The sequence below is a fragment of the Mirounga angustirostris genome, unplaced genomic scaffold, assembly GCF_029215605.1.
Source record: "Mirounga angustirostris isolate CCGP_5_RB_7025 unplaced genomic scaffold, mMirAng1.0.hap1 SCAF_4, whole genome shotgun sequence".
Lineage (NCBI taxonomy): Eukaryota > Metazoa > Chordata > Mammalia > Carnivora > Phocidae > Mirounga > Mirounga angustirostris.
In genome coordinates this window covers 42649842-42794020 of record NW_026991712.1, presented here as the reverse complement: position 1 = coordinate 42794020, position 144179 = coordinate 42649842, and the positions used below count along the sequence as shown (strand labels likewise).

At 35.1% G+C, this 144179-nt stretch overlaps 1 protein-coding gene across 19 annotated transcripts; it reads right to left on the bottom strand.

The window, feature by feature from the left end:
- Positions 1-37902: 37902 nt before the first annotated feature.
- TRIQK (triple QxxK/R motif containing) lies at positions 37903-131987 on the bottom strand. 19 transcript variants are annotated; one of them, XR_010410595.1, is made up of 10 exons: positions 131861-131971; positions 121326-121485; positions 119587-119765; positions 87666-87747; positions 54802-54887; positions 49345-49565; positions 41304-41357; positions 40141-40222; positions 39266-39393; positions 37903-38356 (listed from the first exon to the last, which is right to left on the bottom strand). XR_010410595.1 is itself a non-coding variant. In XM_064588135.1 (6 exons), exons 3-6 carry the CDS (start codon positions 119716-119718, stop codon positions 49452-49454), a joined length of 414 nt encoding a protein of 137 aa, XP_064444205.1. In that variant the 5' UTR covers positions 119719-119765; positions 121326-121485; positions 131861-131971; the 3' UTR covers positions 45372-49451. The 19 variants fall into 19 exon arrangements, 3 of the variants coding, with proteins under 3 accessions (XP_064444205.1, XP_064444206.1, XP_045752206.1); XR_010410596.1 differs by having other exon boundaries at positions 40141-40219; XR_010410593.1 differs by adding an exon at positions 38777-38825 and having other exon boundaries at positions 39266-41357.
- Positions 131988-144179: the final 12192 nt, after the last annotated feature.

Genomic DNA, 144179 nt, shown 5'->3' with positions numbered 1-144179 from the left:
GGTGAGACCCACTGGCCTAAGATTAGAAAGCTTGCTTGCATTGCAAAAGGACCCACCTCACCTGTCAGCTGTCACAGTCACTCTTTTTTACACTGCTCCATTCCAGGAAAGGTGATATCTTGTTCAGGAGAATAACAGTCTGGAGTTACGAAGTACAAATGAAGTGATGGCTGTGTGTTTATTAGACTGTGTGTGGTGTTTCTTAGAACTGGTTTGCTTTTGATGGGTACCATTGGAAATGGCTTCTTCCATGGCACACTAGAGTCACACCTAAAGGTTGCAAGGCTGACTGCCTGGCTGAAAAAATGGAATTTGTTGCTGAAAAGAGCCCAAATTCATCAGTGGATTCCACCTGTCAGGTGACAGGCCAGGCTCAGGGTATGGCTGCCGTGGCAACATGGTGGGTTCCACCTGTCAGCTGGGCTCCCAGCCAGTGTTTCTGAGTTTAGAGACCCGGTTCTAAACATGAAATACTGAGCTGCCTAATACCAGTGGTCTACCCTGAGCAGCCAACTGAAAGAGAGCATCTTTAAAACATAGTAAATAATGTTAAAGAACCACAACTTGCCCCATCCTTACCCTGTGAGCATAATAAGCACCATCTTAATTCTACTGAGACTACAGACTGTAAGAAACATGACAATTGCTTCTTTTCTACTACTAGGCTTACATACAACACACATATTTTCTTATTTTGGGTCAAAAAAAATGTTGACTCACAGAAAAGCTCTTTTAAATACCAACTACTTAAAATTAGAAATAAAATAACAATCACAAAATTTTGGAGTGACAAAAACAAAAACAAGAAAAAGAGAAACAATAGCATCAACTTAAAAATATACAAATTTTATTGTAACTACTTCATGGTCCTAAAATTTAAAAAATTAGAGTAGGATAAAAGGGAACACTTAAGTTTATTCTTTCCCCAATTATTTCCAAGCTCCCCATGACATAGCTTTCTAACATTCACACTTTCACTCATTGCTGTCTTTCGCTGCTGGGATTTCACCTCAGCCCGAGTTTGCTGTTTGTCTAGTTCACCATAATTTCTCACTGTTGAGTTCAGTGCCCGGCACAAGTAGGCATTCGATACATTTGTGGAATGACTGGATATTTACACTCTTTCATTGACAGTCAGCCCTCCTTTGGCACTGGAATGGGAACCTGAAATGTAGAACTCTTTTTAATCAAGAACACTAAGTACCTGTACTTAGTCTCATTAATAAACTCCATCTTGTGTTGGCTGCCATCCAGCTCCCATCAAAAAGACAGTTAAGAAAAATCATATTTGAAAAACAGTGTCTAAGGCAGTGTTTCCTAACTTGAATTATACCATTGACTGGCAAACTTAAAATTCTTTACAACAGACAAAACAATTTAGGGAATAAAGAGGGAAGAAACCAAGTTACTAAGGATGAGGTTAAGAGGAGAAATGACCATTCAGGGACAAGATTTTTCTTGCTAGAATTGGGTTTGTGGTTGGGAAATAAGTTCGTGTCATCTGTAGGTACATACAGTAGGTACCATAAATGCATTCCTTTTAATATAAATTAAAGATAACTGAAGGCCAATATTGTCACTCAAACATATTTTTAAATTCTTTCTTGTATGGCAGAGAAAGGCAAGGCATTTTAGCAATGTACCTACATATGCATTTCTGCCACACTAAAAATATGTCACACTTACTGAAGGCATCCTTCATGTGCATTGTGGCAAAAAGTGGTAAAGGATTATTAGTCTAAAAAGGTATTTAACAGTTTGTACTCTGAGCTATATACCTTTATCAGACTAAGACATCAGAGGAAAACAATATGAATGACATTAATTTCCCTTGGTGAAAATATTTGTACAGAGCATGTAAATCCTTTCCTCTCATATGGGTTAATAAAATTGCTGTTTGTCTCATAATACACATTAATTTTAGATCGAGTGTTGTTTTATGATTCCATTCCATTCCTTTGTTGGTTTATTGGCTATAACTCTTTGTTTTGTTCTTTCAGTGGTTGTTTTAGGGTTTATAGTATAGATCTTTATCTTACCACTCCACTTCCACATGATACTATAATGTTTCACCAATAGCATAAGAACTTGACAGTAGTATGCTTCCATTTCTTCCTTCCTGGCCTTTGTATTATTGTTGTCATGTATTTCAGTTCTATGTGTATTATAATCCTCATACTATACTTTTTATTTTTGCTTAGCCAATTTTCTTTGAAAGAGATTTAAATAATAAGAAAATAACATTGTACATTAACCCAATGTAGCCATCATTTCCCATGCTCTTCATTCCTTTGTGTGGATCCATATTTACTTCTGGTACCATTTTTCTTCTGCCTGAATGGCTTCCTTCAACTTTTCTCACAATATGTGTTTGCTGGTGATGAATTCTTTTGGCATATGTATGTCTGAAAGTCTTCATTTGCCTTCATTTTTTAAGATAACTTCTCTGGGTAGAGAATTTTTTTCTCTTTCTCTTTTAGTATCTTAAAGAGGATGCTACATTGTCTTCTTTTTTGTGCTGTTCCCAGTGAGAAATCTGCTGTCATCCTTACCTTTTTTTTTTTTTCTTTCCTTGATTCTCTTAAGATTTTTCTCTTTGTTGCTGGTTTTAAGCAATTTGATTATGATAAGCTACGGTATAGTTTTCTTCATTTCTAATACTTAGAGTTTATTGAACTTCTTAGATCTGTGGGTTTATAATTTTCACCAAATTTGGATATTTGGGGCCATTATTTCTTGAACTCTTTTTTTTCTGCCCCTCCCTGTAGGCATTTCATAATAAATAATGGCATGTTTATTGTTAGGCCATTTTGAAATTTTTCCAATGCTCTCTGATATTATCTTCATTTATTTTAGTCTTTTTCTCTCTGTGTATTTTATTTTGAGTACTTTCTATTTCTCTCTTCAGGTTCACTAATCTTTCCCTTAGCAACATCTAATCTGATATTATTTCTATCCAGTGTACTTTTTTAATCCCATAAATCATAATTTTAAACTGTAGAACAAGGATTTGGGTCTTTTTATATCTTCTATGTCTCACTTAACATGCTCTATCTCTAGTTGTTTGAAAATATGAAATGCCCTTGTAAGTTTTAATGTGTTTGTGAATTCTAACATCTGTGTCAGTTCTGGGTCAATTTTTTATTGATTTTTCTCCTCATTATGGGTTTTCTTTTCCTACTTCTTTGAATGCCTGTAATTTTTATTGGATGCTTTGATGGATAATTATGTATTGCTATAAATATTCTTGAGCTTTATTCTGGGACAAATGAAGTTACTCAGAAACGGTATGATGATTCCAGGTCTTGTTTGTAAGATTTGTTAGATCAGACCAAAACAGTTTTTGTTAATTATTTGGTTAATTATTCCCTAGGGTTGATACCAGACTTTCAGTCCTCTCCTCAATGATCTGTAGACTGTGAGTTTTTCTAGCCTGAGCGTTGGAAACAAGCACTATTGCCTGGCCTGTGTGAGCTCCCTGTTCTGTTCCTTCTAATACTTTTGAGTGGTTCTTTCCCCAACTATAGGTAGTTTCCTCACATGGGTGCACTTCAGCACTCAGCTGAATACTTAAGGGGGAGTCTCTAAGGGGGAGTCTCTCTCTGTGTAGTTCTCTCCTCTTTTCTGAAAACCTAGCTGCTTCAGTCTCTCTGGAATCTCAATTTGTCTCCTCAACTCAGGGAGTAAGCAAGGCTCTGGTTGGCTTTCCTTTCCCTGTGCTGTGGCCTGGAAGCTTTCTCAAGACAATAAGCTGGGATGACTTTAGGGTTCACTTGACTTGTTTCTTACTAGGGAATACGGTCCTTTGTTGCCTGATATCCAATGTCTTAAAACCATTGTTTCCTGTATTTTGTCTGGTTTTCTGGTTGTTTGAATCAGTATGATAAATTCAGTCACTGTTATCCCATCATGGTCAGAAGCATAAGTCTTTCTTATCTAAATACATTAGTTATCTAAGTAATAATTATTATTATTATTTAATTAAACTTGCTCTTCTCCAAGGAAGGAATTAAATTATCTAAAAACATTAATTTTAAGTGTCTATTGTTTGATTTGTGCCTCAAGATATTTAGTTTTTCTCCCTGGGAGGAAAATGCATTTTTCTAGCTTTCTGAAAAATTGAAGTAATGGCTGGTTCTATATTAAATGATACTAATTCCTTCTGGAAAGCTCCCAGTTACTTGAGGAAGAGCTGCTGGAATCTTTTTCTAAGTTTTTGTAGCTAAGATGTAAAGTTGTCTAAGTCACTGGGTCTCTTATATTGAAAATAACTGGTTTCTCCCTAAAATGCTTTTATGTCACGGGAAATTCCCCTAAAAAATAAGCGTACAGTGGGCCTCAATACATGTGGCAACCTGGGACTTAATAAAGTATTGTGGAAAACTCTTTCTACAATTATTGATTGTATTGACTCTTACAGCTTTGTTCCTACTTTTGATAGTTCTTTCGGAAAGCACTTACTCAATTCTTCAAGACTCCAATTAAATGAAGTTTTTCTTACAGCTCTTCCAGACACATGTCAATCCCACCTTCTATTGCTCTCATAGCATTTTGTAAATAGCATCACTAGGACACACAGGGCTCTATGGTAATTATTTATTGTGAAGTCTCTTTCCACCAATAAGATGTGCTCTTATATGACAGGGGGCCCTATTATTCATATTCGTATTGGTACATCCCACTCACCCTTACTATGGAGAGGTGATATATCTTTGGGAAACTAAATAACATGCATAAGACATTTATGAATGGGGATAAGAAAATAATGTGATAGGAGCCATGAATCGAGAGTAGTGAGAAGCAAAGTTGGATTAATAGGGTCGGATCAGATTAGGAAGGATGGAAAAGTTAGTCAGAGCAGCAGAAGATTGAATCACTGAGTTACTGAATACTATTTAATAGGGAAGACCAAACAAATTGTATAAAACAATGTCACAAGCTGTTCCTTCTAAAAAAAGTATAAGCTGAATCATCTAAAAGTTTCTCATAATTTCAGTATTTCAGAAATACTTGAAACACAGCACAAAATAAGCAAGTACCTTAGCAGACCCCCCTTCCTGACCCTCCCCCCTTCCTCCCTGTGCCCCTCTCCCTGTCTTACATCTGGAGGATGTTTCCTAAAGCTATCTTTAGAACCACCCATGTAAATTTTCAGTATTGGCACTGAATACTGCAATTCTTTCAGAAACACTTAACACTTTACCACCATGATATAGACACTTCAGCTTCAGGCCTCTGGTAAAAACTCTGAAATATTTTAAAATAGTATCAGATCACCAGCAGAGTGGAAGAATTTGACACAGAGAGTGAATGCTTTACAATACTCAAAATGTCCAAACCAGGATACTGAGATAATAAGGTCAGTACGTAAAGTATCAGGCAGCCTGAGTTCAAAGAAATTTATTTCAAAAATACCTTTCATTTATTGCAATATGGCAATGAAGTTGTGTCACCTTCAAAATGATGACCTTGCGTGAAGGACTATAATGAAATGAAGTTTAAAGCTAACACACAGAAATAAAATCCAGGGCAGCACAAAGCCAAAAGGAAGTTGCTAATTTGGGAGCACTCTGTGGAAGTGATGTAGTTTGACTCCTAAGTTGCTACTTGGAGCCTCTTGCTTCAGCTCTAGACTCTCAATTCCTGCTGCTTCATAGAATGTCTCACTGTGATCATACTGCCACTTTATATTAAATATGCTTATCACATAACACACATCACTCCTCCCTTCCTTCCTTCTTCTTCCCCTCCTTCCTTTCATTCTTCCCTCCAACTTATACTGCTGTACTACTACATGGTAAGGATATAGAGATAAAAAGACACTTCTTTCTTTGTTTAAGGAGAGGAAAGATGGCCATATAAACAAAGTAAATCTGGTGTTACAAGTTGGATAAAAATATCAGTATGAAAGTTATTCTCCATTTGTCTCCCCCTTCATACATCCATTCTCCTGATGCCACAGAAGGCAGGCAGACCCCAAATTACACCTCTCTGACTCCTTTGCCAAATTAATAAAAACTAAATATAAACCCTTATAATATAATATGTACTATAACTTGTCATATCTTCTTTGCACACCCAAGACATCATCCTGCACCGCTGTTCTAAATCATACCCGATTTATAGGTCAATTGGGGCAACTTATTCACCTCTCTGCATCTCCATCGCCTCTGTTAAAATATAGTCACTCCTGTTGTAGTTTGGGGCCCCAACAACATATTCCTCATCTTTTTCAAGGCCTAATGGTAAGGAATAGAACAGAGAACTAACTGGAAATCAAAGTCTCAGCCTATTTAGGGATGTCTTGTTACTCCCAGTGTATAATAATTCATGGAAAGATGGATGGGGGATGTGACTACTAACAGGTCTACATGGCTGTCTCCTACCCTCCCCACCTTTCCTGAGTCTAGACCTTAGCTGGCAGCCATGGGGAACAGCAGGGTCTGAAAGAGCAGATTCAGAGTGCATGTTCCATGTCTGCTGCTTGAAGAATCCATCTACTTCACAATGATGAGCAGTGATGCTCACCAACTGCTGCTCAAGGGAGAAGGCACCGAGGTGCCCAAGAAGAGAACACAGTGGGTCCTGGAATCTTCCCTGGGTCTGTTACTTTGAGGGCAGAGGGAGTCGAGGAAGAGCCCCATCTTTCTCACTCATTTAAGTAAGCAGCTCAAGAGAGCCAAGAAAGAGTCTCTTTCCCACTACTGAAGGGTGACCGTGGGGGTGGTGTATGGGCTGTGACCCACTGGTTGCCCAACAGTGTTATTACCTATTGGGAGGAGCAAGCATGCAGTGGAGAAAATAAAGCCAGAAATGTTCCCTTCAAAATTCCCCAAACTGGGAGAAAATCTGAAAAGCCCTCTCTATGGAAATATAAAGATAATGGATAAAGATTCTTCCCTAAAAAACCTATTTGGCAGGACTGGTAAAATGATTAATTGAAGTAAATATAAAAAGCAACTAAATATGACCATACAGGCTGGCCGGTTAGCTCAGTTGGTTAGAGCGTGGTGCTGATAAATATGACCATACACATAGTAGGTATTCCATTAAATTAGTTTAAAAAGTAAGAATAGTCCTTGAAACATATTGTCTGGACTCCAATGGGAAGAAGTTGCCAGTAATTACTAATAATGACTAATTTTCAACAAGCACTTTAATCGCTCCTTATATATTATTGCTATTATTAAGTACCTAACAAGGTTTGTTGGCATAGAACAATGCATTGCCTCAAATTGAAAATAGGCAGTAATTCAATAGAAAAATTTATAGGCAGTGTAGAACCCCCTTAAATTGAATTAGATTCTTAAATATAGTACTTATAGTACCGTTGATGTAAGCTTTTTTAAAGTATTAGGGGAATCAAACAAACAAGGTCTATATTTTTACATAGGGTGTTTTATGTTCAATGCTGCAATATTTATGTTTGGCACTATTCACTCCATGAGAAAATATAGGCTGTGTGTCTTTTATTTGCTTGATAGTTCAGACTCGCTGATACCCAAGGGCTTACTACACCCACAGATTTTGTCACAATACTTATAATCTGAAAAAGGATTTTCACCATTCAAAAGCAAGCCAAGTCTAATTTTGTAATTGTTATATACTGTAAAATGTTATTATTTAGTATGTGTGAAGTACCTAAAAGATCTATCATCAGTCAATATGACATAACATAATCTATTTTACACAGTAAAATTGCTTGCCAGGATCTGCTTCATTTCCAACCAATGGCCAATTTAAAGAGTCTTGTTTCTTTCTTTTTTTTTTTTTCTGTTTCCTTAGTCTATTATTAAATTTACTATCAAAGCAATCAAGAGAAAATAATCCAGTTCTCCTACACTTATTTAGAACAAATGGATTCTGACTTCATCACTTCAATGAATGTTTTGTCTATGAACTATTTAAATATTCTTTTCTTTGAGGAATTCTGATAGTGCAGGTCTTGAAATAACAATAGTAAAGATCAACTCAGCAATATTATTTCCCAGGGCTATGTCATATACCAATTTTTCTTTCAGAAATAGCAAAAGATGAGAACTTTATCTTGCTTTTGGTTGGAAGAGCTACTGATGTTTATTAGTTGGGAAGTCAGAGACAATAAAGATAGACTACTGCATGGAGGAGACTGTAGCAAAGATCTACTGACAAAACGTCAGAGCCTGAGCAAAGAAGCAAGATGGTTCAAGGCTTTCGGAAAGGAAGAACGTGCATTAGAGTTTTTCCACCAGACTATGCTAGCATTTGTTTACCTGGGGACTATGCCAAGTAAAAGTAGTAGAAAGTAAATTAAGATAAAGATAAAACCAACAACAACAATAATACCCATTATTCACTGAGTACCTATTATATGCCACATGATTTATAGAGTACCTATTATGTACCAAATGCTATTACACAGGAAGAAACTGAAGCTCAGAGAGGTTAAGAACATAGGTTAAGATCACATAGCTCATAAATCATACAACAGCGACTCAAGCCAATTCAAAAGCTACACTTTTTCCACTAAACTGTTATCATCTAAGAAAAAAGCTATGCTCATCAAACTGATCATTTGTATTTCATTTATACAGAAAATTTAAGCTACTTAGAATCTAGTCCACTGTCATTTGCCAGCACTATTTCTGTAGGGAAGAACTACACTAATTTCAGTTCATTCAGGCTGACTCAATGGCATGCATGGATTTATCATTATAAATCCCTCTTATAATTTATCATTATAAATCTAAACATTATAAATACCTCTGTGATTCAAAAAGGCAACTGGTGTTCCATTTTTCCAAGCCATCAAGTTGACTGTTTGCTTCAAAATAAAACATTGCTACATGAGCTGTTGCATGTTGATATTAGCCTTTCTAAAAAGGAATGGAATTAACAACTGCATCAGGTCTTGCGCAAGAATTTGCTTTCTTGATCCTAAGCTAACTTTATGAAAGTTTAGGTCCATTTTATAGATAAGGAATTAAAAGCTCACAGAGAACAAGTCAGTTGCCAAAGAATACAAAATGCCAGTAGTCTAGCACTCTTGAACAGAGTGGTGGTAACACAGATGCAGAAGGAATGAGATAGACCTAGGGTCTAAGTCCTAGAGGTGCTCCTCACCATAAACATTCCAGGCTCTGGATCAGGCACAGGGATACCAAGAAAGAGTAAGTTTTTTTCACTTAACTTGCTCATGATACAGTTTCTTTGATGACTCAGTTCTGTAGTGTGCCATTTGAGAGGCATTCTTGAAAGCCATTTCTTCGGCTCTCAGGATGATTTTGTAATCCATCTCATTCCGTATAGAAAATTCCTCCCTGCTTAAAGATGCTGGAGTAAATTGATTCCCTTTTATTGAATTCTTATTGATACCCATGTGAATACAATGGATTAATGAAATTTGTGAATCAGCCCATATCATTTACACCTTAGTATCCCTTAATGTTTTAGACTTTAGGTGTCACAATTCAGGAAAATGCGTGCCCCTGTTGTTTGTTCAATGGAATGTCAGAGGGTTTGACTTTTCTTTAAACTCTGGAAAGAGGGCTAAAGAAAAAATAAATGCACCAGATGCCATGGCCCAGGATAGGACGGCAGCTAATGGATTGTCTGCAGCACTCTTTCTTCTTACTTTACCTCATCTCTTTATCAAGTGTGTAGTGAAAAGAGAAGACCAAGAAAGAGAATGGGGGAAAAAAAAAGTCAGTCTTTTCTTTTAATAGAATAAAATTTAAAAAAAAAAAATAGGAAAAAAAAAGTACCAGAAGCAGATCACACAGAAAGATTAAATATTGTTTAAAAATTACCTCCTGATGTTATTTCAAGACCTACAAATGGATTATGAACTGAAGTGTGAAACACACTGGAGTTCTAATTTCTCCATCATCTTTGGTTGGCAACAAAGTTTAAACAGAATGAGGAGATGTTTCTCTCCCCCAACTCCTGCTTTTTTATCCTTCTGCTTTTTTTCCAGAGGAAGTCTTAAGTATCTCTCTCTAGCTGGAGACTTACCACTAAACTCCACCCTGTCCCCAGTCACCCAAACCATTTAAACTTGTTGACTTTGTTTTACCCCCAGATGTCGAGACCACATTATTAAATGAAATCGTGTCCAAACTCAACAAAGTAGCAATTCTTTTTACAACATCCCTAAAGAATGGCCATTTAACCTCTGCCTGAAGAGTTGTTAATGCTTTTGCTGCCTAATTAATTAAGAGAAGGAATTCAGGTCAGATGTGAAGAATAGTCAGGTATTCTTCCCTAAAAGTAATTAGCCACTTGGTTTTAACATTTATGTTCCTTGAAAACATTATGTTTATTTACACTGTGCTTCCCCCTCTCCCTCCCCAACTCAGGTGTAAACAAAATAACAAAGTGTTAGCCTTTTCTGGTGCATCTGTGAACACAATATTAGCTTCTAACAGCTGAGGACGGCTGGACCTTCACCTTTATTTCCTCAAAATAACAGTTGTCAGATGCATAAATACAAACATATCTATATAATTAAAACCTCAGAAATTAACATATGCAGAGAATCATGTGCCCATACTAAAATATCTTAACACAATTCAATCAATTGATGTTTTAGACTTTTCAAGTTCAAGTGACAGTCAAAGATTTATTCTGATGTAAGTTGATGTCAACCATATGCAACTACAACACAGCTGGGAGCCCTTGAGTGTTGGGTATGCTAGAAAGAAATGAAATCATTTTTCTATATTGGGAGCAGGAGTCACAAACTCAAAAGCCCACAGGGGCCAGGCAGATGACAGAAATGAGGGAAGTGGTGAAGAACTGAGGTCTACTGGGAGGCCTGTGCTCTACCAAAAGGAAGTTCCCACTACTCAAGGTTTTCCCGCTAGCCAGGGTTTTCTGGCAGAAGATGTAGCTCAGTTTTCTAGATTTTTCTATTTTTTTAAGAGAAGCCAGACCACCTTTTTGTATTTAAGGAAATCTTTTTTATTTTTAAGTGTTGGACACTAGCTCAATTAAAAACAAAACAAAACAAAAACAAACTACTGGTCAAACAAAATATATCTGCAGGCTCATGTGTCTCTAGTTTGGTAGACTTGTTTTAGGCAGATGGGCCACTTTCAGCTTCTTTCCTAAAATTCAGTGTTTATATTCATTTATTTATATACTTAGGCAAAAGTAAGTTATTTCTCTAATGTTTTTAATGTGCTTAGGCTAAATTAGATAGGAAATGCCTTTGAGATGAATTATCTTAAAGCAATGGCTGCTAGGTAAGGTGGAGACACTTCTGCTAGGTTGTAGCGGGGTGGGGGTGGGGCAGGAAGCCAGAATGAAAAGAAATATTTCCTTGTAGAAATTATTGTTCAAGACAGTCTTAGGGTCACCATCCAACAGAAGTTTCTATAATGATGAAATGTTCTATATCTGCTCTGTCAAATATAGCCGCCAGCCACACATGTGGATGGCTATTAAGCATTTGAAATGTGACTAGTACAAGCAAAGAAGAGAATTTTCAATGTTACTTAATTTAAATTAACCAAATTTAACCATATGTGGTTAGTGACTACCGTATTTGACAGTATAGCTCTAGATATACATGTCAGAAGAGAACATCTGGTTCAAAGAGAACACTCCTTTGTGCAACCTTTATTAGATATTGTCAAATTGATTCCCCCCCAAATTTGTTTTACTAATTTATATATGTAAAAGTTATTTGTTTGTTTGTTTTTAAGATTTTATTTATTTATTTGACAGAGAGAGACACAGCGAAAGAGGGAACACAAACGGGGAGTGGGAGAGGGAGAGGCAGGCTTCCCGCTGAGCAGAGAGCCCGAGCCCAATGTGGGCCTCAATCCCAGGACTCTGGGATCATGACCTGAGCCGACGGCAGACGCTTAATGACTGAGCCACCCAGGCACCCCAAAATTATTTGGTTTTTATAATTTATCTTCTTCAACACCTGTAGTGGCAAAATTTTAAATTTTGGGTAGTCACATAAGCAATAATGTCAGCTCTTGATTAGTTTACTCTCAATTTTCCTGATTATTAGTGAAGTTTGTCATCTTATAATATCAAACATTTGGGTTTACACTTTGGAATTGTCTATTCATGTACTTTGATCATTTTTCAAGTGAGTTATTTTCTTTCTTTGCTTTTATCTCTCTCTCCTTTCCTTCCTTCTTTACTAATTTGTAGACATAACTTATAAATTCTCAATTTTAATCTTTTGCCAGTTATATGAATCATAAATATCTTCTCCCAGTCTGTGTGTTGTATTTTCACTTTGTTTATCGTGTCTTATCTGATCAGAAGTTTTAAAATTTTAATGCAGTGTGATGTATCTATCACTTACTTTATGGCTTATGCAGTTTGTGCCTTATTAAAGAAATTCCTTCTAAACCATTTATCTGATATTAATATAGCTAGAACAACAATGTTTTCATTAAGGTTTGCCAGATTTAGTAAATAATTATAGGGCACACAGTTAAATAAATTTGACTTTCTGATAAACTATGAACTCTTTTTAGTATGTTTGCTCATGCAATATTTGGGACATACTTATAGTAAAAGGTATTCCTTGTCTATCTGAAATTAAAATTTAACTGGTCATCCTGTGTTTCATCTGGCAACACTATGTTGTTTAGAAAATACCTACTATGTATTTTTCTCTCATTTTTCTTCCAAACTTTCAAGATCCTTATGCATTAGGTGTGTCTTTCATAACTAGCATTTAAATGAGATTTACTTCCTTACCCAACATAAGGATCTGCCTTTCAAAAGGCAAAGTCCATTTACATTTATTGTGACTATTTTCTTTTAATATTTACCATAGTTTTTCCTCTGCTTATTTTTTCTCTTTCTCTGCCTTTTCCTACATTGATTGGGTTTTCTTTATTCTGAGCTTTATACTCTACTGACTTGGATGATATGACTCTATTAACTTTAATTATTGACCTTAATATCTTAAGCAACCTTTTTTTTTTTTTGAAGCTATATATATTTTAGAGACATTCATGTTCTTTTGCCATATTTGAATGAAATTTTTCTCATTACTTAAATTCCTTCTTTTTGAGTGTATTTAATGCTTTAAACGTAATCTTTTCTTATAGTCTCTGTTAGGTTGCCCTATTATCTCAACTTTTGAGGAAATCTAATACTTATCTTTCATGTACTTTTATTTCATGTTTCCATGTGCATTCTGTTTCAGACCATTTAATTACCTCTGACTTTTCAGAGCTAATATCTTTTAATATCCCTGAATATTTCTATTTTGCAATGGTATGTTTATTGATGTTACAAATGTATGTTAAAAGTCTACTCTGCTTAAGTAAGAGTTGTGGCTGTTACAAGATGAATGAGGCAGAATCCCTGAGCTCAAGATATTTATAGATGTTATTACCTCATAAAATAATAAACATAAAATACACCTTTTTATATAAGTGCATATATATGAGTATGTGTGTGAATATAGCTTGCTACCTAACATCTATATGTATCTACTGCTTATAAACACACACAAATACTTATTCTACTGACCACTGCTATGATGGTGCATTGGTGTGAAAACTGACCATATGCCTGGTACTAGTGGGGGGCCACATGGAGCCACTGACCCATAGTCTTCATAATAAAAAAGTTTGAAAGGCTTATAAACACGGAACAGTCTCACATAACATGACAACAGTGTTTTAAAAGTACTTTCATGTTCCTTCTCTCACTTAACTTTTTCAAAATTCTTACAGGAGTAGGAAAGATATTCTAAACCTCTATATGTAAAGTAGTAATTGAGACACTAAAATGTTTTAAAAAGATTAGTTCAGAAAGTGTTTTTCTGAATCCTGGAAAATGAACTTCTAGGATTCTGTAAACCTCAACTTCAGTTTCAGGCAGTATTTGATTTTTTACTACAAAGTATGGCCTTTTTATTTTACTTTATTCACATTTTAAACATAGCTTAATGAAATAAGTTTATTTTAACCAGAGTTCTGTGTTTTTTTCTTCACAAAGCCTTCCCTGAAACATTAGAATCATGAAGAAAGCCACATCAAAAATAATCTACTCTCCGAACAGAAACTCAACATGACCACATATACCATGTTTAAATTGAACATCAAAGTATATGTTTATGTTTTTAAAATTACAGTAAAATAGCTAACATTTTCTCAGATACATCTCATAGTAAATAGTTCAATGATTTATGTTGCTATTTTAATTAAAATCAATCTTATAGGAAAAAATGACTTAATCATGTGTTTCATACAAGGTTTTTCTGGTTAAATTTCATAACAGAATCCTAACCTCGTGAGCTATGCAACTAAAAGCCATCAAATTGCAGACATGAGGTAGAAGGAAAGAGCAAACTTCTGGGATTCCTTTTATACAGGACCAATGAAGAAAGAATTCTCTTTTTTCTTAATCGGGAAAATGATGCAGATGACCTTTAGAGAAAAAGAAGAAGATAGCAGGAGGGAAAGGATGAAGGGGGGGAAATCGGAGGGGGAGATGAACCATGAGAGACTATGGACTCTGAGAAACAAACTGAGGGTTCTAAAGGAGAGAGGGGTGGGAGGATGGGTTAGCCTGGTGATGGGTATTAAAGAGGGCACGTTCTGCATGGAGCACTGGGTGTTATATGCAAACAATGAATCATGGAACACTACATCAAAAGCTAATGATGTAATGTATGGTGATTAACATAATATAATAATAATAATAAAGGATATGGATAAAAAGAAGGAAACCTGTTGAAGATAGGCATAGCCACAGAAGCTACTTTGATTAGTCAAATAATGTAATTTATAAGCAAATAAAAGCCATTCTCATTTATCTAATTATAGAAGTGTCTTATCAGGGATTAGTTTGAAAACTTGTCCCTCATCCATATAATACAAACTGAAATCCAGTTGTTGGACATGCTTCTACAAAGATTTAACATATTTGACACTGTTAGAAGTCAGTCTACTGTTGAAATGAGTTACCTGTGTAGGAAAGGAAGGGTGCTATAGCAATTTCCTACTTACTCAATATTACATTGCAAGAGCAGAAATTGGAGAAACACATGGTAGAAATGTCATCTAAACATCTGTGGGTAGTAAAAGCATCTTCCCATTCATTTACTGCACTGTGCTCACTGTCCTAAACACAGCTTAACACATATAAACCACTTAATAGGTATTTACCAAAGAAATGAATGAATGAAGTTTAAGCACCAAAAACTAAATTTTCCTTTTTCACCCTTCCCCCTAAGTTCAGACCAATCCAGGTGGATATAAAATAGACTTTATAAGATTGCACCAGTTGCTACCTAAAGGGCTTGGCATCAAGTTGGCTCCTAGGCATGCTGCAGTGTAGGAATCATACCTCTGTGTGATCATCTAAGTTTCTTTCATCACCATCCATAGGGGTCCCAGTGTCCTGGTGACCGTGTCCAAGTTCCCATGCCCTGGGAATCACAACTATTCTGTCTGCCCCAGCTAAATGAATTTAGCATCAGCTGTCTTTGTTTCTTCCTTCTCTTCTTCTTAATAGAATAACATCCCTGTAATTTGGAAACTTAGCTCTCCCTCTTATAGAATCAGCACTCTCTTTTCCTGGGGAGCTGCTCCTCACCCAACTATAATCACTTGGCTTAGTGGAAGTTGCCAATCATATTATTCTTCCATACCCTCCCCAGGCAGTTGAATTTCCAATTGGATTGTGAGGTCGAAACAATCAGAATCTGTCTGTAGAACTTTTTGAAAAATATGCAAAAAGAAATATAAGCCTTTGCTGTGTAAATCCATGAAATATGGGGAATGAGTTTATTGATGATCGAATTTTTATATATGTGAATGGAAGTGGTCTGAAAAAACTAAGATGGTGGGAAAAGCAGATGAGAGAAAGACAGAGAGAAAAAGAGGGGAGAGGAGGAGAAGGAGAAGAAAGAAAAAGACAAGAGAAGAGAAAGATGGGGGGGAATGAAGTTCAAGGTTCCGATTTTCCCTTAAGATTTAACTATATATATCCCTAATCATCCCTTGGTTTTGTGAGGGAAGAAATGGTTCTTTCTGCCCATGTTAATATGATTTTTTGGGCCACTTTCAATCAAATGATGGGGAATGATGATGAGGAACAGTTGGAGGATTAACACCCCCACTTCTGCAACCCACCTGAGGGTTGAGTGCTCTATGCAGTTTTCCAAAGGTCCCTGGCAGGGCCGAGTCCCAGTTGCCCACAGTGGTAATCTGCCCATTAAGAGCCTGTGTGGGCATCATCCTCCTTCTTGTCTCTGTTCTCCACTCCTTACCAGGGCTCCCATTTGTTACCTCCCAAGTAAACTCATTGTGCTCGAATCCCTATTTCAGAGTTTACTGCTGGAAAAGCCAACTAAGGAAAAATAAGAATATTTTTATGTTGCTACTGTTTTCTGATCATAAAAACAATAGACTGAAGGCAATTTGAAAAATAAAGAGGTACAAAGAAGAAAACAAAAACTATTAGAACATAATTATAGTAGATAAAATTATCATTAAAATTTTCATGTATTTCAATCCATATAAACAAATATAAAGTATTTGAATTGTGTTCACTATCCAAGTTTGTATCCCTATACCACTACCAAGATGTATAACTTATCAACAGCTATTTTACTTCTGTATGTCTCAATTTTTTATTAGTAAAATATGTACACACAGACACACAGATACATAGACACACACACACACCAACAGGATTGTTGCAAAGATTAAATGCAATAAAAATGTGAAAGTGTGTAGTGCAAATCAGGTGCCTAATACCCACCATTATTATTCTTTGTTTCAGGGATTTTCTATGAAATAGAAGATCGATCCATGCCTCATCCAGCCTACTTGGTAATCTTTACTCAGACCCACATTTTCTAATACTTAGAAATATAGAGATCAGTGTTTCTCAAATTGTGGTTGAGAAATCATGAACAACAGAATCACATAGGGGGCTTATTAAAAAGGGAAATTCCTACACTCTACTAAATCAGTCTTTGAGAAAGGGCCCTAGAATATGCATTTCAATAAAGCACCTCATGTGACTCTTTTTCTTTCTCAAGAAAGAACTCAAGAAAGCAGTCATTTAGGTGAAGCTAGTAAGTGTGGCCTGGGAGGCCTGACACCCAGCCCGTTTTCCCCATTTTCGAGCCTCAGTTTCCTCCTCCGTGAAATACAGGTGATATCGGTAACCACCTCCGAGGGTTTGGGACGACTGAAGAGGGTCATGATGCAGGCAGAGCAGAATGTGTGGCACTGGGCACAGAGCGAGTGCCCGGTAAATGTTTGGCATCTTCATTATCACCCATCTGCTCCCAGGAAGCACTGGAAATGTACAACCAATAAAACACCCAACAGTGAGGCTGTGGCAGGGTTGGTTACTCAGTGAAACAATATAACTAGAAGATAAATCTTTGACTTAAAATTGGGGTGCCAGAAAATTTACTACACAACTAATCCATTTTTGTTCAGGACAAATGCTAAAAACCAATGGACTACCTAGACAACACCTGGAACTGGTATCTGCCCACATGAATCAAGAGACTGTGCAGTCACCCTGCTTACAATCCAACCTCCGAATTGCAAAGAGCCTGTCTTTGGGATGGAAAATCCCAATATTACACAGTTTGTCATTTTCTGCTGGTGTCTAAAACACGTGATCCCTCTGTTGCCCAAATTGTAGGATAAATCAGGGCTAATACTATGCCTTCCAATTATGCATTAAATTATTTCTATTTACCAGAAGGAGTTACTTTTTAGGTTTGTCTCCTATACATAACAAATAACGTAACAGCATTGCCAAGTAGTTTGTCAGCAGGTCATAATTTAATTTCCGTGGCTGGAGGGCAAGGGATGATGCAGTAGAGAAACATAAATAAATATTTAGGATAGTTAGATTATTTGGACGCTCATTCTGGTGCCGTCACCAACTGGCTGTGTGATCACAGGGAAATCACTAAACTCCACTGTGTCGCAGTTCCATCAGCTGCAAAATGAGAAAAATGCCCCCTGCCCTAAGTCCCTCAGAGACTGGTAATAAGATCAAATGAGATGTCAGTGTAAGTGCTTTGAAAAAGTATGACAAAAGAACACTTATTTTTAGTAAAGGATGGAGCCTCACTTCTTAAACAGAAAGCACCCATATCTCCTTTTAAGCCACCAAATAGAATTGAAAGAGGCAATGTATAATTATAATAAAGCTCAAAAGATCTGGTCTCATGGGCCTCATCTTCCTTGCCCTCCTATTGTTGTGGCAGATGATTAATCATCAGGTTCTTGACTTCCTTCTTTGCTGATTGGCCACCCTAGGGTCGTAGCCACTTTTCAGATCCATCTTTGGGCTTTGCAGCTATGCAGGGCAAAAAGCCTTCCCTAGTGTTAGGGCATGCCAAAGCTGAACCCGGAACCCCCATTAGCCTAATTGACAGCATGACTTTCCCCTGGAGAGAAGAGTGATAATCTAGCTATTTATCTTGTCTGTAGGCTTATCACCACTGCGCTCAGGCAGAGATGTTTAAATATAAAAATGAGGTAAGGCACATTCTTGCCAGGCTATGTGCCATTAAAGCCAGGTTGGGGGTCAGAAGCATGAAAGGGGAGCATCTGGGATTGTGGTCTTCTCTGCTGCCGCTTAATGTCTCAAGCGGCCTTGGAGTACGGGGCTGCCCACGAGGGCACGAAAGGACATCTCTTTGTAATTGGGAGCAGGCTGGAGCTGTGTGGCCACTGCTACCCACGGAGCTGCTGCCTGCAAGCAGCTAGACTGCTGCTTTTCGGCAAGGCAGGAGAGGCCCATTAGAAACACGAAGGGGCAGTTTAATTCTGCAACAAGATGTGTACAAATGTATGCCTCCTATCGAAACCCATGCAACAGCTTCCAAAGTTAATTAAAAGCTAATTTTCTAATGAGGTGGCAACAACATGAAATCAGTATGAGAGCTGCAGCCAGCAGCCGGTGAGGGAACAGGCCACCTCCTTCTTACAGGCTGGAGCATCCTACCTGCATCCATTAATTAGCCTCCAGCCGTATTGTTTTAATACCGGAAACCAGTATAGACTGTCACAAAGATCATAAATTGTTTTGGCGTCGCCAATATATTGTGGATACTTATTTTACAGCAGGACTCTTTCCAGCCATAACACCATAGGCAATGAGCTCCATTCCTGGAAATATTAAATCCAGGGGGCAGTGCCATGGACACTCGGTTATGTCAAGTGACATGGCGTTTTAATCCTTTGGGCAATTGTTAATTGTAAGCCAGACTTGCAATTAGCTTTAATAAATAGAGAGAAAGGGCCTTAAATTAACTGCACTTACATTGGTTTTGCCTCTTGTTTTGATTTCCAACACAGAGCCACACAGGATGACTTGTGGCCATTATCCTAATGATCTGGGTCTCCTGGCCATAGTCAGAGCGTGCCAGACACCTGTGGCCGTTCCTTGGCATCCTTCACAGGGAGTGTATAATGATGTCATGCAAATAGAGGCTGAGAATCTTGAAAAAAATAATAATAACATTTCTACAGAAACTCCAGGTTTCTGGATATTTAAAATGTAACTTGTTTGTTCAGTTCTATCCATAAGTATTTAAAAGACATATGTAAGAGCTCCAACATAATCTAAGAAATAGAATAAAAACTTATTACATAGTCATTCAGTGGTAAGCGGCAGGTAGAAAAATCCACTTTGAATTTTCTGCTTCTACGGGAAGCTTCTTGCTGCCAACTCAATAGAAGAGTCATTTTTTATTTGCTCATCCTCTTGGAAAATAGTATAGAGTTAGGGCTTTTCAGTTAGCTGGTCTCTATATACACTCTTTCTCTCTTATTCTTGGACTCATTTTCTCTCCGTCACAGTCTTGCCTGTCGTTTCTGTCTCTCATTCTTGTATTCATTTCTTATTCTCTCTGTCTCTTGTATTTGTTCATTGTGGCTCTTTCTCTCACTCTTGCTCTCTTATATTCTTACATTCTAGCACTCTCTAGAGTGCTCTAAAACTTAGAGTATGATGTTATGTCTACTTTGTTACCAGTTCAGGAAAACTTTAAGAAATGCCCCTCGCATCTCATTAGCCAACACCAAGTCACAAGTCCATACTTAAATCAATCACCAGAAAAGGGAACAAGACCATATGATTGGATTAGATTAATCAGGACCCATTCCCTGGGGCTGGGGCTGGCCTCACCTCCCCTGGAGCAATGGCTGGGCACAGAAGTGTGGCTACCTGAACAGAACTGGGGTTCTGAAGGAAGGATAAAGGGGAAAATGGCTGCTGGGTCAGCAACCAATCGTGTCTGCTATGCAGATCACAAGGGAAATTTAAAGCATGGCAAACAGAGAGAACAGGATCTGAATAATAGCTCTCAGGATTGTTTCTGGAAAAGTAAGATGAGCAAAGCTGGGCCCTCTGGAGAGCAAGTAGAGTTCCACATTCTGTGAGACTAGGCCCTACCCATGCTAGCAGGTGTGAGGAAAACCTTAACTAGTCCTAGGATGAGTAAGAGTTAGGTGTCATTCTCTTGTTCTTTCAATGGATGTTTGTTAAGTGCTTACTATATGTCTGGCACTTCAGATGACTTATGGCCATGACAACTGAACAAGATAAGGTCCTTACTCTGACAAAACTGACTCTCTGGCAGGAGAAAGAGATGATGAGCAAATTAAACACATCAAGTAATAGATTATGAAGAATCTGAGACTCATAAATAGTAGAGAATTCCTGGTTTAGCATAGGAGTTGGGAGTCTTAGCCAGGCTTGCTGGGAAGGCCTTTCTGAGGAAGCGACAACAAATATAAAGTAGCAATGGGAACTTAGAACAAGCGGAACGTCTGCTGCACGTGCAAAACAGTTAAATGGCTTGTTCCAGAGACTTCTTCACCTGTCTGGGGATTATTTCACTTCCAAAACATTATTTTCATCACTGTGGTTAAAAAGTCATTACTAAGGACACACCATCTGCTAAGAATTCTGTGTGCTTTATTGATTCATTCAATAAATATTCATGACACACCTACTATGGGCCAGGCACTGGTCTGGACAAGAACTCAGGAACAGCAATTACCAAAACGAATGACATTTCTGGGGTCGGGGAGCTGATGTTCCCATTTAATACTCACCCATTAAAAAACAAACAAACAAACAAACAAGCAATGAAGTAGATCCTAATCACACTTAGCAGATGGGACTACTGTCACTTAGAGTTATTAAATACCTTGACTTTTGCTATTATACACACTGCCTTAAATGAACCAGTAATACAAAACAGCTGTGTTAGAAAACACAGGTGGTAACCAAGTCTTATGAAGGCAGACTTCAAAATATTCAGAGTAAAGACAGGTATAAACTTGTGATGGGAGACCCTACAACAAATATTGTTAAAATTAAGTTACTTATATTAAAATTGTAATTGCCTTGGTATAATTGTGGTAATCTTAATGAAAATGAAAATGAGAAACTCTTCAATAATGGTGGTTGTAATCAGAATTTTGTCCACAAGGGTTCATGGACGAAAGTCTTAGATTTATAAATTCCCTGAAATTATAGGAAATTTGGATGGCTAGGTGTACTATTTGAGGAAGGGGTATCCAGAGCTTTCATCAGGTTCCTAAAAGTCTGTTCATTCAAAATGGTCTAGAATCATCACTTCAGAAGTCAAATATATCCCCAAAGGAGGCTTTCCAATAGATTTCACTGTACAAGAGTATATTAAAGAAGAACACATAGTACCAGATATTTCTAGAGAATACTATTCATCAGGAAGTCTTAGCCCCTAAATGAACTGAAGTGAGTGAAAATTATTGGACAAATATATAAAAAGTCTCACTTACCTATATTCCAAATAAGAGCAGGGAAGGTCCAGGTTTGCCTGTGGCTCAGGTCCAATTGTACAATGCTGACAGATGACAAGCAGAGAACAGATCTGATAAGGTCTGATGATTTTTCTGCCTTGGTTGTCAAGGAGAGTGATCTTCAGATAGGAAAAGTAGGGCAAATGCTGGTGGGAGGAAATCGAAGTCTGCAATCCATATGAAGTCTGTAAGAATTTCTATGTCTCAATTGCACTGGTCTCTTAGCTTTCAAATATTCCTTATTTAGAACTTCAAAGAAACTTAATATAAGTTCATCCATCTAACTTAGATATCCTTATGGAATCATTAAAATTCGAAATTTTGAAAGACTAGAGGTGGGCAAACTTCACTCTGATGTTCCAAAACAGGTCAGACAACTTGACTGCAGTCAAGGGTAGAGAATGGATTGTTTAAAATGTATTTTTGTGAGTACATAAAATGAAGCCAGGCTCATTTTCTTTTAAGCTAGTGCTTCTCAAATAAAAGATTTTGGAGATGCAAATGCAGTAAACACACTGCATTCCATAGGATGTTTAATAAAATTTCCTATTTGGGAACATTTTTTTCCTAGAGCCAAGTGCAACATGACCTTACCAATGTTAAATATGGGAAGTGGCCGACTGGATGGAAGTGGTGTCACCTACTCAAATACCCGTCTTACTGAAAGCAAAGAGATCTAGAAGCTGAATAAGTATGGTTAAAAGCCGGCCCTGGAATCAGACATTTTTATTTTGAAGATCTAGAACCGTTCTTTCTTTCTTTTTTTTTATTTTTTATTGTTATGTTAATCACCATACATTACATCATTAGTTTTTGATGTAGTGTTCCATGATTCATTGTTTGTGTATAAGACCCAGTGCTCCATGCAGAACGTGCCCTCTTTAATACCCATCACCAGGCTAACCCATCCCCTCACCCCACTCCCCTCTAGAACCCTGTTTGTTTTTCAGAGTCCATCATCTCTCATCTAGAACCATTATTTCTAGATTATGACCTTGAAAAAGTCACTTTACTTTTTGGTTTCAATGTAAAATGGGGATATCAATGTTATCTACCTCCCAGGGTTCTGTGAGGATCAAAGAAAATGATGCCAAAGAAGTGCTTACCAGTAGGCCTAGGCTGGCATAATGCTCAATAAATGGTTGCTTTTGTTGTTATTTTTATTCCTAGCTAATTAAATGTAGTAGTTTTTGGTAGTTATAAACCCAAGCAATGCTCAAGGAAAAGGGGCCCATATAATGGCATAATAAATTTTAGAACTCTTAAAAAAAATTATCATATGAGGGATATTAGTAATAAGTGTAATAAGCCCTAATCTCCTCACATGTTAATATAATGCTCCATTAAAATGTTATTAATAATCATTAATGTTAATTGTATTTCAGAGTGAACTCTGCCAAGGTACTCAGAGAACTGTGAAGGCATACATAATAAATGTCTTAAACATTATAAAAACTTGTGAAATAACAGTATTGATGTACACATAAATGGTTCATTGAAAGTAACTGAAGATAACCACTATAATTTGCATATTTTAAATGCATTTCTATATTTTAGTGTCCAGTTATTCAGCACTGTGAAAAAGATACCTACTTCTCAGTGAATCGTTATCATAACCACCACTCACTGAGATGCTTTGCAACCACAGTATTTTCAACAGGGCAGGAATCCAACAGGACTGAGTTTGCTCAGTCCTTAATTTGGGAGTGTGGTAGGCAATTCTGGAAGCTGTTAACCAAATGACCTTTTCCTATGACTCTACTATGTCATTCTAACATTAGGACATTCCTATTTATTTATTCTGTCTTCAGTCCATTTATTGAGTTTCGGCAATCCAAGGCCAATGTGGGAAAGAAGACATTCGACATGGGGCCAGCCTGCAGGCAAATAATGGGTTTCATAAATAATTCTAATGCTTGATGAGCTGTGGTAAGTGCCTTATGAAAGGGACAGCTGAAGTGCTCTAGGGAGGAAGAGAAAATGCCATTTCAGTTGAATCCTGAAGCACCAGTACTATATAGATCTGTGAGTGAGCAGGCAGTGACAGCAGAGAAAGAACCTGGAAAGTAGATAGAGCACTAGCAAAAAGCAGAGGAGGGAAACACAGGTGAGCATTGGGGAATGAATGAGCTTATTTAGATTTAATTAGATCGGAACAAGGGGTCCATGTAGATTAAAGCCTGAGGAATGCTTACGGACCATAGATCGAACCCCACAGGATACTGAAATTTAAGGCCAGAGAGAGAAAAGGGAAGTCACAGAGGAGGCTACAAAGAATCATGAGGAAAAGTGGAAAAGAAGGATAATGTGTTGTGACAGAGCCAGAAGAAAAGGTGTCAAGAAGAAGAGAGCTTCCAACAATGTCAAATCCCCAGACAGGCAAAGTAAGCACCGAAGAGTGTCCATTGAACTGGACAGTTAGGCCATTATCAGTAATCTCAGCTAGAACAGATATGGAGATATGAGGACCTAAGTCAAAGTGCAATAGGTGGGGAATGAAAGGGAGAGTTAGCAAATGCAGATGAGCCTTGAGAGAGATTGCTTTTATAACACTTGGTTATGAAGAGAAAACTGAAAGCACAATATTAAGGGCTTGGAAGAAGATGCCCACTGTAGACAAAGAGAGGACAGGAGATGGGGATGAGCACAGGGTGAAGTTGGTAGGATGTGAAGCCAACAGAGCTAGACCCTTTGCTGGAAAAGGGAAGAAGAATCAGGTGGGACAGCTAAGCTTCTACGGAAAAGATGTGCCATGTGGAAAATAGAGGAGCAAGAGAACTGAGAAAGCAGGAGTAAGGGAACTGAGAAAGCAGGAAAGCATCCCAAGAAGGATGATCTCAATCTGAGGTCCCTTCGAGTCTTATTTTGTAGATTAACAATCTCTAAAGTAGAGTTGGTGCATCTTAACACATTAAAGATATTTGCTATTCATTTTCTGGGCCACACTGCAGTTTACGCATGTGCTTAATTTTACAAAAATTAGGATCTCTGTAACACTTGGACATTGGAGTGACAATAAAAATTGTTTTTACTACTCAGAATTATAGAGCTTCTCTTGTAGTATAGTACTTATAAGAGCAGTAAAACTTAAGAGATTTTGCATATTTATCTTTTGCAAAAAGATAGATACTCCAAATTTGCTGGCCTTTTCTTTATTAAAATATGTTCTTTGCTCAAATCATAGAAGGCCATGCTCAATTGGTGTTCCTACTTTAGTCCCCACTTTTCTCAGCCTTTCTCCCTGGAGCTTCCTCGTCTTGCTGATTTCTTAATATTGACATGCCTAACGATTTTTCCAACAACCTCTCTTCTCCTTTTAACTCATTCCCTAGGAGATCTCTTCCAATTTTATGACTTAAAATGTCAGCCTACATGACTTCCACGTTTGTATTTCTACCCTGGACTTTGCCTTCAAAACTCGAGTTTTGGATATTCAACCACTTATTCACATCTCCACTTATCTCACATATATTTTTGAACACCTACAGTGTGCCAGGCACTAGTTTCAGCACTTGGAATACATGATTGACCAGACAAAACGAAACAAAACAAAACAAAACAAACAAACAAAAAACTCTGCCCTTATAAACCTTACAATCCAGTGGAGGAAGACTGAAAAATAGATAATACACAGAATAACCAAGTAAAATATGCATAATGTTCAAAAGTGGTAAGTGTTCAATATGAAGAAAAAGGACTATGCTAAATGTCTGGGGGATGCTGGGGGCAGGAGAGGTGGCATCAGGTTGCAATTTGAAATAGGGAAGTTAGGGTAGGCCTCAATGAGAAGGAGACGTTTGAATGAAGATGAGATAGAGGAGGAAGAATGAGTCACAAAGAAAGAACAGTGAGTACAAAGGCCCTCAGGTCAAAGCATGTCTGGTGAAATCAAGACAGGTGTGAGCTGTGGCTGTGCCAGAGGAAGTGGGAGGATGGGGACACTCATTCTCCACCCCTCTACCTTCTTTTCTCCAAAACACTTGTCGTCTCCTGGCATACTGTGTTTATATATTTTTATGTATTTTTTCATTTGTCTATTTCATATTTCTGCTTACCTACTCTTCCAGAATGTGAGCTCTGTGTGGACAGGGACTTTACTCATTTTAGCTCACTACTATATTCCCAGTTGCTAAAAGTGCCTTGCATGTAGTACAAATGCATTAAGTATCTGTTGAGTGAATGAATAAATTAGAAAGAATATGGCAATATGGTAGACCTGTATCTGCCTACATATGCATTCTTTTGATTAAAGACAGCAAAAATGTGGGTGTTGCTGTAGTCACAGGCTATTGAGGTCTGGGAACAAATAAATTACATATTTTTATAAGAATATGAATATACTATAATGCCTAGAAGGCTAAAAGGAAAAGCACAAATATATAAATATTATTAGGGAATGTTTCTGATAATATGATTTGGATTGAGGTTTTTTTTATTAGCTTTCATATTTTTTCTTTAATGCACATATATATTAAAGAAGGATAAAACATATATATCCTAAACCTGTGATATTGCTGTATTGATTTCAACTTTTAAAATAGAAAGAGGAGGTTAGTGTATATTAAAGCTTTGCTTTGGGATCTTATTATAATTTTTGGTTCAGTAGGCTATAATTGTGGTATCCCTCCACAAGCCACAATTTAATGAACCTGAAGCCTCATTTCTAGGACCAAAGAAGATTGGGAAACCTGGAGCTCGATAATGCTGTTTTGTTTCATTAAATGTTCTCACTGTCTGTGTGGAAATAAATGTGACTTGTCCCTGACAGATGATAAAAGGCAGCAGACATCATTAGTGTCCATCACATGACTCCTGACACCTACTGGAGAGAGGGCCTCTGTTTGCTCATGATCAGAGGTAAAATCTTTCTACAGATTGATTTGAAATTGCTTCTTAACTTCAATGTTCAGATCTAGCCATGAAGCCAAGAGTGGCTTCCTATTCCAACCTTAAAAACCTTCTTCTGAGGTTTTAAATCATTTCAGCTCTGTATTTCAGGTTGTTTCAAGGGGCATCAATGTTCACAAAGGAAGAGAGCTCCGTGGAATGCTTTATTAGAATTTCAAAAAAGTGCCATCTCTAGAACTGCTCATTACTAGGAACAACCTGATGCCAAGCAATTTATGATTATTAAAACATATAATTTGCATATAAATTAAATGAATTAATAAATCGCAGCGATTATAATGTGTTATATTTCCTTATTGTTTGCTACTTTAATTTTCACACATGCTAAAATAAAGAACAAACTGTATAAGTTTTCTTTTGTGTTTTTGCAGAGAAGGTATTGAGAAGTATGAATTGGAGAAATTACTCAGTCTCTATTATTTCATGAGAATGTGTCCTCAGATGGGTGTTTCTCTTAAAATCTGGCTTCTTTTTAAGAAATTGAACTATATTTTAGTTGTTTCAGAAGATATTTCTCAACATTTATTCTGAAGTAAGAAATCTTTTTTTAAAAGATCTATAAATAACCCAAATGTTTTACTTTAAATATTATATATAATAATATTTTCTTTTATCAATAAATGATAGTCTTAATAACTAATTAATATTTACTGAGAAACCATTATGTGTACATTAATATACCAAGTACTGTGGTAAAAATCAAAACTACAAGACCCCTCCCCTCAAATTATGGAGTCTGGTTAGGGATATGCAACTTACACACAAAAAATTTAAATTCAAAATATAATAAAACCTGTTGAAAACAAATCCAAGGTGACCTTATACATTTAACCTAGAAAATAGTCAATTTCAAACTCTATTTCCAAGCAAATTCTGGGACTGGATATAATGGTGTCCTTCTGAAACCAAATCTCTCCTCAAGTCTTCCCCAAAATGATTAATATCAAAAATCAGTACAAATAAAATCCCAAATGACTCAAGCCTTTAGCTTTACTAGGAAGTAGAAAATACCATGATTAAGTTATCTTACAGTGTTTATAGAGATATAAACACCACATCCAAATGATCTCTTGAGCCTGTAGATGACAAACATAGGAAAAAAGAAGCTGAAGAGATACCATTAAAAAGTGGAATACACACACAAAGCAAAGACCCCAGAGAAAGAAAGTACAATGCTAAGTGGCAAAATTTGGTGTCTGGTATTTGGTAGTTCACAGTATCAGCTATAGGAAAGAGGTTAGAAAATGAGTTGTATCGCAGAAGTTAGAAGCTTCAAAAAGCATTGCTTCCTGGAGACAATCCTAGAAGTAGAGAAAAGATTATGCCTTTGAGGATGTAGTAGAAGTGAAAAGGAAAAAAGAGGGGAATTCAGAAATAAAAGAGACACAAGGCATGCCAATTCTTGTCTCCCCTACCACTAGGGCATTCATACAAGAAACCGGCCTTACTATACTGACAGAAGGGGGCACTCCTGGACTACAGACTCTACCCCCAAAATGACTAGGAATAGGAAAAAAAAAAAAAAATCAAGCTAACTCCATACAAACTTAATGGAAGAAGGAAACAGAAAATTCAATTGAAATACTTCAGTTGTTGAAATGCTCCCTACCAAAGAAGAAAAGAATAAAGAAAAGTCCACAAAACAGAAGAGCACTCTAACACAATTTTTCACTGAATTGATAATCCTCAAATAAGCAGTTGGAGATTAGATGGAGATATGCATAGATGTAGATATAGATATAAATAAGAATCAGAAATTTTAAAACTAAGCCCATAAGTGGGAAAAAAAAGAAAGTAAATCATTAAGAGTTAATTGATTTCAGTAAAGAAACTAAAGAAAACAAGTCCATCTCAGAAATAAAGAATAAATTAAAAGGTATCTAAGGTATAATAGATTCTAGTGAAATTGAGTAAGAGACATTGAAGAAAAGCAAGAAAACCAAGAGGATAAAAATGATAAGGTAACATGTAAAATGGTCAAAGAGAAAATGGTTGAAATAGAAGATATGCAAAGAGAGTTCAACATACATATAATTGAAGTCTTTGAAGAAGGAAAACAAAACATACTATTACTGATATGTAAACCTATAATAAAAAAATTTTGAAGACTAAGAAAAGTAACCATTTTTACATATTCAAAGGGCCCACTGTGTATCTTTGAAAACTCAAAAACAAACTCTGAGACATATCCTAGAGAAACAGTATGAATTTAAAGACAAAGAAAAGCATTCAGGGTATACAGACAGTAAGATCAAATTACTTGCAATCACTGTTTAAAAAAAAAAAAAAGCCTGGCATCAAACTTCTCAAGGGCAACATACAAAACAAAGCAACAGTGAAAAGCAACATTTTAAAGAAATTCAAGGACTTGAATACTTGAATACTTGCAAGCCAAGTATTTTAGAAACAGCCAACTGCCCCTCAAATGTCAAGGCAACAGAAAAACACTTTTAAACGCTTATGAATCCACAGAGTTCTTTACACATGAGCCCTTCCTTGTTTGGATGAGCTTCATTCAACTAGGACAAAACCTGAAGAATTCTGGCAAAAGAATTAATGATTAGCATTTCATAGATTTAATGTTAGAACTAAGTGTAAGAATTAAATGCCTAGGGGCACCTGGGTGGCTCAGTTCATTAAGCAACTGCCTTCGGCTCAGGTCATGATCCTAGAGTCCCTGGATCGAGTCCCGCATCGGGCTCCCTGCTCAGCAGGTAGTCTGCTTCTCCCTCTGACCCTCCTCCCTCTCACGCTCTCTGTCTCTCATTCTCTCTCTCTCAAATAAATAAATAAAATCTTAAAAAAAAAAAAAAAAAGAATTAAATGCCTAAAAGGAGGGTAGTAGCAAGGCCAGAAGGAAGAGTAGTGTGTACGTATTATGTGTTACCTATGATATACTCTGGCAAATTAGAAAGAAAACACCTTGAAATAGAAGGAAAAGACAAAGAAGGAAATACAATAAGATTATTGACTGTTTTATAGGCAATGGATGAGAATCAAGGATATCATATAAGATTGACAGTCCACAGAGTAAAAGGTTTTTTATAAAAATGTTCTCAAGTGCAAAAAAAATGTGTAAATATAAGAGAAACCTCTAAATAAAAATACCAATGTTCAAAAATACCAAAATGATCTTTTTATAAAAGCAGAGATATATCAGAGAAACATAGCATATATAACAAAATTAACATGGTAACTATTACATAAAATTATACAGAGAATTGATACCAGTATATTAGCCACATCAAAAACTGTGAATGGGCTTGACTCATCCATTACAAGAAAAACATTCTTAATTGGCTCATGAAGCAAATATCAACTCTATGGTTCTATGCAAGGGGCCCAACTCACATACAGTGATTACAAAGGTTGAAATTAGAGGTGTGGGAAAAGATATATCAGGAAAACAAAACTATGAGAAAGCAGGAAGTGTGATATTCAATGTACTTTTTAATATATATGAGGTTTGGTGGTGGGGTCCAGAGTCAACGGCCCAAAAAGAATTCTTGAGACATCTTCGGTGTGAAATGGTGGTTTTATTAAAGCACGGGGACAGGACCCGGGAGCAGAAAGAGGTATGGCAGAGGCTGTTGCTACCTCTGCTCCCGGCTGCCCCCGGATTGTGAGGGGCAACTGATTCTATACTTTGGGGGGAGGGGGAGTAAGATAAGGGAAGTTCCAAAAGGATTTCCATATGTAAAGAAGACTCACCAGATACTGGAAGCCTTGCTATTGTCAAACCAAGGTTGTTTTTCCCTCTAGCAGGGGATTAACATTAAGACAAGTTGGGTGTGGGGGGGCGGAGCAAGATGGCGGAGGAGTAGGAGACCTGGATTTCGTCTCCTCTCAGGAATTCAGCTGGATAGGGATCAAACCATTCTGAACACCTACAAACTCAACAGGAGATCGAAGAAAAGAATAGCAACAACTCTCTGAACAGAAAAGCGACCACTTTCTGGAAGGTAGGACCTGCGGAGAAGTGAATCCAAGGCAATATTCGGGAGGACAGACGGCGGGGGAGGGGCCTCCGTCAGCCGCTTCTGGCAAGTGATAGAACCACGGAGCACAAAATCGGAACTTTTAAAAGACTGCTCCGCCGAGGGACGTCACTCTGGTGGCTAAGCGGGGGTGGAACCCTCCGGGACAGTGTGGTCTCGGGACCCTCGGGGTCACAGAAAGACCGGGGGTGCCTGAGTGCGGCAGAGCTCCCAGGTATCGGAGCAGGGAAGCCGGCTGCAGAGATGGAGCCGAGGCGTGGACTCCCAGCTCGGGGTTGCTATAGACCGTGATCCGCGGCACAGTCGGGCCACTGCTCCTCCAGCAGGGACCCAACAAGCGGCAGATCCGGGGAGACTCACCTTCCTCCCCCGGGAGGAGTCGCGCGGGAGCGCACTGCGGGGATCTGCTGGGTTTGGAGACTCCACCCGGGGTCGGGTGCCAGAGATAGAGGCGCGCGGTCGCAGGCCGGGGGAGCACGGAGTGCGGCCAGAGACCGGGGAGACAGGAGTGACTGACGGCTTTTCTCTGGGGGCTCACTGAGGAGTGGGGCCCCGAGTTCTCGGCTCCTCCGGGGCGGAGATTGGGAGGCCGCCATTTTCACTCTCCGCCTCCAAAGCTGTACGGAAAGCTCGCAGGGAACAAAAGCCCGGAGAGCAAACCCGAGCAGATTACTTAGCCGGGAGGGGGCAAGGGCGGGGCAATTCCGCCTCCGGCAGAGACATTTGGAAACCACGGCAACAGGCCCCTCCCCAGAAGATCAGCGAGAACAGCCAGCCAAGACCAAGTTTACCGATCAACGAGAACGGCAGAACTCCAGTGCTAGGGGACTAATGCACATAGAATTCATGGCTTTTTTACCATGATTCTTTAGTCTTTTAAAGTTAATTTTTTTTAACTGTCTTTTTGTCTTTTTATTTCTTTTTGAATTTTTCTTTTTCCCTTTTTCAACCAACATCTTATCAATCCCTTTTTTTTTAAAAAAACATTTTTATTTTTCATTTTTAGAGTCATATTCTATCCCTTCATAGTAGTTACCCATATTTTTGGCTTATATATATAAGTTGTTCTCTCTTTAAAATTTTGAGATAGTTTCTTCTAACAGATTAAAATATACCCTAAATCTCTAGTATATGGTGTTTTCTATTCCCCTGCCTGATCACATCCTCTCCCCTTTTTTTTCTTTTTCTTTTTTCTTTTCTTAAATCCTCTTCTTTCTTTTTTCAAACAACTTCTTATCAATTCCTTTTATAAAATTTTTTATAATTTCCATTTTTACAGTCATATTCCATCCCTTCATCATATCAACCCTTATTTTTGTACATATATAAGTTTTTCTTTCTTTAAAATATTGGGAGGCACTTCCTTCTAAAAGACCAAAATACACCCCAAATCTAGTGTGTGGCACTGATCTATATACCATATAGATCATATTTGATCACATTCTGGTTTTTTGTTGTTGTTGTTTTGTTTTGTTTTGTTTGGTTTTGTTTTTATCTTTTTCTTTTTCTTTTTTTCTTTTTCTTTTTTCTCTCTTTCCCTTTCTTATCCTACTGCTTCAGGTCTTTTCTGATTTGTTTAGAGTATATTTTCTGGGGACGTGGTTACTCTGCTAGCATTTTGTTCTCTCATTAATCTATTCTCCTCTGCACAAAATGACAAGATGGAAAAAAATCACCTCAACAAAAAGAACAAGAGGTAGTACCGACTGCAAGGGACCTACTCAATACGGACATTAGTACGATGTCAGATCTAGAGTTCAGAATCATCACTTTAAAGATACTAGCTGGGCTTGAAAAAAATATGGAAGTTATTAGAGAAACCCTTTCTGGAGAAGTAAAAGAGCTAAAATCCAACCAAGTAGAAATCAAAAAGGCTATTAATGAGGTGCAATCAAAAATGGGGGCGCTAAGTGCTAGAATAAATGAGGCAGAAGAGAGAATCAGTAATATAGAAGATGAAATGATGGAAAATAAAGAAGCTGAGAAAAAGAGAGATAAACAACTACTGCATCACGAGGGCAGAATTCGAGAGATAAGCAATACCATAAGACGAAACAACATTAGAATAATTGGGATTGAGAAGAAAGAGAGAGAGGGGCAGAAGGTATAATGGAGCAAATTATAGCAGAGAACTTCCCTAATTTGGGGAAAGAAACAGGCATGAAAAGCCAGGAAGCACAGAGAACCCCTCTCAAAATCAATAAAAATAGGTCAACTCCCCGACATCTAATAGTACAACTTACGAGTCTCATAGACAAAGAGAAAATCCTGAAAGCAGCTCGGGAGAAGAGATATGTAACCTACAAGGGTAGAAACATTAGATTCGCAACAGACCTATCCACAGAGACCTGGCAGGCCAGAAAGGACTGGCAGGATATATTCAGAGCACTAAATGAGAAAAATATGCAGCCAAGAATACTCTATCCAGCTAGGCTGTCATTGAAAATTGAAGGAGAGATAAAAAGCTTCCAGGACAAACAAAAACTAAAGGAATTTGCAAACACAAAACCAGCCCTACAGGAAATCTTGAAAGGGGTCCTCTAAGCAAAGAGAGAGCCTAAAAGCAACATAGACCAGAAAGGAACACAGACAATATACGGTAACAGTCACCTTACAGGCAATACAATGGCACTAAATTCCTATCTTTCAATAGTTACCCTGAATGTAAATGGGCTAAATCAAAAGACACAGGCTAACAGACTGGATTAAAAAACAAGACCCATTGATATGCTGTCTGCAAGAGACTCATTTTAGAACCAAGGACACCCCCAGATTGAAAGTGAGGGAGTGGAAAACCATTTACCATGCTAATGGACACCAAAAGAAAGCTGGGGTGGCAATCCTTATATCAGACAAATTAGATTTTAAACCAAAGACTGTAATAAGAGATGAGGAAGGACACTATATCATACTTAAAGGGTCTATCCATCAAGAAGATCTAACAATTGTAAATATCTATGCCCCTAACATGGGAGCAGCCAATTATATAAGGCAATTAATAACAAAAGCAAAGAAACACATCGACAACAATACAATAATAGTGGGGGAATTTAACATCCCCCTCACTGAAATGGACAGATCGTCTAAGCAAAAGATCAACAAGGAAATAAAGACTTTAAATGACACACTGGACCAAATGGACTTCACAGACATATTCAGAACATTCCACCCCAAAGCAACGGAATACACATTCTTCTCTAGTGCCCATGGAACATTCTCCAGAATAGATCACATCCTAGGTCATAAATCAGGTCTCAACCGGTACCAAAAGATTGGGATCATTCCCTGCCTATTTTCAGACCACAATGCTTTGAAACTAGAACTCAATCACAAGAGGAAAGTCGGAAAGAACTCAAATACGTGGAGGCTAAAGAGCATCCTACTGAAGTATGAATGGGTCAACCAGGAAATTAGAGAAGAATTAAAAAAATACATGGAAACCAATGAAAATGAAAACACAACTGTTCAAAATCTTTGGGATGCAGCAAAGGCAGTCCTAAGAGGAAAGTATATAGCAATACAAGCCTTTCTCAAGAAACAAGAAAGGTCTCAAGTACACAACCTAACCCTCCACCTAAAGGAGCTGGAGAAAGAACAGCAAATAAAGCCTAAACCCAGCAGGAGAAGAGAAATAATAAAGATCAGAGCAGAAATCAATGAAATAGAAACTAAAAGAACAGTAGAACAGATCAATGAAACTAGGAGCTGGTTCTTTGAAAGAATTAACAAGATTGATAAACCCCTGGCCAGACTTATCAAAAAGAGAAGAGAAATGACCCAAATCAACAAAATCATGAATGAAAGAGGAGAGATTACAACCAACACCAAAGAAATACAAACAATTATTAAGGACATATTATGAGCAACTCTATGCCAGCAAATTAGATAACCTGGAAGAGATGGATGCATTCCTAGAGATGTATCAACTACCAAAACTGAACCAGGATGAAATAGAAAACCTGAACAGACCTATAACCACTAAGGAAATTGAAGCAGTCATCAAAAATCTCCCAAAAAACAAAAGCCCAGGGCCAGATGGCTTCCCAGGGGAATTCTACCAAACATTTCAAGAAGAATTAATACCTATTCTTCTGAAACTGTTCCAAAAAATAGAAACGGAAGGAAAACTTCCAAACTCATTTTATGAGGCCAGCATTACCTTGATCCCAAAACCAAAGACCCCATCAAAAAGGAGAATTACAGACCAATATCCCTGATGAACATGGATGCAAAAATTCTCACCAAAATACTAGCCAATAGGATCCAACAGTACATTAAAAGGATTATTCACCATGACCAAGTGGGATTTATCCCTGGGCTGCAAGGTTGGTTCAACATCCGCAAATGAATCAATGTGATACAATACATTAACAAAAGAAAGAACAAGAATCATATGATCCTCTCAATAGATGCAGAAAAAGCTTTTGACAAAGTACAGCATCCTTTCTTGATCAAAAGTCTCCAGAGTATAGGGATAGAGGGTACATACCTCAATATCATAAAAGCCATCTATGAAAAACCTACAGCGAATATTATTCTCAATGGGGAAAAACTGAGAGCTTTCCCCCTAAGGTCAGGAACGCGGCAGGGATGTCCACTATCACCACTGCTATTCAACATAGTATTGGAAGTCCTAGCCATAGCAATCAGACAACAAAAAGAAATAAAAGGCATCCAAATTGGCAAAGAAGAAGTCAAACTCTCACTCTTTGCAGATGATATGATACTTTATGTGGAAAACCCAAAAGATTCCACCCCAAAACTGCTAGAACTCATACAGGAATTCAGTAAAGTGGCAGGATATAAAATCAATGCACAGAAGTCAGTGGCATTCCTATACACCAACAACAAGACAGAAGAAAGAGACATTAAGGAGTCGATCCCATTTATAATTGCACCCAAAACCATAAGATACCTAGGAATAAATCTAACCAAAGAGACAAAGGATCTGTACTCAGAAAACTATAAAATACTCATGAAAGAAATTGAGGAAGACACAAAGAAATGGAAAAACGTTCCATGCTCATGGATTGGAAGAACAAATATTTTGAAGATGTCAATGCTACCTAGAGCAATCTACACATTCAATGCAATCCCCATCAAAATACCATCCACTTTTTTCAAAGAAATGGAACAGATAATCCTAAAATTTGTATGGAACCAGAAAAGACCCCGCATAGCCAGAGGAATGTTGAAAAAGAAAAGCAAAGCCGGCGGCATCACAATTCCAGACTTCCAGCTCTATTACAAAGCTGTCATCATCAAGACAGCATGGTACTGGCACAAAAACAGACACATAGATCAGTGGAACAGAATAGAGAGCCCAGAAATGGACCCTCAACTCTATGGTCAACTAATCTTCGACAAAGCAGGAAAGAATGTCCAATGGAACAAAGACAGTCTCTTCAACAAATGGTGTTGGGAAAATTGAATAGCCACATGCAGAAGAATGAAACTGGACCATTTCCTTACACCACACACAAAAATAGACTCCAAATGGTTGAAAGACCTCAATGTGAGACAGGAGTCCATCAAAATCCTAAAGGAGAACACAGGCAGCAACCTCTTTGACCTCAGCCAAAGCAACTTCTTCCTAGAAACATCGCCAAAGGCAAGGGAAGCAAGGGCAAAAATGAACTATTGGGACTTCATCAAGATAAAAAGCGTTTGCAAAGCAAAGGAAACAGTCAACAAAACCAAAAGACAACGGACAGAATGGGAGAAGATATTTGCAAATGACATATCAGATAAAGGGCTAGTATCCAAAATCTATAAAGAAAGTACTCATCAAACTCAACACCCAAAGAACAAAGAATCCAATCAAGAAATGGGCAGAAGACATGAACAGACATTTTTCCAAAGAAGACATCCAAATGGCCAACAGACACATGAAAAAGTGCTCAATATCGCTCAGCATCAGGGAAATCCAAATCAAAACCTCAATGAGATACCACCTCACACCAGTCAGAATGGCTAAAATTAACAAGTCAGGAAACGGCAGATGTTGGCGGGGATGCGGAGAAAGGGGAACCCTCCTACACTGTTGGTGGGAATGCAAGCTGGTGCAGCCACTCTGGAAAACTGTATGGAGGTTCCTCAAAAAGTTGAAAATAGAGCTACCATTCGACCCAGCAATTGCACTACTGGGTATTTACCCCAAAGATACAAAAGTAGGGATCCGAAGGGGTACATGCATCCCGATGTTTATAGCAGCAATGTCCACAATAGCCAAACTGTGGAAAGAGCCAAGATGTCCATCAACAGATGAATGGATAAAGAAGAAGTGGTATATATATACAATGGAATATTATGCAGCCATCAAAAGGAATGAGATCTTGCCATTTGCAACAACGTGGATGGAACTGGAGGGTATTATGTTGAGTGAAATAAGTCAAACAGAGAAAGACATGTATCATGATCTCACTGATATGAGGAATTCTTAATCGCAGGAAACAAACAGGGTTGTTGGAGTGGGGGGTGGGGTGGGAGGGATGGGGTGACTGGGTGATAGACACTGGGGAGGGTGTGTGCTCTGGTAAGCGCTGTGAATTGTGCAAGACTGTTGAATCTCAGATCTGTACCTCTGAAACAAATAATGCAATATATGTTAAGAAAAGAAGAAGAAGAAGGTAGCGGGAGGGGAAGAATGAAGCGGGGGAAATCGGAGGGGTAGACGAACCATGAGAGATGATGGATTCTGAAAAACAAACAGGGTTCTAGAGGGGAGGGGGGTGGGAGGATGGGATAGCCTGGTGGTGGGTATTGAGGAGGGCACATTCTGCATGGAGCACTGGGTGTTGTGCACAAACAATGAATCATGGAACACTTCATCTAGAACTAATGATGTAATGTATGGGGATTAACGTAAGAATAAAAAAAAAAAAAGACAAGTTGGGTGCTTCCTGGAGAAATGCTATACTCTGCCTGTCTCAAGTATTTGTCAATAGGCAGCAGGTTATGAGGACATTTAATTTTATCTACATTTCCTCCAACATCACCAGTTGCCTTTGTTTCCCACATCAGTATGGATATTTAAAAAAAGTAGAAATCAGGCCAAAAAGTATCAAAAATACTCTATAATGCTAAAGCCAAAACTCACAATAAAGATGTAATAGCTATGAATATCAATATACCAAATAAAAGAGCAACCATGTTCAAAAGCAAATACTACAGAAGATGCAAGAACAAGTAAGTACCTAATAATAAAAGACTTTAATGTACCAGTCTCAGTATAAGGCAAGTCAAATGGATGAAAAATAAGTGTTGAAGATCTGTACAGCATAAGGTAGATTTTATGTACTAATATTGAACATAATGCTATAATAGAATATACCACTTTTTAAAGTGTACATGAATCATTCGCAAAAAGAAATCATGTATTAGGTCAAATAGAAAACATGAGCAAGTTCCATAAAACAGAAATAATGGAAGCAACACTGATTGCTGTGCAGTAAAACTTGAACTTTAAAATTTAAATAACAGACTGGGGCGCCTGGGTGGCTCAGTTGGTTAAGCAACTGCCTTCGGCTCAGGTCATGATCCTGGAGTCCCTGGATCGAGTCCCGCATCGGGCTCCCTGCTCGGCAGGGAGTCTGCTTCTCCCTCTCCCACTCCCCGTTTGTGTTCCTTCTCTCGCAGTGTCTTTCTCTGTCAAATAAATAAATAAAATCTTTAATAAATAAATAAATAAATAAATAAATAAATAAATAAATAAATAAATAAATAACAAGACTGTTCTACCTGTAAACATATATATTTTTAAAATTTCTATTAAATAATTCTTGGATTATTTAATATTGTTTGGGAAAACCCAAACAATAAGGATTGGATAGGGCGCCTGGGTGGCTCAGTCGTTAAGCGTCTGCCTTCAGCTCAGGTCATGATCCCAGGGTCCTGGGATCGAGCCCCGCATCGGGCTCCCTGCTCGGCGGGAAGCCTGCTTCTCCCTCTCCCACTCCCCCTGCTTGTGTTCCTGCTCTCGCTATCTCTCTCTCTGTCAAATAAATAAATAAAATCTTTAAAAAAAAAATAAGGATTGGATAAGAACAACATAAAGTATCCATTTACCGATGACAGCAGAGAATCCTTGGAAATCTTAAGAGAATCAACGGTAAAACTAATGGTGAAACAATAAAGATGATCAGGAAAATGAAATTTTTTAAAGGGAAACATCTTCATATACTCTTCGAAAAGGCAAAAAGTAAAATAGCCAAACAATAAGAAATGTCAGTCAGCTGGGCACCAGTTGCATGGATACGTATTTATTTTATTCCTATCTCTCAACAATATACATGTACATATATATGCTTTTTTAAAATATGAGTCATTTCACATTCAAAAATAGAGAAAATGGGGGTCAGACACTGCATCCACGAAAAAGAATTTATACATTAAAGTTTCTGATAACTCTAAGAATTATGTTATGTTTCTAAGGCTCATTATTTAGCTACCTATGTATAAAATTTCTTTGGCTGCACTAAATGTGTCTTGTTAGTAGTAAATACATACATACATACATACATACATACATACATACATACATACATACGTACGTACATAAAAGGAGGTGGAAGGGCCGTCCTTTCCTGGTTTAGGAGTTTTGTCTTACAGTGTGTTTAAAATTTCTTGAAAAAAAGTTCTAGATTGTTGGATAACATCGGTATCTTAAAGTCCTTCTCCCTTTCCTTTGAGAAAAGAAACAAAACAAGCTTGCAGTAACACCAGGGATTTGGGCAGCAGGTGGGTCAAGTTCAGACATCTCTTGTGACCACCCCCCCACCACCACCACCCACCAGAATGAATATAGGATTTGAGTCAACAATTTGTATAGAGCTAGGAATGCTTGGAGTCAACAAAAATTAAATGCCTCTGAAAAATGACTTGAAGTAACTCTAAAGTCCTGTCCCAGACTTCCCCATTTCCACCTTGTTCTCATTGCAACGTGATTTTCATAGTTCTAGGGCAGTGGTGGTTCTCAGGGGTACAGCTGGGAATCATTCTGACCCCAGGGGACACTTTGCTATGTCTGGAGACATTTTTGGTTGTCATAACTATTGGTTTGAATCCTCGGTAGCTTCCCCAGTGAAATCTGAAACAGGCCCCCAGACACAGCTGGCAAAGGGAGACGGGAGAAAGAGGTTTAATAAGCAAGGGAATAAGCGCAAGGCTTGTCTGGGCGGCGGTGCTACGAAATCTTTTTTTATTTTTTATTTTTTTTAAAGATTTTTTGTTTATTTTTTAACAGCGAGAGAGGGAACACAAGCAGGGAGAATGGGAGAGGGAGAAGCAGGCTTCCCGCCAAGCAGGGAGCCCACTGTGGGACTCGATCCCAGGACCCTGGGATCATGACCTGAGCCGAAGGCAGACGCTTAACGACTGAGCCACCCAGGCGCCTGGCACTACGAAATCTTAAAAGTATAAGGAGGCCTTACCTGGGTTCAGTCAGTGTACTGCCCACGTTGCTCGGTCGAGGTTGCAGCCTTGAAAACTAACGCTTCTGGCTGTGAAAACCTGCTGAGGACGGAAGTACATTCCAAAGACAGGGGCCCACCTGAGGGGCCTCAGCTTGCCCATCGCTCCTGTGCAGCTCACAGGTCAACCAGTGGTCACATCCTCTTGATGGACCTCCTCCAACTATAACTAGGGGCAGGAGGAGGTACCACTGGCATCTAGTTGCATACTAGCATCTAGGTTCCCTGCTAAACATCCTGCAATTCGCAAGATCTCCACACAAAGAATTAGCTGGCTCAAAATGTCAATATGCCAAAGCTGAGAAATCCTGTTCTATGGGAATGAGGTGTAGTACTTATTCAAACATATTTACTGTGGAATAAACCATGTGTCTAGTGCAGCGCTTGGCATTTGAGATAAAGCAATAAAACCCAGAGTTCCTTCCTTAAAGACCTCAGAGTCCAGTTAAGAGGCACATAAATGGATAATCATGGAATAGATTCTATGTAAGAGAAGAATCACCTAACTTAGCCTTGGGTGGCTTCCGTGGGGAAAGTCTGGGGATTTATCTGGGAATAGATAAATCTTGAAGGATAGATATGTAGGCATTTTACAGATTAAATAAGAGAAAATGGTTTTAGGCAGAGGAAGGAAAGAAGGTTAACAATGAGCGCAAACGGACATAACCTTCCTACCCCATAGGCCAAGCACTAATATGTCTTTGTGCTCTTTCATTGGTTTTTTTTTTCTCACTTGGAATACCTTTTTCACCCTCTTTTTCTGTTTGATGAAACCATCACCATCTCTCAAGTCATATGTCATGAGAGCAAGAGTACTATTTTTGCTTTCTTGTTCATAATGTTCAAGGATTTGTTGCAAGCATAAAGTACAGTTCTGCCATGTGGCAAATGAGCTCAGTAAATATTTTTTGAATGAAAATTAATGAACTTAAATATCAGTTCCTTTCTGAAACATTCTGAATTTCTCACTATGAAAAAAGCAGAGCCACCTTTTTCTATACTACTTAACATTGTGTATAGATGGGGAATTTGAAAGATGACTTATTAGTACCTGATAAGTGCTTAATGGTTATTAAATGAATGAAAAATAGAAAAACATAATGGAAAAAAACGGACAGACTTACCAGGTGTCTGGACTCATGATATAGCTCACTAAAACACGGTCTTTCCAGTCCTCTCTGTAGAGTGGAGATTGATTCACTCAATATAAAGAAGTAAAAATCACTTATAACCTAATATCCAGAAATAGTCTTTTACTTCTTCCTAAATATTCTTCAAATATACTCAGATAGACTCACATGCATACACACACACACACACACACACAGACATACACATTCAAGCAAAATAGAATCCTATCACATGTATCCTATTTTTAAGTGCTTCTTCACCTCTCTCCATATCCGTAGGTATAAATATATATTATTTTAATGAATCCATCACATTTTATTTAATAGATGTAACACGATTTGTATAAAAAGACTCTTATGCTGGACATTTTCATTGCTTTCAGGTTTTTTGAGGTTATGAACAAAGCTGTGGTTAACATACTATGTGCACTTCTGCACACTACAGGCATTATTATCTTGAAAGAATTTCTAAAGAGATATGGAAGCAACTAAAGTATATATGAAATTTTAGACTTTTAAAGTACACTGCAAAAATGCCTTCCAGAAAGTGTGTGAGATTACCATTCCCCCAAGCAGTATACGAAAGAGACTGTTTCTTCACATCTTTAATTAACACAGAGTGCTGGGCTGCGTGTTAGATTTTAATTTAATGTGTTATAATCCAACAGTATTTCCTTTATGATTTCTGACTCATGAATCAATGCCTAGAAATAATTTCTGTACTAAAAGATTCTAAAAATGCTGTAGTGTCTTCTAATAATTTTTATGGGTTTTTTTCATTTAGAAATAATAAATTCCATCAGAAATTAATCTTGTTTTAAAGTCATGGTATAGGCATCTTTTAATTTCCAAATGGATACTCAATTGTTTTAATATATTTAATAAGTAATCTATCTTTCCACCTTCATGACTTACAGGATACATTAAGTGAATATTTATATTTTGATCTATTTCCAGACGGCACATTTTATTGTTTTGTCTACTTTCCTTGACTATGAGATTATTTTAATTATTATAACTTTATAATACACTTTAATATCTGGTGGATTAAGGTTCTCTTTTCTGTTTCCAATTTAGAAGAAAGTTTAAATTTGTACAGTATTGAATCATCTCATCCAGGGAGACAGTTGGTCTCTTTTTATTAAAGTTTGATTATCTTACCCTGAAAGGTCTTTATTCCAATGAAGACTCTTCATAATTCTTGCTGATTTTTTTCTAGACAATTCATAATTTTGATTGTGATTGTAATAAATGTTTTTATGATATTTAGCTAACTATTGTAATTATTAGATAGAGCCATTATTTTTCACAGTTATTTTCTAATGGACCATGTTATATAAATCTTACTCAATATCTTATTAGTTTTCCAGTTAATCATATAATCTGCAAATATTAGTCTTTTTCCACATTTACCACTTACTCCTATTATTTTAAAAATCTGATTCCATTGGCTATTACTTTTGGAAAAATGTAAAATCATATAAAAGCATAAAAACGTCATGATTTTAATGATAATACCTCTGATATAAAGCATGATAATGGAATTTGTATTTCAGTATTGAAAAGAATGATGATTGCATTGGGTTGAAACACACATCACATATGTAAAATCTATGGCTTTATAGTGATAATAAAAACTACAACAGGAATAGCAATGGCAAATCTCCATTGAAATTTGATAAAGGCAAAGATTCAAGAATTTATCCTTCCTTTCCTGTTATGAGCCATATTTTAAGGTAACCAAATAGTTGATTAAGTTTCTTATTTTTGTTTTTGGGTTTTTTTTTTTTCAATAATTTCACTTAAATGCTGAAGGAATGATCGAAAATTTTCATCCTGGGGCGCCTGGGTGGTTTAGTCAGTTAAGTGTCCAACTCTTGATTTCGACTCAGGTCATGATCTCTGAGTCCTGAGATCGAGCCCCAGGGCAAGCTCTGTCCTGGGCATGGAGTCTGCTTAGGATTCTGTCTCTCCCTCTCCTTCTGCCCCACCCCTCCATCTCATTTGTGCACATGCTCTCTCACTCTCTCTTGAAAAAAAAAATAAGTAAAACGTTTAAAAAATTGTCATTTTGTAATGTCAAAAAATCATCAAAGGAGATAATAGACCTAGGGAATAATTATAAACAGATGCTAAAAGCTTTAGGCAAAATGTTGATATAAACCTTATTTTGGAGGGAATCAAGTTACTAGCACATGAATCCACCAGTAAATTTCAGCATCATCATAAATGAGACAACCAGAGATAATGTGTCTCATTAAGTACTATGACATACTATTGCCTTAAAAACAAACAAATAACAATAACAAAACTATCTGGATCTAATCTAGCCTAAGATCCAACTCCTAATTTACAGAAAATATGAAAAATAGAGGTATAAAATAAATAACAAAATGAAAATAGTCAAGTCTAGAATATTGGACATTCAAGAGGACAAATATTGTGGTTTCTTCAACAAATCAGTGGCATTAAAGAAAACGAGATTTGCTATAGAATAAAAGAAATTTAAGATGCTTACAATCAAATGCAGTACAGATCTTGATCCAAACCTATTATAAAAAGGTATCTTGAAGACAATTAGGGACATTCTAATATGGACTTGGTATGAAAGGATTTGAAGAAAAACTAATCCTATTAGCTGTAATAATAGCTTCCTGGTAATGCAAGAAAAAAAAACCAACAAATAACAAACAAAAAACGAAAGTTCTTGTCAGAGATGTATACTGAGATATTTGTAGGTAAAGTGTCACCTTATTTGACGTTTGCTTTAAAATACCTCAAGTTACAAAAAAAAAAAATGGGGGAAACAAAAGAGTGGCGAAATATTGGTAATTGTTAACTCTAGGTGATGGGTATACTGAGGTTCATTCTTCTCTCTAGTTTTGTGTAATGCATGTGGTCAGTGTTAAAAAAAGGGGTAAGGAGTGAGAGTGGGAAAAACAGTCTTGATTCTAAGTAAAAAAAAGTAGAGGCAGTTAATACGGTAAGTACATAGTTAAATGCGACTTAACGTACAAGTGAGGTTCAGACAAACTGAGAGAGGAAATGTTAGAGATTGCCTAGAGTATAGAATTAGGGCAGATAGTGGAAAAGGTGAAGGGTAGAAAAGGGAGCAATGGTACTTAAATAAGATGCCTACAAGGGCACTCGCTATCTAGATCACCAATGTTTGGGAACTAGTGTAATAAATGATTGTTTGTGTCTGGATTATTTCTCTTTGATCTACAAACTTCTCACATGCCAGCACTTCATGCAAAGCATACCACTGCAGCTAAAACTGTGACCTCCTTCTCATGGACATTACAGCCAGAGTTCTATCTCAACATGGTTTATTTATAAAACCTTCTCTTACAAAACCAATTGCTGCAATTTAAGAGACTTACAATGTCTTTAACCTCACTTTATAAATATGAAAACAGAAAAAAAATCTCTGATTTTTTGTGTTACCCTAGGAGGTACAGAGAACGCAACGCAATGAAGACCTGCCTTGCGACCTTCAGTGGAGCAACTGCAGAAGCAATTTGTTACAAGCAGATGGATAGCTGAACGCTAAAAAGGATAATAAATTTGAACGAAATTAGATATTGAAATCAATTTCTTTTAGGCTTACCATGAACCTTCAGATTTACACGATTGTATTTGAAGAAGTCAGGAAATAAAAAAAAGGCATACTAAGATGGGTGCCCATGAAAACAGAACTTTACACATGCTATAGCCTTTATAGTCACCATTTACTTGGTTGGTTCAAATATTTATAGTTCATTGTTATGACTGCCAAAACTGGCAACCACAAGGATTGTTGTCTCAATTAGGACAGTAAACAGATTGTCTCTTTTTTTAATGAAAAAATCTAAAATGTAATACTTCACAGTTTAACATGTTTATTCATCTAAACGAGCTAAAAAATAATGGTGCGACATCTGTTCGAGAGGCATTGGTACCTCAAATTTTGGCTGCCTCCCCACCAATTTGGTTGTTGTTTTAAAAAATGAAGAATAGGAGGGGGTACTGTCATCAAAAAATCTTCTGGCATGTAAAGTATCTTATTTTTCTTGAAATAAGGATCTCATGTCTGTTGCTAAGGATAAAAAAATTATTTAAGAATGAGGCACTATGCTGAATAGGGCAGCAGTTCAATTGTTTTAAATGAATTTACTGGCCCACTATGGGTATTTCCACACTGGTATAGTTCTTTGAGTGACTCTCCCAGTTCCCTTCATATTTACCTGCATTGCTAAAATACAAAATAAAATAGTAAGAATGTTTCTGTTGGCACTGAATTCATCTGCTAGGTTTCTTTTTTTTTTTTTTTTTTTTACTGTGGGTTGCACTGATTCTAGATATGATGTCAGTGGAACAAAATCTAGCAAACACCATTCTATCCAGGCTGCCTTGGAGCAATTCTAATAAAAGAAGGCAGTGCCGCTAAGGGAGAAATGGTAGAAATCTCCCCAGAGAAGTCCAAGGTAAGTGTACTTATCTTAGATAGGCTCTGGCTCAACAACCTTACATTATGGATGGAATATATGAAAATTCTCTAAGTTTAATTTCTAGAAGTTTTATTTCTGAAGCCCATCTAAATAAATCATAATTTACTGAATTATCATTGACTATATCATTTTAGAATCTGGAAAATATAGTGCTTTAGTTTTCACATAAATATAAGCATTATAATGAAAATTTAGTTTTATTTTTGTTGGGAGTGAGGATATATAATAAGTTAAATTAAAAACACTGAGGGTGGTTTTCAACAATACTAAGATAAAAACATATTTGATTTCCTAGAAAAGAGCAATCAATGTTTCTGTTCTAAGCAAATTTAACACTAGTTGTTTTGACCTTAAACAGGAACAGGATGAAACACATACTTGTCCCAGAACATTCAATGATCATAAATGTCAAATGCTGAGTTAATCAATATAGTGATTTCTAAGTTTTATTTATTAAATGCAAATAATTTTTTATAATCTCTTACATGCAGCAACTGTACCAGACTCTGAGAGCACTAAAAGAAATTAACTTAAATTTTAACAAGCATTTATTAAATATGTGCAGATCACTACACTACTGGAATTACAGAAATGAATAAGAACATATTTTCAGGATCTTGCAATCATTGGTTGGGGTAAAAGTATTTCAGAAAAATTGAAAAGATGGAAAATCTTCAAATATTTGCCACCTTAAAACAGCAAACTCTATACTGTACTATGATAGGCTTTTTGTTCATTTGTTTTAAAAGAAATCCTGGATGAGGTTATATTTTTACAATATCTCCTCTCAAATGAATCTATAAATGTTTATTTTGCATGCAAAATAAGAACAAGCAACTCTTCAAGCTTCATTCACAGTATTCCATAGGCTATATGTAAAGTCTGCTGCATTAGCTAAAATTTATCCTGCAGAGTATGTTAGCAAATAGATTCTAACATTCTGAAAAGTCATTATAATTTTTCTGTTTTTGTCTCCTGAATTACTCTGAGCAGTGAATTATTGGAGGAGAAAAACCCACGCCTAAAATTTGTGTCTGGTGCCAGTCTTAGATTTATGCCAAACACCACTCACTATTCAGAAGTGTGGTCTGCTGAAAATGTAGGCCAGATATCACCTTTCTATCTTCAAAGATTCAAACCAGATTTTAATCTGGAATTTCTCTACAGGCCCCTTCCCAGTTAATGTGAGTTTGAAAAATTTACATTTCATGAAAACAGTGTTGTATAAACATATATTGTCTCAGTTTACCTGCTATTTATTAAAATCAGATTTGAGCCTTTGGGACTTATGGTTCTCTGGAGCCATCATAAGTCAATTACACAAATGGACTAGCCAGAGTCTCAGGATATCAAGGAAACGAGGTACCCAAACTAGCCTATAATTATACTATGTATAGATTAATACTTATTACTATCAGAAACAACCTTTTTCCCTCAAGAGAACACCTCAAGAACAGAAGGGAGGAGTAACACTTTTTTTTCAGGGTAATGAATTTCAGACATTTCCAAGAGTATACTCATCTATTTTTTTTTTAAATATTTTATTTGACAGAAACACAGCGAGAGAGGGAACACAAGTAGGGGAGAGGGAGAAGCAGGCTTCCTGCTGAGCAGGGAGCCTCACGTGGGGCTCGATCCCAGGACCCCGGGATCGTGACCTGGGCCGAAGGCAGACGCTTAACGACTGAGCCACCCGGGCACCCCACTCATCTATTTTAAATACTGTAAATTCTGTTGTATTTCACTTGGATAGGTATCTAATAAACAATTATTACATATCTTCTCATTTAAATTACTACTGAAATTAGAAATAATCTTTATTTAATATGACTTTTTAACACCATATGGGAGGTAAAATAACTAAATGAAAATTGTTCACGTAAATGTGGTAGGAGTGGGGGAAAAGCAGTATTTCTTGACATGTGGCATGTCACTCAGGAAAGGAAAAGGCCCATCATATCCAAAATGCCAGCTTGGATATTCCCTTGCCACCCACTTCACGAACAGACATACCACATGGCATTAAATGCTGCAACCTTTCCTAAAAATGCCACTTGGATTGGTCTGCTGTGGTGAGTGTATAAGAACTCTTGGTCTGTCTCATGAGTTTGTGATTTCAAGGGGTAGAATCCAGTAAATAACACTGGCTAAATTTTGCCCTCAGATGTTTGGCATAAATGATCTGTGAGGATACTGGAACTTTGGGCTGTTTTCACATTGATGAAATAAATTATGCTACTTGAAAAAATTCTACAGAACATAATGCTACACAGTCATATTCAACTATTTGCAAAAGTCTCAAAGAATATCGAGTGTATTCATCAAAGCTTTCTTCTCTGGGCAAATATGGAAACAATCTTAACATTTTATTTGCTCTTCATAAATACAATGTATATGATATAAAACACTTTGTGCACATGGTTCTAACCATTAATTTTTTATACATCTTTATATAAGGTAGTAACTAACAACTCTGCTGTGGACACATATTTTCTCATTTTCTAAGCTTTATGTATTCATGTGTTCTAAAAATATTTTTAAAAAATCCATTACTGGTAAAAATATTGAATATATTGATTGTTATACTCCAACAAATTCAAAATATCTTGAAAATTTATGTAAACAAAAAAATTACATATGTGAGTAATATGAGACATATATTTTCTATTATTTATTTTTCACAAAACAGTTCTGATTAACTCTCAAGAGACAAAATGTAATTTTGTAAACCAACTTTGTATTGTTTAGGTTTAAGAGACAACCCAAGAAAATTATTCTGAGTAGGTAGGACTTCCGTTACTGTTGTGTGAAAAAAAAAAAAAAAAAAAAAACCTGCACAACTAAAGGACAGATTGTTGCATATCTCCCTAACAAGAAGGGCAAACTGATACTGCAAGCAGCCAGAACAACATAATTAAAATAGAATTCCAAGTTTATATTAATACAATAATAAGTTAATTAAAATCAAGATCAACTGAACTTTCTATTTACACCAGTTCAGACAGCCCAAGAGGAAAGGAACTCTATTTTACAGACATATGTGACTCTTGAGCTTCTGTCATCCAGGTGCCATTTCTGATGGAGCACATGTGCACTGAACAGTTGGCAAAGAAGGAAAAAGATTACTGTAGATGTATGGCAGATAGTCTCTCTAATGATATAAAATATGTCTGGAAAGAAGGCAGGGCTTCTTTGTAAAATGAAAAATTTCCCATGACTTTTCCTTGCTTCTTAGGCTCTGAATGTGATTTGAGAATGTTTCTGTAAATGAGGATATATACTTTTACTTACGACGTATATGGAACAAAAATAGATTTAGTAATCTGTAAGTGATGGAGTTATACACATAAATTGGCTAAGACACCAGAAGAATTTAGGATCTGTTTTCCATTTAATCTAAACGCACCATGAATAGGTTGTTTGTCAAAGTAGAAAGATTTATAAAAGTATCCGGTAGCATACATTATACTCCATTGCTAGGTAAGGTTCTTTTCTTGATATCCTATGCAACTATTTAAAAAGATATTTCTGAAAACTGAAAATACCAGCAGAAAGAATTCAAGATGTTCCAGTTTCAGTACTTTAGAAAGTATTGGTCCCAAGGGGTGCTTTTGTAAAATTATTTCCCTTTAATGCATTGATTGCCATTCAGCTAATCTTCATCTCCTTCCAGATCAGGGTCAACATCTGTGGACAGTCTGAGATAAAAGAAAGCATAGAAAGCCAGTAGGAGGGCCAATATAGCTGCAAGTACGAGGCCAACTTCCTGAGGAGGGAAAAAAAAAAAAAAAAAGGTTTGAAATTGATGAAAAGAGATTGGTTAATGTTATGAATTTCATCAGAGAAAATAGCGATATAATTCCATCATCTAGAATAATAATTTGAACCTAATTAATCACATTCTTTTTGTTTAACACTTCTTGTCATTTAGTAAAGTAACTTATTTTGTACTTGACAATACCAACTGCAATGACAAGTACATCTGTGGGTGACTCATTTCTATTATTATTCCTATGTAATTTGTGCTTTTCTAATAGTAAAATTAAACTTTATAATTTTGATATATTTGCATAGTTTGAATATCAAGATGTTGGGTGCAAGCAGTGTAGTTTGTGCCAACACAGTTTCTCTCTTCTCTATTTGAGTATCTTTAACTTTATTTGTTGCTTCAATTAATTTGTTATTAGTTTCAGCTTTAGGACATGATTTTAAAACATGTATCTTTCTTTTTCTAATAGGAAGAAACTGCTATTATAGCCAGTTTCTAAATTATGTCTCTGTAAATCTTTATTAAATATTATTTTGTTGAAACTAAATTTAAACTCTAAATTCCATAGTTTATAACGTGGGGGGACAAAACTGAAGACTCTTAGTTCACGAAGCAAGATACACTATAATTTATCAGAACTGTGAAGGGTGATTCTGAATATTTCATTTGGTGATTTGATGTGGGTTATATTAATTATGTTAAAATAGTAGCCAAAAATTTACTACATATATTATGGCAAAAATCCTATTATCTCTTAAGAAGTCCATAAACTTCATATTTATATGAAATATAGACTGTGCAGTATACAACACACACAGACTTACACACATACCATTAAGGAATATTCTCGATATTAACATAGCATTTGGCTAAAAAGATCAAAAAAGAGCAACTGGTGCCAGTTCCATATCCTAAAGAGCCTAATATGCCTTTCTAATTTTCAATTGTGTATCACACCCATTCCCAGCATTGTTTTATGGAGAAGCAAGTTATTTGCATTTACGTGAATATATTTTACATTTCATCAGAATGTAAAATTACTAATTCAACATATACTACCTAATAAACTTTAAAAACATTAAAATGAATTTGGTTTATAATCGACATGAAATTTTTACCTGGATGTTGAAATTACAAATGGGTACTTTATACAGATATTTAGCTTCAAATTTACATTTATTTAGATTTCCAAGCTATGAAAATAAATATTGATAAAAATCAGGGGGTTGATAGACTCAGTGTCAACTATTTTAATCTAATACATCAATATAATGTCAAATGAAAGTGAATTTTTCTTTGTTGCAGTTGGAACACTTCAGCATCTCAAAAGGGCATGGCAGCATCAGACAGGTTTCATTTATATTCCTATATCCACAGCTGTGCTCCCAGACCCATCTGGTTACACAGCTACTAATTTTAAGAGGATGTAATAAACAAGTGACACACAACTGCAAACTCCATCTGTTCTGTATAGTGGACAACAAAACTGTTTAACAGCAGTCACCATTCATGCAAGCTGAAAGCAAGAATAAAGTTTTTACTCTTGATTGGAGGCCATCATCCACATCTCATTTGATAATCACCTCTAACTGCTGCTTTTCAACTGCTCCTTGTCCCTTCAAAAAACTCTCTATCATCTTCACAATATATTTTCAGGCTATCCAGAGGCATGAAAATGGGTTTTAAGGGTAAGAAGCCAAGAACCTTCATAGAATACAACTCCAGAGGATCCATTAATTCAATGAAGTCTACTGAATATATGGTGGAGGGGGTAGGGTTAAAGAGTATTAAATGGGAAGGAATAGCATCATTTAAAAAAAAAATGCTCCATACTGTTGTGGGGACTGAATGTATAGAGGTTAAACAACGATAACATTTGAATATACTGCTTGCAGGATACTGGTGACACTAACCATAACTTAGAGACCTGTAGGCATTTATGACCCCCCACCCCCTGGCCATTTTTAGTTTTACATCTGAAATCACAAAAAAAGAAGAAATAACGTTTCCAGATGTCTCATCCCAAGAGGTTGTTCACAGGATCTGGTTGACACTTGAAGATTTTATTTATGTAACAGATAAATTAAATTTTTGATACTTATTCTTTTATTAGATTACACCTTTCAAATAAACCTTTCAAATGAACTAATTAATTAACAAATATGAATTATCTTTTTTCTTCTAAATACTAGGAAATATGGGTATTTACATTCTAAAAAATTTTTAATGAAGTTGTAATTCTTAAAAAATAATCTAACTGAACAGCAACCAAATAGGAAATCTTAATTGTGCTAATATGTTTTAGGTAGCACTCATTACTGGATCAAAAATTACAACATTTTGTTTACATTGGTAAGACACAGGAAATAAAATAGCTTCTAAACGGAAATTAATTCTAGATTTTGACACAATAATATTCACATCTTATTCTGAATCATTACTGTTCTCCCAAAACATTTTCAATTACTAAACATATGTTTACAAAAAGGCACTAAAAGTCTTTGAGCATAAAGACTGTATTGTGTATTCCTTACACATCTCCAGTCCTAGATCTCTCAGTCAATACTGTTGATTTGATTTTATGTGGTAATGAAATCTGGAAGTTATTTCCTGTATAAATTCCTCCCAGATGATCCTGTCTTGGTCATCTTTCTTTCTATAGGTTCTACAACATTGTAATACTTACAGCATTTCTAAACAAAAAATGAAGGACTGAATAAGATTTAGATAACATATATATGAAGTATATTAAAGTCATGTAATACTTTGAAAACTTTACAACAGCAATATCAGTATCTCCACAGCAAAACTAAGAACATTTTATAATATGCAATATAATACCACAATGCAGCCTGAGTTGAAGTGGGGGATCTTAAGGCCACTGACAAACAACCAAGGAAGTCTTATTTGTACAAACCAGCAATGGCTAATTCAAAGAAATATTTTCTCAATCAGCTAACAATTCATAAGTGAATTTGATGTCCTGGGTTCAATGTTAACTGTTTTTGTGGTATTATTTAACTCTTCTGACAACCCTGTGAGGTAATGGCATAATTGCTTTTGCAAATATGTCAGGTTAGACTTAGCTAGATCATGACAACAGGAAGAGGCAAGAGAAACGTGTTCCTAGGCCTCTTTCTTCCGTGTTCAGTGTTGTCATGGCTGGCATTTTTCTATTCCATGCAGCTGTTCATATTTTCTATAGATTTAAATTATTTTAAGAGCATAACTATGATTCATTTTAAAAATAAGCAGTAAAGTGATAAAATACTATAATATTATGGTCATCCTATATCAACTAGATAAGAGTCAAACATGTTTGATGTTCATTAGTCCTTAGTTGCTTCTCTGACATTATCAATATGGATAAAATCACTCACTGGGGAAATTAAACAGCATTAAATGGCAATTGCTGAAAGAAACTTCGTTATTTAAAATCCTATGCTAAAATGACAAGGCAATCAAAGTTTGACAGAGCAAACTAATTAGTATGCCAGATTTGAAATGTAAAACACCTCCATGGTTCTGATTCTAAAAAGTTTCATATAATTTTAATGGGCTCTTCATATAATTTTTCAAGCAAAGTGACCAATGCTTAAAGTTAAGGTTTCTGTTTTCCACAGGTTTACAAATCAAAATGATATGTTAGCTTATTAAAAAGGAGCTATGTTCAGATGTCATTAGAAATTCTTCTGTCATGCATTAAATCATAAATTAAATCTAAGAAAAACTTTTTTCTCAAAAAAATAAGCAAATTCCGCATTGTTTATAAAATGATATTAGATAATTGCATTATAAGGTAGATTTATCTGATACTAGTCATATCCTCAAATTAAAATAATAACAAAAATTATAAGAGCAAATAAAGAGAATATATATATATTAATAAATGAATGGCTGCACCATTTCTCAAATTCTGATTTATAGCTGTTCATTATATTGTGCCACAAGTGGATTTTGCTACCCCAATATCTTTCTTTAAAAAAAAAAAACCCCAAAACCAAAACAGAGAGATAAAAGTGAGTGACATAGTGCCTTGGTGGAAAATTACAAATAATGCTCTCACTATAAGAGACAATCACCAGGTAACTAACTGTACAATAAAGAAAGAAAAAAAGCCCTAACTAATGCTTTTAGAAATATCATGTCATGGAAATAATTTTAAAGATGAATAAAATTTCATGTGAAATTAGAAGAAAACTTCAAAAGATTAATCATCTCTCTTTTCAAAAAAAGGCAATTTACTTTTTTTTTCATTAAAAACTGACACACAGCACTAACTGAGGGGATTGTGTTGTGAAAACATACCGTATCACACAGCAATGCTTGATCAAAATCAGCAATCAAGAGTAAAAAGAAGGCAGTGTTTCGTGATCATAATAGCAAATTCTGGAAGACAACCAAATATATCATCTGGCAGTTCAACAGCTGTTACAGCCTAGTAGTAATACCTTGGCATTTGCTATAAGCTATAACTTAGAAAAATTGATTTTTCATCTGCCAGATAAAAACCAAAATCTCCTTTTAATATTTTAATATTTAAATAAAGTATATACTAGTCACTTTAATTTTACACATTTGACAGTAGAACCATCAAGTTAATTTTTGTATTTATAGTTTGGTTCACCTCTAAATACTTGGCAAAAAATTGACATGAGTAATAATGTAAACGTAATTTTGTTGAACTTCATTGTGCTAGCACATTGGATTAATATCTGCTAACATCATTCTCAGATGCATTTATCCCTCTTAAGCAGTTAAAACACTGGTTTTCTAAAAGAACAAGTTTGGGGATATCATTAGAATTTCATCATAGAGAGTACTGACAACAATAATAATACACAGAGTAAAATTACATATATTAATGATCTAAGTATATATAATTATAACTAAAATTTCAATAACCATAAAATTAAATTTATTGAAATTAAAAGAAGTTTTTTATTCAGGCCACATAAATCACTGAAATATTTGAACAATATACACGGTAGCTAGAGGAAAAAATAAATTGCAACTTTCTGTATAACTGGTTTTCTTATGTGACATTGTGTTTTAAGACCTGATCAGAATGATGTTTCCCATTAAGTAAATTCCTTTAAAAACCTTCAATTCTGGCATTGACTTTGATTTTGAAATGTCATAAAACATTTAGCATTCAACATTTATGCAATTCAGCTTTAGAAAATGAAATGGCATGCATATATCAAATTTTAAAGTTACCAAATACAGGTACCTTTATCCCTATTGCTGTTTTCTTTGCTTCTGCTTTTAATTTGGTTGCTCGTAAAATAGGTTTGGTTTTTTTATAATCTTGTTTACCTAGAAAGAAATAATTTCAGGCAATGAGCTATGCTTATATATAATTCAAGTGTAACAGCCATCTGAAATGTCAAAGAATGTTTAAATACAGTAAGACTGGGACACAGAGTTGCGAAGTAGCTCCCAGTTTTGGAAACCATAAACTTGTCACCCTAAGGTCAACATCTCCTCTCTCAATTTTCTGCAGGAAGAAGATCCAACAGACATCTTTGATTTGATGTCCAGTGAAGAGCTAAAAAGATAAAAACTAATTTTAGAGAGTAGGATGTTTAAGGTAAAGACAGTAAACCTTTCGGAAGCATTTAGAAACAAATGGGTAAATGAGTATACATAAGATCCCATTAATAGGTAAGTTAATTTCATCTTCCTACATGAAGAATAAGAGCTCCTTATAAATTTATTTTATTAGGGATATATAAAATACCCAAATAATCAATTTGAGGAATATCCTCAAGTTTTCTGTAAGAAACTAAGGAAAGTTAAGTAAATACTTAACTTTCAGTCACTGAATTCATTAGAAAAATACATTTTTAACTTTGTTTGCTCTTAAGAGAGGACAGAATAAATATGGCTAAATAAAAGATGTAGGAAAGCTACATTTAGATATTAGTTCCAATCTTCTCTACCATATTTCACAGCCAAAGACGAACAAAACTAAGTTAGTTAACATCACCAAATTTCCTTTTTTGTGTACCATTTGATGACTAATGAGTAACAAACCTGAGTTTGCGTGTAACCTGTATGTAACTAATGAGTTACATAACTTGTGAAGAAAATAGATTTAACATAACAAAAAACAAAACAAGAGTAACAAAAACTTTGACTAGAATAATATACTCTTTTGTTAACCAAAAGAACTTTTAACTAAGAACTGGGTCAATGGGTCTCAAATACAGCATATCACTCTGTGTGGGAGTTAGCATAAAACCATGTAATCTCTCTTTTAGTTTGCCTTGTTTCTATCTTACTCCCTTTCCTTCATGATTGGTTCTTTTCCAAATCTTACCTCTATATCTCCTTTATGTAAATAATACAACTTCCAACTTTAAGTTCCACATCTTCCTCACATTGAAATAAATCTGAACACAATTGATCTACACTACAGTATATCATAAAAGTTAATGTGCAATAAAATGTCTTTGTTAATGATTCAAAAGTGCCTTTAAAATCCATATAGATTTTTAGAATTAGAAATGGCAGGGAGAAGTTAGTCAAAAGGATGCGAGTAATGAAGAAATGCTCTATTTGTGTTCATTAGACACATAAAAGTGTTTGTTTGGCTGAAGAGCTACGTATTGGTGTTTTGTTTTTTTGTTTTTAAAGACCAGTGTATGCTATTTCCTTAACTGCTATCTATAGCCGTCATTCTGGATCTATGAACATGCGGAAGCTTAATAAATATTATTTGATGGGATAAGGTTTAATGATCCAGAAATGAACCAATTGTAAAAATGTACATCAAATGATCTAAATTTAAATTGTGGAATGAACAAACTACAGAAAAATATTACTCTGACCCATTTTAAATTAGCAACATTTAATTTTGCTGAAAAAGCCTTGACAAGTATTCACTCTGATTTCACATCTCAACAGTCAAACTATTCATGTCATTATTCCTGCTGAGATACAAACAGTTCAGAACAATGAAAATGGTGACACATCAAATGCCTCCACTCAGGGTTACAAAGCAAATTTCTAAGGAGAATCTAAAAAGAAATTTGAAGATTATAGATCTGAGGCCAAAAAGTCATTTCTTGTTTTCTCTTATATATACCCTATAATAATCTCTGGGTGCAATGGGAAAAAATAAATGGAAAAAGGATTATCTTAACCCAAATGTTTTACATACACATATGCATTATTCTGGATGACGTGTCTGCCATAAAACAGATTCAAATATACCTCAAAGAGTCAAGGTTAAAGTGAGAATTTATCATTCTACTTCACTTGCCATATAACTTATTGGTTAAATAATGTGTTCCATTTCAATTCAACCCCTGTATCTCTTAGAGAATAATACCTCTAGATTCATATTAAAGTTGACATGAACATTTGAAACTGTATTTATAATAAATAGATGGTTTTAAAAATTATTTACACCTGGTACTTTCCAAATAGTGCATCTGTCAGTAGTTTAGCATTCTGCTTGCTAACTATGATATCCAAAAGTACATACTGAAAAACGAGGTTTCAGTCTATTAAATGAAAACGTTTACAGAGGCATCTGTTCTTTATAACTAAAACTAGATATTTCTATTATACCTAAAGAAGTTTTCAACATTTAAATTTTTTATGGCTTCAAGAAGGATACCTATGCCTACACAATTGTAAAAAATGTAAAATACAGAAGCCCCTGACTTCTGAGTACTTAGAAAAAAATACATATATATGTATATATGTGCATATATGTATATATATGTATGTATATAACATATATAATAATCTAGATTTTATATGTAGATGGATTCTTAGACATAGTTGGGTCTGATTTTGGTTATATCAATAATGCAATAACCAAAGTAGCTGTTTGACAATTGCTCATTACCTTTTATATGAGAAGAAACCTGGAGAATTCAAGCCTATGAAGCTAATCTGGGGCCTCAATTATTTAGTTTCTCTGTTTAATGACACCATTCATCATATTTCTGTATTTTCATTTCCTATGGCATCGTTTAAGCAACAAAAGCTTTTTTTCTGCATCTCCAAGCTTCCTGATTGAGTGATTTATGCTTCCTCTCTCTAATATAATCTTATAATACTACTTTATTATATTTTATTCTTAAATTATCACAATGAAATTGACTTTTTTTTCCTTTTGGTATACAGTTCTATGAAATTTAATGCTCTTCTATAGATTCATGTAACTACTACCATAATCACAGTACAGAAGAATTCTATTTCAAAAAACTCCCCATGCTATCCTTTCGTATCCACGCCTCCTCCCAGCCATAATTTCTGGCAACCACTGAGCTACTATCCATTTCTATAGCCGTGTCTTTTCAGTAATATGGCAATAACATGACAATGGCTTCTTTGATTCAGCATAAGGCCTTTAAGTTTTACCCAAGTTGTATGAATCACCGATTCATTCTTCTCTATTGTTGATTAATATTCCATTATATGAAGGTACCAGAGTTTGTTATTCATTCACTCACTGAAGTGCTTTTCGGTTATGTATAGTATTTGGCAAGTACAAGAGCTACCTATAAGCACAGGTGTATGGGTTTTTACATGAACACAATTTTTCAATTTATCTAGAGTAGGACTACTGGAGTCATATGGTAAGTATATATTTAACTTTGTAAGAAACTACCAAACCATTTTCCAGAGTGGCTATAACATTTCATATTCCCACCAGGAATGGATCAGAGTTCTGGTAGCTTTGTATCAGAACTTGTATTAGTATTATTACATCTAGATTATCTAGATTATCTGTTTATAGTATTCCTTTATAATCCATTTTATATTAAGATCGATAGTAATGTACTCTGTTTCATTAATGATATTAGTAATCTGAGTGTTCTGTGGTTTTTTTTTAACGTGTTAAAGGTTTTCAATCATGTTGATCTTTCTAAACAAACTTTTGTTTTATTGATTATTTTTTTATTGTTTTTCTCTTTATGTTTTTTCCACTCTAATCCTTATTATTTCCTTTTCTTCAGCTTTGGGTTTAGTTTGCTCTTTTCATATTCTAACCTGTCTAGGCAGAAAGCTAGGTTATTGATTTGAAATCTTTCCTCTTTATAAACATAGTGTTTAACAGGTGTAAATTGCCATCGAAGTACTGCTTTAGCAGCATCTCATAAATTAGCAAGGAGAGGAAAAAAGTTACAGACAGAAAACATATGTAGACTTCTATTATATTTATCTATGTGGTTACCTTTACTGGTGTTAGGTTTTTGCTGTTGTTGCTTTCTGTATATGGATTTGACTTACTATCTTGTGTACTTCCATTCCAGCCTCAAGGACTTCCTTTAGTGTTTCTTGCAGGGCAGGTGTGCTATTAACAAATTATCTGGTTTTGTTTATCCAAAAATATCTTAATTTCTCCCTTTTTTAAAGGACAGTTGTGCTGGATATAGAATTCTTGGCTGGCCATCTATTGCTTTCAGCACATCATATGTAATATGTTACTTTTCTCTTGCTGCTTTCAACAATCATTCTTTATGTTTGACTTTCAACAGTTTGACTATAATGTAGCCCAGTGTAGATCTCTTTGAGTTTATCCTACTTGAAATTTATTGAGGTTCTTGGATAAAAAAATCAAACTCTATGGTGACTAACATAACATAATTTAAAAAAAAGGCAAAACTACTAAAAAAATCAAAGTGTTTCATCAAATTAGGGAAGTTTTTGGATATTATTTTTTCAAATACCCTTTCTGACCCTCTCTCTTCTCTCATTTTGGAAGTATTGTTGTACATAGGTTGGTATGACGGATGGTGTCCTACAGGTCTTTGTGTCTCTGCTCATATTTTGTCATTCTTCATTCATTCTTTTTTCTTCATGTTCCTCAGAAAATCTCAATTAACTTTTCTTCATGTTCCCTGATTCTTCAGTCAGTTCACATCTGCTGTGACGTCCTTCTAGTGAAATTTTTATAATCATTGTATTTTCCAAATCCAGAATTTCTATTTGCTTTTTAAAATACACATAATTTATATTTCTGTAATGAGGTGCTTTATTTTGTGAGGTATTATTCTCATATTTCAATTCTTTAGACAGGATTTTCTTTGGTTTTTTGAACATATTTCAAAGGGCTGACTTAAAGTCTCTGTTCAGTAAGTCCAAGATATGACCTTTCTTAGAAATAAGTTCTATTATCCTTTTTTTGTGTATGGAGCACACTTTGCTGATTCTTTATGCATTTTATAATCCTTGTAGAAACTGGACATATCAAATAATGTAATGTGGCAACTCTGCAAATCATATCCCCCCTATAATGTTGTTGCTGCTGTTTGTTTTTCTTTTGTTGGTTTTTTTGTTTGTTTTTTTAATGACTTTTATGGTCTAATTCTGTAAAGTCTGTATTGTTGTCATATGCAGCCACTTAGCTTAATGTTCATCTAAAGAATGGACAAATATTCTCTTAAATGCTTTGAACCAATGTCTTCCAGCTTTGCTGGGGAGCTGTGTGGAGTATATATGTTGGTATATATTTATATGTTGGTATATATTTTCCAAGCTCTGACAGGAGTTTTTAGTCCTGTCTTAGCCTTCACTTCCTGCTAGCTTCCTCAAGGTCAGCAAGAAGTGAGAAATTTTACAGCTTTTTCAGGTCTTTATTGGGCAAACCACAGGCTTGTGGCTTTCTAGATTTCCAGAAATCTATGTTGGAGATTTTTAAAGACCCTACGGACATCTCATTCCCAGTTTTTTAATATTTTTAGGACAGCCCCCTGCTAGTCCCAGCTAGTAATGCTGCTTCAAGTAGTTGCAATGTTAAAAACTTGCCACTGACTGTGTCCAATTCTGGGAGAGGGCTCTTCACACAGAGTGAGCTCTAAGTCTAGTCAAATAAGGACAAGTTTTGAGAATGAGGCTTTTCAGTGAGTTACCAGACAGGTCAGATAGGGACAATTTTCTGAGGATGGAATGTTGCATAGCTCCAAACACATTCTGCCTTCTCCATTGACTGCAGGGCACTGTTTTTCACAACTACAATAGTTGCAAGGATGAGCAGAGAAAGATGGAATTAAGATCAGTTAAAACCCAACAAAGCCGGGCGCCTGGGTGGCTCAGTTGGTTAAGCGACTGCCTTCGGCTCAGGTCATGATCCTGGAGTCCCGGGATCGAGTCCCGCATCGGGCTCCCTGCTCGGCAGGGAGTCTGCTTCTCCCTCTGACCCTCCTCCCTCTCATGCTCTCTGTCTCTCATTCTCTCTGTCTCAAATAAATAAAAATAAAAATCTTAAAAAAAAAAAAAAAAAAACCAACAAAGCCTAATGTGCTTACTGAGATTCAGTAAGCAAGGAAAGAATTATAAAAGTGAATAGACTGGTGTAGCACAGGTGTGTTTTCCTTAAAAATGCCAGGCAAGACATTGTTGTCCCTATTGGATGTATGTTATTATAGCTTAATAGTTTTGCAATAAAATGTGAAAGGCACATGCATAGTTAGGAGTATTATACTCTTGTTACTGAAACTTTAGATTCGTGATAAAAACTACAACTTATCTTTAGATAATATCTGTGATTTAATTGTGAAATAAAATTTCCTACTACTCTTCTCTCCAGTTTTGTGACTGGTTTAAAAAATTGAAGAGTATCCTGAAGTTGCTAGATCTGTACTATTAAAAAGTTACATTATTATTTTTAACTATTCATGTTATAATAGGATTTTCTTGATATTGTGAAAGCAAAACAAAGTACAGAAAAACATGTAATGTTCAGGATGATACATTATGACAAATGCCATTCTTAATCCCCAATCTCAATGACCACCATCAAAACAGCCATAACATTCTCTTTAATTCTCTCTAAAATAACTACATATAATTTAAACTTACTAATGAGATTTATTTATACTAATAAAATGCCATCTTTGTATGTTTAAATTAAAGTTGCAAAATTAATATTCTAGTACAAAATTCTATAATATGGGAAACTGCTTTTATGGCTTGGTAAGAATACAGATTCTATTATCCATTATGTATAGTTCTTAATAAGGAAAATACATTTAAATAATTGCATTACTAAGATTACCAATCCAAACAGAAAATTTCTCTAAAAATCATGACATGGAGAGTTAAAATTCCTTCAAATCAATCTGAGATTCTTAACAAATAGAGAGTGTGCCAATGTGAATTACTCATTACAAAACTCCTTTTGCATATAAAATTCTAGATCGTTCTTGGGGAGAAAGTGAAAAAGTCCTCCCCAATTACGATAATGATACAGCTAAATAATACACTTAGAACAATAAAATAAATTTATTTTTATATGAATATCTGGATTTACAAGAACTTACATAAGACAAAAATACACTTAGGATGTGTGGCTTTAGTATTTATTCTGTAATAGATTTTAGCTTTTTTTTTTTTTTTTTTCAAAATGAATCTGGATTTAATGTGGAAAAATGGACATTTCAAAATTAAGAAATATTAAAACTTGCATTTTCACACAGAAAAATATGTGATAAAATTGCTCTTTAAACTAATCTCAGCACTGATTCCCAAATTATTAGTATATGCACATAGTTACTGAGTAGAAGGTAAAATCTCTGAAGTAAGGTTATTTTGGCTAGCAAGTAACAAAATATTAATAATTTTCCTCAGGAAACAAGAAAAATATAAGAAAAAATATATATAATAGTTTTTATATAAATAATTTTCACCTGCATCCAAAATTTTATTTGCATAAGTCATTTTTTTTGCATAAGTCATTATTTTTTAAGGTTAGTAGAGAGAATTGCCAGAACCTCTGAGAATAGTGTGACATTAGAACATATCACTGAATATAAGTTTTCCTAGTTAATCTTATACCTATTTAAGCATAATTGAAAATGTTCCCTTATGGTCATGAGAATTTTTATATTGTTTTCTAAACAACTCTTTCATTCATCCATTCATTCAAAACTATTTACTGGGGGATGCCTGGCTGGCTCAGTCAGTAGAGCATGCGATTCTTGATCTCAGGGTTGTAAGTTTGAGTCCCACATTGGGTGTGGCGATTACTTAAAATCTTTAAGTGATAAAAAGCACTAAAAAGAAAAACAGAGTTGGTGAGGGGCAGAAAATAAAAGGGAGAGAAGTATTGTTTCAGATAGAGTGGTCAGGGAAGGCTTCCTTGATAATGCCACTTGGCATTATTACTTGATGTCACTCGACCAGATACTTAGATGACTTTAGGGAGGAAGTCATGTTGATATCTGGTAGAAGCAATTCCAAATACTGGGAAAATCAAAGTGCAAAGACTCAAGAAACATGAATGCTTAGAGGGCCAAAATGTCACTGTAGTCTCTCAAGTCAGAAAAAGAGCTTTATAGGTAATAAAATAAAAGTACGAGAGTAAGGTCAGCATCATGGCAGCATAAGTTGTTCCTTTTTTCCTTGCCCTTTCATTTACAACTAATTAGACATCCATAACCAAAGAAAAGCCCCTCTGCAGCACATACCAGGACACTCAAGAGACCCATTTATTCATGCACCCAAAAGTGGGTGGACTGGATAGCAGAGGGGGCAGTGGAGCAAGGGGAGTTGCACCAGAGGTGGCAGCTGCAGAGAAGACTGCTGCAGGTTTGGCTATGGGCCAGCACAATCTTTCTGGCAGAAGAGGTGGAGGGTGAAGGTGGTAAATGGGGTCTGCCCAGTTTTGTGTTTTGCAGCTGGGGAATCCATTGCTCTCTCTTAGGAGGGAAGTAGACAGACAAAAAGAACTGAAGGAAAGTGTCTCCTGCTGTCTGCCTCAGGGTTCTGGCAATAGAATCAGCCACATTCCTCTGGGAATCCTTCTTCCACAATCATGGAACCCTCAATAGAGCTGTGGACACACCCACAGCCCCAAGAGCTAAATACACACCTACCACCACTCTGCCACCAGCCTTTTTTTTTTTTTTTTAATGCCTGGACTCCCAACCTTAGCACAAAGTCAGCTCTGATAAGAAAAACCAAAAGATTATGCTATGCCACTACCTTCTGGAAGGCAAAAAGGAAGGCTCCTAATTACCAACCTGTTGAACTATTAGAATCACATTAAACAAAATCTTGACTAAACAAGAAAGGTGAGCACTATTTTCAGAAGCACTTTTCATCAAAAATGAGAAATCATGATAATATATCACTAAAAGAAAATGACAATTTCCCTGCAACTGAACCCAAAGATATGAAATTTTGCAATCTAATGGATAAAAGAATTCAAAATAGCTGTAATGAAGACATTCAATGAGCTACAAGAAAACTCAGAAAGGCCATAAAAAGATTTCAGGAATAAAATTAACAAACAAAAGGAGTACTTTACCAAAAAGATTGAAATTCTAAATAAGAACCAAACAGAAATTCTGGAGGTAAAGAATTCAATAAATGAGATAAAGAATGTATTAGAATGCATGTAAGTACAGCAGATCAGATGGAAGAGAGAATTCACAAGCTAGAAAACAGGCATCTAGAAATGATTCAGGTAGAAGATGAGAAAGAACTAAGATTTTTAAAAAGTGATGAAATCCTACAAGAGCTATCAGACTCCATTAGAAAAGCCAATGTAAAAATAATGGATATTTCAGAAGAAGAGAGGGAAAAGAGGGCAGAGAGTTTAATTAAGTAAGGAATAGCTGAGAACTTCCCAAATCTGGGAAGGAAATGGATATAATTCCATGAAGCTTATAGAACACCTTATTACTCAATGCAAAAAAAAAAAAAACTCCAAGACACATTTTATTAAAACTGCTGAAAGTCAATGAAAAGAATTTTAATGACAGCCAGGGAAAAAAAGACAGTAACCCACCAAGGAATGCCTGTTAGATTATGAGTAGATTTCTCAGCAAAAACTCTACAGGTCAGGAGACAATGGAACGATATATTTAAAATATTGAAAGATAAAAACTGCCACCCAAGAATACCCTCCCTGGCAAAGTCATTCTTCAAATATAAAGGAGAAATAAAGGCTTTCCCAGAGAATTAAAGTTGAGGAAGTTCATTGCTACTAGACCTGCCATATAAGAAGTGTTGAAATAAGCACTTCAAGCTGAAAAGAAAGGACAAAAGGACATAAAACTGATTAAGGTGATAAGAAGTCAGTCAGAATTAGATTTAGAATCTTTTTTAAAATAGGGGCACCTGGGTGATTCAGTTCGTTGAGTGTCTCAACTCTTGATTTCAGCTCAGGTCATGATCTCAGGGCCCTGGGATCAGCTTTGCATCGGGGCTCCATACTCAGGAGGGCCTCTACCTGAGTATTCTCTCTCCCTCTTCCTCTGCCCCTTCCCCTGCTCAAGTTCTCTCTCTGTCAAATATATAAATAAATCTTTTCTTTTAAAAAATAATCTCTTTTAGAATATATTAAACTCTTAATTATAGCAGAAAGGTAAAAGGAAAAGAACATGAAAAATATGGCTACTACAACTTGGTAAGAAAATCACAGTGTAAAAGAGATCATTTGTGTCATCAAAAATATAAAAGGGGAAGAATGAAATGACAGAACCCTTACGCAAATGAAGATAAACTACTATCAGCAGAAAAAAAAGACTGTTTTATTCATCAAATTTTTTATACAAACCTTGTAGTAACTACAAAACAAAAATTTAGAGGAGAGGCATGAAACAAAAATGGGAGACAAAGCAAATCATCACAGAAAACCACTAACTTAAAAAGACAGAAAAAGAAGATGAAAGAAACAATGGAAAGGGCGCCTGGGTGGCTCAGTTGGTTAAGCGACTGCCTTCGGCTCAGGTCATGATCCTGGAATCCCGGGATCGAGTCCCGTGTCGGGCTCCCTGCTCAGCGGGGAGTCTGCTTCTCCCTCTCCCGCTCCCCTCTCTCATGTGCTCTCTCTCTCTCTCTCTCATAAAAAAAAAAAAAAAAGAAAAGAAACAATGGAAAGACAGAGTAACCAGAAGGCAAAAGATAAAATGACTGTAGTAAATCCTTACCTAGCAATAATCACTCTAAATGTAAAGGGATTGAACTCACCAATCAAAAAGCAGAGTGGCCAAATAGGTTAAAAAAAAAAAACCCACACACAAACACACACATACAAGTCCCAACTATATGCTGCCTACAGGAGACTCATCTCAGCTCTAAAAACACACATAGGTTCAAAGTGAAAGGGTGGAAGGTGATATTCCAAGCAAATAGAAACCTAAAGAAAGTAGGTGTAGCCATACTTACATCAGACAAAATATACTTCAAGACAAAAAAGTAACAAGACACAAAGAAGGTCATTATACGATGACAAAGAGATCAGTACCTCAAGAAGATATAACAGTTGCAAATGTATATGCTCCTAACATTTGAGCACCAAGATATATTATGAAGTAAATAATAACAGATCTTAAGGAAGAAATAGATGATAATATAATAATTGCAGGGGACTTCAATACCCCATTATACAGCAATGGATAGATCACCCAGACAGAAAATCAACAAAGAAACTTTGTAATGAACCACACTTTACAACAAATGGACTTAATAGACATATACAGAACATTCCATCCAATAGCACCAAAATAAACATTCTTCTCAAGTGCACATGGAACATTCTCCAGCTTAGATCATATGATAAGTCACAAAACAAATCTTAGCAAATTTTAAAAAATTGAAATAATACCAACTATCTTCACTGATCACAATGAAATAAAACTAGAAATCAACAACAAAAAGAAAGTGAGAAGATCGATAAATATGCGGAAACTAAACAACACACTTCTAAACAAACACTGGGTCAAAAAAGGAATCAAAAGGAAATTAAAAAAAAAAAAACTGAAACAAAAATAAAATGGAAAAACAACATACCAAAACAGTCAAATAGTGTTTCAAATCAAATAGTGTGGGTTGCGGCAAAAGCAGTTCTGAGAGGAACGTTTATAGCAGTAAACATATATTAGGAAAGTAGAAAGACCTCAAACAACATAACTTTACACCACAAGAAATTAGAAAAAAAATAAATAAATAAAGCGTAAAGTTTGCAGAAGGAAGGAAATAATAAGGATCAGAGCAGAAATAAATGAAAGAGAGACCAGAAAAACAATAGAAAAGATCAATGAAACTAAAAGCTGGTTCTTTGGAAACATAAACAAAATTAACATAACCTTTAGCTAGACTAAGGAAAAAAAAAGAAGACTCAAATAAGTACAATTAGAAAGGAAGAGGAGACATTAAGCTGATACTACAGAAATATGAAGGAGACCTCTATCAACAATGATTTGCCAACAAGTTACATAACTTAGAGGAAACGGATACATTTCTACAAACTCACAACCTACCAAGACTAACTCAGGAAGAAATAGAAAACATGAACAAACTAATGAGTAAAGAGACTGAATCAGTAATCAAAAAACTCCCAACACAGAAAACTCGAAGACCAGACAGCTTCACTGGAAAATTCTACTGAACATTTAAAGAATCAACACCAATCCTCCTTAAACTCTTTCACACTCTTCCCAACTCATTCTATGAAGCCAGCATTACTTAGATACCAAAACCAGATAAGGATACCACAGTAAAAGAAAATTATAGACTAATATCCCTGATGAATATAGATGCAAAAATTCTTAACAACATATTGGCAAACTGATTTCAAGAATTCATTAAAAAAATTATATGCTATGGCCAAGTGTGACTTATCCCTGGGATGCAAGGATGATTCAATATATGCAAATCAATAAATGTAATATATCACACCCATAAAATTAAAGATAAAAATCATATGATCACCTCAATAGATGCAGAAAAAGCATTTGACAAAATATAAGACCTTTGATGATAAAAGCCCTTAAGAGGTTGGATATAGGGGCGCCTGGGTGGCTCAGTCATTAAGTGTCTGCCTTTGGCTCAGGTCATGATCCCAGGGTCCTAGGATCGAGCCCCGCATCAGGCTCCCTGCTCTGTGGGAAGCCTGCTTCTCCCTCTCCCACTCCCCCTGCTTGTGTCCCTCTCTCACTGTGTCTCTCTCTGTCAAATAAATAAATAAAATCTTTAAAAAAAAAAAAAAAGAAGTTGGATATAGAAGAAACATACTTCAACATAATAAAGGAGATATGTGACAAACCTACAGCTAACATTATACTTAATGGAGAAAAATTGAAAGCATTTCCTCTAATATTAGGAATAAGACAAGGATGCCTATTCTCACCACTCCTATTCAATACAGTATTGAAAGTCTTAGCTAGTGCAATTAGGCATGACAGAGAAATAAAAGACATCCAAATCAGGAGAAGAAAAAGTAAACTCTCTATTTGCTGATGATACAATCTTATATGTAGAATCAACAACTTTAGTAAAGTGGCAGGATACAAAATCAACGTACAGAAATCAATTGCATTTCTTTACACTAATTATGATGCATCTGAGAAAAAGAAAACTATCCCATTCACAACAGCATCAAAACAATAAAATACTTAGGAATATACTTAAGCAAAGAAGTAAAATAGCTATACGATGAAAATTATAAGACTTGGCTGAAAGAAACTGAAGAAGACACAAACAAATGGAAAGACATCCCATGCATGGATCAGAAGAATTAATATTGTTAAAATGGCCATACTACCTAAAGCCATCTACAGATTTAATGCAATCCTTATCAAAACACCAAAGCATTCTTCACAGAAATAGAAGAAAAAAGTCCTAAAATTTGTGTGGAACCACAGAAGACCCTAAATAGCTAAAGCAGTCCTGAGAAAAAAGAACAAAGCCAGAGGCATCATGCTTCCCAATTTCAAATTGTAGTATAAAGCCACAGTAATAAAAACAGTATGATACTGGCACAAAAACAGACACATCAACCAATGGAAAAGAATAGAGAGCCCAGAATTAAATCTCAGTGTATTTGGTCAACTAGTATATGCCTAGAATACTCAATATGGAAAGGATAGTTTCTTCAACAAATGGTGCTGAGAAAACCAGAGAAACATATGCAGAACAATAAAATTGGACCCCTATCTTACAGCACTCACAAAAATTAACTCAAAATGGATCAAAGACTTAAACGTAAGACTTGACACTATAAAACTGTAGAAGAAAACTTAGGGAAGATATTTGTCAATATTGGCCTTGACAATGATTTTTTTTTAACATAATACCAAAACACAAACAATGAAAGCAAAACTCAACAAATGTGTCTACATTAATCAAGAGCTTCTACACAGGAGCACCTGGTGGCTCAGTCGGTTAAGCATCTGCCTTTGGCTCTCAGATCATGATCCCAGGGTCTTGGGATTGAGCCCCACATTGGACTCGCTGCTCAGCAAGGAGCGTGCTTCTCCCTCTTCCTCTTCCCTCTTCCTCTGCCTGCTCCCCCTACTTGTTCTCTCTCTCTCTCTGTGTCAAATAGATAAACCTTAAAAAAAAAAAGCTTCTGCATGGCAAAAGAAATGAGATGAAATGACAAACTATAGAGTGGAAGAAAATTTTTGCAAACTATATATTGGATAATGGGTTAATTCCAAAATATATAAAGAACCCAGCCAACTTAATAACAAAACCCCCAAACAATCCAATAAAAATTGGGCAGAACTAAATAAAAATTTTTCCAAAGAGAACATCAAAATGGCCAACAGACACATGAAAAGATGCTCAACATCACTAATCAGGGAAATGCAAACAAAAACAACTATGAACTATCACCTCATGCTTGTTAGAATTGCTATAACCAGAAAGACAAGAGACCACAGGAGCTGGCAAGAATGTGGTGAAAGGAATTAAGAGTACTCTCATTTTGATAAGCACTGAGTAATATATGGAATTGTTGAATCACTATACTATAAACCTGAAATTAATATAACACTGTATGTTAACTACACTGGAGTAAAAATTTTTTTAAAAATGTGGTGAAAGAGAACCCTTATACATTTTTGGTGGTAACGTAAATTGTTCCAACCACTATGAAAAACAATATGAAGGGTTCTCAAAAATTAAAAAAAAAAAAAAAGATGTATCACATGATCCAGCAATTCCTCTTCTGGTTATATACCCAAAAAATGAAATCATGATTTCAATGAGATATACTCATTCCCATGTTTATCAGAGCATTAGTCACAACAGCCAAGATATGAAAACAACCTGAATGCCCATCAATGGATAAATGAATTAAAAAAGATGTGGTAAATATACACAATGGAATATTGTTCAGCTATGAGAAACAACAATATCTTCCCATTTGCTATACATAACATGTATGGGTCTTGAGAACATTATGCTAAATCAAGTAAGTCAGATAGAGGTGACAAATACTGTATGACATCACTTATATGTGGAATCTAAAAAAGTCAAACCTGTTTAAAAAAAAAAACAGTAGAATGGTAGCTACCAGGGGATGAGTGGAGGAGAGGGAAAGGAGTGATGCTGTTTAAGAGTATAAACTTGTAGCAAGTATAAATAAGGGGCATCTGGGTGGCTCAGTCGTTAAGCGTCTTGCCTTCTGCTCAGGTCATGATCCCAGAGTCCTGGGATCGAGACCCATCAGGTTCCCTGCTCAGCGGGAAGCCTGCTTCTCCCTCTCCCACTCCCCCTGCTTGTGTTCCCTGTCTCGCTGTGTCTCTCTCTGTCAAATAAATAAAATCTTTTTAAAAAAAAGTAATAAATAAGCCATAGAGATCTAATGCACAGTATAATGAATATAGACAAAAATGTTATACTTTGTATGATAAATTCTGTTACATCAGCAATCATAATACATAAATGTATCAAAGTAATACATCGTATACCTTAAACTTATACAATGTCACATGCCAAATTTACTCAATTAAAAAAATAAAGTAAATTTAAAATTAAAAAGTTGTATTCCTGATGGTAGGCTCAGAGGTCCAGAACAGACCCTATGAACACTGACCGTTTCCGGGTGTATGGGTTAAAATGATAGGCAGGATCTTCAGCTTGGTTCCCTGATATGTGCTGTGAGAGCTATTTTGAAAGTAAAAGTGAGGTAGAAATATTACTCCCCTTCCTTACTAAAATGATAAATCAAAGGGAATGTACATTCCTGGAAAAGTTTCAGAGATTCACTATATCATCAAAACTAAATATACAGTCACACTGTTTATTTCCAGAGACCTATTTATTTTCTCACTGTGGCTAGTTGGTCTTGAGAGACTAACTGAGCACTATATTAAATTCAAACTTATGGTAGAATTTTCTTATTGTTCTTACAGTAGCAGAATATAAAAGTCCTTTATACATGGTCACAAATAGCTAACTATGCTAGCCAATGCTTTTTTCTAGGTTCTAATCACAGGTACAAGAGACTATCTGCCTTTACTGGAAGAGGACAGCAGTATACTTATAGTCCTGCTCAAGAACTAGAACAACTGTCTATCTCAGTGCTATGGTCTCAGTCCAAGAGAATTTAACTGGCTCACTACCACACAATATATCACAATAACAATGATACGATGTAAGGCTTGGAGAAGACATGAAAACTGCCTGAGATGCCTCATTCAAATACATGGATAAGAGGGAGATGAGAGAATATTCTGTTAAATACAGAAACTTGCCATCTAAATCTGATTCATGGAGGTCCACTGGTTTAGAGCATGTCAGGATTGTTTCCAAGAAGAAAAGTCCAACTTGCTGTACTTCACACTATATCTACCATTAATAAAGGTACATAGGTCTAACTTACCAGCTTACTTAATAACATTCTTCTATGATCTATGAGCCAACATTCTTCTGCTAGGTATATATTAGAGAGAAACTCTTGTACGTATGACCAAAGAACAGACATGTCCAAAAATGTGCAATGAATGCTTATAATAACATTCATAGAAAAAAAGAAACAGAATGATCCAATGTCAAAACCAGGAGAAAGACAGAAAAATACCAGTATACACATACAATGAAATGCTATAAAGCATAAAGCATGAATAAACTATTATCAAATTTCATAAATAAGAATAAAACTCTAAAACATGATGTTCAATAGGAGCAAATTACATAACAACATATATGGTATGATTTCATTTATATAAAATTCAAAAACAAACCAATAGATTGTTTGACACATATCTAGGTGGAAAACTCATAAACAGAATTATTACAAAATCAAGATAGTGGTTTATCTCTCAGAGGCTTAGAGAGTGCTGCCATTGAGAAGAGACATAAATAGGGTTCTAAGGTACTGGTATACATCTAATTTTTAACCTGGATGATGGATATATGGTTGCCCATACTATAATTGTGTTTTTAAAATCTGCATACATATTTTATATATGTAGAGAACCTGAAAAGCAGCTAGTGTTGTGTGGGGCATGGGACACAAAAGGTTCTCCAGTAGATTGCTGTGCAAGCTACTCTACCTCTTAGACATGGCAGAATAAATGAAGCTTGAAGTGCTTTTAGCTGTGACATAGAAATAAGCCTTTAGCAGGTCCCCCCCAAAAAGAAGTGGCAGTCTCTAGGGTTTTGGAACAGTGCCATACATCCTTCAGCAGGTAACAGCTGCTAAGAAACAATTCCTGGATTGCTACCAAGCTCTGATGGAGACTGACTACCTGGTCATAAGACTCAGGGACCATCTGGCCAGAGCTACCAGTTATGAATTGGAGGTTATCTAATTCAACAAACCATAAAATTGGGTGTACCATTTTAGCAGTAAAAAAAAAAAAAATGTTTATAGATGGTTCTTTATAACATGCTGACACCAGCTGGAAGTAGACTGCTATCCTCTAAAATACAACCTATAAAGGAAATCCTCCCAGTGGCCAAAGTTTGAGTAGTACATTTTCTTGTGCATTTTACTTAGGAAAAGAGGTAACTTAAGAAAGGCATAATATTAGTTTTCCTGAACTGGATATCGAATCTGCCACCTGGTCAGTTTGGATTATTTATGCCTATAGGTAAACAGGCAACATGGAGAATCACAGTATCGGCTGGGGTAATTGATGTTGGTTATCAAGGACAAAATGATTTGTTAATACATAGTGAAGGCCAAAAGAATTATGGAAAGATGTTAGGGAACTCCTGAGGTAATCTCATTATTATTATGACCAATAATAAAATTTCATGACATTTCTATATAACTTTATAAATAGAAGAATCACCTAGAACCTTCAGGAATAAAGATGTGGGCTACACACTAAAGACAAAGGGCTCATCAAACTATGATGCTTGCTAGGGACAAGATCCAGAATGAATTTTGAAGGAGGTAGTCTTAAATTACAACTACTACAACCAGCTAGAGAACTGAGAATGGTAACCTGAATATATTACATATATATAATATATATCCATGATATATATATATATATATATATATCATTGAAGATCCTGGACTTAGAGAACAGTAGTCCCAGGCTTGGTTGGAAAATATGTGGGTAGTTGCTGGATCCTTTCAAGATTATTTTAATGATAAAGGGCAGAAATCCAACCTGAAATAATGTGAAAATAAGATGGGTGGAGGGAGAGGGAGAGAGAGCAAGAGATTAATGGATTTTTTACTTATTCTAGGAGATAAGAGAAGAATGAGTTCAGTTGAGATTGACTTGAACTCCAATCTTGACTCTGAAGGAGTTGCCACCACCAGTTTGTATTTCTTTTTTCACTCTTAGAATCATAGCTATTTCCTGCTCTGGTTCACATTTTTACAAAATGAAAAGCAAAGCGGTATGGATACTTTACCTTGGGATCATTTTAATCATTCTTAAAGTCAAAAAAATTATCAAGTTTCTTCCAATTACAGAGGAGTAAGATTCACCTAATAATATGTGTCTAGTTCCAAATTCCAGCAACTTTAACAAATCAAACTAGCCTGTCTCTGTTTCTCCTGTCAAATATAGATTGAAAATATATACTTGAAAACTAATGGTACGTAATCAACAGAATTTCTTGCTCCAAGTCTTAAACAGGGGTTATGAATATCAAGTAAAAGCAAAATCATAACTAAAAAGTAAACATTGATGCAAAATAATTTTTGAATTACACCTGGATTTTTTGTTAGTAAAGATGACTCCACACATATTCATAATTTTTATTTATATATACTTTGCAGACAATCTGTGTAGTATCTGCTTTTGAAATAGAATAATTTGGGGCGTCTGGGTGGCTCAGTCGTTAAGCGTCTGCCTTCGGCTCAGGTCATGATCCCAGGGTCCCGGGATCGAGCCCCGCATTGGGCTCCCTGCTCGGAGGAGAGCCTGCTTCTCCCTCTCCCACTCCCCCTGCTTGTGTTCCCTCTCTCGCTGTGTCTCTCTCTGTCAAATAAATAAATAAAATCTTTAAAAAAAAAAAAGAAATAGAATAATTTAAAAAGTTATTTTCAGTTATAATTTCTAATCAGTAGCTATTATCTGTGTTAAAGTTTCCTTTCTTATTCAGTATGTTAAAATACATTTAACTCTAGCATGGGCACAATTTCTATAAAAAATCACAAGTAGTACAAAAACATACTTAATAAAAATCATAAATATTTTGGTACCTTAATATTGTCATATACTGTTCTTCATATTACACTAATTTAGAAAAGAATAGAATAATTTATATGCTCTATTTAATTCAACATAAAAACCTATTTTATGTCATAAATTATTTCATATTTAAAGACATGGCTTTAACTATGCCATAGTTTCACTGAGTTTTCTTAGTTTAATGAAAGAATAGATTACTTAACTGCTTTTGGCTTTTTGCTTTTCAATTCCTTTACTTTGTCCAGAAACAAGACTGCATCTTTGCCCTTTGTTGATATTGCTGTCTAAGCTCATTATCATGTGAATATCTGGTTATTGTTTTATAAATGTTCATTTTTCAGAAGCTTGCTGTTTTTTTCTTTCTCAACAGTCGACATTACACTAGCCACACTCATTATCATCATGTGGCAGTACTGCTCTTCCTCTGCCTTTGCTGCTTTAAAAATTAATGCACTGTTATTTTCTGAATACTGCATAAGCTGCTTATGAGTACATTATGCTATCAAGCAAGCACATGCAGAAAAGCTTCCTAAACTGATATTCTTTCAATGAAAATACAGCTGGTTCTGCTTCAAAGGCACATCTTTTCACCTGCAAATGGACTTGCTCCTACACTTATTCCTCAATTCATTGTCTTTTATTTGTGTCTGGAAATTTTTAATTGCCTTTAATTAGAAAAAAGTAAATTCAGTGCTTTAATCTTGCAAATACATTCAATCATAATTCTGTCTGGGATGAATACCAAGTTCTATTCACTGTCTGATCTCTATAACAAAGATATATAATTTATTGTCCATTTATAGAGACCACACCAATTAAGATACAATAGAAAAGCAAAGAGATAAGAGTCAAAATATTTGAAAAGAAAAATTTGCAATCTAAATTTAATTACTCAAACGAATTATTGGAAGATGAGTTATTTACAGCATGCCAAAAATACTGACAAATAATAATATTTGTTAATCAAAGTAAAGACTTATATTTCCTTCAACATTTTTAGAATAATTTCTCATCAACTGTTTTAAATCCTCCCCTCTTCTTCGAAAAGCAAAACACTATTTGAAATCTTACTTTTCTCATCTTACCATATGATTACCATATGGTATTACCATACCATATTACTTGTATTACATAGAAAAGAGCAATATAATTTGGCATATAAAGTAATTTCCCTGCCATATGAACACAAATTTTAGTTACTATATTATAAACTACAAATAACTGTGGAAAACTCATTACAAAAGCAAGGGTCTATAGTCTTTCCTATGGAATCCTATAGCAAACTCCAGTAACTATGTCAATAAACATGATCAGCATTTTGATAGCAACAAGATGAATAAAATCAGAAACAGCATTATCACAGGCAAAAAAATAATTTAAACGTTAATCAAGTAGATTAAAAACTTATCACAAAACCAGAAACACTATAAAATACAGATAAAGAATACAGATCCAGGGGATTATCACTGGTATAGTACATTTTTGTATTTAGCCAGTCATACAAAATGATGTAAAATTTACAAAAAGTATTTTTCTCAAAATTATTTATGGATATTTGAACTAAGGAGAGGAAATAGGTAAATTAATCCTTAAAAATATAAACTCATGCAAACTTTAAAAATTGTGTTATAAAGGCAACTCAAACCCATTTTTTAAATACTTGGACAAAACAGCTTGATATTAATCATACACTGCAGAGAACCCACCATCACTTAATATCACATTAAGTACTAAGAAACAAGTACCATGCTTTGGCTTGCTAGAAATACAAACCAACAAGTTATTTATGAGATATAAACTAATTTCTCAGAAAATCATATTAAAAATGCTGACCAAGCAACAACTTAGATATGGAGAGAAATGTAGTTAAATAGAAGATATCATAAAGCATATCAAACTTTAGTTTGCACCTAGCCAAAACAAACAAGCAAGCAAATAATTTTTTAAGTAACTGCTATGTGTAATGTATCCTTGGGGATACAAAGATAAAAAATCAATAGAAAACATCAAAAAAGTATCACAGGGAAGATAAAACACAAACTTGCAGAAAAATTAAGTAACAGCATATTTCAGTAAGTTTTCAAGTTAAAGATACTCATTTCAAGAGATATAATAGAACACTTAAGACTAATATGAACAAAAAAAAAGAAAAAAAAACAAAGACTAATATGAACAGAGTAGATTAAACAAAGACTATAAAGAATTTACCTTAGAATTAAGGAGATTTTTTTATTGAATATTTATAAGTACCTTCTGTCATTAGAGGTGATCATCAGGGATGCAAAATAAAATTAGATAAAGCTTCATCTTCAAGAATGTTTAAATCCCAGTAGGTACAAATAATATATATATATATATACTTGAAACAAGGAAGGAAGTGGTATATGCTATCAGCCAATAAAATGCTCAAAAGACCCAGTTCTGAAAATATTGTAGACAGAACTGAGGTGGACACTTCTTTGATATAAACACATAGAAACAGTAGTAAAAACCCCATCCTATGAAGCTATAAATATTGAATGTATACATATTTACATATACATACAAACATACATGATAATAAAAGGAAAAATGGAAATGTTCAAATGGCAGGAACAAAGATAAAACTCAAAGCAAAACAGCTAGTTCTAGCTGATATCCTAATAGCCTTGGGTGCGGAGGTGGGGGGTGGTACATCTAAAACCAGGGCCTGGTTGTAGATGTCAAGAGGATTTCACATTGGTTTTTAAGGCCCAGGCATGGGCAGCGCTGCCCTGAGAAAGGAGATAAAACTGAAACATATGGATAAAATTGAGATCCTCAAAGGACTGACCAAACCATACAAAAAAGACACCGTACTTATTTGGAGAAATAGCAAGGAATGTTTCTACTTCCTCTAAGTTCTGGGTGTGGAGAAAAGATGTGTCACCTGTGAGAAATATAAATCTTAAGCTGTCAGACCTAAAAAGAAGGTGTGAGGTCCAAATTGCAAGAATCTTTGGCCAAGAAATAAGTCTAGAATAATGGTCAAAAAGTCCCTACTGTCAGGAAGTACATTAAACACTGTTCTGTAAGAATATCTCACAATTCAGACTGCTTGAACTCCCTACAGAGGGAGAAAACAGAAATAAAAACAAATGACCCTCTGTTGAAGATGAATACACACACACACACACACACACGGAGGGGGGAATAAACCATAAAAGGACGGAAAAAAAGAAAGAAAGAAAGAAAAAGAAAATAGCATGAGGTACAATAAACCAATATAACAAATGGGAAAGCTGGTACCATAAGAAGGAATAGTGGAAGAATCTGAAAGAATATATAAAATTGGTTATATAAAATAATTAAAGAGGAAAAAAACAGAACAAAAAAGAATGATTTTTAAAGTGATTAAATTGATCTTTTACACATGACAAAAGGTCATTGAAATTATATATCCATGGATGCAAGTTAAACATAGTAGTAAATAAATGATTGAGAAAGAAAAAGAATTTGTAAATTTTAATCAAAAGGAAGATAAGTTGGAGAAATAACAAACCCACATACAATAGAAATTTATTTTTTTAAAGATTTTATTTATTTATTTATCAGATAGAGAGAGAGAGAGAACACGCACAAGCAAGGGGAGCTACAGGCAGAGGGAGAAGCAGGCTCCCCACTGAGCAAAGAGCCCAATGTGGGACTCAATCCCAGGACCTTAGGATCATGACCTGAGCCAAAAGCAGACACTTAACCAACTAAGCTACCCAGGCTTCCCAGCAATAGAAATTTAAAGAGAGAAAATATATAACTATGATTTTAAGAGATACAAATGTTGTAATATGAAGACCCAATTTATATATAATAGTAAATCTAGAAGGAGAAATTAAAGAGAAACCCATTATTCAAAAGACAAAGAAAATCAGATATTGATGTCCTTCCAGGACTTAAGAAAGACAAGAATCTTTAGGATGAAGGAGCACACCAAATTTCAAGTATTTTTTTTCTTTTTACTAAATAAAAATAAGCATTTGCATTAAATTAAAGCTGAAAAACAGTTAAGATAAAAGGAAAAATTTTAAAAACAGGAATGACAATTAAGAGAAGTGACAATTATATTATTAGAAGATGTCTCATCAGAAACACCAGAAACAGGAAATGAATAAAACAGTATTTTCAAATAATATCGACCTAAAATTATGTACCCAGCTACACTATAATTCAAGTATAAGTACAACATAACAATACTGTTTTATAAACAGAGACCAAGAAATTTTCCCACTAATAGATATTTGCATGAAGGCAAAAGTAACAAGGGAACTTCACCAGAAGGCAGATGTGAAATATAAAAAGTAAAAACAGCAAATATGGAGTTAGATCTAAGTAATTACTGGTGACTGAAACTAAAAAAATAATAGCTATAATAATTGAGTTTGTGCTGTTAAAAACAAGAGAAAATAAAGTAATATACACAATAACATGAGCAACATGAAAGAGTAATCATATAGAGAGTTAAACATCTTTATATTGTTTTGGATAAATAAAGATATTAATAGACTTTAGATTTCATTAAGTCAAATATATCACAAATAAAATTTGAGGAATTCAAGAAGAGGAAGAAAATGAAGAGGAAGAAGAGGAAAAGGAAGAAGGAGGAGGAGGAAAGGGAGACGAAGGGGGGGAGTAGGAGAAGAAGGGAAGGCAGGAAGACAGAGAGAGAGACATCTCAGTTAATATTAATAAAGAGAAAAGATAAAGTTAAATAACATCAACTAAAAACAGAAATATAGTTATATTTTAAAAATACTAAAAAAATTTACACACAACTTTATGAATACATTTGAAATTTTTTCATTCAACTTCATCACTGAATATGTTACCTAGAGTGGCTAAAAAATATAGATCTATTAAGTGATAAAAAATAAGAGAGAAAATCATTAAAGATCCACTCAAATAAAAAGCACCAGACAGGGGTTTGCTAGGGACTTTTAGAAACATTCTAGAAAGTGGTATTTCCAAATTTGTATAACCTATCTAAGAGTATATAAAAGGGTATATCTCTAATTCATTATAGAAATCTTGTATGACAGTCAAACTAAAACTGAACAAAGATGGTAAGAGAATGGAGAGACATATGCCAACTTCATTCATAAAAGTTAATGTATAAAAAGTCATAAAATACCAGTAAACTGAAATCAACTGTGTATTTTTAAGAAATGAAAACAAAGTAAGATTTATGTCAGCAATGAAAAGATAGTCTAGAAAATCTATTAATATAATTTGACAAATAATATTCTTCTGATAGAAAAAATCTTCAATAAAATTCAACAAACTACATTACTTTAAAAAAGGAAAAAAAATCTCATGATAAACTAAGAACAAAGGGGAATTTCCTTAGCTCAACAACAAGTATGTACCAAAAACCTAGAACTAACATCACACATAATGGCAAAATGATTGAAGCATTTTCTTTAAAGTTAGGAATAGAATATGAATATCTCTATTTCCAATTGAAAAACACAACATAACAAGATACAAAAGATTAAATGCAAGAATTAAAAATTTTTATAAGTATACCTATTAGAAAACTATATAGAAAATCAAAGAGAAATTACAAATTATTACAACTAATAAGAAAATGTACTCATGTTGCTTAACATAAAATTAATAATTAAAATTCAGTAGCATGTTTATATAGCAGCAACAACCAATTACAAAATATAATTTTACAAGATCTAGTCACAATAATAGCAAAAATTGAAGTATCATTTCTGTTTAACTCAGAAAATTCAACAACTTAATAAAGAAAATAATGAAAATTTATCCAATTTACCACCTATATGTTATTGATACAAATTTCATATATAAAGACATAAATTCTTCCCAAAGTAATCTATAAATCCACTATAATTCCAAGATGACTACCAATGGCCTTTTTTCATGACTATATAAAGTTAATTTTAAAATTCACAAAGAGGATAAAGGACCAAAAATAATTGAGTCAAGTTTTAAAAACAACGAGGGGAGAGGATTTGTTCTACCATTTGTCAAGACATATTATAAAGCTGTAGTAATTAAAAAAGTAAAGTATTAGGCGCCTAGGTGGCTCAGTTGGTTAAGCGGCTGCCTTCGGCTCAGGTCATGATCCTGGAGTCCCTGGATCGAGTCCCGCATCGGGCTCCCTGCTTGGCGGGGAGTCTGCTTCTCCCTCTGACCCTCCCCGCTCTCATGTGCTTTCTCTCTCATTCTCTCTCTCCCAAATAAAGAAATAAAATCTTTAAAAAAAAAATAAAAAAATAAAAATAAAAATAAAAAAGTAAAGTATTACCAAAGCAATAAGCAAGTTTAATAATGGAATAAGTAACAGAGGATTATTATCAATATAGATAAAGAACTCAATACAGTGAGAGAAAAACAACTCAATAGATTTCATTCAACTTTATCACAAAATGTGTTAACCCAAATTCATTCCAGAAACTATAGATATATTAACAGATAAAAAAGAAAGAAAGAAAGAGCAGTTAAATGTCCACTCACTAAAAAAAGGAAAGATATATGAGCAGCAATACATTCACAAAAGAGAAATCAAAAGATCAATAAATATATGAGATGTTTAACCTTAGTAAGCAACACAATGAAAACTAAAATAAGAATGAATACAATTTCATGTACATGAGATTAGCAAAAATTTAAGTCTAATGGTAACAAAAAGATATGGAGAAATAGACAACACTTTGCTTATAGGACTATAGAATAGTATGACCATTTTGGAGAACAATTTAGCAGTTAAAAATGCACACATCCTATTACACAGCAACAAAATTTCTGGTATTTCCCAAAAGGAGAGAAGAGGAAGAAAACTGGAGTAATATTTTGAGGAAACAATGGCTAAGAATTTTCTAGAACATATTAAAGAAACGAATCTACAGTAACATATACCATTACAATAACAATACCTCAAGTAGTATAAATTAAGTCAAATCTATACCTAAACTCATCATAGTGAAACTACAGAAATCCAAAGACACAAAATTTTAAAAGGAGGTACAAAAGAAAAGATTATCTTTAAAGAAGCAACATTTAGATTGACTTCCCAGTGACAAAAAATCATAGCCAAAATGCAGTGGAGAAATATTTTCATGTGTTGAAAGAACACACAATGAAATAAAAACAAAAACCTGCCAATTGAGAATTCTATAACCAGAGAAGACATATTTCAAAAATAATGGTATGTCCCCATAACCAGCAAAGAAATTGGATCAGTCATAAAAAAATCTCCCAACAAACAAAAGTCCAGGGCCAGATGACTTTCCAGGGAAATTCTAGCAAACATTGAAAGAAGAATTAATATTCTTCTCAAACTGTTCCAAAAAACAGAAATGGAAGGAAAACTTCCAAACTCATTCTACGAGGCCAGCATTACCTTGATCCCAAAACCAGACAAAGACCCCACAAAAAAGGAGAATTACAGGCCAATATGCATGATGAACATGGATGCAAAAAGTCTCAACAAGATACTAGCAAATTGAATCCAACAGTACATTAAAGGAATCATTCACCAAGATCAAGTGGGATTTATTCCTCGGCTGCAAGGAAGGTTCAGTGTCCACAAATCAGTGTGATACACCACATTAATAAGAGAAAAGATAAGAACCATATAATCTTCTCAATAAATGCAGAAAAAGCATTTGACAAAGTGCAGTATCCATTCTTGATTAAAAAAAAAAAAAAACCTCTCCATAAAGTAGATATAGAGGGAACATACCTAAACAACATAAAGGCCATATACAAAAGACCCACAGCAAACATCATCCTCAATGGGGAAAAAATGAGAGCTTTTCCTCTACAGTCAGGAACAAGAAAGGGATGTCCACTCTCACCATTGTTATTTAGCATAGCACTGGAAGTCCTAGCTTCAGCAATCAGACTGCAAAAAGAAATAAAAGGCATCCAAATAGGCAAAGGAGAGTCAAACTTTCACTATTTGCAGACAACATGATATTCTATGTAGAAAACCGGGAAGATTCCACCAAAAAATTGCTAGAACTGACACACAAATTCAAGAATGTCACAGGATACAAAATAATCTGTTGCATTTCTATACACCAATAATGAAGCAACAGAAAGAGAAAACAAGGAATTGAGCCCCTTTACAATTGCACCAAAACCCAGAAGATATCTAGGAATAAACCTAACCAAAGAGGTAAAAGATCTGTACTCTGAAAACTATAGAACACTATGAAAGTAATTGAAGAGGATACAAAGAAATAAAAAAAAATTCCATGCTCATGGATTAGAAGAACAAATATTGTTGAAATGTTTATACTACCTAAAGCAATCTAAACATCTAATGCAATCCCTATCAAAACACCACCAGCATTTTTCGCAGAGCTAGAACAACAATCCTACAATTTGTATGAAACCACAAGAGACCCAAACAGCCAAAGCAATCTTGAAGCATGACAATTTGAGACTTCAAGCTATATTACAAGACAGTATGGTACTGTCACAAAAACAGACACATAGATCAGTGGAACAGAACAGAAAACCCAAAAATGGACCCATAACTATATGGTCAACTAATCTTTAACAAAGCAGGAAAAAATATCCAGTGGAAAAAAAAAAGACAGTCTCTTCAACAAATGGTAGTGGGGAAACTGGACAGTAATATGCAGAAGAATGAAACTGGACTACTTTCTTATACCATACACAAAAATAAATTCAAAATGGATGAAAAGACCTAAACCATCAAAATCCTAGAGAAGAACACAGGCAGCAACCTCTTTGACATTGGCTGTAGCAACTTCTTACTAGACACGTCTCTGGAGACAAGGGGAAGAAAAGCAAAACTGAACTATTAGGACTTAATCTAGATAAAAAGCTTCTGCACAGAGAAGGAAGCAATCAACAAAACTAAGAGGCAACCTATGGAATGGGAGAATTTGATATGCAAATGACATGTCAGCTAAAGGGTTAGTACCTAAAATCTATAAAGAACTTATCAAACTCAACACCCAAATAATAAATAATCCAGTTAAGAAATGGGCAGAGACATGAATAGACATTTTTCCAAAGGAAATTCCATTTCCATTATGTACACACACACACACACACACACACGATGGAATATTACTCACTCAGAAATCTTGCCATTTGTAATGATGTGGATAGAGCTAGAGGGTATTATGCTAAGCAAAATAAGTCAATCAGAGAAAGACAAATACCATATGATTTCACTGATGTTGGAATTTAAAAAACAAAATGAGAGGGGGGGAAACCAAGAAACAAGACTCAACTATAGAGAACAAACATGGTTACCAGCAAGAAGTGGGTGGGGGGATGGGTTAAATAGGTGATGGGAGTTAATGAGTACACTTGCTGTGATGAGCACTGGGCATTGCATGGGAAGTATTAAATCACTAAATTGTACACCTAAAACTAATATTACAATGTATGTTAACTAACTGGAATTTCAATAAAAACTTTTAAAAATGGTAGGTTAATATCATAAAAGAAAGAAACAGAACTTGCCACAAGTAGACATACACTCTAAGAAATTCTAAAAAATGTTCATCGGGCACAAAGAACATGATTTCAGATTTAAGGTCTGGGATGTAAATGAGAATTAAGAGCAGGGTAAGTGGTAAATATGTATACAATTGTATGAGCTTTGACTGAAAAAACTATAATAATAATGTCTTAGTTTTAAAAAATAGAGAATTAAGAAATGGAAGCATCATAATTTGGTCTTTCTAAATTAGGAGCAGAGAGAGGTACCTCAGACTCTCCTGACAGCCAAAGTGCTATTTATACTGTCAATTCCATGAACTCAAATATTGTGGCCTAATTATCTTTGCATCTGCCAGTACCTAATATAGTCTTCAACTCCAAAAAAGTAGTATAGTGAAGGGATTATGTGGTCAATTTCTTGGAATTGAGTCCTGGATCTACCTCCTACCAATTGTGGAACCTTGGGAAAATTCTTTAACCCATCTGTGCCAAGTCTTCCTGATCTATATAATGGAGTTATATAATAGTAGTTGCTTTTTTACAGGACTACTGTGAAGATAAAATAAGATATGCCTGGCACAAGATGCTTAATAATTGTTATCAACTTTTATTACATAAGAAAATAGAGATTTACAAGTAAATTAGTTATATTTTTATAATGGTTTACCTAATACATATAAATATTATTTGGCCTGATATACTTAATAACATATACTTAAAAATATCTTAATTATGTCAAAGCAGTTTTTAAAATTCTCTTCCAATCTTGAAATAATTTATCTCTAGAATAATACATGTAATATTAGGCAATCTTACTCTCTATTTTTACAATATTATATCTGAAGAAATGAAAAGACCCAAACCAACTTATTTCCCCTTTAAGCCAGCAATGTTTCAGAATATTGTTTTTCTTAGGTACATTGCCTTGAAATCGAGAAGGTATTTCATCTTCACTACACATTTCAAGATCATGCTATAGTAATCAAAACAGTGTCCATTTAATGTGAGGATTCTGTATCTACAAGGTGTTTTCAGTCACAGCATCTGCCCATTTGATTCTTACCTGAGCAAAGAATATTGTAAAGAAAGCTTTTATTAAAAGCCATTAATCATTGTCATTTAGTACATAATTGAAAAGGCAAAACTTTTACCAGAAGATAAATATTAAACAGTGATATTAAAATCATTATTCAAGGGCGCTTGGGTGGCTCAGTTGGTTAAGTGACTGCCTTCGGCTCAGGTCATGATCCTGGAGTCCCAGGATCAAGTCCTGCATTGGGCTCCCTGCTCAGCGGGGAATCTGCTTCTCCCTCTGGCCCTCCCCCCTCTCATGTGCTCTCTCTCTCTCTCTCAAATAAATAAATAAAATCTTTAAAAAAAAAATCATTATTCAAAACACGGCACTGGTATTGCCAAACAAATATAGTTACTGACTGACCATACAAAAATTATATAAATAAGTGAGATTTCATAACAAGAGGACACTGCACATATGTAATACCACTATTCCTTGTGAATGTTTATTAACTAGCAATTAAATTAGCTTATCAATAACTTTAATAGTAAAAAAACCCACTACGATACTCATTTTATTTGCTATTTATATTTCTTTTTTTTTTACCACCAATACTGACGTATCTCTTCAAGATAATTATGGCTGATTTATTCCCTCCTCACATTTTTTATCAAATCTGGGAAACATCTGCATAGGACTCCATTTAAGGGAGACAGTGCCAGTGATAGATCTATCATCATTAGTATGAGCTCAGGCTTGTGGTACTTTCTAACTCTGATACGGAAAATCAGATAATGCTTCCTTGAGAAAATCCTTGAATTAGTTAATATCTTAATTAATTAGTTTGTATTAATTAACTAGTCAGTATCTTTTCTATTTCATTTCTCTGTCTTTACAAAAACCTACATATATCATAATATTCTATAGTATATGCATAAGAACCTTAAGACTGCAGTGCATTATCCTTAAAAGTAGTGAACAAAGTATATCATCATTCTTTTAATATATTGTTTTAGATTATGATTACTGTATTTGCAAAGTACACACAGGGGCGCCTGGGTGGCTCCGTCGTTAAGCGTCTGCCTTCGGCTCAGGTCATGATCCCAGGGTCCTGGGATCGAGTCCCACATTGGGCTCCCTGCTCGGCGGGAAGCCTGCTTCTCCCTCTCCTGCTCCCCCTGCTTGTGTTCCTGCTCTCGCTATCTCTCTCTCTGTCAAATAAATAAATAAAATCTTTAAAAAAAAAAAAAGTACACACAGGATAACTCATATCCATGCAACACTGTAGTTTACAAACTGGTCTGACACTTCTCATGACTCTCCAAAGAACCTTCTGAGACAGGTGGATCTTGTGGAGCTAATATTTTCAAGAGGAAGTAAAACAGGAAAGAGAACTTTGTATAGGAATATAATGCATATCACAGCACCCTCTGAACAATTTAGTATAAGAACAGGGATGAGGCCTCACAATTATATTACTTTGTCTCACCCTTCCTTGGCTCTAATAAATATGAATAGAACTAAATAAAAGAAAGATATGCCATGTTTGTAATACAGAAGACTTTAGATTTTAATGCCTATTCTCCAAAATTGATTATTAGATAAAAATTTCAATAACAAACTTTGCAGGGCTTTTTTTTTTTTTTTAGAAAAAATTCATCCATGGTGATAGAAATCAGAACAGTGGTTGCATATGGAGGTGGGTAGAGACTGACTGGAAGCAGATATGAAGAATTACCTGAGAAAATGTAAATGTTTCTATTTTGATTGGCGTTTCTGGTTACACAGGTATGTACGCTTGTCAAAATTCTAAGAATTGTATATTTAAGAGTTGAATTGTGAATTGATCCCTGATATGGCTCTTCTTTATGTGGTTAGCATATCCTATTTGATCAGAGACTTTAATCTGATAAGTCAGTCCTGTTTAAACACATAAACAACAACCCACACTATTTATTCATTAGGTATCCTGTAAGTGAAGGAAGGTGGAATATACCAAAAAAATATCAAACATCATAAACCATCCCTCAGGAAATTTAATCAGTTAGAAATACTTTTTTTTAATTTGCTTTTATCTGACTACCAGTTAGATGAGTTAGATCATTTTATAAGGCTCTTTTGATTTCATTTTTTTATTGTAATAGTTGTTTGTTTTGTATTTATTTTGTTTATTCAGAGTTCCTCTTTCATGAATTGCCTCTTTATGTTTTGTACCTATTTTACTATTGGGTTTCCAGACTACCTTATTTATTTACAGCAGGACTTTATTTTTCTACATATAAATCTTTAATTGGTTATATACATTGTAAATATTCTTTTCATTTTGCATCTCTTTTGTTTTACAGAAATACCTTTATGGAGTGCACCTTATATATCACATTTATAAAATAGGTATATACTCTTTTGGTATCAATAATTTCTACTTTTTTTTCTGATTTCTATTGTAACTTCTCTGTTTATCCTTCAGTGTTTTAGAAGAGGTTTTTTATTAATTGTTATTTTTTTATTTCCAAAGAAGTGGGAATGGGTGGGAATGAGTAGGAACATGTAAAAAGAGAGGGTACAGGATGGGAAAGGGTAAGTTAACTTTTTTGCTTCTAACCAATTTCTAATTTACTAAACTTTGTTCAAAGTTGTAGTTCTAGGATACGGATTCTTTAAAACTGGGGGGACTTGGTTTGTAACTTTGTATGTGGGTAATTTTTTATAAATACTCCATGTACCCTTGAAAAAAATGGGTAGAAAATCCTGTACTTAGAGCATAGTATAAAATAGGTAAGTTTCCTGTTATTTTTGTATGTTGACTAGTGGACTTTTCTCTAGTCCACCATTTTATTAAAGTAAAATTTTAAAGAAGAATTTCAGGCTTATCAATTATTGTCATTGAGTCAACAAAATTAAAAGTTTTTACATGGATAAAAATAAATGATTTAATAGATGATAACACTAAAAATATTCACCATATAAATGCATCTAGCCTTAAGAAAAATAATAAAATGTATTTTTGCTTTTATTAAATTCATAAAAATTATAAGAGCTTTGAAAATCACAAGTACACAATGTGTATTTCTCCATTGGTAAGTAGGCTACACTTATTTTTTGCTCTTTAAAAATATATAGTCCTTCGTTACTCATATTCTGTGTATTATATGTATTAAGGAAAAGTTATTTTCTTAATATCACACATAATTGCCTTTTTCTTTATCTTAATTCACAGGAATGTATCAAAGGGAATTCATTGCTTACCAATTTGCTTTCTGTACTGATCAACAGGAAGTTTTATAGTGGAGGCATCTTTTCTACCCATCTTTGATCTCCAAAATGCCTGCTGCAAAGAAAGAAAATAATTATGATGAAGTCCTAAAACATCAAAAGGACTATCTACAAACTTCAGGAATAATTTATTCCATAAAATTCATTTTTAAAGCAATGGGTAAAAATGTCTTTGACTTATTCCCATTAGATATCAGTAAAGAACACAAAATTCTCTCAAATAAATTATCAAGGATACAACTGCTGGTAATTAAATTTCCCAATTATTTGTTCTTGGTAACATTCATCTTATCAAGTACTATCAATACTCAAATCAAACTGTTAGTATTATCTGTAAATGTGAAAATCATGTACCATTTATTCAGATGGGTTGGAGTTGTAGGCATGCTCTTGGCAGTATGTTTCTTTCCAATTACCTATTCTGTTACACAAAAAGGCTAAAGTTTGATTCTCAGATACATTGAATCTTGTTTTAAAAAGCATGACATAGGTAACAAAAGTGCATAAATTAGAGTTCTAGTTCTGTCTCTTCTTCTGTAAACAATATAAATTACTACCATTTACTAATATTCTCATGCTTACTACATTATATGCACTATTTGATTTAATCCACAACACATCTTTCAAATCTTATTATTTTTATTGAATTTAAATATGTGGCAGACATATGTGGAACTTAAGAAACAAAACAAACAAGCAAAGGGAAAAAAGGACAGGACAGAGAGGCAAACCAAGAAACAGACTGAACTATAGAGAACCCACTGATGGTTCCCAGAGGGGAGGTGGGTGAGGGGATGGGTGAAATATGTGAGGGGGATTACAGAGGGCACTTGTGATGAGCACAGGGTGTTGTATGGAAGGGCTGAATTACTGTATTGTTCACCTGAAACTAATATTACACTGCCAACGAACTGAAATTTAAATAAAAACTAAAAAAATATATGTGGCAGAGATTGCACGGTCACATGGAACTAAGCAGAAATAGTAAGAAGGGTATAAAATCTGAGGGAATTATATTTACAAGGAAATCAACTTTGTCTAAAAAAGTATGTGAATGAAAACCAATCCTTGGACCTCTAAACTTAAACCGGCAGATTGCAGCCCCCAAGGAAGGCAAAATCTGTAGATTTGGAACATCCACTTCATATGTGACCAGAAAGGAGAACCATCCAGAAGGGAGGGCCATAAAGAACAACGGACAAGGGAACTTCTCTAAAAAACCATAATTAGACTCCAAGGAAGAAACGTCTGTTAGTACAATGGGCATTCTCAGTGGCCTCACGAACAGCAGGTTTTCTTATCATGCTGGATCAGTGCTTCCTGTATGTTTCCCATTCTTCCCATCCTTCCTTTCTAAATGGGACTGATTACAGAAGATATGAAGCAGTTACCTTCTGCTTCACCATTAGGAAAATTTTATAGTCTGTAAACTTCAAGGAAGCATATTCCAACCTAAGAGGGAGCACTATGCTCTGGCTTGAGATCCTTGGCTTTGTCCTGGATGCAGTAAGCGGGGAACTTTAGGATTTTCCTACTAAAGAGTCAGGAAAAAGGATATGCATGGCTATATCATGACCAGAAAGGTGAACTATAGGAAAAATTGCTGGCTGCTTACTAAAATACATGTTCTCCTTTGTTTTGTTTTGTTTTGTTTTGTTTCCTGAGCTCACCTGACAACTTTTCCAGCCTCCTTCTATATTAGCTGTGGGCATGTGATTGAGTTTCAGCCACCAGAATATGAATAAATTAGTGTTTGCTACTTCTAGAACTAACCTATAAAAACTTTCCATATGTACTCATTCATGTGGCTAAAATGGAAATGGCCCCCAGAGTGATGCTGGAAATAATGTGATGAGGATGGCAGAGCCTGTGACTTCCTGGATCCTGAAGGACTACACAAAGGAAACCTACTCAACCAACTTGTTTTTCTCTTTCACACTGCTGTGAGAACAAGAATTAACTTGTAGCATCTGAGCCTCTATACACTTTATATTTGTTTGTTACAGTAGGTAGTACCACCCTAACTAAAACAAGTATGTATAGATGTCTCCATATAAATTATTAAACTGTAATTTTCCTAAAGAAAAATATTAAGGTTCTCAAATGCCAAATGTCTTTGAAATCTGTTCAGATCAAACTGTATTGTTTATTTATACATATGGTCACGCAGAGCAATCCTAACAATGATACCACCCAACACTGTAAAAGGCATCCCCAAATTAATAATTACTACTTATGTGTAAGAAAATTATAAGTTCTGCTAAAAATCCATTTTTCTATACATAATAATCTTCAGATTTAATATCATGGTAATATTTGAGAATGTGCAAAGTAAGACAGAGTCAAATAAATTAAATCTTCACCTCTCATAAACCATGTAGCTATCACATCTAAGATAATATAACAGTAAAATTTCAGAAATGAAACCAAGACATCACCTAACCCTATATTCTCCCTTGTTATTATTCAGAACATTAATACAAGCATCATAAAAAATATCAATAGGTATGTTATAATTTATTAATATAGCAATCCATTTGCATAGTGTTTTGCATTTACTAATTGTAAAGAGGAGTCAAGTTATTTTAATCTTGATTATGTGGGGCTAGAAAAAATATCACCATTTCAGAAGAGAAGTTAGTTTAAATAAATAAATACACAGACATTATTCCCTCTTCAATTTAGTTTTGTCTGTTGCCTTTATGGAATAGCTTAAATTTTTAAAATGCAAAATACTAAGGCCACCTACCAAAACAGTCACTCACTATGCTTCCTTCAATTCCTGCTTGGTCATTTAAACCAGCATCCTAACAGAGATAACACTTTAAAAGCCAATATTTTATTCATTCCTTACCCGTTGTAAATAAAAAAGGAAGGGATTCATAGAGAATATCTTTTCAACAAAAGGAATTAGATTTTACTTAATTTAAAATGTACTTTAAATGAACAAAGTGATACCAAAAAAAGCTAAAGAACCTAGGCCTATACTCTATGAATTGATACATTTTATATGTATAAAACCTGTGAATATAAAATCCTTAAAAGAACTTGAACCTAAGCGATACATTAAAGAGGAACTAGCTTTAAATTTTTGTTCCCAATGATTTTGGTGACTGATAATCCTTAACCAAAATTTCAAAAGTTAAAACCTTATTCTCTGAAATTATTCTACTCCATTCTTTATTTATTCTATTCTATTCTTTAAGCAAAATAAAATTTTACCAAATGTTGAAACAAAAAAACATCTAAAGAACACACCCATGCACAAATACCTTACATTTTATTAGCTGTAACAAACACAAGAAGGTAGAAAATACTTTACTTTCCTAATAAACACATTGAGGCTATTTTAAATGATCTAAAAAGATTCCCATTCATGTGTATGGTGCAAACTGTCAGCACCTCAGACATCTAGAACCTCTAAAATGTTCTGACTTTTCTTTGTTCTTCAAAGCCTTGCAGTAATCATCATTCATTTCTATTGCTTTGATGGTTAGATAGCAAACTCCCAAGAAATCCAGAGAGACATTAGCACATAGAGCCGCAATTTCTAATAAGACAGCTATTTGCATACAAGATCAGCCACAATTTAAAATGTGTTGTGATAGATGCGGAAAGGGAATAACAGATTTATATTAGCATGTACAATACCAAGATTGTTTTCACAATTTAATTCCTTGGAGATTACATCTCATCACCTTCTTTTATAAAGAACACCGCATTCCCTGAGGAACTAACTTGCTCTGAGATCCAGCTAAACTAAAATATGGATTAATAAGATAATATTTATTATTTATGAATTTCGCTGTAGGAATGATTTCAGATTAAATCATCAGAGAACTTTTTAACATTCCTGAAACTTGATAACACATACTTAAGGAAGAAAAAATGCTAATTTTATTTAATGCCTAAATTGCATATTAAAATACCTCATAATTAATTTTTATTTAATTAAAACTTTACACTCTTCAGGACTTTTCAGGTTAAAGAGAGTGTTTTTGTATTTAATATCCTTTCTTAACCTGAATTTTACACAGCAATTTGCCACACGTATTTTTAAGTACAATATGTGACCTTTAAAAACAAACAAAGGTAGTGCAATATCCTATCACATTCCAACCAAGTTATTTCATTGCTCATTTATACCTTTTTTATGAAATCCAGAAAGAACAAGTAAAGAAATAAGAAACCTGAAGCCTTCACATATGTCTCTACTTCCAGAAAAAGCATTCAATCCAGACTGTGACATTTAAATATAGATCAAAACACAGGTTATTAAAAAATTCAACCTATGACCACAGAAAAAAATAATCATCTCAGTTTTTAAGGCTAAAAGACCCTTCCTTAAAAAAATTCTTACTTTAGTATGAAGTTATAAATAGGCAGAAAAGATGTTTGGTTATGACTGGATCAGAATTAAGAACCAATCATGAAAATAAAATCTTATGCCAGATGTTGGGATGAACAAAGTAGTGGATAAATAAAGAAGACACTTGTCCCTAATCTGATGCATTCATTATTCCCAGACTGATGGCTTAAAAATTCAAAGCTGATCATGTAAGCAACATATTTAAGTCATCTAAATAGTGGCCCATTTCCTAGATAAAGTAAAAACTCTTAATATACAGGACCATTAATAACACAAGTTTGTCCTGTGTTCCTTACTCATCTTCTAGTGCACTATCAAATTCAGCTTTTAGTTCCATGATTTTGACAAGCTCATTCACATTTTTATGAATTTACTCATGCTCTACAATGTCCTTTAAATGTCATTTCCACATTCCCCCACTTGTGGAATCTATATTTTAATATTCCAGCAAGGGCACATGATTCAGATCTTCAGAGATAATTCTCCACACTTAAGGAAATGAAAAAAATTTGTCATTTGGGAGACTATCAAAGTTGTGACACAGTAGACAATGTATACTTAGACATAAATATAACATTGAGATAAGTTATTACAAGCAGGAAAAAATTCCTATTGTGTAAAACTGGAGAGCTAACCAGTGGTCTTCTTAAGTTTTCAGGGATCAAAGTGACCATCTCATCTTCACTTTGTCAAATTAAATTCCTTTATAGCTGCAGAAAAAAAAATGTCAAAACTTCAATAGGTGAAAAGGTGATTTCTAAAATCCTGATCACTAGCCAACACTGACATAAAAATTCATAAGGAAAGAAACTACAAGATAGTTAGCTGTGTAACCCCAAAAAGTCATATACCAAGGAAGGAATCTTAGTTGTTGGGACTTATCCTTCAGCTATACGATGGAACTAAAATGCAGTATCAACAAACAGTGCTGGAACAACTGTATATCCTTATGGGAAAACAAAGCCAAAATTAGACCCCTATCTCACACCACATATAAAAATCAATTTAGGAACCCAGTTGAAAATAGAGCTACCATACGACCCAGCAATTGCACTACTGGGTATTTACCCCAAAGATACAAATGTAGGGATCCGAAGGGGTATGCACACCCCGGTGTTTATAGCAGCAATGTCCACAACAGCCAAACTATGGAAAGAGCCAAGATGTCCTTCGACAGATGAATGGATAAAGAAGATGTGGTATATATATACAATGGAATATTATGCAGCCATCAAAAGGAATGAAATCTTGCCATTTGCAATGATGTGGATGGAACTGGAGGGTATTATGCTGAGCGATATAAGTCAATCAGAGAAAAGCATGTGTCAAATGATCTCACTGCTATGAGGAATTCTTAATCTCAGGAAACAAACTGAGGGTTGCTGGAGTGGTGGGGGGTGGGAGGGATGGGGTGGCTGGGTGATAGACATTGGGGAGGGTATGTGCTATGGTGAGCGCTGTGAATTGTGTAAGACTGTTGAATCACAGACCTGTACCTCTGAAACAAATAATACATTATATGTTAAAAAAAAAAGAAGAAGAAGAAGATAGTAAGAAGGGAAAAATGAAGGGGGGGAATCAGAGGAGGAGACGAACCATGAGAGACTACAGACTCTGAGAGATAAACTGAGGGTTCTAGAGGGGAGGAGGCTGGGTGGATGGGTTAGCCTGGTGATGGGTATTAAAGAGGGCACGTACTGAATGGAGCACTGGGTGTTATATGCAAACAATGAATCATGGGACACTATATCAAAAACTAATGATGTAATGTATGGTGATTAACATAACATAATAAAATTTTTTAAAAAATCAATTTAGGATAGGGGTGCCTGGGTGGCTCAGATGGTTAAGCATCTGCCTTTGGCTCAGGTCATGATCTCAGGGTCCTGGGATCAAGTCCCATGTCTGGCTCCCTGCTCAGTGGGGAGCCTGTTTCTTCCTCTCCTTCTGCCCCTCCCACTGCTCATGCTCACTCTGTCTCTCTCAAATAAATAAATAAATAAAAATCAATTGAGGATAGATCATAGACCTAAACAAAAGAGCTAAAACAATAAAGCTACTAGGAAAAAAAGAGATTATCTTTATGACTTTGGAGTAGGCAAATATTTTCTAGAACACAAACAGTATAGACTATAAAGAAAAGAAAAGAAAAAAAGAGGATGTACTGAACTTCATCAAAATTAGTTTTTGCTCATCAAAAGATACCAGGAAGAAAAAAGAAAATAAATATGTAATTTACAGATAGTTTGTAAATACTCATAATACCTGAAAAAAGAACTTACATCCAGAATGTATAAAGAATTACTCAGTAATATACAACATACAACCCAATAAAAAAATAGGTGAAAGACTTGAACAGCAACTTCATCAAAGAAGATAAACAGATGACAAATAGGTACATGAAAAAGCTCAATACCATTAGTAGTCAGCAAAATGCAAATTAAAATAAGAATTAAAATACCACTACACCCACTAGAATGGTTCAAATAAAGTTTTACTATACAAAATATTGGGAGGATGTAGAGCAACTGACCTTCTAGTACATTGCTGATGGGAGTGTAAAATCACAACCACTTTGGAAAAATTGGCAATTTCTTACAAAGTTAACTGCCAGCAATTCTACACCTAGGTATTTATCTAAGAGAGAGAAATACACACACCCACAAAAAAGCTTTGTACAAGGATGTTCATAGTATCTTTATTCATAATAGCCAAAAATTGGAAATAACCCTCATGTTGATCAACAGCAGAACTGATAAATTGTGTTTTATTCATACAGTATAATATTACTCAGAAAAAAAAAATACTGATAATATGCAACAATGGAGATAAATCTCAAAAACAGTGTGCTGGGTGAAAGAAGCAATGGCTCCTTTAGACCTAAATCGAGTGAGTATTCATCAGTTTGATGTGCCCTTGTAACATCATTTAACAATGGTGATCCTTGCCTCTTCCCTAAAACACTCATTAAAACACTTACTTCCCATGGGCAAAGGAATATATAAGATGTAAGAAAGCGGATGGAAAGCATTGACAAATCTATTACAAAATAAGTAAAGGGAAGGGGAGAGATAGGATATTACTCAGAGAGGGAGAGGTTAGGGAAGATTTTTTGTTATACTTTGTTTTGTTTTACTCTTGACGGCTTGTTTGTTTTTGAGTACAGATGGAAATCAGAGTCAGTCTAAATAGTAAGTAGAAGGAGCCAATAGAAAGTGAGGGGGTGAAAAGACAGGGAAAAAAATTAAAAAAAAATTTTTTTTTCAAGTACGTAGGAAGAGATAGAATTCAGTGCACACTTGAAGTAATAATCACAGGAAACTACCTCTTTCACTTTAACAGTAGAGATGAAAAAAGGATGGGTAAGATTAATGTAAGTTTTGAGGTTTGGTAGTCCAAAGACGTTTCACCTGGCAGCTCCACGTTCACTATGAAGTAGGAGGCATGATTATCTTCTAAGAGTGAAATAGAAGGTAGAAACTTTGGAAATTTGAGTGCAGAGGCTGGAATTTATGCTGGGGATATTTATGCTGGGGCAAAATAGAAAAGGCTATCCAGGGAAAACAGGATTAATGAGAAACACTATGAGACCGAATTAATTTGGTAACCATGAACCCATGGTAGCATTAAACTACATGATTGAAAAATAGCATTTTTTTTTTCCTGAGTGCTCAGCTGTTCACTGCTGGCTTTGGGAAGGGATAAATAGGTGGATTAAACAAGTTTAGGTTTTCCCAGAGAGGCATGACAGAAGGGCAGTAGGGCAAAAAAGTTTAGGATACTATATAAAGTGGATAAAGTGATGTGTCACGGCGTCTAAAGCTAGAGAAGGAAGTGAAGACAGCAGAGGGTGTAGAGTTAAGCAGAAAGTGAACCAATTTTGGGACTTTAAAATTTGGATGAGGTCAAATAACCAAAGTTTGGGGAAGAAAAGAACTAGATTTTGTTTGACTAGAGAACTAAAGGTTATCAACAGAGAGTATGGAGATTGATGTTATTACTGAGATGGAGTAGGTTATGATCCAGAGTGACTAAAGCAATAGGAAAACAGCATGGCAGACAAGGAAATGAGGGCCGGGATAATACAAACATCACACATGTGGATAGTGAAGGCACCCCGGATGGTTGAAGGATTTGGGCTAAGGCGGAAAGACTCTAAGTTAGGAAGACGGGGGAGTGACCTGGATATCCACACTTAACAGCAATTAGGAGGTTGAGGTTACTACAGTCAAATGGAATCAACTACAAAGGAGCTGGGTTTCTTGTTTCATTTGTCTTGTTTGTTTTTAGATGCATGGAAAAGTAAATGAACTAGAAGTGGCAATAAGAAAATAAAAAGATAACAACCAGACTTTTAATCCACAGGTATGTGGAGAATTAAAGAAAGAAGAGTCTCCAGTTAAGGCTTTACAGAAATGGTGTCTATGAGAAAAATCAGGTTTCAATTAATGTCAAGAGGTAAAACTGATAATCAATTAAGTGCTTGAGGATGGATAGGGTTCAAGAATTATATAAAGAAAAATAGAAGAAAGAGAATAGTAAGAGATTGGTCCAGTAAAAGAATAAAAATAAGCCACAGAATAACATGGGCATAAGTGTTCAGGGAAGAACAAATAGTTATATGTGTCATCTTGGATGGCAAATAAAGATAACAGGAATGTGTAATATCTTGAATTAGGTTATCTCAAAACTGCATTGAGTATGCAGGCCTCTTCAGGAGTCACCTGTGGCCTGGGTAAAATGAGGAAATTCCAGTCCCTCTGGAAAGGGTCCCCTGGCTGGAACTGAACACTTCAGAAGAAAGACTCAGGTCTCTAGAGTCTAGTTAGGTACCAACTCACCAGGAGCAACTAGAGGCTCTAGGTCAGCATTTGTCAAAATGCTGTCCATCCAACACCAACATCAGGAGTTGTGTGGGATGCTCATTAAAATGCAGATTTCCCCATCATAGTCCTACTGAATCAAAAGCTCAAGAGCTCAGGTCCATGAATCTCCAGGGGTTTTTTGTGGTTTTTTTGTTTGTTTTTGTTCTTGTTTTTTGGCCATTAATGTTTAAGAATCACTACTTTTCTTTTTAACCAGCTTATAGGTAATTCTGTGCACTAGCATTTGAGAAACGCTGCTGGAAGTAGATGGAAGGCCTCAGCAGGGACTGAGATCATTCAGCCTCTTTGGTGGAAGCTAAATAAGACAGTATGACAAAGCTGAGGAAGATTTTAAAAATCGGCTGAAACTTCAAACTTTTTCTAAATTCAACAGGAGACCATAAGAGGGTATTGTGCAATGAGGTAATCAAATCAGATACTTTTTAATATGTTTAGAAAGGCTAGAAGGTTAGAAGATAATTAACAAGCTTAAAACAAATCTAGGTACTTTCCAAAGGCAATCTACTAAGAGAGCAACACAGCAAGTAGAAAGGAAGAGACATCTGGTGTTTGACTTTTCAGAATTTGGGAAGAGCAGAAAGGGGGTATGAGGCAGAGGAAAAGCTGAAGATAATGGTGCTTTTAAACTTGAGTGAGGATTAAGATACAAAGTCTCAGGCCTCATTATTCAAAGATACCCAGTCGGTAAGGTGGGGGAGAGACCAAGGAAGCTGAATTTTTAACAAGCACCAACTCCCTGCCAGGATTTTCAATCTCAAGTGGTACATGGACCACACTTGGCAAAATACTCAGTTAGAGAGATGGTATGTCATTAACAGAAATAGGTAATATAAGGAGTAATAGGGAGAAATAGATAGGGGTAAATGGTGAGGGTAGGGGAGTATTATAAATATACATTATAAAATGTTTATAATTGCTGTAAGAAAATAAGGCCCTTGTTTTTCCTGAAACCTTAGAACTGGTTTATCTAAACATAATTGTATCACTAATTCCCTGGCCTCCATCAAAAAATACCCACAAATATTTTACTTACTTTTATTTTAATGCCTTTTAATGCACAGATTGCCGTGGCATCTGGACACATGACATACTTGAAAACAACACATTAAATTTATACTGCCCAGAATAGACAAAAAGCTGCCTTGCATGTACCATCAACAATGCTCATCATTGGGGGAAGGGGATGTTGCAGTAACAGGGTCCCATGGAATTATCATTTTTTAAATTCAGAACTTTGCACGAATATCAAAGGGATAAACACTTCAAATCTGAGAAAGAGAGAATTTCTACCAAGTAAGTGACCATGTTCCTAACTGGAAAATGATCATTACTATTTACAGGTTTTAAATTCAGCAAAATGGGAAATGTACTTCAGTTAATTTCTTGTATTATATTTGCAAAAGGGGATAGGTTAGTTAAACTAGGATTGGTCCACGATATACCTTTTAATTGTCAATAAAAAGTCATTAGTGACATAAATTATACTATCTTTCAAATAAAGGATTTTATATAATCGCTTCTCGGCCTTTTGGCTAAGACCAAGTGAAATAAAGGACTTTATTATGTCAACTGTACTGTCAAAAAGTTTCTAAGGTTACAATAATATGGTACCGAATAAACAAAACAGCAAATGCTGTGTTTACTATTACAAAGTGCCGACAGAAGAAGAGACACATATTCAACCATATTGAAAGAGCAAGGACATCTACAATTCTAGTATAAAACCAGTAAGGCAGGCAGTGTGTACTACTGCATGCTAAGAGCTTAATGAGTCAAGAGGAATGAGAAGCAAGTATATGTTTGGCTTCAATGATCCTGAGGTAGAGAAAAGGCAGTTTTGTGTCTACTTTGACCTCTAACTAATACACCTTCAGACTGTTTTTTTCTGATGAGACAAAGAGTAATTGAAAATAGGATTATAGATCTAAAGGTCACGAGCCTTGATATTTCAATACTTATAATCCCTTTAAACTGGTTATTTTAGGAGAATTTATGAAACCCAAGATTGTTTCAATTATCATACAGATAATAAAAAGTTTTATTCTGTCCAGATGGTACCAAAAACTGGTGGCTAAAGGATGAGGGAAAACAATAAGTTCTAGATGCAAACATCTTAGATGGCATCTATTCTTATCTCTGTAATTCCTAAATAAACATATATATATAATCATAATTTCTCAATATGAACTCCCTTTCCTTGATTCTCAAGTAACATTAGTGAATTCTTATGATTCAGAGCTTTCAGTAAGTTACCAGAGACAAAGGTTTACAGACAAAAAGTACATTTTTTTCTATTTAGCCCAAAGGTTTAAACACATTTCACTAGGAACGTCCAATATATCTGTGTTCAGTGTAGATGAAATGTTCTGATACACTCTAAATCTAACAAAATCACAATAACCAAGTTTGACTTATTTGAAGTTAAAAGTTTTTTTCTTAGTTTGCATGTATTTACATTGAAGCAAACATGAACCAAGTTCCCCAAATATGGTCATTTTAGGACAATATATTAACAACTTTGGGAAGTCTACTGAAAAGCTTTCCTGTGCCTTGTCGATCTCTTAAAGAGAACTTGAATATGTCATTTCCAATGTTTCTTGACCAATATTTTTTCAAATTTGCACATTATCATCTCATGAAGCCTCTATTTCATGTAAAGTTTGGTGAAATAGAGGGATTATTGGAAAGCTGATTTAGAAGGATTATAAGGGAAGTGAATAAGCCTCTGGTTGATCAATAAAAGATGTCAAGAACTGGCTAAGAGACATGCTTATCAGCTCCCCAGCTTCATATAGGATAGGAATATTCTGCCAACAGAGACCTAAAATAGGGTGACCATATAATTTACCATCCAAGCCAGAACATTTTGAGAGTGAAAGGGAACTCTGTGACACCAGGACAGCAAGTATGAACCAGGACTGCCGTGGGCCAACTCCTGCCCCAATACACTATTGCCCTAACTATAAAGTACACAAGTACAATTCACAACACACTGTACCTCAACTAGTTTTGTCATTCATAAGGTGTTGCAGTAGAGGGAAGGAATGACACATCTTCTGGAAAACTTACATTTCAGGAAACAAATGATTATTTTAGACAATACCTGCTGCAGATATGACAATACCACAATATCCGATTGTACTATGGGACAAACTGTCCTCATTTATGAATCTCTCTGTGACATATGGCACTACTGAGTATTTGGTCTTGAAACTAAGTTGTTGGTTTCCCAGCCAGCACTGTCCCAATTCTCCCCTTTTCCATCTTAATTTCTTCTTTACCACCTTCATATGTACTCTTCCTCAGTCTGCCTGTTAAACACTGGTGCTCCCCATACTTCATCCATTCCACATATGCTCTCCTTTGGGTATCTCATTCCCTTGAATATATGTATCAAGGGCCTATATCCCTAGCCTTGGCTTCTTTGATCATACATCCAGCATCATTCTAACTGTGTATGACCAACCTGAATTTCTCATTTGTCCCAAAGACTGACTTGTTGTTCCTATGTTCTATCTCATATATTTTCTAACTAAACTCAAGGAATTTCACAGAAGCAGTGTTGTTTTCTTCTCATTGCATGTTTTCCTCAACTGGTAGTGTTAACTTTGATCACTTGATTAAGGTGATAATCTACCTGATTTCCCCACTGTGAATTTAGTTTTTTCCTCTTTGTAATTAATAAGTATTTGGTTGGGGGTACTTTGAAATTATATAAAATATCCTGTTCTTCCTCAAATATGCAACTACTAGTTTAGGATTTATTGATGTTTTGTGCTGAATTAATTATACTCATACAGCTGTCACATGATGATTTTCTAATTTCATCATTCCTTGTACATTTATTAGCTGATATTCTATGGTATTAAAAAGTGTTTTCTTCTCCCCATTTATTTACTCATTTTTGTGTTTATAGCAGTATGTACTCATAAATTGCTGTTTTATTCAATGGGTTAAAATTTATTTATATCATTTGTTTATTTTGATGCTCAAATTGTCCTGGATTTAGCCAATGAAAGGTCCTTCAAGTGATTTATATCTTTTTGACATATTGCCATCATTTTTTAAACACCTGTTATTTTCTGGCACAATAAAATATTCAAGGTTCATCTTACACTCTCCCTGATCCTGCCCTGGAATCTGCCATTTCTCCCAAAAGCCCAGTTACCTTTCATTGAGGAATAGTATTTGGCCATAAAGATCTGGGGACAGGATATGCTGCCTGCTAATGTGTGATACCATTTCCAAGCTTGTCAGTGCACAGAGCTAGGGAACATACATATTGGTGTGAAGTCAGTGCTTCCAATTTCCAATCCAATGCCACACAATTCATTGTAGTTTTGCCCTTTCCACATTTATATTTGTAACTTTCTTCTCTAACAGTGACAAATCTATCAGCATTATTATCAATGAAATTTGTCATGTTTATTTTTTTGTATAATATTTTGTAATAAAAAGTTAATACCTAAGATTTTTTAACTTGTAGATCTCCTAAGAAACAATGGACAAAAGCCCATTTGAACTAAATCTAACAAGTAACTAACCTATGCTAATGTAGACCAACTTGAGGGTAATAGTAATATCAAATATTAAATACCCCACAGATGTCAATCACATTATTTTATGCCTTACAGACAAGTGCTCCACTCTATGGGCAAAAAAAAAATGAGACTGCTCTTAAAACAACTAGGCCTATCCCTAAAGTTGGCCATGGGGTCTACTTCTCATAAGCATATGTTTGCATTCCGGAGGAATAGCTAGTGGAATAAAATCAATGTTCTCTGAAGATAAGGGTTAATGGAATTCTAAACAGACAACTAAAAGTGTCATTTCAATGTACACATAAATATTCATACATAAAAAAGGAAAAGTGCATATATTGAAATGCTAACATTCAAGATCTATAAAGATCTATATTGTGCAATTACATGTATGTATATTGATTCATCACTTAATCTAAAATTTGAAAATGATGGTTTTCACACTTTTTTTTTCATTAAACCTTTTATTTTAATTTCATTATAGTTAACATACAATATTATATGATTTTAGGTGTATAGTATACTGATTCAACAATTCCCTATAGTACTCAGTGCTCATCATAAGTGTACTATTTCACCCATGCCCCTAACCACCTCCCCTCTGGTAACCATCAGTTTGTGCTTTATAATTCAGAGTCTGATTTTTAGTTTCTCTCTCTTTCTTTTTTTCCTTTGCTCACTTGTTTTGTTTCTTAAATTCCACATATGAGTGAAATAATATGGTATTTCTTTCCCTGACTGACTTACTTTGCTTAGCATTATACTCTGTAGTTCCATCCATATTGTTGCAAATGGCAAGATTTCGTTCTTTTTTATGGCTGAATAATGTTCCATTGTATATACATACCACTTCTTCTTTATCCATTCATCTATTGATGGACACTTGGCCTGCTTCCATAATTTGGTTATTGTAAATAATGCTGCTATAAACATAGGGGTGCATAACTCCCTTTGAATTAGTGTTTTTGTAACCTTTTTGGTAAATATCTAGTAGTATAATTTCTGAATCATAGGGTAGCTCTATTTTTAATTTTTTGAGGACCCTCCTTACTGTTTTCCACAGTGGCTACACCATTTTGCATTCCCACCAACAGTGCAAGAGGTTCTTATTTCTCCCCCATCCTTACCAATACTTGTTTCTTGTGTTTTTGATTTTAGCTACTCTGACAGTTGTGAACTGATATCTCATTGTAGTTTTGATTGGCATTTCCCTGATTATGAGTGATGTTAAGCATCTTTTCATATGTCTATTGGCCATCTGTATGTCTTCTTTGGAGAAATGTCTGTTTATGTCTTACTTGTTTTTTGGGTGTTGAGTTGTATAAGTTCTTTATATATTTTGGATACCCTTTATTGGATATGTCATTGGCAAATATCTTCTCCCATTCAGTAAGTTGCCTTTTAGTTTGTGGCAATTATTATTTATGGCAATTATCACTTATGCTAATTATTAGTCATTTCAATGTGTATTACCTATTTCAAGTAATTAGATTTTCAAATTCAACAAAAACACCCTGGGGAAAGTCACTTAAGTCCATCTAGAGAGAGCAAAAGTATTTCACTTATATGTAGAATCTAAAAAAACAAAACAAATGAACCAAAAACCTGAAAAAAACAAAACAAAACAGAAACTGACTCATAGATACAGAGAACAAACAGTTGCTTGCAGAGGAAAGGGGGTGGGTAAAAGGGGTAGGGGCACAGGCAAAATAGGTGCAGGAGATTAAGAGATACAAACTTCCAATTATAAAATAATTAAGTCATGGGGAGGAAAATACAGCATGGGGAATATAGTCCATAGCATTGTAATAACAGTATATGGTGACAGATAGTACTTACACTTACCATAGTGAGTATGGCATATTGTATAGAATTACCAAATCACTATATTGTACAAGTAAAACTAATGTAACATTGTATGTCAACTATATTTCAATAATAGAAATGTTTTAAAAACTTTGAAAAAATCACCTAGATTTTTCTTTCTCTCTCCTCTTTGGCTAACTTTAGGAAAAGCTAACTGGAAAAGAAAATCCTAGTTTGGTACATAGATGGTTTCTAAGAAACATTCAGTGTTAATATACCAGACCAGAACATATAAAACTTTAGTTGAGCCCAGGTTTTAAAAAAAAGAAAAAAAAAAAAAGATTGGATGACCTTGACAAAATCATGCTATTTCCCTTCTTAAATGATTCCCAAATTTCCTTCAAATTAAAAAAAACTAGTGTACATGATCATATGTATCAGGTTAAGGATAAGTATTTTCATGCCTACAAACAAATCGTAGAAACAGGCATATTGGAGAGGCCCAATAATAATATTACATATATTTTAAACATATCTTTTAAAACCAATGAAAGATATGTTCACAGAAGTAAAGTTAATCTGAGTATATAAGGGGAAATAAACATCTCAAGGCAACCATCGGAATGCTCTTTATGGTTATTTTGTTTCTAATAATTTCATAATCCTGTATGACTCACTAAAAAATAACTTTATTAGTAAATAAGTGTCAAAAGTATAAAAATAACTAGTACACATCCAATTTCACAGAAGCTGCATTAAATGCATTCATTATATTGAAGTCTCATGTGATTATATCATTACCATTTTACTAATATAAGGATTTCTCAGACTGGTAGTTTTCAAACAGATTGTGTTATTAAAACTTATATTTAGAAACAATGATTCAAATTGCTCATTTTTAAAACCACCAAACTATACTGCCAGAGAAATACAATAAAAAGTATTGAGTTTAAAAACTGAGAAAATAGGTTAATGGGGAGAAGCACTGGGTTATTAACTAATATAATTCTACTATGTAGAAACAAGTAAATAAACAAAAATAGAGAAAAAAGTGCAAAAATACAAAAGTAAATTTATTCTTCTTAAAAGATTTGTTTATTTGAGAGAGAGAGAGATAGAGGGTGAGGCAAAGGGAGAGAGAGTCTTAAACAGACTCCATGCTGAGCACAGAGCCCAGTGTGGGGCTCAATCTCATGACAGTGAGATCATGACCTGAGCTAAAACCAAGAGTTGGATGCTTAACCAACTGTGTGACCCAGATGCCCCTGAAAGTATATATATATACATATGTTTCTATAACAATGGATCAATAGAGAAAAAATACCCCAGATATGAACCAAAACACAAATGAGAAAACCATAAATTCTACTTTGTATTGGGTTCTATCTCCCATTGTCTATTTTAATTCCTATTCTATCAAATATATAATGCCTTTTTTTTAAGATTTATTTATTTATACCAGAGAGAGAGAGTGAGAGGGGACCCAAGAAAAGAATCAGTGGGGCAGACTCCCTGCTGAGTGTGCAGCCACACCACGGAGCTCTATTCCATGACCCACGAGATCACAACCTGAGCCAAAACCAAGAGTTCGAGGCTTAACTGACTAAGCTACCCAGGTGCCCCTGTAATGCCTTTTATAAAGAATTTCATTTAAAAAGATGTCAAAGCATTGCTTGATAGCTGACCTAAGAGCATTCAGTTTCACAAAAAAGAAATATTTAAAGAAAAGCTATCAAGTGAAAATATGGAAGATAGAGATATAGAATAGTTAAAAAGCAATAAAAGACTTTACATTCCCAGCAATGTTATGGATCACTGAGATTAAAACATTTCAACTGCAAATTACCAAGAAATTATAGGGTTCTGTTTACATGAGTATTCATTTTGTGAAAACTGAACATCTAACACTCTTGTGTCATGTTGTTTTATGTATTATATTTATAATTTAACTAAAAAGAAAACACTAGGAAAAAAAGGAGTAAAGTCCCCCAAATTACAAGGAGTGATAAAATAACTAAATAAACTAAGAGCAATAAACAATGAAACAAAGATGCAAAAGAGATGAGATGATCAACATAGACAAAAGCTGATCTTTTGAAAAATAAGAACATGGAAAAAACTCTTGTGATAGAACAAGAAAAAAGGTACAATAGTATTAGAAATGTATAAGGGAACATAGCTAAACATTCAGCAACTAATGCTATTATTTAACAAGAGAATACTGTAAAAAAAACCTTCTTATCAATAAATTTAAAAATTAATATAAAATACCATTTCTTAGAAAACAAATTTACTAATACCAGTTCAAGAAGGTAATGGTAGCATAAAATTGAACAGAACAAAACTCATTTAAAGGAATCAATCAGTTTTTAAAATCTACCCTTAAAAAGGAAAAGATATACACACAAAACAAAAACAAGACTGGATAGTTTTACAGGTAAATTCTATTAACCAGTCAAGAGACAGAAAATCCATATAAACAGGCTATATCAGACCCATAAAATGACAAGCTATTTTGAAAAATACAAATAGGTACAACACTTCTCCACTTATTTCATGAGGCTAACAAACCCTTACAATGACACCAAGGCAAGGACATTATGAGAATGAGAAATCATAGGCCAAATTCACTTATAATGAGAGAGATAAAAATCCTAAATATAATATTAGAAAATAAATACAATATGTATAATCATAATAACAAAATTTACCACAATAAAGCTGGGCTAATAACAAAAATGAAAGGATAGTTTAACACTAGATAATACACTAATAATATTCTCCATGTTAACTGATTTAAGGTGAAAAAAAATTGGAAGTCCTCAACAGATACAGGAAAAAAAAGTTAAATTCAATATCCATTGATCCTTAAAGAGTGAGAGAAAGAAGAAACGAAGGGAGGGAGGAGAGAAAGGAGACAAAGGAAGGAAGGAAATAGCAATAGAAAAGAACCTTCTTACTGTGTTGACAGGTAGCAAACAGAGAGAGAAAAGATTATCCTTAATAGTGAAAATCATTAACAAGACAAAGGTAATCACTGTAATCAGAAATCCAGGTAATATAGTGAGACAAGGGAAGACAGGACATAGGGACTGAAAGGAAAAAAAAGGTATTATTCACAAATAATATGACTGGGGAGGGGCAGAGAAAAACTACAAGCAAATTATTAGAATCTGTACAAGATTCTTCATAAGAGCTCAGCAAAGTTACAATTTATAAAGTCTATACACAAAAATCATAATTACTATAGTAATAAAATTTTTTAAATATCTATAAATAGTATGAATACCTATAAAATATATGCAACCTCTTATGGAACTTCCTTAAGAGAACAGATTATTACAATAAAATAAGAGTAATTAATGAGCATTTTGGGGAGTGCTACAGAATGTCTAGTAAAATCTAAGATATGTATATACCAGAACCATCAATTCCACTGCTGAATTTAGAGAAACAATCCTCTATGTGAACAAAATATTAAAAAGGCTACTTAATAACAGCAAAAATTAAAAAAAATTTTGAAAAAAAATCCAAAGTCCTATATGTACACCACAATTCATTCATCAATGAAATATAATGCAGTTAAAATGTGTAGGCAATGAAGGGCACCTAGATGGCTCAGTCGGTTGAGCACCCCACTCTTGGTTTTGGCTCAGGTTGTGGGATCTACCCCACCTGGGGCTCTGCATTCAGCACAGGGTCTGCTTGGGATTCTTTCTCCCTACTTCTCCCTCCCTTTCTGCTCCTCTTCCCCCAAACCCCCGTTCACTCTCTCTTTCTCTCTAAAATAAATGAATAAATAAAAATCTTTAAAAAAAATCTGTGGGCAATGATACACCTGTTAATACATTTACGTTAACATTTTAAAACATTCAAGGGGCACCTGGGTGCCTCAGTTAAGTATCTGCTTCAGCTCAGGTCATGAATCTCAAAGTCCTGGGATTGAGCCCCAGGTAGGGCTCCCTTCTCAGTGGGGAGTCTACTTCTCCCTCTCCCACTGCCTCACCCCCCACTTGTGCTCTCTCTCTCTCTCAAATAAATAAAAAAAGATTCAAATCAATAGCTGATACTATTTAGGGAAAATATATAGTATATATAACATATATATTCATGCTTCTTAATAATAAGCATCAAAATATTAAATTATTTGGTTATCTGGTAGAAACAAGGAAGACAGATACAACTGAGATTGCTTGCACAGAGGTATTTAATTGGACTTGTAAATAGCATACAGTTGGATCTTGCTTTTTTACCCAATCTGAAAATATTTGGTTTAAAGCAACTGACTCTTGGTTTTGGCTCAGGTCATGATCTCAGGGTCTTGAGATTGAGCCCCGCATCAAGCTCTGCACTCAGCATGGAGTCTGCTTGAGTTTCTCTCTCCCTCTGCCCTTCCCCTCTCAAATAAATAAATAAATCTTTTTATAAGTAAATAAATAAATGGGAGTGTGAAGATCACTTTATTTAATGGAATTATGTTTGTGTTTATATCCACTATCATGTAATTTATTTTCTATTTGTTCCATCTATTCTTTTCCTTGTTCTTCTTTACCTGCTGCTTTGTGATTAATTGAACATATTTTAGTATTCTATTCTACCTTCCCCTTTAATTTGTGATTATTCCTCTTTGTTTTGCATTTTTAGTGGTCACTCTAGAATTTATAATGTCCAAATATTGCTTATCACAGTCTATCTTCAAATAATGTGCTACTACATTACATATTATGTAAGGCTTTACAACAGTAAACTTCCATTCCCTTTCCCCAATCTTTTGAGCCTTTTTTTTTTTCAGGCAAGAGCACAACTTTATTTTCACCTATAATAATAAACCACAATTGACAACAACAAAGGAGGCTGTGCAGTTCAACTTTTTATTTTAATAAAATAAAATAAAATGCACAGCACGTGCAGTGTTAACATCTAAATTAAAACAATAAGCAATTACTATAGCTACAGTGACTTGAAGTTCAGTCTTTACATTCGCAAGTTTAAATCCATTCTTACGTGATTTTTGAAACTTATTTCCTAACTGACAATATTGCTTGCTGATAAAACTTGCTCAAACGCTACTGCTGAATGTACAAGTCACTGAATATGCCAATACAACAAAGATAATCACATGTTTGAGGACTGCAACGTGCCAGACATTCACTGAAAAAAAAAATACACACAACTAAACAAAACTCACGCAACAAACATCTGAGAATCTGGACACTTCTTATCAATGTTTTTGAAGTGTGTCATTAATATCTTAAGACAAGTGTATCAAAACCTTGGCATGATTTAATTTCAAGTAGCCAATTTTGTTTTTACTAACATCAGAAAGTTATGGCTACACTGCCAATGCCAGGTCTGCTTAATTTGACTTAAGAGTTTAATATGACTTAACATTAAAAGCTCACACTACCCCAAAATATATAATTTCACGCATACAGTTACATGTTACAGCTACATGTATAATAAATAAGTCATAGCCAATATATTTGCTTTAAACAATCAAGTATATTTTTAAAATTTTTAGAAGTGAGAAAAATGTTTTTCATATTTACCAACATATTTACTATTTCCAGTTCACTTAATTCACTGTATAGATTGATGTTTCATTTTCCTTTCTCCTGAAGAACTCCCTTTAACATTTCTTGCAGTGCAAGCTTTCGGCAACAAATTCTCTCAGCTATTTTCTTAGATACAAAGTATTTGTTTTGTCTTTCATGTTTGAAGAATATTTTTGCTGGGTATAGAATTCTATTTTCTTTCAGTACTGAAAGATGTCACTCCTTTGTCTTCTGGTTGGCATAGTATTAAAGAACACTCTTCAAATGTATTTTTTTCCTTACTTCATATACGTCCCCTGCTGTGACTATTTTATATTTATTTTTTCCCTGTTTTCAACAATTTAATTTTGATGTGCTTAGGTGTCTGTTTGTTTTATCCTAGTTGGGGTTCTTGGACAGTTCAACTAGCCTTATCAGAGAACCTGGGTTCTACCCTACCCTGTTCTTGCTAACAATGACAACAAAATAAGTGACAATAAGAAAATATTTTTCTAATATTTGTAATATAATTCTAATCTGAATTATGCTATAATTGTGTGAAATTTAGACAACTGGCTTTTGTCTACACTAGCAAAGAATACTGACCTGGTTGAATACTCACATTTGAAAAGCAATACATCCATAAGATCAATGCTTTTCAGTACAACTCTAAGACTCAATTAACAAAGGTATCCAAAGGAATGATATCTATTGTTTCTCATGTTAATTATGATTGAATTATTTCCCTGTCAGTGAAAAAAATCCAAATTTTGAAGAGACTCTAAGAACCAAAGAGATTACATTACCTAAAAATTAAACTTTAGAAACATTCAATGACTTCCAACTGTGGCCTAGGTACTATCAAAGGCACATTTACATATGATAAAGAATCTTTAAAGAAGTTATCCAGATGCAATTACTATAAATCATCCTATGCGCTTCCCCAGATTCACTGCCTACTATAGCCTCAGTCCTTGCCCAATGGTCAACACCAGCCATTACCTTCAACTCATCGTCTAATACCACTGTCTGTCTTGACTTCCTCTGGTGTAAAGGTAAAAGCACAGCTTCCACTACCACCTCCACAGTCACAGGAATACCTACTCCTACACCCAAAGAAAGCCTGGCTCCTCCCACCACTTCCAAGATTCTAATGAAGCCCCAGATCACACAGTGTGAGATTTGACTTCCCCAACAACAATCTGAAAAGTACAAGGACAGTTAACATACCATGAGATGAGCTTTGACCAATGAGAAACAAAAGAGAGGATGACCAATGAGAAACAAAAGAGAGGAAGATGCAGGCAGATAAATTTCTTTCTCTTTCTCAGTTCAGCTACATTGACCTTTGAACAACATAGTGGTTAGGGTGCCAACCCACACAGTGAGAACTCCATGTATAACTTTTAATTCCTCCAAAACTTGACACTAATAGTTCACTGTTGAATGGAAGTCTTGCCATTAATATAAACAGTATAAACAGTCAATTAATCCATATTTTGTATATGTATTATATACTATATTCTTACAATAAGGTAAGTTAGCAGAAATACTTTATTCCCACAAACAATGAATCATGGAACACTACATCAAAAACTAATGATGTACTGTATGGTGACTAACATAACATAATAAAAAAAAAGAAAAAAATACTGTATTTATTGAAAAAAATCCACATATTTTAAATGCACAGTTCAAACCCATGTTGTTCAAGGGTCAACTGTAATTGGTTCTGTACAGCATGTCTGGAGATTCCCCACTTGACTAAACAAGTCTATGTTTTCTAATGCAGCTGTGGCCAGCTCAGTAACCACCTTGTATTTGTCTTTCTTTATACTGTTTTTCTTTTGTCATGTCCCCCTAGTATTGCACCCAAGCTTAACCTGTACCTCAAAGTCTGTTGTCTGACTACCTTATAAGATAATTCATTCCTATATTTCTGTCACATCAATTCCTAAACATATTACAGCTTTTTGCAACTAACTGGGATACTGTGTGATTTCTCAAAAACAGTTTTGAATGTCCAATAGAGACCCAGAGTAATTTTGCCTGGAATATTCACAAGTTGCTTTTCAAAAATAGAAATCTCAGTGTGTGGATTCCCTATGTCTATCCTGTTCTAAACCCAGATAAGAAAAAACTATGATAATAATGGCAGAGATGTAGGAAGTGGTATGTCAAATGTAAATACAAAAATGTTAAGTGGGTAAAGCAAGAAAGACCTCCTATTAGCTACAGAAATAATGAGGTGATCTTGGAGCACAAAGTAAATCAAAGTTTGAGTGTGGGTGGAATCTGTGAATATGATGAAATATAACTTCTATGATTATTTTAAATTAAATGGCAAAAGAAGTTTCACAAATTTAATTAATGTCTTATCAGCTGACTAAAATAGGGATATTATCGAGCTGGGACTCATCTAATAATAAGAGCACTTTAAATCTTGGTTTAGAGGTCAGAGAAGTTAGAAAGACTCAAACTGAAAGGGATTTGATGCCTGAGAAACTCTCCACTGCTGGATAGGGCCATGTGGCAAGACATATGAGTGGCCTGAAGGAGGTCAGTTAGCTAAGAGGAAAAGAGGACTCAGCCCTACAACCACAAGAAACTAAATTCAGCCAACAACGTATATGAGTTTAGAAGTAGATTCTTCTACAGAGCCTTAAACATTCTGGTGTGATTTCAGATTTGTAAGACCCTAAGCAGAGAATCTAGCCAGGCCACATGGATTTCTGACCTACAAAACTGGGAACTACTAAATGGTTGTTGCTTTAAGTCACCAACTTTATGGTAATTTGTTATGCAATAGAAAATTAATTAATATATACCTGGAAATGGGTCATCTGATATCTAATTATTGAATCAGTTAAACATAGCTATGCAGGTTATTACTAGTAATTATTTTTAAAGGCAAAAGAATGTTAAATCCTTTCCTAAACTATATTCTTATTAATAAGTTAAAATGTCACTGTATTAACATATGTTTTAGTGGTTTCTATTTTAGAATCAATTTTTATTCTACCATAAAATGGCACTAGTACTCTGCAAGTTTTCTCTCTTTCCCACTGGCCAATTTTCAACAGTGTTGATAAAATCCTCCTTCAGATAAGTTAACATTTTACCTCTGAATTAGGTCCTCTAGAAGATATTTCCAAAAGAGAATGATTATTGTCAGCAATTTGCTACTTGCCCCCATGAACAAATAGAATGATGATCACTGATGTTCATAATGAAAGGCCACAAGCACAGGAAATACATAAATGTTTTTTGAATTTAAAAAGTCAATTATTTTAATATAGTTTACAAATATATTTTATTTCATTTTCTTTTATACACTGTTACTTCTATATTTATATGAGTAAACATAGCATCTCCTTCAGCCATGTCATATAATAAAAGAGTTCATTTTATTTCTGCCCCAGATCTTTGTATCTGAACTTATATGTCATTCAGATATGTAAGGTACTGATTGAAAAAACATCTTTTCATCTTTATTATTTTCAAATAATTTGAAAACCATACTTTGGATCTCCTGGCTAAAGAAGTAGAAAATGAATATAGACAACCCCAGTCACATGGTCCTTAAATGCTCACTCATATAGGTATCCATTGGGATCATGCAGCAATAACAAGAAAACCAGGAATAGTGACGTGCATGATTTTTACTTGCACAGTTTCATACCTTCTGTAGAACCACTTTCTTTGTTACATGGTGAGAAGACAGAGCAACAGAATGCTAACACCTTTCACTAAGTGTTTCATGTCAATTTGTTTCTTAATTTTGAGAATTGCATTTAAATTTTTACTAAACCTACCTTAGGCCAACACTCATGCAAGGAAAGAATGGCATTTATGCAATGAACTGTCATACTAGCATGAAAAGCATTCCTTATAAAAAGATAGAAGTGATAACCAACAAAGAATTCCCATATCCTTCACTTAACACTTTTAACTATGAGTATCATTATAAAGACTAAGGAAATAATAAAAGATGTTTAATAAACTGAACTGATAAAATCAATTAAAAGGTATTCATGTTTTATGTAATTAAAGAGAGAGAGTGATAATTTTGTGAATTAAAGATTGAAGTTTAAAGGGTTTACTCAGAAAATAGATACTCTCTGGAAATAAATTATTTGCACTAGTAATGGTTTATTTCAAAGATTTAGCAATATGCTAGTCTTCATGATGTTAGAATAAATAGTTTAACTGTAAGTGCTGAAAAACAGGCAATAAAAACTTTTCTTAAAAGATTTTATTTATTTATTTGAGAGAGAGAGAGAGAGCATGACCGGGGGTGGGAGGTGGAGGAGCAGAGGGAGAGGGACAAGAAGACTCTGTGCTAAGCGCAGAGCCTGGCACAGAGCTCTATCCCACGACCCTGAGATCATCACCTGAGCCCAAATCAAGAGTTCAATGCTTAACCAACTGAGCCACCCAGGTGCCCCAAGCAATAAAAACTTTTAAATAAAAGTTTGGGTTTCAATTATTAAAAAGAAAAAATATACAGGTCTGACAATCATAATTTGCATAAAATTTCATATTCAAGAAGATGAACAGTGGGGCTTGCTTTAATTTGACAAGCAATCTATGTAAATTATCACTACATAAATCAGTAACCACATTTAGTCACAATAAATCAATATATTTACTACAAAAACACCCTTCTTTATGAAAAAACGTGTATGTGTAGGTGCATATACAGAACAAATATGTACAAAGACTTTATGTGTGTACAAGCATAGATATTCGTTCTGGTGTTATCATGTGCCCAAATAGACAGCTCTGTGTATTAAGTTTAGGTATAAAATAAAATAAATTTTCAATTAAATTATTAAAAAGAACTTACTAAACTATGTCCACAGAAATATCCAGCAGCTTCTATTAAAAATAGAAGCAAAGAATAGAAAATTAAAAAGAAAAATATGTATCTGATGTTAAATAACGTAACTATTAAAACAAAACAAAACAAAAAAAAACCCTTAACTTCCCAGTGAAGATGCTCTGGGCAGAAAGAAAATGACTAAAATATCAAAATAGAAAATTAGAAAATGGCTTGTTTAATAAAATAGGCTAACTCTTAATAAAAATCTACTATACTTCTTAGAATACTTTGATGATATGAGAATGATGAGTAAATTATTTTTCAAGTGTGATGTATCTAGGAAATAGATCAGTGAAACAAAAAGAGTAATATCATCACAGCATACAAACAGAAAATTCACATATAGAAGGAAAAAATCACAGTTTACATTGCATTCATGTTTAAAATCAAACATCACTTTTTCACTTTCTGAAGATCCCCCCCCCAAATATGGAAAGAAAAACAAGCCAGAGCTTTAATATAATATTTTTTTCCAACCTGGAACAGCTGCAAAAAACAAATCTTGCTGGAGATAAGCTTGGCTATAAATATCAACATTCCCTTTAAATAAAGGAGTCCAGTTTTCATACCATCTGCCTCTTTCTAAAAGGGAAAAAAAATATGAAAATCATAAACTAGGACATCCTCTTTCAAATAAGGCATTTAAAAATGAATGTAGCAAAAAGGCTATGAACTCTTCTGAGCCCCTGCCTTTAAACTTGCCCTGTTTAGCTCAGATCAGAAAACAGGATTTTATGAAAGTAAGCAACTCTTAGTCTATGAATAAAATGCCTTAAGCAATTAATAAAGAAAAAAATGTTCTCAAACTTTTTCACATTTATTGGCCATAATCATAATTTCTGAGGGACCATATTTCTCCTTAATGCATCACACTCCTTACTCTTCATTTTTTAACTACATTTGTCACTTTTGTTACCTCTACTTTTTCCAAAACCTTTTTACAGCCCATGCCAAAGACTTCCATGTTATCTCTTCTATGCAAAAATCTAGTTACTAACAGAACTGGACTTTTCTTTTAATACAGATTCTATCCTCTGCAAAAATCTTTCCAATGTCTCTCTCAACACAGTGGTCTTCTTATACTCAAGTTTGGATTTTATCTTAAAACCTTCTTTCTTCTTTTGCCCTTAATTATTTTTCATTCTTTGTTAATGACCTTGTGATTGAATATTTTAATTTTTCACTGTACCACATCATTACTACTTCAATAATGAAGTCCATAAACCGTATCCATTATTTAACTCCTTAAAGCATTCATAAGAGAGAATTAATGAAAGATGGCCTACCAAATAGAACGGTGCAGAGTGGTCTACTGGAGATGCATACATAAAGGAAGATCCTGTATAGCAATACTAAGATCACTTAAGAGAAAGTAAAAGAAACCCAAGACGAAATAGCGTCCTCTATTTTAACAATATATGTAAATGTTTAGCCAATTCCTGGAATTACAGTGGTAGGATTCTGAAAAGCTACTGTAACAAAGGCACCTAGGAAGCCCTGACATAAGTCATTCTCATATTTATTCTCTCCCTTCCTCTTTTTCTCATACACACATAAAGACACACCGATATAGCTGAACAAAAAGAGCAAAATTGTATCTTCAATAATGAGCATTTCCTGTTATTTTAAGGTGCTAAGACTACACTTAAATGTGTCCTTCATAGGAAAAATATGTCTGAAGACTTTTTTTTAATTCACTTTCATTCCATTTTAGCCATAGATCACCCAGGTCTGTAATTTTACAAAACAAAGTCTTTTACAAATGACAAATGACATTTAATTGCTTTCTTGGAATGCTGCATCTTCAGTGTATAAGGAGAGAGGAGAGGGAGAGATGTCTTCAAAATAATGGTCAATAATATTTAATCTCAAATTATTTAAAATAAATGACCATTTCATAACAATCAATATTTCATCCTTTTCATGATTTGATGTAGGCACTACAAAATGATGGGAACAATTAGATTATCAGCGTTGCAACAAAAAAGTTGTTTTACCTTAGATCTATCAACTATTTAAAAATATTTAAAAAGGCTTTTCATATTAAATTTACTCTACTGTTTATTTTCTGAATTCCATCCACTAGAACATAGTACCACAAGAGTAGGGATCTTTGTTTTTATATACTAAGAGTCTGAAACAATTAGAAAACTGTGACACACAGCAGACATTCAATACATGTTTTTGAGTAAATTTTTTTCAGAACATTAAGTTAAATCATCCATATTTTATGGTTAGTTATCATAAACAATTAAAAATGCTTTGAGTTTTAAAATATTACTATATATTCTCTATCTCTTATAGAATATGAGCCTGATAACGAGTGGGTTAACTCCTGTCTATTTTAATTCATTTCCTTTCTGGTTCTATCACTTTTTAGTTGTTTACCAAGCTAAGCTCACTTACCATTTTTAAAATGGGCACAGTAAGAATACCTATCCCATACTGCTGTTGTGAGCACTAAATTAAATAGCTAAATATATAAAGTACTTAACATGGTACTTCTCACATAGTAAGTGTTCATTAAATGTTATTAGTATCATTACGTCATGCTGGTTTAATCAGTTACTCACTGTTGAGGTGCCACATAGTCCAAATGGTTTTTATAAACAACAACAACAAAAAACCCCTGAACTTGATGAACTCACATTCATTTAAAAAGTAAATGAGCTCCTTTATAGTTAAGGTTCTTAGAGTATAAGAATTGCCTCAGACCCCGATGTTTATAGCAGCAATGTCCACAATAGCCAAACTGTGGAAAGAGCCAAGATGTCCATCGACAGATGAATGGATAAAGAAGATGTGGTATATATATACAATGGAATATTATGCAGCCATCAAAAGGAATGAGATCTTGCCATTTGCAACGACGTGGATGGAACTGGAGGGTATTATGTTGAGCGAAATAAGTCAAACAGAGAAAGACATGTAGCATATGATCTCACTGATATGAGGAATTCTTAATCGCAGGAAACAAACTGAGGGTTGCTGGAGTGGGGGTGGGTGGGAGGTATGGGGTGACTGGGTGATAGACACTGGGGAGGGTATGTGCTCTGGTAAGCGCTGTGAATTGTGCAAGACTGTTGAATCTCAGATCTGTACCTCTGAAACAAATAATGCAATATATGTTAAGAAAAAAAAAAGAAGAAGGAGGAGGTAGCAGGAGGGGAAGAATGAAGCGGGGGAAATCGGAGGGGTAGACGAGCCATGAGAGACGATGGACTCTGAAAAACAAACAGGGTTCTAGAGGGGAGGGGGGTGGGAGGATGGGTTAGCCTGGTGGTGGGTATTGAGGAGGGCATGTTCTGCATGGAGCACTGGGTGTTATGCACAAACAATGAATCATGGAACACTTCATCTAGAACTAATGATGTAATGTATGGGGATTAACATAAGAATAAAAAAAAAAGAATTGCCTCAGAATACACCATGCCTGTATTAACTTAATTACATATAAATTGTACACTTTTCTGCTACTATTTGGTCTCCTAACTATCTTCTAGTATCAGCTAAGTGGCTTCAACAAAAGTCTCTTTGGACTAACTTTTAAGATGCCAAATTACACATGCTCTTTTATTGTCAGTAAGCATTGGAAATTCTGGAGTAAGAGAGTACCACTTTCATGCTTACAGTATATGCACATAGTCAGTACTCAAAAATACTTTGTAAAATGGTAGGCTTGTAAACAAACAAACAAACAGGCTTAAACACTAGTCCCCAGTTTTAAAACTAATAACTGTTATCTCTAATCTTTGTCAAGAGTTCCAAATTACCCTCCAATCTAAGAAAGGAATCTTTTCAGGTAAACATTCCCATCAATTCTTTGTTATTCCCTCCTCAGGAGTTGTACTAAGTTGTACTAAGTTTACATATATGAAATTTATATATCTATATCGATATGTATCTATATTCCCACCACATGCATTGAGCAGATCAGTATGGTTCTCTTAGGGAAATAGTCTGATATTATATAAAACTGATTCTATCATCAAGGTCTCAAAACTTTAATTTGCAATAATAAATATAGCACCCCAAATATTTTCTTTTTTTTTTAAGATTTATTTACCTATTCATTGGACCACAGAGAGAGAGAGAGAGAGAGAGAGCACAAGCAGGGGGAGAGGCACAGGGAGAGGGAGAAGCAGGCTCCCCGGGACCCCGGGATCATGACCCGAGCCAAAGGCAGATACTCAACCAACTGAGCCACCCAGGCACCCCAGCATCCCAAATATTTTAACCCCAGGTCTAATACACAATGGCAAACAAGAAACATGATTTTAGAATATCCTTTAAATTATAGAACATTCCAAGCAATGTCTTCTAAAACCTTTAAGAAAAATATCACAAGTATTCCAATCATTTCTCTATCTTCTTTTCAAAAATTAAACTTCACTGTCACATTATACTACTTTCTTTTAAAGCATATCATAAAAGAATGATTTTATAAAAGCACTGGGTAACTACTTTAGAAATCTGTATTCCCTCTGTTATGAAATAATTGGGTCCTTATTATAACATTAACCAAAATTTGGGGGCTGGAATTAGATTGTATCTCATGAGTCCCTCTAATTTTAGCAGCACACACAAAAGTCTTTTCAAATGTATATTTTTTAATTATTACTGAACTCTAAACAATTTAAAGAAAAAGCAACTGAGCTTCCCAAAGCAATTTCTGCAGTAAAATGTATAATCTGATTTTTTACAAGGGCTTAACACTTCCCAACAACCTCTCTACCCCAAGTTAGCTGTATGTCCCATTGGACTCAGTAGCCATTACAATTTTCAGGGCTCTCCTGAAGTCTTCCACCCACCTTCATTTTATTCTAGGCACATGAGCTGGTTTCCCAAGTCACAAAGAAAATACAGATCACTAGGTAAGAATCGCTCACTTGCAAGCTTATTCTAACTCATTCTCTCACACACCAACATCCACATTTATACACACACCAAACATAAATCCACACACACATGCTAAGGTATGGACACTGTTCATGCCATTACCTCTACTATAATCTCAGTGAATGAAGTGTCCTCTCTTCCACCATGGCTCCCTCTGTGCCCTGGAGTCCACCCCCATGTATATACTTTCCCTGCCTTTTTACCTTTTGTTCCGCTCCTTTATCATTTTCTCTGTCATTGCCTTCATCTGCAGTCTCACCAGCATTACTGCATTAGTATCATAATTGGTCTTACTGTTTCTGGTCTTGCTCCCCTCAAACCATGCCCCATATTGCTTCTAGAATAATCTTTCATAAATTAAGTTTAATCAAGAAATTCCCCTGAAGTATATTATATCATTCAGTGTTTCCCTATGTCCTTTAGGATGGAGTTCTAATCCCATAGTTTGGTATAATCTAACCCCTGTTCTCCCCCTGATTTCTTTAACCTATCTTTATCCCACACCAACACTGTGCTCTAACTACTTTGAATTACAGTTCCCTGAAATTATCACACTACGTAACAGCTTACTGCCTTTACCCATGCTCTTCCTTTCTCTGAAATACTTTCAAATACTTCTTTACCTAGATATCTTATACTCCTTTAAAACAGTAGCAAGGTATAACATTCATTAATTCTACTCACATACCTTCCAATTTTCCTCTCCCTCTGGGTAGAGACAATATTGCACTTCACAGTCCCCCTTTTGAAATTTGTTTTGACCAATAAAACTCTAAATGCCAGTGCATAATTAGCCGCTCTCTTCCCACTACTGCCTCTGGATCATGGAAGTACATGAGCTTTCCTATCAACACATTTTGGACATGTAGTCTCTGTGAGAAATAAACATTTGTTGTGTTAAGACACTGTGAATTGGGCTTGTTTGTTCCCACAGCATAACCGAGGCTATTCCAGCTGATAAAAAAAAAGGTTACCTTTCTCAGGAAGCCTTCCATGAGCCCAACACAGTCTGATTCAAATGCTGTTTCTCCACGTGATGATAGCTTTGTATTCATACTCTCACCACAACACAACACTGTAGTAAGATGGCTGCTATAAGCATCCATCTCCCTTCAAACAGTACTTCTGAAGGCAGGAACTGTGTATTTCATCCCTGTATTGCAGAGGTAGCTTTTAGGCAAACAGGCTTGAGCAGTGGAATATAGAAAGGCCCATCAGGAGACCCACCTCAAAATACCCATAGGCCCTAACTGACCAATGGGCTACTTACAATCAGGCACAGATACCAAAATAGAGAATTCCATAGGAGGGCATACTTCCTCACCTTCCCTCTTTAAAAACAGCCTCCACTCACCACCTCATTGCAGAAAGCCTCTCCTCTGCTGTTCTGCCCACCTCTCCCTTGCAGTATATTCAGTAAACTTCTGTTTCCTTTGTTTTGCCTCAGGTGAATTCTTTCACCCCCTATGCCATGGCTTCTACCCAATCATCGCCCCCCGCTCCGATGAAGAGACACTCCATTTGGACACCACATGTAGGGTCACCAATTAGCATAGTGCCTCACTCATGGTAAGTGAGACACTTACCATGTTTGCTAAATTAACTGGTCATTCATTCATTCACTCATCAAGGACCAAGAACTACTCTAGTTGCTAGAGACAGAGTAAAACCAGAGCAAACAAAAACACCTGCACTCATAGGAACTGACATTCTTGTGAAGGATAATGACAATAAGCAAGACAAATAAGTATAAAATATATAGTTTATTATATAGTGATAAATACTAAGTAGAAAATATAGAGCAGGGATAGTTGGATGGTAACCAGGTTAGATCTCATTTAAACGGTGATCTTTTAATAAAGACCCAAAGGAAAGTAAATAAATGGGCTATGCAGGTATCTAGGGAAGAGCAATTCAGTAGAGAGAATCGTATAAAAACCCTGAGATGGGAACATGCCTGGCATGTTCAGAGAACAACAAAGAAGCCAGTATGGCTGAGCAAGTGATTAGAGATGAGATTAGAGCAGTAACAAGGAACCATCTCTTGCAGAGACATATAGGCCAGTTTTAGAGCTTTAGCTTTTATCTTGAGTGAAACAGACAGCCATTGAAAAATTCTGAGCAGAGGAAGAGGTGGAAGAGGACAGCAAAAGATAAGGTCAGAGATATAATGGGGGCCCATATTTTTGATTGTATAACATATTTCCTCTTCCCACAAAACGGGTGAATGCAGATATACCAATTAATCAAGAAAGATTAAAAATGACATTGAATGACATTTTATGAAGATCTTAATCTGTTCATTACTTACTATATAGAGACATTGATTATAATCCAAATATAACTACCAAAATATAGCAATGTACCAAAGTATCATAGTGTATCAAACACAAGAGAGATCAAGTATTTAAAGTAGAAACAAATCCTAATAGACAATAATACTAAATGATTTAAAAAATAAATCAGATATAGATTTATAGCTCTATAGATCTTGCTTTATTTACTTGGATTTGCCCAAATACCACACACAAAAAAAAAAAAAAATAAGTAAAATCATTCCCCCATTGTAATACTGTCTTCCATAAGAAAGAACTACATTCCAAACTCAAGTCCATTGCCAGAAGCAAACAAACCAAAACAAGAAAAACAAGTGAAAGAAAACAAACCACAAATCAAAACACCTTTTGCCAAATGCTAAATCAAATAAACACACCTTGTGTTGTGTCCTTGATGCTGCCAAGTCTGAACTCTGGAGAGCTGCCAAGGGGTAAGATGTTTCCAAAGGCAAGATCTTTACTGAGGAAGCTGTGCTTGCATTCCTGGCAAATTCAATTCCAGATACCAATAACAATGCTCTTGGTTGCTTTTTCTTACTGGAATTCAAAGTAGAGTATATGGAAACATTATAAATGGATGACCTCCAGTGCCCTAATACCCACAAAATAAAATCACTGCGGTAGCTTTTTCCAAGAGGTGTTTCTTGGTTTGCTAAGTCTGTTATACATTCAATTGAATTAAGTTTCTCTGCTCAAATATACTCAGAAAATGTTGCCTATCATGCCCATGCCCCTTTTTCACAAGGCACACCTTCAAAAACAAGGCTCACCTTCAAAAACAAGGCTCTGAGAAATCCTGTAATAGGAAAGCCTATTTAAATTTACTTGACCCAATGTGTCTGACATTTATTTAATTAAAGACCCCCTTTCCACTGTAATAATAGTAACATTATTTCTGCAGATCACACTTTACAAATGGTTTATTGTATAGTGATTATCTGAAAAGTAGTTAGGGATGTGTTCACTATATTTTAGAGTTGAGTATGAATATAAAGAGACCAATTTGAATTTGTTCTCTGTTAGTGCAATTTATACAGGGTTAACCTATAAAAATAATTGTATTTATTTAACCATAATTGTTTAAATATGTTACTTTCTAAACTAAATGCCCATTAAAAAGTAACAAAGGAAACAATCAGATAATATATGATTTATTCATTTTTGTTCAGCAAATATTTACTGAATACCTATTATGTGCCAGGCACTGAACTTATCTCTAGTTTTATATTGCAATTGCTCTTATATAGATAAGAGTATCAAGTTTAAATGGTTCCAAACCACTGTCTCATAATAATAACACCAACTCAAAATTTAACCCCAAGCATTTGAGAACACAAGTTTCACTAATTCTAATCATATCATTAAAAATAGCTTGCAACCTTTAGGCTGTTTTTAAATAGTGATAATAATCAAGCTCAAGCATGATAATAAGAAAACATAGTCTTTTAAAAATAGTGCTGCAAAAGAATAAAATTGAAGTCTGACATAGGAAACAAAGGCAAAAAGAAAAATTAAATTTCCTTACTACCTACAGCCCACTGCCAAGTCCTTGAAACAAGCAGTGACATTCCTCTAGGGACTCAACTGCCTTGATGTTAATACTTTGCTAAGGGCAAAAGGCAATCTTAGCCTGACCCCAGGATCCTGTAAGTCTACTTTAACATATACAAATTTCTTTGGAAACTTCCTTTATCTCTACCCACCCCCCCCACCTAGATACATGTTGGCAATCATCCCCCAAGCATATGACCCACCAACAGATAATAATAAATGACCTTTTCCCAACAATAGCTAGTCCCCTCAAGGTCCTGGAAACCTTGCTTCCAAAATTCCTTAGAGACTTAACACTATCCCTAACCCCCTCCCAACTTGAAAGCTGGGATATAATCAGCCACTCCCCATGACCCCTGTGCAGCTATTTCTGCCCACGGGTCCTATCCCTGTGCTTTAATAAAACCAAAGACATCTCAAGAATTCTTTCTCAGCCGTCGGCTCTGAACCTTAACATCTTTCCTACATCAAAGTCCTGTTTACCATGCACAAAATTTAACTTAAAAGAATCACAGACCTAGAGGTAAATACTGAAATTAAAAAATGCTTAGAAGAAAACAGGAGTAAAACTTCATGACCTTGGGTTAGGCAATAGTTTCTTAGATATAACACCAAACATACAAGCAACAAAAGAAAAAATAGGCACATTGGACTTCATCAGAATAAAGATGACCAAGAAAGTGAAAAGACAACCCACAGAATGGGGGAAAATATTTGCAAATCATATATCTGATATGCATTTTATACCCAGAATGAAGAACTCTTACAACCCAACAGTAAAAATGCAAATAATCCAATTTTTAGAAAGATAAAGGATTTAAATAGAGATTTCCTCAAAGACTAAAAACAAATTGCCAATAAACACATGAAAAGATGGTAAATTTCATTAGTCACTAGGGAAATTCAAATCAAAACCACAATGAGATACCACTTCACTAGACAGACAATAAGGTAAGACATGTTAGTGAGGATGTAGAGAAACTAGAATCTTCATACACTGCTGGTGGAAAAGTAAAATGGTGCACAGCCATCTTCAAAACAGTTTGGCAGTTCCTCCCAAAACCATAGAGTAATCGTATGACCCAGCAATTCCACTCCTAGGTATTTACCCAAGAGAAATGAAAACACATGTCCACATAAAAACTTGTACATGAATGTTCATAGCAGCATTATTCTTATAGCCAAAAAGTAGAACAATCCATGATGAATAGATAAATAAAATGTGATATAACCATACAATGGAATATTATTGCACCATAAAAAGGAATGAAATATTGATACATGTGACACCATGGGTGAACCTTGAAAACATTATGCTAAGTTAAAGAAGCCAGTCACAAAATTCCAATTAATACATCATTCCTGTTGTTCTCTTTATATGAAATGTCCAGAATGAGAAAATCTATACAGACAGAAAACAGATTAACAGTTATGTAAGGCTGGGAGTGAGAGCAGAAGAGATGGGGCATGACTGATAATGGGTACAGGGTTTCTTTTTTGAGGTTATGAAAATATTCTAAAACTATGTAGTGGTGATGGTTGCACAACTTTGTGAATATGCTACAAAACTACTGAATTGTACATTTTAAAATAATAAATTTAATGGTTGTGAATTACATCTCAATAAGGTTATTAAAATAAAAGAATCATAATAATATATATCTATAAGTCTTATCTAAAATGTTGGGCCAGTTGTGTCTTGAAGGTTTTTAGATTACAGAGAGGTAATATGTCCCATTTACTGTAATTACAAAACAATCCTGGAGGAATGTAGAGAGAGCACGTTAATATTTCATAGCAAAATCTTATCACTATTGACACTGACTAGAAAAGTAAACACTATATAAATAGTCCCATGTCATGTTAAATATGATTTTGCCTCAATTGAGTTTATGCAAAACTTGGGGAAAAATTTTGCAGAACTTTTTTTTTTAGAACTTTGGGGTTTTGAAAATGTGAATAGGGGCGCCTGGGTGGCTCAGTCGTTAACCGTCTGCCTTCGGCTCAGGTTATGATCCCAGGGTCCTGGGATCAAGCCCCGCATTGGGCTCCCCGCTCTGCAGGAAGCCTGCTTTTCCCTCTCCCACTCCCCCTGCTTGTGTTCCCTCTCTAGCTGTGTCTCTCTCTGTCAAGTAAATAAATAAAATCTTAAAAAAAAAATGTGAATAATGGGTATTGGACCCTTATTAATGATGATGATTAATATTAGCAACAATAATCATATCAGCACTTCCCATTTACTATGCTTTGCATGTCACATGTATTATCAGAAAGAAATTTCCGTAACATTCCTGTGGGACAAGTACAATTAACTCCGACTGGGAAAACTGAGTTCCCTAATGATTAAGTGACTTTTCCGAGCGCACACACAGTTAACAAAGAAAAGGGCAGAGATTTGAATGCAATTCTATCTGATCACAGAGCATACTCCCTTTCCTCTACAGGGAAGAGTATGTTCAGATCATCCATCTGAGATATAGACTTCAAATCTATAAAAGGGAGTAAAGAATTCTTTTATTTATATCACAGAGATTATTGTAAGAATGAAATGAGATCATTTTTATGAAAATAATGTGGCAAATATAAAGGTCCATATAAATGTGAAACAACTTTACCTGGAAAACTATTTTTATTATATATCTAAATCAATGTTTAAAGTGAGATATAGTTTTAATCAAATTCTTTACATTCAAAATAAATACACTAATTTTATTGAAAAAAATGCTAAACATTAAACATTGTTTTTTAAATATCTAAGAAAAGAAAATCTACATGTGTTCAAAGGGTCCATAACTAAACGTCTATCTCAAGTTTTTATAAAGTTTTTATAAGCCATATATAAAACTGGTGCAGTATGCAAACATATATATTATGTTTGGTCTTAAAGTAGTTCTGTGTACCCAGGAGAGGCCAGACAGATTATTTTTTTACTTTATAGAAGTAACTTCTTAATCTTCTGAAATCCTGAAATTATTTCAGTTATTTAACAGCCTGCTCACAAAAGTTTACATACCATATAAGTTCCTAGGGTAATTAGGGCATTGTCTATATATCCTCCCCTCAATGAAAATTTTGTTATAAATAGGACATGCAGGGGTATATTCATAGCATTAAAAAAATTTAGGGAGTGCTGTCTGTATTCTAAAATACTGATCCAATCACATTGGCTCTACAGTATAAAAATCTAAAATGGCTCCTCACTGCCTGTAAGATGGAAACTCCTTTGTGTGGCATATAAAACAGCCTTCTCAGCCTGGGCCAGCAGGTCTTTATTGACTCAACTCCAGCCACTTTTCTCCAAATTGTGTTCCAGCCACTGAATTTCTTTCATTTCCCAACTATGTGATCCTATTGACAGCTTAGTAGCATTACAAATCTTGTTCTCTTTGCCTTGATGTTACCTTAGCCCCAGCCTTATCTACCTTAAATTCATAGGCATCCTTCAAAACCTCATTTCAAGCCACTTCCCTTATATAATTCACCTATACCTGTCAAACAAATCTTTGCTGATTAACTGATTGATACATAACTTGCATATTAATACAGTACATGCTTATTTCTATAAGCACATGGATTTTTGGCATAAAGAGTAAAGTATTACTATTTCTTACAATACTGCAATATTTAACTAAATGTCTTTGGAAATGAAATTCTAAAATCTTTACATGAACATGTTTCATTTAAGGCACAGAGATGAAAAAGAGAAATTTTGGTGATTAAATATAAAGAATAATAGACTGGGTTTTTTTTTTTTGTTTTTTGTTTTTTTTTTTAAAGATTTTATTTATTTATTTGAGAGAGAGAGACAGAGAGAGAGCATGAGAGGGGGGAGGGTCGGGAGGGTCAGAGGGAGAAGCAGACTCCCCGCCGAGCAGGGAGCCCGATGCGGGACTCGATCCAGGGACTCCAGGATCATGACCTGAGCCGAAGGCAGTCGCTTAACCAACTGAGCCACCCAGGCGCCCTAATAGACTGTTTTTAACCCCAGTCCATATAAGATCAAAGAAATGCCAGGGGAAAGTAGAACATTGAAAGGCAATTACTGTAAATTTGGGTACCTTGAAATAAAAAGAAAATTCCAATCTTATACACTAAAGTTTATAGTTTAGGGCAAGAGTTGCAAACTTTTCCTATAAAGGGCCAAATCATAAATTTTTAGGCTTTGAAGGTCAAGAGGGAAAATCAAATTTTAACTGTGTCACAGCAATTTGTAGTGCTCTGAGCAATGCAAAGCAACAGAGCCGCACATTTGCATATCTGCGGCAATTACTTAACGCTGCTGTTTAAGCATCACATACAGCATGTAAAATTACGTATAGGCTTGTTCCAATAAAACTTTATTTATAAACAAAATTTGAATTTCATGTTTACATCACAAAGTATTGTTTGTTTTCCCAACCACTTAAAAATACAAAAACTATTCTTAGTTCACGGGCCATACAAAAACAAGCAGTGAGCCAGATTTAGGTAGGCCATGGATCATAGTCAGCTGATGAAGGGTTTAGGTATGTATTTTTTTTCCAGTAAACAGATCCCCTCCCAGAGCCTCCAGAAAGGAATGCAGCCCTGCTGATACCTTGATTTCCGCCCAGTGAGAACTATGTTAGACTTCTGAACTACAGATCTATAAGATAATGAATTTGCGGTTTTTAAAGGCAGTTTGTTAAAGCAAAGAATATAAAACTAATACAGTTCTCATTTTTAGTTTTTTCCTCATCTTTTTGTTTTACCTTTTGATCTTCCTACTGTCGCTTAATCAGTATCTGTCCTTTTTATATGGAGTTCTTCTATCCATAGAGGCCATGAATTCTTGCAAAGAATTTCCTCAAATGTTCTTCCATAGCTTAAAATTCTTGATTTTCACAGGTATGTCACTGAATCTTCTGATGATTACCTTTTCCTTAGATTTGTGGGATTTTTTTTTTGTTCCATTCATTTCAGATGTTAAACCTATCCAGAATATTTTGGCATTGAATGAAACTATACAGATCATTTCTACCTAGTCCAATCTTTTCCAAATATATGTAGGTATGTATGGGGGTGGGGTGGAGATGTTGAGGAGAGGAGAAGAGGCAAAGAATGGAAACCTAGGAAATGACAAAATGGAATCAGAAACTGATTCTTTTTTAAATTATAACTTTCCATCCTGAAAAAACAATCTGGTATACCTCTGCCCAGAGAGATTCAGTGTATATTGAACCACTGTGAATAATGAGAATGTATTATAATGCTCAAGCACATTCTTCATAAAAATGGAAGAACATCACAAATCTTCAACTGTATATATTCACATATAAGGAACTTGATGCCTGAAACATGATAAACCACCTCCCACCCCACCCAAAATAATGTATCTACTGCTGGAACCAAGCCTAAAACTTTCAGTCCAGTACACCTTCTACCTAGTATAGTTATAAACTGTAATCCACAAGTAGGATTTTGTCACAGATATCCATATAATTTATTATTCTACATCCTGTAATATTCAAATATTTTTAATATCTATGTTAAAAAGTTTTTTGGGTTAAACCATCTTCCTTTTGTCTTTGCCAAAATTTTAATTTCTTCAGTCTAATTAGTCTGCTATTTTTGCAACCATGTCACCACATAATACTACTGTGGAAGAACTAAGCTTCTTTTTATTCCTATTGTCATTCTCCATGTTCAGTGGCTTGAAAACCATGAAATTGATAAGATCCTCTCACTTATGGAACTGTCTCCACCTTCTGATTCAACAAAACAGAATTTGCTAAACCTCTGAGTACAGAGTATTTATCTTTCTATTGTTTAACATTTCCAAATTAAGAAGCTAAGAAATCATCTTTTCTTTTTCATGAAAATATATACCTATTTCACTCTGTTGTTGCAAAGATACTTAACAAGTATGGATATAACAGGTGTGAAAAGATTTAGCTCTAGGACTCTATGATCCTTATCGGTTCAGTTAGAAATGTCTTGAGGATATCAAATATTATAAAATATGTATCACTATTTTCCATTAATATTGTTTTAGACATTCTGGAAGAATACCAAAAAATGACAATTTTCTTTTTTTTAAAAAAAAAATGACAATTTTCTAAGCAATATTTTTATTAAAACCTTCGCACTTAGAGCCAAATCTATTGATATAAAAAATACGAATACAGAGGAACAAAGACAGAAAAATCTGGCCTAGCCTCATGTTTCCATGAGGAGGAACTTCACTGGAACAGTAGTTCTCAAAGGAGATATTTTTGACATTGGAGTGGGGGAAGAAAATTCTTCATTGAGCTGGACCTCTAGATTACACAGGACTCCAAAAGCCAGTAACTTTTAAACACATAGAAATAATTTAAAAACACCTCCACTTATTTCAAATGGCCCAAAGGGATCACCCAGGGTGGAAAATCAGAGCACTAGGTTAACTGTCCTGGCCTCAGATCCCACTCCTTATTTGCAGCTTCCCAACAGGAGAGTTATCTGATTGAGGGCTGAAATCCATTGGTCCATATTACTCCAATGGGTAGATATTAGCTATTGTAAACCTGTAAATTCTAGAGGTTTTCCTTCTTTCACTTCACTCTCTGCCCTGGACCACGCATATCAGTAATTCTGGGTAAATGTATCTTTTCTGCAAACTGAAATTTTCCCTCATTGAATTGCAGGTTCTGAGAAAAGAAGTGGAGATAGAAAGGGGCAGGAAGTACTAGTACTCATTTCTGGTCTCCTATCCAAAGCATTATGCCCAATCAACTATTTAGTAATGAAGCTGATATGGTAAACTCCACCTGTTTACAAACTCAAGAGAGAAAAAAAGCTATTATTTATTGAGGCTCTAAAAACTTTAATTTCATTAGAATGTTTACTCCATTTGTCTTTGTACCAGCTTCTCTACCAGAAATGGAGTTAAGAAAGGAATAGTCAAAAACTAAACAGTTCAAATGAAATTATAAATGCTAATAAAGAAAACAAGTGCTCCTATATACTCCTGTGTTTATTACAAAACAATATATATTTTCTTTTTTCAATGTTTTCCCTATATAATGATACTATCTACTACAGATGCCCACTTCTATTGATAAACCTAGATAAAGAAAATTTAGCGAACAAAATAACTCTACCTATAGTCTTTTATTTAAACAGAGAAATCAGGAAAAGAGCCACAGTGGAACCAACCAAAATATTTTTTAGCCACAAGAAATTAAAATAGCATAAAAGCTGACTCACTTAAGTTAAAGAAAAGAGTCTAGGAGTCAGGTTATAGTATTCAAGTGGCATATGCTAAACATAATCAGTTTTTCTTGGTCGACTTTGATAGAAGAGAAAGTTTATGTATTTAATGTTTATTTCAAAAATACAATTTAACATTTTCTCAAAATATTTGAAATTTCTCTTTCCACTTGCTTAAATATAATATCCTTTAAGAGAATGATCAAAGGACATTTGAAAAAAATTATAGCTTACATGGTTTTGAAAAGACAGCAACAGTCTATTGGTAGTTCCTTTTTATTACATAGTAAAAAAAATAAAAGGATTGGTTTAAGATTCTGAATTAAAGTAAGCTATGGTAAAATGCATTGTGGAAGAAAAGGAAAAGACCCAATTCTTTTCCCCACTATATACTCAGTCTATCTTTGGGATGAGGCAAGGGGGAGAGTAATTTCCTTATCCCTCAAGAAGTTGATCCAAAACAGGATCTTAATCCAAGACCACTTATGCTTCCAACTGTGTCTTTCTCTAAGGGGAGAGTCAATAGCTTTCCTTGGCTTCTCAAAGTAGTATATGACACCATAAAGGTTATTCATCTTTGGATTAGAAGGTAATCTTTCCCAATCCTTTCAGGCTATGTATATACTTTGAAAAACCTAGTGATGTCAATCAAGGGGGGGAAAATGTGTCATGCAAGACATTTAAGGTGCTATGTAACCAGAACTATCACAGAATCAGTAAGAAATAGACAAATGAGTTTCTTCCTCAATTCTAAATTACCCAATGATAAAAGAAGTCACAAGGGAAGTCTGAAAATACTTTAAGCTGAACAGTCATACTTCTGTTTACAAATTCAGATCATACAGACAAAAAGATAAAGTGTAATCAATAACACTTCACATCTGTCTAGATCATTAATAATCAATGATTCCTTCTTACTCTTTAGGAACAAAGGGCACAGTAGCCCCACTTTATAGATGAGAAAACAGTTATGAAGGTTATTGCCCAAGGACAATATTTCCTAACCCTGCCAGTTTTCTGTCTTATAGGCCAAGGTTCTCCCCAGTGTTATCAAGCAGTACAGACTTCCTTCTTGGGGATTTATACCGTAAACCTAGCAGAAGGAAGTAAAATCAGATTTTTAGCTCCTTTTGTGTTTTCTCTCCGGAATGTTTGTTCTGCTGAATCATTTGGGACCAACTGTTATGAGCAAAGAGATCTGAAGTGGTTATCTGTGGTTACCATCTTACAGTTAATCATTAAATGTGGATCAATGAAGCAAAGGAGCTTTATACGCTTAATATCACCCACTCTCCACAGAAGAGACGGTGATCATCTATTGGGGCCTGTCCAAAAATAAATTGCCTCAACTTCCTGAGCTGCTCACTGTGCTCAAACGGGCACCAGCGAGAAAAAGAATTCTAGGTAGAAGAAACGAGATCTCCTATCCCCATTTTCCTAGCCATCCACATGGACACCAACACTTTGTGGGTTCAGGGATTCACCAAGCACCAAGCAAAGATCCTCTCCGCATCCCACCCTAGCACCCCCCTCCTCCGTGCAAATAAAGCCATCTCACGCTCCCTAAAGCTCTTCTCTGCAAACGTTTTGGTCTGCAGATACTTATAAAGAAGGAAAGGCGGGGGAAAGTACGGAGAGGAGTAATACTGGAAAGGGAGGCCAGAGGAACTACAGACCCGGAGAGATGGACAGTAAAATAAACGGACGCGAATTAACTGACAGCACAAGGGAGCCAATCCCTAGCCAAGTGAGAGGTCTCCGGAGGTGGGCGGGACTAAAATTTCCAGGGCCCAGCGCCCCAGCCAGACACGCTGGCAGGGCGGGAACCGTGCGTCCCTTAGCAACAGCGGCGGCCACGCCCACCCACCACCCCAACACCAGATCCGCCATCCCCACCCCCACCGCGAGCGTCCTGTTCGCCAGAAGGGGTCCTTAAGTTATTACCGTACATACTGGGTTTCCCGGGCTTCGGGTTCCCCCTCTTCCAGAGCCTCCCTCCACCCAGCCCACCCCAGTGCCGCTCTCAGGGGCGGAACGACCATCTCCTAAACGCTTTGGGGGCTCGCTAAGGACGTGCGCCCACTTTCAGTCCCGGACCCCGAGCTTCCCTGGCAGGGCCTCCCCAGCCCCCTCGCCCTCGCCGGACACACACACCTCAGCTCAGCCAAGGCAAGGGCCGACAAACTTCGTGTCCGGCTGGAAATGTTGCTGTCCACGGTCCTGTCACTCAGAGGCAGGGGCGGGACGAGCCAGCCGCACTCCCTTAATCCCAAAGGGCGGTACGAAAAGAGGCGGGGCTCGGCGGAAAGGGACGGGACCAGTCCCCAGCCCGCGCTCCGATTGGTCAGTCTCTCTCCCGCCTCTGCGCGGGTCCCGGACGTAAAGGAGCTGGCCCTACGGCCTTTCCTTCCTCTAGCCTTTCCTTCCTCTAGCGTGGAGTCCCAAACTCCAATACTTGACTCACGAAATGAAATTAGAAATAAGGACTATGGGGGCGCCTGGGTGGCTCAGTTGGTTAAGCGACTGCCTTCAGCTCAGGTCATGATCCTGGAGTCCTGGGATCGAGTCCCGCATCGGGCTCCCTGCTCGGCGGGGAGTCTGCTTCTCCCTCTGACCCTCCCCCCTCTCATGTGCTCTCTCTCATTCTCTCTCTCTCAAATAAATAAATAAAATCTTAAAAAAAAAAAAAAAGAAAGAAGGACTATGACTTGTTTTATAAATATAAAACACAATTATACATTATTTTGATTGTTGAAGCCTTCTCACCTAACACACACTCCCCATCCCCACTCTCCGGGGAGCATCCCTTGGAGGAAGCATGAACCATCTCTGAAAAAATCATTGTTTGCAGATTGAAGCTTTTCACAGATTAATCAATTTAGGAAAAGTGGTTCCTGAAACATGACCAACAACAAAACTTTGGCGGTATGTCCAGGTATTCAGTTTTCACGTCTACGAAATGGGAATGAAATACTAAGTTATTATTTGGAAAGCATTTGACAGTTGAATGATTTATACCTAATAATCATGTACTCCTCTCAACACCCAACAGAGCTCTTATTATCCAAGGCCTATGAACAATGAAACTGAGGCTCAGATATGTTACATTTATTCAATCATTCAACACATGAAAAAGTGCCTGTAGTCATTACTTTTTATACTGTGGTAAATTGAATTTAAAATTCTTTCAAAAAAGTATGCGATTTCCAATTTAATCTTTCAATTTTTCTCTTGCCCTAGTGTAAGTTATTTTCCTATGGGCCAACCCGTCATAGCTTAAAAAAAAAAAAAAAAGCCCTTGAGAAAGAAAATAGCATACAGAATTACAGAATAAAGAAGGACTGAGACAAGTATAAATAGACTAACTAGAAGGTCTCTGAAATCTCTCAGGATATCAGGCCAGGAAGTGAATCCAAAATGTAATTTTATTTTCTTTTCTCCTAAAACATTTGCTGGTCTCCCAGCAAATTTCTCTCCCAGAAATAAAGGTAGAGTTAAATGAGATTATCTTAATACTCTTAACCAGATTTGTATGCGTGTGGTTTTAAAATAGTGCAACCCTTTTTCCTTCTATATTAAACCAATACTCAGAAGTATTTATCTTGTCCAATACAGTAGTAATAAAGGAAAAAACAAAACAATACTTCTGGACAAGTGCTTTGAGATTCAATTAAAATGTCCACTATACTATGATAAAATTGTTGGAATAAAAGAAACATTCCAATTGCAAATGATTTATTCTCTTGTCCTGCTGAATTTTCAAATTCTTCTGAAAGCTCACTAACTGTAAATACCTCTCCACAAAATTTCTTGATTTGTATGACTCATGATCACCATTATGTTTGTTTAATCTTTTAAAAATATTTGGTTTTAGACTAAAAAGAAAGAGCTATGATTGTATATTAATAAGTACGTTATATAAATAAATACTGTAAGATTTAAATAAAAGTGGTGAATTATTTATTTGAATCCTTTTTCAATTGCATATTCAAATAAGGACAGCAAATGCATTTGTTTAAATATTCTCACATATATAAGAGATTATACATTTAAATAAATGTATTGTATGCATGTAAATGTGTAATCATTGAAATAAACACAGCTGTATATTTCCCATATGTATAGCTCCAGATGTTTGAAGCATACATTCAAATTTCTGGAACTCTACACCTTGGTATCTAGTTAAGCATCCAGTAGAAAATACTGCGCTACATATACATAGGAATACACATCAAAACTTTATCCTCAATGAGGAAATAAGGTTAGAACAATGAATAATGAGTCTCTGCCACTGAATTTCTTATCTTGAACATTTTCTTTTGAGATAGCTTGTCCTGGTAAGTTGTTTTGCAAGCACTTTACTGTTCTATAAAATGATCACTTGCCCACTTACCCTATATGAATAGGACTATTGCAAAGTAGTTTTACAAGTATTTATCCAAATAGTTAAACTCCAAAACATAATGTTTCTGGTTAACTTCTCCACTTTGGAGTAGGAGAGTCTTATGTTATCTACGCCTCAGTTGTTTATTTTTTAACTTAGAGTTCTGCTCCAATGCTTGGAACATTTATAATTTGAAATTTCCCCATAGGCACAAATATACACTAGAAGAAATTATGAAGTACAAACTAAGCTAATATGAAATAAAATGTATCTTAGGGATATTGAACAAGAAGTAAATGGCTTAATATAAAATTAAAACATCCAGATGTATGTTATGAATATGCTTATTTCTTTACCATGTAATGACAGACATGCTACATTTAAATTTGTGGTAAGTTGAAATATAAATTAGAATCTAATAATTACATGAGCTAACACTTTGGTCTAGATGAATATGCGTATAGCTTGAAATTTGGGGTTACCAATTTGGATCATTTGCAGAAATTATGATTCTGTCAAAATATATGAAATTCATTGGGTATATTAAAATAAGAAATATAATATCAAATTATTTAATGTTTTTCAGCAGTTCTTTGCCTTAAATTTTAAAGTTTAAATATCCAAATTAGCTCTCTGAGTAGCTGGAAAATGGCTGTTTAATAGGTCAAATACGCATATTACTATTTCTGTTCAGTCATTCTAGAATATAGGGATGCATTTAAGGTGAATTTTGTTTAAAACATGTAAAGAAATGATTTTTCATGTGAATTCATTTAAGAAATCCCGGTTATCCCCAGAGTCTGTGCTTGAAAATTTTGGTTTTAGCCCATAGTACTGTATTGAAACAACTTAATAAAACCTGAAAATGGGTATGCTTTTCTTAAAGAAAAATTTCCTTTACAAAACTCAGAAAATTAATAAACCATAAAAAATATTTTTCATTAATTTGTGTAATATTTGAAATTATAGCTATATAGCACATATACAGAATGAACTCCCTGAGAAGAACTGACATACATTATTAAATACATATTCCTATGTTTGTTTGATTTTTTTGATTACTCGAATGCAAAATTGTCTCTGAAACCTGGAATAAAATTATATCTCAAAATATTCTTCAGATGATACAAGAACAGAGAGAATTATTTCATGTGCATGGAAGAAAGATGAACACATATTACAAATATTTTGAGGATATAATTTCAAATATATAGCTGCTAGCTATTTCTTTAACTGGCAAATGACATGTAGGTAAAAGGTATATCTTGTAGCCATTTGAAAATGTTCACATTTACTTTTTTTTTCAGTTTATTGAAAATTTAATCCAATATGATAATGATTCTAAACCTTCTGAAAACAGGATGTCGGTTACAAATAATTCACTGACAGCATTTTTTTTTCCCTTCTTAAGGATACACATAATAATAATGGCCTTTTTTCAGCTGATAGCCCCCTTGTATCCAGGTGGTGACTCATTAATCAAAACTGCTTTGATCTCATGCTCCTTCACTCTCAAAACAACGCCTCTGAATTCCTCACATCAGGAAAGGAGCAATTGCAGGTTTTCATAGTTTTCACTGCTACGGGACAGAATTGAGGCATAGCATCTCGATGTACTTTTGTCACTCACCATTGCTATGACTCATCAATATTATATTCATTTAATGTCACACTGATAAAAGCAATCTTCCTATGCTCCCCCTATATCTTAACCCCCAGCTTCTCCAATTCAAGTATTCTAGAGCCCACTTACCAATGCGGATTTTCTGAATGTCTTTATTATTGACATTTAATTTAATTCCACTGTTGTTAGAGAACATACTCTGTAAGATTTCAAACTTCTGAAAATTACTGAAACATTTTATAGCCTGGCATATGGTTTATCTTCAATGATTGTTCCCAGTGTGCTTGAGAAGAATGTGTATTCTGCAATTGTTTGGTGTAGTGTTCTATAATTCTAGAATTAATAATATGTATCCTTAAATTATTGCTAAGATTCATCAGTATTATATCCATATGATATTATATCTTTAAGAGTGATCCCTGTATGCCCCTTCACACTGTCCCTAGTTTTCTTCTCCCCTCCCACCAGCCCAGAGCTGGAGTTCACAGTTGCACATTTCACACACATTACTTTACACTTCCCATTCATACATCACACTTCACAGATGTCAGAACCTTATGACAGTGTAATTCCATTCATCTGCCCCCACTCCATCTTTTGTATTATTGTTTTATATGTTTCTTTTAAATGCATTATAAAACCTCAATTTAAAATGTATTTGCTTTTTTATTTATTTATTTATTCATTTGAGAGAGAGACAGAGAGAGGCAGAGGGAGAGGGAGAAGCAGACTCCCTGCTGAGCTGGGAGCCCGACATGGGGTTGGATCCCAGGACCCGGAGGTTGACTCCAGCTGAAGGCAGAGCCTTAACCATCTGAACCATCCAGGCACCCCAAAATGTATTTGCTTTTGACCTAAGTGGTTAGCTTTTTTAAAGAACGCAAAGAAAATTGTCTTTTATATTTACTCACATACTTATATTTCTGGTGCTTTTTGTTCTTTTCTACATCTCCAATAATATCAATTCCCTTTGTACTGTAGAATTAGTATTTTTTCTATCCTCTCCAACTTTCAAGTTTCCTTTCATTCAAAATATGAGATTATAAATGATTCTGTTATTGTGTACATATATATGTGAGTATATTTCAAATAAAAATGAATACAAATAAACACACATGTATACATATATGCATTTTTACTTTTGAACATTTTCTTTGGATTCAACAAATATGTCTACACATTTCAATTATTTCTTGCAACATTTATCTGAAGTCACATTTACTATCCCACATTATCTTCAGAAATAAGAAATTGAGGCTCAGGGAGATTAAATTTTTAACAATTACTTTAAAAAGCCATTAAAGCTTATTGTGTACTTTTATTCATTAATTAGCATCCATCTTCCCTAACCCAATACTCTAAGATTCATTCCTCTTCAATACTGTATAGTGCTTAGCTCACTGTTGGGAGGCTCCCAGGTAGATCTTCAAAAATGATAATGAATAAATAAAAGAGTGAATCCAATTTTTAGGTATAGATATGGATATAGATATAGATATACATGCTGAATCAAAAAATGCAATTAGAGTGCATTTTCTCGCACCCCCTGACCCTGCCTCTGGCAACCACCAATCTATTCTCTTTATCTATGAGCTTGTTTTTTGTGGTTGTTTTGTTTTGGGGCCAGGGGTTGTTTGTTTTTTCTTTTTAGACTTCACATATAAGAGAGATAATATGGTATTCGTCTTTCTATGACTTATTTCACTTAGCATAATGCCCTTGAGGTCCATCCATGTTGTCACAAATGGCAACACTTCATTCTTTTTTTATGGTTGAGTAATATTCCACTATATATTTTATATATATTATATGTACACATATATGTATATATATGCACATAATATATATATATGTATATACTACAATTTCTTTATCCATTCATCGATGTGCACTTAGATTGTTTCAATATCTTGACTATTATAAATAATGCTGCAATGAACATAGGAGTGCATATGTCTTTTTGAATTAGTGTTTTCATTTTCATTAAATATCCAAAAGTGGAATTGCTGGATCATATGGTAGTTCTATTTTTAAGCTTTTGAGGAACATTCCATACTGTTTTCCATAGTGGCTATGCTGATTTACATTTAGCCAAAGCAATCTTGAGAAAGAAAAACAAAGCTGGAGGCATCATGCTCCCTGAATTCAAACTATATTACAAAGCTATAGTAATTAAAACAATTGGCATAAAACAGACACATAGACCAAAGGAACAGCATAGAGATCCAGACATAACCCCATGTATGTATGGGCAATTAATTTACAACAAAGGAGCCAAGAATATGCAAGGGGGAAACAAGTCTTTTCAATAAATGGTGTTAAGAATTAAGTATTTTTTAATAGTCCAGGTGTGTTGGTGATATTTTCCCTCAGTTTTTGTTTATCTGAAAATGTCTGTCTCATCTCTCCTTTTTGAAAGTCACTTAGAATTTAAGGTTGAAAGTAATTTTTCTTTGAGCACTTTAAATATGTCATTCAGTTGTCCTTTTGCCACCATGTTTCTTTTGTGAGGTTAGCCATTATTTATCTTACTGTACCTGTTTGCAATCTATCTTTTCTTTTCTCACCTCTGACTGCTCTCAAGATGCTATCCTTGTTTTTCAGTCTTGTGACTGTCATGTGTCTAGGTGCTTCTCTGTGTATTTATCTTACTTTGATTTTGCTGAACTGGGATTTATAAGCCAAGGCTTCATATTATTTGGGAAGTTTTCAGCTATAATTTTTCAATTTACCTTTCTGGCCCATTTTAATTCTTCTTTCATTCTTATTTTTATATTTTATTGAAGTATAGTTGATATACAATATTATATTGGCCTCAGGTGTATAACATAGTGATTTGACAATTATATACATTATACAATGCTCACCAGATAAGCGTAGTTACCATCTCTTTCATTCTTTAATGACAGTTACATGAATGATAATGTATCACCCAGATCACTGGGGCTCTGGTAATGTTTAAGCCTTTACTCTTTGTTCTTCAGTTTGGATGCCTACTTCTGCTGTCTTTAATCTGCCCTTAAGCTTATTCAGTAACTTTTTCAATTCAGTTACTATAGAATTTTTAGAATTTCCATTTAAATGTTTGTTATAGTTCTATTTATATTTGTTATATTTCTATCTACTGAGATTCCTTAACTCTTCACTCATTAAGGCTGTATTTCCCTTTAAGTGCTTGAACATGTTTATAATATTTGTTTCAAACACTTTACCTAGTAATTAAAACATCTTCTCAAGATCAGTTTTTATTGACTGCTATTTTCTTTGCTGTTGGTCATATTTTCCTGTTTCTTTGCCTATCTGGTAACTTTTTATTGAATACTGAACATTGTGGATGATACACTGTAGGGGCCCTGTAGGATGTTAAATTCCTCTGAAAAGTGTTTTGTTTTGTTTTATTTTGTTTGTTTTTTACTAGCAGCAAGTTCAGCTATAACCAATCACCTTGCATTTGCCTAAGCTTGGTTTTACACTCTGTGAAGGCGCATCAGTGGAAATTCCAAGATGATTCCCAAGACCCTTTGCATTGGCTATCCTCAAATTCCAAACGCTGTTTCCCCTCCTGTTCTTGTCCAGGCTTGGTTTTAAGCTCTGTTTGCAGAGGTCCAGAGTAGTTCTTACTTTAGGATATGGCCCTTGCACCTAAGTTGTGGTTGTGCTGCTGTCTCAGTTTTATTCCTGAAGTATTTCCGAGGTTTCTTCATTCTACGTGGGCTGGAATTTCATCTCTCAGCTCTGATCAATCTCTAATATCTTTATTCTTCTCCCAATCTCATAGCCACTGGTCTTTGGTAAGCCTTGCAAAGTCTTTCATTGCATACACCCAGCCTATTCCTTGGCCAAGGACTTGTAGGAAACCCCCAAACAGACTTTTGGATCCTTCCTAATGTGGATCTTTCCTCTCTCCAATATCCTGCCCTGCAGATTCCAGCTGTTTTGACAACCTCAGACACTAAAATCTACCTCTGCAGACCCATGAAACTGATGTGCTTTGATTGTGCTTCAGCTCCTTATGCTGTGACCAGGACATTGGCTTCAGACAGAGAGCTGCAGTGAACCTGGGGCTCATGTCAAGTGTTTCCCTTCTTTAAGGAATCACAGTCATGTGCTAACTCTTGCCCAATGCCTGAAAAATATTGCTTCCTATATTTTGTACAGCTGTTAAGGTAGAAGGGCTAGTCTGGCACTGATTATTCTGTCATGGCATGAAGCAGAGGTTCACACTGATATTTGAATTTTTATTTTGTCTTAAAATTTTGCTAAACTCTTTTTAATTGTCGGCATCATTTTGTTTTTTACAGTCATTTTGTAAATAATGACTGTTTTTTCTTTTCAATACTTATTAGTTCTTTTTCATGCTACAATACTGGATAGAAATGATGATGGTCAGCATTCTTATCTTCTCCGTATTCTCAAAGAGAAAGCTTTAAACATTTTTGATGTGGGGAACAAAGGGAAAAGGAAAAAATTAAATTTCCTTGCAACTTATAGCCCATTGACAAATCCTTGAGACAGGCAGAGTGACCTTCTTCTAGGAACTCAACTGCCTCAGTGCTAATACTTTAGCTTAATATTAGCCCAACCTCCAGGCTCCTGTAAGTCTCCTTTAACATATACAAACTCCTTTGGAAGCTTCTTTTATTTGTACCCCCCAAGATATATGTTAGCAATCATTCTCCAAGCATATGGCCCGCTGATATACATCTGAAGGGTTTCATGACTAAGGTTTTATTAGACAGTAGTAAATGACCTTTTTCTAACAACAGCTAGCCCCTTAAGGTCTTGGAAACTTGCTTCCAGATTCCTTAGAGACTTATGCTATCCCTAACCCCCTCCCAACTTGAAAATATATAATGGGCCACTCCTCACAACCCCAGTGCAGCTCTTTCTGCTCACGTATCCTGTCCCCATGCTTTAATAAAACCACCTTTTTGCACTGAAGACACGCCAAGAATTCTTTCTTGACCATTCACTCTGAACCCCAACATTTTCACATCAATTTTATCATTAAGTATTTCTTAGCTATGAACTTTTTTGTGGCATACTCAACCAGGTTAAGGAATTTGCTTTCACATCTAGCTTTTAAAGATTTTTAAAAAAATCTTAGGTGGATATTGGCTTTATCAAATATATTTCTGTATATTTGAAATGATCATAATGTTTTTCAACTTTTCCTATTGGTGTAATGAATTAGATAATTTTCAATATTGATGTTAACCTCAGGGGCTTTTCGACCATCCCACCAGGTGCAGCTAAAGCCCTGGCTATTGGCCCAGGTAAACACCTGGCCATGCACAGGACTTCAGTGAGTCATTGGGAACCAAAAACTTTCTTCATCCTTTGACACCAGGCCACATGATATGACCCCAATCAGGAAGGTGACAACACTATCTTTTGTACCTGGGCCAAAGAGAAAAGGAAGTGAACTAAGAATGGATAAGGCCAGTCCCACCAAGCGGTAGGCCAAGCAGTCCTGAACCATTAGCAAAACCCAACACTTCCCTCTAATTTTCACTGAGCTCTAGAATGTATCACTCAAGGCCAGCTTTGTGGCGTGAGAACTATGTGAGCCCACAGGACCACATGCTCAGAAGGGCCCTGTGGTTAATGCTCTATTGTCGTCATCACGAAATTCTTAATAATTTTATCTTTGAACTTGTCTTTTGTAAAGGGAGTTTGATTGGATAACAGAAGACGTGCATGAACAGAGGAGCTATACATGGTATGCATGTTTGCCACCATTCCTTGGCATCCCATTGCATGTAGAGTTTAGGATGCCCTGTGAGCACAGAATTCTGGCAGATTATGATGTGTGGGAGTTCAACATGACACAAAATACAAGGTAAGTGTGGTATGAAAGTCACTGGCAATACCAATAGGGTATTGATAGAATGTTCACATATAAAGTGAAGTAAGAACAGTTGAGTTAGTTTTGTGCAGGGTTATTACTATTTTAACAAGAACAAAATGCATATGCATGTATGAGCTATGACATATGAATTGTATAATTTCAGTGGGTCTGCATATCACCAACTGACCAAGGATACCTGGCTGGAAACATGTATTGCTCCAGGTGGTCTGCTCCTATAACCTCCTCAATTTCTGCCAATAGGAGATTATATTATTTTACATAAAGTAAAAGAAACTTAAAACTATATACTTCCATTTCTCAGTCCTTTTGTTATGGTCATGAACTTTATTTCTATATACATTATGAGCGTAACATTGTGTTTATTATTTTTCTTTTAATAATTTTCCTTTAGAAATATTTTTAAAACAGGAAAAAAGTTCTTTTATCTTTACCTACATATTTATAATTTGTAGTGTTGTTTACTCCTTTGTGTAGATGCATGTTTCCAGTGGGTATTATTTTCTTTCTGCTTGAAAGACATCCTTGAAAATTTTTTTTAATCTTTTTTTTTATTCTTATGTTAATCCCCTACATTACATCATTAGTTTTAGATGTAGTGTTCCATGATTCATTGTTTGTGCATAACACCCAGTGCTCCATGCAGAATGTGCCCTCCTCAATACCCACCACCAGGCTAACCCATCCACCCACCCTCTCCCCTCTAGAACCCTCAGTTTGTTTTTCAGAGTCCATAGTCTCTCATGGTTCGTCTACCCCTCCGATTTCCCCCGCTTCATTCTTCCCCTCCTGCTACCTTCTTCTTCTTCTTCTTCTTTTTTTCTAAACATATGTTGCATTATTTGTTTCAGAGGTACAGACCTGAGATTCAACAGTCTTGCACAATTCACAGCTCTTACCAGAGCCCAGACCCTCCCCAGTGTCTATCACCCAGTCACCCCATACCTCCCACCCCACCCCCACTCCAGCAACCCCAGTTTGTTTCCCGTGATTAAGAATTCCTCATATCAGTGAGATCATATGCTACATGTCTTTCTCTGTTTGACTTATTTCGCTCAACATAATACCCTCCAGTTCCATCCACGTCGTTGCAAATGGCAAGATCTCATTCCTTTTGATGGCTGCATAATATTCCATTGTATATATATACCACTTCTTCTTTATCCATTCATCTGTCGATGGACATCTTGGCTCTTTCCACAGTTTGGCTATTGTGGACATTGCTGCTATAAACATTGGGGTGCACGTACCCTTTCGGATCCCTACTTTCGTATCTTTGGGGTAAATACCCAGTAGTTCAATTGCTGGATCATAGGGTAGCTCTATTTTCAACTTTTTGAGGAACCTCCATACTGTTTTCCAGAGTGGCTGCACCAGCTTGCATTCCCACCAACAGTGTAGGAGGGTTCCCCTTTCTCCACATCCCCACCAACATCTGTCGTTTCCTGACTTGTTAATTTTAGCCATTCTGACTGGTGTGAGGTGGTATCTCATTGAGGTTTTGATTTAGATTTCCCTGATGCCGAGCGATATTGAGCACTTTTTCATGTGTCTGTTGGCCATTTGGATGTCTTCTTTGGAAAAATTTTTTGTTCATGTCTTCTGCCCATTTCTTGATTGGATTCTTTGTTCTTTGGGTGTTGAGTTTGATGAGTTCTTTATAGATTTTGGATCTAGCCCTTTATCTGATATGTCATTTGCAAATATCTTCTCCCATTCCGTCGGTTGTCTTTTGGTTTTGTTGACTGTTTCCTTTGCTTTGCAAATGCTTTTTATCTTGATGAAGTCCCAATAGTTCATTTTTGCCCTTGCTTCCCTTGCCTTTGGCGATGTTTCTAGGAAGAAGTTGCTTTGGCTGAGGTCAAAGAGGTTGCTGCCTGTGTTCTCCTTTAGGATTTTGATGGACTCCTGTCTCACATTGAGGTCTTTCAACCATTTGGAGTCTATTTTTGTGTGTAGTGTAAGGAAATGGTCCAGTTTCATTCTTCTGCATGTGGCTATCCAATTTTCCCAACACCATTTGTTGAAGAGACTGTCTTTGTTCCATTGGACATTCTTTCCTGCTTTGTCGAAGATTAGTTGACCATAGAGTTGAGGGTCCATTTCTGGGCTCTCTATTCTGTTCCATTGATCTATGTGTCTGTTTTTGTGCCAGTACCATGCTGTCTTGATGATGACAGCTTTGTAATAGAGCTGGAAGTCTGGAATTGTGATGCCGCCGGCTTTGTTTTTCTTTTTCAACATTCCTCTGGCTATGCGGGGTCTTTTCTGGTTCCATACAAATTTTAGGATTATTTGTTCTATTTCTTTGAAAAAAGTGGATGGTATTTTGATGGGGATTGCATTGAATGTGTAGATTGCTCTAGGTGGCATTGACATCTTCACAATATTTGTTCTTCCAATCCATGAGCATGGAACGTTTTTCCATTTCTTTGTGTCTTCCTCAATTGCTTTCATGAGTATTTTATAGTTTTCTGAGTACAGATTCTTTGCCTCTTTGGTTAGATTTATTCCTAGGTATCTTATGGTTTTGGGTGCAATTGTAAATGGGATTGACTCCTTAATGTCTCTTTCTTCTGTCTTGTTGTTGGTGT

What these genes read in the sequence shown, in the direction of transcription:
- TRIQK (XM_064588135.1), bottom strand. Translation starts at nt 119,718, where the DNA reads ATGGATGCTTATAGCAGCCATCTTACTACAGTGTTGTGTTGTGGTGAG. An exon ending in TGGAAGGCTTCCTGAGAAAG is followed by an intron (nt 87,748 to 119,586) that starts GTAACCTTTTTT and finishes CTTTCTTTGCAG; the next exon opens with CAGGCATTTTGGAGATCAAA. An exon ending in TCAGTACAGAAAGCAAATTG is followed by an intron (nt 54,888 to 87,665) that starts GTAAGCAATGAA and finishes ATTTCTTTCTAG; the next exon opens with GTAAACAAGATTATAAAAAA.